Raw genomic sequence first — 144,179 nt, 5'->3', positions numbered from 1 at the left:
CCCTCCTCACCTTGGTCGGATCACGATCCTTTGGTACTTCTCCTTGCCCTCTCTGGGTCAGAACGGCGCCCTTTTCATTGGTGCATCAACGATTCTTTATTGACCACTCAGGCTACCTGCCAACAAATAGAATTTTTCTTACGTACATACTTCACGGAAAACTCGGGATCGGTCTCCTCGGCAGTGCCCCTATGGGAGGCGCATAAGGCCACGGTGCGGGGTCATGTTATACAGCTGGCGGCGGTCCGGAAGCGGGAGCGGGAGCGCCGACTTTTGGAGCTTCATTCTCTCCTGGCTTCTGCGGATGCGCGCTGGAAGTCGTCTCCATCCGCAGCCCATAAACGCGCTCGGGACGCTCTGGCGACCGAATTAGACTTACTTGCCTCTTCGGAGGCGGAACGGGCTCTGCGTTGGACCAAACACAAATTTTATTCCTGTGCTAATAAACCGGGCCCGATGCTGGCTAGGAAGCTCAATTCCGTGGGGAAACCCCATAAACCAATCCGACTGCGACTTCCCACAGGTGGATGTACTTCTAATCCTCGGCAGATTGTTTCCCGATTTTCGGACTTCCTTTCGCGCCTTTACACTACGCCTGATCCCTTCCCTGTGGCTCAGGCAGAGGCATTTTTTCAAGATCTTCGTCTTCCGGGATTATCCGAGGCAGCACAGGTGGCCCTCAATGCCTGTGTTACCGTACCGGAAGTGCTCCAAGCCATCAAATCTTTGAGGTCCACCGCGGCCCCAGGTCCTGATGGCTACTCCGGTCTCTATTATAAGAAATTCTCGGTCCTGTTGGCGCCCTTCTTGGCTGACTATTTCAATGAGTTACGACAGGGCTCCTTGCCCTCCCCGGACGCGCTTAGAGCACATATAGCCATGATTCCTAAGACGAACGAGGATGTACAGGAACCGCAAGCCTTTCGGCCCATTTCTCTTCTTAATGAAGACCTGAAGATATTGGGCAAGATTCTTAGCTCTCGCATCAATAACTATTTGCGTAGCCTGGTCCACAGGGACCAAGTGGGGTTTATCCCTGGGAGGCAGGCGGGTGATAACGTTCGTAAGGTGGTCCATCTTATATATCTTCTGCAACAGCGGAAAATCCCGGGATTCTTACTGTCCTTAGACATATATAAAGCTTTTGACTCTCTATCCTGGGAATATCTGCGGTTTGTGCTGTCTCGTTGGGGTTTCGGGGATTCTATCCTTTCTTGGATTCAAGCCTTGTATTCGTCTCCTTCGGCCTCCGTTAAATATGCTGGGTATTTCTCGAACCCCTTTCCTTTTGGGCGAGGGACGAGACAGGGCTGCCCTTTGTCCCCGGCGCTTTTTATACTGGCGCTTGAGCCGCTGGCTTTAGCGCTCCGGACCGATTGCAATATATCGGGGGTTTCATACGCGGGACAGGAGTTTAAGCTGAATCTTTTTGCGGACGATGCCCTCTTGACTCTTACTAAGCCTCTGACGACGCTTCCTAATCTGCAACAGGTTCTTGAGCGCTTCTCTTTGATTTCGGGTCTCCGTATTAACTTGGATAAGACTGTTGCTCTTAATATTACTTTGAATTCCGATTTGGTTTCACGCCTTCAATCCTACTTCCCTTATAAATGGGCTTCCTCCTCTCTTGAATATTTGGGCATCCGCTTGACCCCCACCTATGACTCCCTCTTTGCTGCGAATTATTACCCATTGCTTAGTTCTTTATCTTCTCTTCTGCATTCCTGGCAATTTCCGCACCTGTCTTGGATAGGGCGGGTTTATTCGGTGAAAATGACCATCCTGCCGAAATTGTTATATTATTTTCGTACTCTCCCGGTGCGGGTTCCCCCTCATTTCCTTCGGTTGCTTCAGGCGAAGCTTATGCATTTCATCTGGGCCAATAAGCACCCCAGAGTATCTAGAAATACGCTCTTTGCTCATAGACTTCAGGGTGGCCTTGGGGTGCCCAATGTAACTAAGTATTACCAGGCGAGCCAGATTGCCCCGCTGTCTATGTTGCACGCTTCCTCTGACGTCCCTTTCTGGGTCTTGCTGGAGCTACCTAACTGTGCCCCTATCCAACCGTGGGCGCTTCTATGGCTTCCCCCTGCCCTGCGCCCTATATCGCTGAGCCCGATGTTGCTCCATGGCTTACGAGTCTGGGACTCGGTACGTTATTCCAGTGGCCTGATGTCACCCTTTCTGCCTTTGCTTCCAATTGTTAACAACCCTCTTTTCCCACCGGGTTTAGATCACCCAAGGGCGTTCTCTTGGTGGGTGGCTCATGGGTTTTCGCAGGTACGACACTTTTTGGTTTCTCGGTCCTTCCCTACCTGGGATCTTCTTCGGGAGTCCCGGGATGTTCCCCCGGCGGAATTTTTTCGATACCTTCAATTGCGGCACTGGCTACACTCGCTGTGGGGCACTTCTTCTTTTCCATACCAGAAATCGGCCTTTGAACAGCTTTGTCAGCAGCGCCCGGGCGCCCCGGGCCTTATCTCCCTTCTTTATGCAGCCTTGAACAGACGCCCGTCGCATACTTCTCTTTCATATGTTGTTCAGTGGGAGCGTGACCTGGGGGTGGATGTGGATCCGGAGGACTGGAATAGGGCCTGGTCACTCATAGCTAAATGCTCATTCAATACCACCACGCTGGAGGCAGCCTATAAGGTATTGTTTCGTTGGTATTGGGTTCCGGCTCGTTTGGCCCAGGCTAATCCCGCTTGTAGTGATCGATGTTTCCGGGGTTGTGGCCATCGTGGCGATGTCTTGCATATCTGGTGGTCATGCCCGAGACTGGTCCGTTTTTGGTCTCGTGTATTTGGCCTCCTTTTCACGTTGTTTCATCTATCCATACGCCGGGATGCTCGGTATGCCTTGCTTCATTGCCCCATACCGGGTCTCTTTGCTCATCAGCAGAAGCTGGCGTCCTATTTGTTTCTGTCGGCCACCAGAACAATTGCTCAGGCCTGGAAGAGTCCGTTTGTCCCTTTTCAGGGGGTGCGGGATCGTATGACCAATATGATGCTTAATGAGCAGATGTCGAGCATATGCAACGACTCCCAATGTAAATTCTCGAAAATATGGGAACCATGGTTGCAATATGCCTTTCCCACGCTTCCTTTGGCTAGTATGGGGATGTACTGGCGTTAGGCACTGGCGTTTGATGGTGGCGCTCCTGGATCTCTGCCCCCTCTTCTCTTTTTTTTATTTTTCTCTCCTCTTATTTCTCTTCTCTTTCTTTCTTTCCATTTCTGTTAGTTTTTTTGGGTGATAGTTGACAGTTGCCTTTAATTGCAGTTAGAATTTCATTACCGTCATTGTAACCTATGTGCCATTGATAGCCCCTGCGTGGGCGTACCTTCTGCCTTGTTGAAGTTAGAGCACTGTTTTTCTTTTATTATTATGTTTTTTATCTTATCGGTGCAATTGATAGCCCCTGCGGGGGCATGTTTTGTCGCCTCTGTTTTATACTGCTTAAAACTAATAAACACTATTGAAATACAAGAAAGGGTACTTTAAACCCCATGGCAACCAATACGTACACTCTTTGGGTTGATGTAATTGCCACCAAGAAAGCAGTTTTCAGTGAGAGGTACCACAGGGGCCACTTTGATTGAAGGCATGTGATGCAAACAAGTCCAGCACCAATGGGAGATCCAATTTCACAAACAATTCCTTAGGTAGGTTTCAGCCAAGTTGCAGCTTGAAGAACCTTATAATTGAGTGTTGGATGCTCACTGTATGCCAATGTGGGAAATGTGGGCCCATCACATACTTATGAAAAAATCTAAATCAAGCCTCACCTGCAGAAACTTCAGAAAGTGACAGACTTGTGAAGGTCCCAGTGTGAAACGTTGATCAAAAGCAATCCTGTGAATTTATGTCATATTCTACTAATAGGCACTGTTAGTGCTGCTCTTCTTTGCTTTCATAAGAGTATCCACAACCTTTACAGCGCACCCAAGATCTATTAGCCTCTGCCTATCAAGACCCAAGCCATGAACTTAAGCCTGTCAGCTGTTGGATGAATGGAACTTTGGAGAAGAACTGATCTTACCAACAGAAGGAGTGGATCTTTGACTCTCAATAGGACCAATCTGGGATCACCACCAGAACTATCATCTTCGCCTGCCACAGCCTCATCAGGAAGCTGAGAATCAAAGGGAGAAGCAGAAAAGTATAAGCTATCCTGAAGATCCACTCTGCGGTCAGCACCTCCAACTAGATTGTGAGCAGATGCTGGACCCTGGAATGTTACTTCAGCAACTTGGTTTTGACTGGGGATGTGAACAGGTTTACCTCTGAAAGAGATTACCAAGCCCATTTGTTCTCATAAGACTTACGGCAGTCTGGACCATTCATTGTCGTTCAGGGTTGACCTGGATAAATTGTTTGCCTAAAGATTCTTCCAACCAGGCACATAGGCCACAAGTAGCTGCAGGATATTGACTTGGGCCAACTCTAGAATTGGAAAAACTTCATTCTGGAGGGAAAAACTGAGTGCCCTCTTCTTTCCGGATGTAGGCCACATTCGTTCTGCTAGCTTCACCAGGACAGGGCCACACTGGATGAGGTGACTGAAGAATCGGAGAGCCTGAAATTCCATTCTTAACTTCAGGATGTTAGACACGATCTTGGACTCTTGAAAAAGGCCATTGGTCCTGAGCCCATTGCTCCTGAATTAAGTCTTACTGCATCACCAGTCACTAGATCATCAGATGGGAATGACATTGCTGAAGACTCTGCTTCTCCAATCACAAGTTTAGGCCCACTTTCATGCAGGATGTAATCCATATCTTCTGACCTAGGCCTTCTAATTGCTACCAGCCCAGAAACCCGACTTGAAAGGGGGTGAGAGTTCAGCTGAGCCTACCTGACCTGCTGGAGCGAGGCAATTTATGCAGCCCAATCTGAGGCATGAAGGATGAAAGATCTCCCAAATATTTCCTGAAATGCATGCCTTGGGTGACCATGTGTCCATCACCAAAGCTGTAGCTATGTCCAAAGAGGAGCCACCAAGTGTCCATAAGACTATGGATAGCACAATTCCCCCCAAAAACCTGCAAGCATCCTGACCTAAAACTGTTCGCTGACTTCTTGGATTATGTGTTGGTTTTTTCTTTGACTCCCAGCCAGAAATGCAGAAGCTACCCTCTCTGGAGTGAGCGTGGAAACTGAGTCTTGAACTTCAGTTTCCTTTAACTCAACAGATGTTCGTTTTACGACAGGAAGCCAAATTGACCACTGTTAATTTAGGCTTCATCTTCTCAGATCAAGAACAATGCAGTGATTGAGTACGTCCTTGAAGGCCACAGCATCTTCTATCGGTAAAGTCATGTATCTGGCTAATCCCAAAAAGGACACACTAACCAAACGGGTGATTCAAACCCCTTGACATCCTGCTGTGACAACATGCTCCAATCTTTTAGAACGAGCACTTGATTCAGTCACAAGGGAATTGTCAAGCCGTCCTCTGGAGGCATTTGAAATACTTCCACAGCTTTGCTTCTATTTAATCATTTCATCAACCTTACAAAAGGAAGAGTCAAAAACCTGGACAAAAGTCACCCTCATCTTCTTGTGCAGAAAGGACTGAAGAGGATTGATTGGCTTGAGAAGGCTCTGAGACCACATTGCCAGAATAAATTGCCCTTGCAGAAGGTGAATTCAGCAATTCCTTTAGAGTGTCTTGACCACATTCTTAACCTCCCTATTCCCGAGTGTAGCTCGGGGTAACATTTCAGTACCAAAAGCGGTAACCCCGAGCTACACTCGGGAATACCATGTGGCGCTGCTCCGGCATGTGTTCTTCACTTACCTTACCCTGCGCTCCCGCGATGTGTCCCCTGCAGCGTCCCCGGCCATCTCCTCCGGCCGATGCCGGCATCCGGCTTCTGTGTCCTGTCCCTGTGACGTCGGGACGTACGGGCGCCGCCGGCGGCGGGAAATTTAAAAATTTAAAAAAATGTCATTTTTTTTTTTTTTTTCATTTTACATTGCTGTTTCAACCTATTTCACATACATATTGTCCCTAGTGCTTTGTCCTGTGCCCTGCCTGCATTTTGTCTGTTCTTTCTGCCTGGAAACTGAGAAATGTCCATGGCGTCCAAAAAGTGTCCCTTTAGGTCAAAAGCGGTTTAGATCAGCTAGAGAACAGCGATAGTAAATCAGAACCACTTACAGAATTGAGTGATAATGATTCGTGGGGGAAATTCGTCATCAGAAACTGAAAACGATTTTGCGACTGAGCTCAGCAATGTGCGAACTTGGCGCTCTATTTCACATTTAAGTGTTTTTGGTTTGATTATATTATTGAATTAAATTTTTTATTATTTTTATGATTATTTATTAAATTATAATTTATGATTTTGTGTTTCAAATTTTATCATACCCGGGATGTTTACTAGACTCTTGTTCGGACAGATTTCAGTGAGTTTTTCCTAAAAATTACAGCCTACAATAAAAAAAATACATATTTCCATGCAAAAAAATGGTACCGCTTTCAGCACCAAAAATCTGAAATAATCATACCGCCAGGGAGGTTAATTAATTGTGACAACTTGGTCACCATAATCCTAATCACCGTCTACTTGAACAAAGCAGGAATTATACAGTCATGTTAATCCACATGTTCTTTTGAATGCATCTGGCAAGGGCTGATATGCCTGACTTGAAGCAACTCCTTTATAATGTATTGACCACATGGTCCGTGAATGTGATAACTTGTTAGGTGTCAATTTCTTTATCCCTGGCTGCTTGAACCAGCAGGGCTCATACAATCATGCTCATTTGACTCTTTTGGAAGAGTCTAAAGAGGATTGTTTGCCAGGAAGGCCAGAAGACTTCTCATTGATACAATAGATAACCCCTTCATAGTGTGAGTGGAAACACTCCTTTAGAGTGTATTAGCATCATGTGCCAACCTGTTTGGTGTCATCATCTTTATCCTCGATTGCTTGAACAAAGCAGTATTCATGCAGTCATGTCCAACTGCATCATCCTCTTTGGAAACTCAAGAGGGCTGCTTCACCTGGGAAGGCTAGACCGCTTCTCATTGCCAAAGCAGATAACCCTTTCAAAGGGTAAGTGGAAACCACTCCTTTAAAATGTATCGACAATGTGTTTATTGAATGTGACATCCTGTTAGGTATCATCATCTCTACTAAGCAATATGATAGTGTGACAAGGACACCCCTATCTGAAAAAGAAGGTTTCTAGATGATCCACGTGGAGTAATATGAATTCAAAAAAGAATTTTAACAATACTTTATTTGATCACATAGATCATAGGGAGGTTAAACATGAGCACGGTGTACAAATGAAAAAATAAAATCATGTTAAAAAACACTTAGCGTCTTCAATTTAGGGTCATCTTAGCCACCAGAGCACCATATAAGGCAGAGTTGTATAATGATGAAATAGTTATCCTGGGTTTCCGTAGGTTTCCCGCTTTATATTTGAGTGAACCATGTATTCAGTGGGTGTGTTCCCAATATATGTCAGGGACCTCCTGGAATGTAAAAGCTGGAACACAAAAATACATAGTATATGTATAGAAATATGGAAACCAAATCACATCCAAAATTCACCAGGCCTCCCTCCACAATAGTCAATGGATACTGCTGTTACCTTCTCAATAGTGAGACTATCATACCCGCTTCTCAAGTGTAGGGACTTCCTGGATAGCCACCCCAAATGAAACAAGGTCCACAGTACCAAATGATTCTGAGGATGTATATAGAAAAAGATAATAAATGTATAGATCATGGGCATCAGGTGACCCCGAAAACAAAACACACACAAAATGTGGATATATTACCATCAATAAGGATCAAGAAGACTCCTGTCGACTTGAAATAAGATCAGGTCCTTGATGCTTCTTCAAAGATGCATATGGGGGTGAGGAACCAGGTATACACGATGCGTGGATTTCAAACACATATAATGTGTATGTAGCATATAGCAGGCCGTAGATACCTGAGTTTAATATACCCAATAAAGGGTTTCCAAAAATTGCTCAATTAGAGAAGGTTATTTGCGGTTTTATAAGGATGTGGCTATGTCACAGCAAAAAATACCTGAGTAGGATAGCGTATATATATGTATATATGTAGATTCTCCTCCAAAGAGGATTTCCAAAAAATTCCCCGAGTATACAGGGTAAATTAGGCCCATGAAACATGCCCTATTAACACCATGTAGGCTCTGTAAATCTCAACAGCCGTAAGCTTTAAATAACTTGCCACCGGTGGAAGGTATGTTTCCCTGAGGGATTGCCGTTTGCGAAACGCTGTGATATTAGCCCACTGGTAGTTCTCAGAGGGTCTAGGGCCTACCTAACAGGGAGCTGTGACACCGCCGTTCCTTCCCGCCTCGTGGGCACCGCACCCAGTGAAGACGCCGAGCGTAGTGACGTCAATACGTTGACGCGTTTCGTCCGCCAATCACCGCAGACTTCGTCAGAACTGGGAGGGGACTTCAATCCTTTGCCTTATATGGTGCACTAATTGCATACCAAAAAGTCTCCACCTCGCCATCTTGTGTTGAAAGAATATCACTACATTAGGAATATCCAAAGTGAATTAAAACACATATCTTGAATTTTAAAATGATTGCTGGATGTAGAAGAGGAGCCTAATTATTATAGATCAGGTCATCTTCCAAGAGGATAATAAAGAGGAGATTATTATTAGCATATTTCATGTTCACATAGGAAAACATCAAAACCAGGTCCAGTTACCGGAATTTCAAAATCAGTCCTATTATTGTATATGCTCACCACCCAATAGGAGTAGAGAAGATTGCATAGTTAGATTCATATTTTGTCCACAGAAGCCCATATTTAATTCATATATATGATATCGCAATGTAGATTATAACTCAGGGTATATAAATAGTTCAAGGGAAATCATTTAGAAAAACACCCCAAAGTTGAGTTCTGTATTTAGTCCAAATGGGACAAGTGCCCCTAGGGTATAGATCCAGAATTTTTCTTTTTGTAGGAGGACTTTGTCAAAGTCACCCCGACGAGCCGAAATATTCAGCAGAAAGATCCCTTTTACTTTTAGACCATCTGTTTTTCCCCCATGTACTTCTTTAAAGTGTTGCGCCAGTGGGTTCTCTTTTTCTCCCTTTCTTACATTCCTATTTTCATTTCTAATGTCTCTCAGATGTTCACCGATCCTAGTCCTAAGGCTTCTTTTTGTTTTACCTATATATATCTTTTTACATGGACATTCTATCATGTATATCATTTTACTACTAGAACTGTCCTGCCTTCTCTGCAGTTATGAAAGGGTTACAGAGGATTACAGGCAGTATAACCTTTGATGTCCACACAGTAAAGAGTCAATGATTGATAACCGATGATCTTTTACTGATAACATGTGATCATAATGAGAATGAATGAATGTGCGGATGAATGTGAATAAATGCGGTAAAACTGAAATACAAACAGAATAAACAAACATAAGTACATATCTAACTTCCTAGCTATGTGCATAACATTCCTCAGTATATAGGAGGGGTACTTACAGACTTTGGGGGTCTAATCAAGCCCATATATGAAGAGGGAACAGCATCCCACTCCTAGATTGTAAGCTCGTAAGAGTAGGGCCCTCTTACCCCTCGTACGCTGTCTGTCTTTGTTGTACTGTGCCATGTATTGTCCCCCCCTATTGTACAGCGCTGAGCAAACCCTTTGGCGCTATATAAACTCGTAGTAATAATAATAATAATATTGCATTGTAGAATTTCTTCAGTCTGAAGAGATGAGGTCACTTCCTCCCAAGTTAGCAAACAGGACGTCCCTAGCCTTAAAGGGACAGACACTGCTGAATGCTAAAGAATGCCTTGTGTAATACAAGGCAGCACACTCCCCACCTGGCATAATAATGATATGCCACTATTAAACTCTTGGAAGGAGTAAAACGACTTCCGTGATGGGTCTAAGGTACACCTTAGGGGTGCCCTGTTTTACTACTCTGACCTCTACTTTCCTGACTCTGCTATCACTACTAGCATCAGTCCCCACAATGAGTCCAATTGGCCACTCGTTCCTGTGGGCCTGAGAGTCTTTTAGTAGAACAACATCTCCAACTTGTAAGTTGGGCTTGTCGTCTTGCCATTTGTTGCGTGGTTGAAGGGTCGTCAGGTACTCCTGCCTCCATCTCTTCCAGAAGATATCGGCAAGGCTTTGAACTTGTTTCCATTGCTTGGTGTACAAGTCTTTAAGATCAAAGTCCCCGTTGGGAGCTGTCACCATCTCCATCTTCTGGGTCAGCAACGTTGCCGGTGTCAAGACGGTTGGCATCTCTGGGTCAGTAGACACTGGGACCAAAGGTCTGGCGTTCATGATAGCCATGACTTCAGCCATCAGCGTGGTTAGGACTTCGTGTGTGAGACGAGTAGATCCAATCTTTAGAAGCATTGCATCTAGAATGCGGCGAGCTACTCCAATCATCCTCTCCCAAGCTCCTCCCATATGTGAGGCATGAGGAGGATTGAAGATCCAAGTGCATCTTTGGTTTTGAAGATAGTTACTTGTCTCTGAGTCTGTTGCAACGATCTTCAATTCCTTGCAGGCTCCAATAAAGTTTGTGCCACAATCAGAACGAATCTGTTTTGCTGGTCCTCGAATGGAGAAAAATCTTCTCAAGGCATTGATGAAGCTTGAGGTAGATAGAGACTCAATTACCTCAATGTGAACTGCTCTGGTACTCATACACGAGAAAAGAACAGCCCAGCGTTTGCTCTCTGCACTGCCTCCTCTGGTCTTGCGAGAAGAAATGTTCCAAGGACCAAAAACGTCTAGGCCTACATTTGTGAATGGAGGACCTGAAGCCAGCCTGTCTGGAGGTAAGTCTGACATCTTCTGGACTTCAAGTTTTCCTCTGATTTTCTTGCAAGTTACACATTTGTTAATCACACTGGAGACTAGTCTTTTACCTCCTAGGATCCACAATCCAGCTGAGCGGACTGCTCCTTCTGTGAGGTGGCGACCTTGATGTGCAACTTGCTCATGGTGGTGTCTTGTCAGAAGAACGGCAACATGATGATTCTTGGGTATGACAATAGGATGTTTTTCTAGAATAGTCATATCAGCTGCGGGTAGACGACCTCCAAGTCTCATCACTCCATCTTCATCAAGGACAGGGTTCAACTTTTTGAGCGGGCTGTGTTTAGAAAGTTCTTCTTTCTTGAGAAGACCTTGAATTTCTTCCTTGAAGGCTTCCTGCTGAACGCATCTGATAATGGTGACATTGGCTTGCTCAAGATTGTCATTGTTACCCTGGTCAACACTGGCTGTTTTGCTGAAGGATCTGGCCAAGCAGATGAGTTTCCCTATGGCACGGATGAGTGACTTCCAGCTGGAAAACCTTTCGAACCTACATGAGCCAAGACCTTCTCTGGTGGTTAGAGTCTTGTAAACTGCAACTAGAGGTCTTACCTCTTTGTCTTGGTCTGGTTCTACAAGCTGAAAAGTTCCTTTCTGATCAGTCTCTTCAGTTTCTGGTCCAGTCAAGAAGGATGGACCTGTGAACCAGTTAGTCTGTTTGAGGACAGCAGCTGGTACCAGTCTAGTCCCATGGTCAGCAGGGTTCTTGTCTGTACTGATGTGATGCCACTGTTCTGGACTTGTACACTTTCTGATACGTGTTACTCTGTTTGACACGTATGTGTAGAATCTTCTTGAAGCGTTGTGGATATAACCTAAAACAATCTTGCTGTCTGTGTAGAAGTTCACTGCATGGATCTCGATGTCCAGTTCTGCAATGAGTAAGTCTGCTATCTCCACAGCTAGGACAGCAGCACAAAGTTCTAAGCGTGGGACCGTGTGAGCAGGTCTTGGAGCCAGTTTGGACTTTCCCAAGATGAATCCTGCATGGCTTTGTCCCTGAGTGTCTATAACTCTAAGGTAGGCTACAGCTGCTATAGCCACAGTGGATGCATCTGAAAACACGTGTATCTCTCTTCGTTTTGTAACAGACAAAGAAACAGAGACGTATGGTCTTTGGATGCTAAATCGCTCAAGCTCCAGCAAAGAGTCTTTCCACAACTTCCACTGCATTTCTTTCTTTTCAGGTAGAGGTGTGTCCCAATCACTTTGTTCTAGCTCAGTTGTAATCTCTCTCAAAAGAGCTTTGCCTTGCATGGTGATGGGTGCTACGAACCCCAAGGGATCGTAAAGACTGTTGACCGTAGACAAGACACCTTGCTTTGTGAAAGGCTTCTCTTCCCTGGATACTCGGAAGGTGAAGCTGTCAGTCTTCAAGTCCCAACTAAGCCCTAAGCTTCTTTGAAGGGGTGGTGAATCTGTACCTAGATCTAGGTCTTTGAGGTCTTTTGCACGGTCTTCTGCTGGGAATGCTTCCATGACTTTGCTGTTGTTGGAAGCCACTTTGTGCAGTCTTATGTTAGATTCTGCTAGCAAGTCTCTAGTGCTTTTCAAAATGTCAATGGCTTCTCCACTACTGGAGAAGGAAGCAAGTCCATCATCTACATAAAAGTTTTTCATAACAAATTGTTTGGCTTCAGGGTTGTGTCTGTCACCTTGCTGCGCTGCTCGTCTCAAGTTGTAGATAGCGACAGCTGGTGAGGGACTGTTCCCAAACACATGTACTTTCATCCTATACTCTATGATACCTTTGTTGAGGTCGTTGTCTTCATACCATAGGAACCTCAGGTAGTCTCTGTGGTCTTCACGGACAAGGAAACAGTAGAACATCTGCTGTACATCTGCTGTTACTGCAACAAGTTCTCTTCGGAATCTGATAAGGACTCCAAGAAGTGTGTTGTTCAGGTCTGGTCCGCTGAGAAGTACATCATTAAGGGAAATACCTTCATGCTTTGCACTGGAATCAAATACTACACGTATCTGACCTGGTTTTTGAGGATGGTACACTCCGAATATTGGCAAGTACCAGCGTTCTTGTTTTTCATGCAGTGCTGGTGCTTTTTCAGCTTGATCTTTGTCAAAGATTTTCCGCATGAATTCTTGGAAGTGTTCTTTCATGTCTGGCTTTCTTTCAAGAGTGCGCTGCAATAGCGCAAGGCGTTTCTCTGCTTGCACTCTGTTGTTGGGAAGACGATGCCGTGGTGTACGGAATGGTAGTGGGGCTACCCAACTGCCTGCTTTGTCTTTGAAGACTTCTCTGTCCATGATCTCAAGGAAGAGGTTATCTTCAACAGATGGTGCTAGTTTGTCATCATCTTGAGTTCTCTCAAACACTTTGTGGCCTAGCTGATCTGAATCTTCAGCTGAGGCTGTATCTTCCAGGAACCTCTGGATGTTCTGGGGATGTGTTGGGTTAGATAGTTTCTCTTTAATCTGAATGCTGTTATTACATGGGCAAAGACATGATGTGCGACCGTTCTGCAGCAGATTTGTTCTGTAGACATTCACCTTTGCGGGTTTGTGAAGTCCGTCCAGACATACATTTCCAACGATAACCCATCCAAGATCAAGACGTTGAGAAAATGGTGCATTGTGCGGCCCATTGTATTGTTCTCTGACCTTGTGCACTCTCAGTATGTCTCTTCCTAGTAGAAGGACGATTGCAGCATCTGGGTTGAGTGCTGGGATTTTGTCTGCTATTCGCATGAGATGAGGGTAGTGACGTGCCACTTCAGGTGTGGGAATCTCTGACCTGTCATCTGGTATCATGTCACATTCTATGAGGGTAGGAAGAGTCAGCTGCGTCTTTCCATCTAATGACTCGATGGTGTAGTTGTTTGCTCTTCTCCCTGATGTCTCTATAACTCCAGAACATGTCTTCAAGGTGTATGGAGTTGGACTTCCTTTGTCACCGAAGAGGTCGAAGAACTCTGTCTTTGCTAGAGACCTGTTGCTTTGTTCGTCTAGGACTGTATACATCTTCACTGCCTTTTCTCTGAGATCGTTGGGATACACTTTGACTAAGCATATCTTGGAGCATGATCTAAAGAGTCCTGGTTCTGTACAGATCTCAGTGCACTTTGAAGTTATCGCTGGTGTTGCACTTTCTTTTTGCTCCCCACCATGATCTTCTTGAGTTGCTGGAACTTCTGATCTCCATGGTGGTGGTCCTGGGTGCAGTGCTGACAGATGTCGGTCATTGTTGCATTCTGTGCACCGTATTTCTCTCTTACAGTCTTTTGCAAGATGTTGCATTGAGGCGCAGCATCTGAAACAAATGTGATTGTCTTTAAGGTAAGCCTTGCGCTCCTCTAATGTCTTACTTCTGAAACTGCGACATTTTCTTAGTGGATGAGGCTTGTTGTGTATTGGGCACTGTTTGTCTGGATCCTCAACTTCCTTGCTTGTGTTGTCTTCCTGATTGGCTGCAGCCTCAGGCGGGACTTCTGTTTTCCGCACAGACACTGTTGCTCTGCGTTCTTTGTAGTGTACTGGCGGCTGCTTCTCTGTCCTTGGGGAGCTTGCAACTCTCTTGTTCAGGAAGGCGAAGCTTGGGTCATTGCGTGTCTTAGCTTGGTCTACAACGAATTCAGCGAGGAAGACAAACGGTGGAAATGCAACTCGATAGTCTTTCTTGTATCTGGATGCTTGAGAGACCCACCTTTCTTGCAGGTTGAAAGGGAGCTTCTCGATTATGGGCTCTACTCCACGTGCTGTGTCTAAGTATAAGAGACCTGGCAGAGTTCCACTAGTCTTTGCTGCTTCTATCTCTAGGAGTAGGTCTCCGAGCTCTCTCAGCTTCTGATTGTCTTTGTTTGTCATTTTCGGGCAAGTTTCAATTTTCTTTAAAAGTGCTTCTTCTATTACTTCGGGTGACCCATAGCAGTCTTCCATTCTCCGCCAGACCATCGCAAGTCCTGCTGTTGCATCATGGACATGCACTGACCTGATTCTTTTGGCCTGCTCTGAGGACTCTGGTCCTAGGTATTTGGCAAGTAGGTCGAGCTTCTCTCTGTCTGTCAGCTCTAAGTTTTGGGTGCTGCTTAGGAAGGATGACCTCCAGGCCCAGTAGTTTTCAGGACGATCGTCAAACTTCAAGAGACCAGTGCTCACCATCTCACGGCGCATCAGGTATTTCGACATGTCTGTAACCTTTGCTGTGTCAGCTGCGTTTGTTCTGGGTACAAACACGGGACTGCTGGCTGATAGTGACTGATGGGTTCGTTGAGGTATTTGACTAAGTCTATTTTGGTCAGATGGTTGCTCTCCTCTATTGTAGTCTAGATCTGGTTTTGCACGAGGAGAGGTTATATCGCCATCTACTTGGTTTCTTAGCGTGTTGGCGGTTTGGTATCTGAGCCCGTGATTGGTTGACTTATCACGTGGCGGTTCAGGTTCAGTCTTATAGTGATGCGTAACATCAAAGCTGTCTGCTCCCAACTGGGTCCTTGATGGTTTCGTTGCATCACTAGGCTGTTTATCAGGGTACAGGGTTGCTTGTGATTGCACGTACTCACGGGTGCGTTGGAATGTACTGAGAGGTGTTATCAGGGTTTCCAGTACATCGCTCTCTACAAACTGAATATCTGCAGCTCTCGCGAGAACTTCGGCTTCAGCTATGGCTGCTGCAGCTATTTTCTGTTGCTGAAGTATGTGTAAAGAGGCTTGTACTTCTGCCTTTCTCCTAAGCGTTTCTGCTTCTCTCCTTTTTATTTCAGCTTCCCCTTCGGCTTGTCTCTTCTTCTGCTCTTCATCTAGGTAGCCTTGCTCTTTCATAAGCTCTGCTTCCTGTATGGCATAGGAGGCCATGGCGCATGCGGCCTCGGCCTTGGCTTGTGCCCTGGCGGCGATAGCGCTGACTGAAGACAAGTTTGTGACACTAGAATGTCTGGAACTTGTATGCTTACTCCTGGCTGCCCCAGCACTGACTGACGATAGGTCTGTGACGTTTGAATGCCTGGAACTTGAACGCTTAGATCTGGCGGTTTCTGCTTTGGATGACGACAGATCCGATTTGTTATAAGTTCTCGGCGTGCTGCATTGTGACCTAGTTTCCAGCGTACTGTGCATATTTTCTTCCTGTTTGCATGAGATTTTAGGAAGGGTTAATTTAGTGATATCTTTCATATCTTTCTCTGTGTCTGTGTGCTGCATTGTGCTTGAGTGGAGTACACAGCGTGTACACGAAGCTGAGTTAGTTTCACTTTGCTATGCCTAGACTGGCTGTGCTGTGGGGATTTCACACACACGTGCTGCTGCACCAACAGTTAAGAGTCTCCTCTGTGTTGTGGGGCCTGCTGTAGATTTTTCACACAATGTGCTCTGAAGTAACCGTGTAAGTCTTTTTACTGTCCTGCCTTCTCTGCAGTTATGAAAGGGTTACAGAGGATTACAGGCAGTATAACCTTTGATGTCCACACAGTAAAGAGTCGATGATTGATAACCGATGATCTTTTACTGATAACATGTGATCATAATGAGAATGAATGAATGTGCGGATGAATGTGAATAAATGCGGTAAAACTGAAATACAAACAGAATAAACAAACATAAGTACATATCTAACTTCCTAGCTATGTGCATAACATTCCTCAGTATATAGGAGGGGTACTTACAGACTTTGGGGGTCTAATCAAGCCCATATATGAAGAGGGAACAGCATCCCACATGTACTTGCATTGTAGAATTTCTTCAGTCTGAAGAGATGAGGTCACTTCCTCCCAAGTTAGCAAACAGGACGTCCCTAGCCTTAAAGGGACAGACACTGCTGAATGCTAAAGAATGCCTTGTGTAATACAAGGCAGCACAAGAACAGTTAATGAAGCTTCGTATTTGGAATATCCTAGAGTTATCATTGTTGAAGAACTGATTGGACTTATGTACAAATGGACAGATCTGACAATGACCGCATGGGAACATACCATATACGCCAGTCCTCCTAGTTAGCCAGTTTCTTTGTGGTGCCCTCTGAAATTCTGATTGTACTAGTATATCATTTAGATTCCGAGTTCGTTTTGCCACCATATGGGGGCTCTCTCCTACCACTCTCGCTATCTGCGGATTTTGAGTTAGTAAATGCCAATGGGAGTCCAGGGCCTTCTTGACTTCACCCCATTGTTGTCCAAATTTAGTTATGAATCTTACCGGTTGGTTTTCAGTATTCACAGCTGCCTTTGGTTTTGATTTATTAATTAGTTCCTCTCTTGTTTTACCGAGGGCTCTTCTTTTTGCTCTTCTTAGGGTTCTATGTGAATAGCCCCTCTCTCTGAACCTCTTATAGAGCTGGATAGATTCATGTCTATATTCTAATTCTTCTGTACAGTTTCTTTTTATTCTCTGGAACTGACCAATAGGAATTCCCTGTTTTAAACTCCTTGGGTGATAGCTATTAGCATGTAGAAGTGTATTGGCCGCTGTTTCCTTTCTAAATGTTTTAGTGAACAGTTCATTTTCGTGGACAGAGATTGACAAATCCAAAAAAGTTATCACCTCTCTATCCGCTGTGTAAGTGAGTTTGATATTTCTATCATTCTTGTTCAAAAATTCCATAAAGCTTTTAAGCTCATCCATACCTCCATCCCAAACCATTAGGACATCATCAATGTATCGCAACCAGGTTATTGCATATTGTTTATAGGGAGTGGAGGGATATACTAGCTCCTCTTCCCACAAACCTAGATGTAAACATGCGAATGCCGGGGCCCAGGGTGCTCCCATGGAGGAGAGTATCATCATCTATATCCCTGGTTTCTTAAGCCTGCAGGATACATACAGTCATGCCTGTCCGCATACAGTCTGAAGAGGCTGTGAGCCAGGCCTGGCGTGGCTATGAGACTTCTAATTGCCAGAACATATAACCCTTTCACAGAGTGAGTGGAAACAACTCCTTTTGAGTGTACTGGACACTTGTTTGATGCATGTGACAACATGTTAGGTGTCATCATCCTCATTTCTGGTTGCTTGAACAAAGCAAGATTCATACCATCATGTATATCTGTCTCTTCCCCTCTGGAGAGTCTGAAGAGGCTGTTTTGCCTGGGAAGGCTATGAGACTGCTCATTGCTAGAACATACAGGTGAAACTCGAAAAATTTGAATATCGTGCAAAAGTTCATTTATTTAAGTAATGCAGCTTAAAAGGTGAAAATAATATATGAGAGAGACTCATTACATGCAAAGCAAGATAGTTCAAGCCGTGATTTGTCATAATTGTGATGATTATGGCTTACAGCTCATGAAAACCCCAAATCCACAATCTTAGAAAATTAGAATATTACATGCAATCAATAAAACAAGGATTGTACATAGAACAATATTGGACCTCTGAAAAGTATAAGCATGCATATGTACTCAGTACTTGGTTTGGGCCCCTTTTACAGCAAATTACTGCCTCAATGCGGCGTGGCATGGAAGCTATCAGCCTGTGGCACTGCTGAGGTGTTATGGAAGACCAGGATGCTTCAATAGCGCCCTTCAGCTCTTCTCCATTGTTCGATCTCATGGTTCTCATCTTTCTCTTGGCAATGCCCCATAGATTCTCTATGGGGTTCAGGTCAGGCGAGTTTGCTGGCCAATCAAGCACAGTAATCCCACGGTCATGGAACCAGGTTTTGGTGCTTTTGGCAGTGTGGGCAGGTGCCAAGTCCTGCTGGAAAATGAAGTCAGCATCCCCATAAAGCTCGTCTGCGGAAGGAAGCATGAAGTGTTCCAAAATTTCCTGGTAGACGGCTGCGTTGACCCTGGACTTAATGAAGCACAGTGGACCAACACCAGCAGATGACATGGCTCCCCAAATCAACACGGACTGTGGAAACTTCACACTGGACTTCAAACATCTTGCAGTGTGTGCCTCTCCATTCTTCCTCCATATTCTGGGTCCTTGGTTTCCAAATGAGATGCAAAAGTTGCTCTCATCAGAAAAGAGGACTTTGGACCACTGAGCAACAGACCAGGTCTGTTTTTCTTTAGCCCAGGTAAGACACTTCTGACGTTTGTTGTTCAGGAGCGGCTTGACAAGAGGAATACGACATTTGAAGCCCATGTTCAGGATCCTTCTGTGTGTGGTGGCTCTTGATGCACTGACTCCAGCCTCAGTCCACTCCTTGTGAAAGTCCCCAACACTTTTGAATGGCCTTTTCCTGACAATCCTCTCCACGCTGCGGTCATCCCTGCTGCTTGTGCACCTTTTTCTTCCACACTTTTCCCTTCCACATAACTTTCTATTAATGTGCTTTGATACAGCACTTTGGGAACATCCAACTTCTTTTGCAATTACCTTTTGAGGCTTTCCCTCCTTATGGAGGGTGTCAATGATGGTTTTCTGCACAACTGTCAGGTCAGCAGTCTTTCCCATGATTGTGATTCCTACTGAACCAAACTGAGAGACCATTTAAAGGCTCAGGAACCCTTTGCATGTGTTATGACTTAATTAGCTGATTAGAGTGGGACACTTTGAGCCTAGATAATTGCACTTTTCACAATATTCTAATTTTCTGAGATTGTGGATTTGAGGTTTTCATGAGCTGTAAGCCATAATCATCACAATTATGACAAATCACGGCTTGAACTATCTTGCTTTGCATGTAATGAGTCTATCTTATATATTAGTTTCACCTTTTAAGTTGCATTACTGAAATAAATTAACTTTTGCATGATATTCTAATATTTTGAGTTTCACCTGTATAACCCCTTCACAGGGTGCGTGAAACACCTGCATTCATGTTCATCATACAGTCATATCAATCTGCGTCTACTTTTTGAAAAGTCTAAAGAGAGTTGTTTTGCTTAGGAAAGCTCTAAAACTGCTCATTGCCAGACTACATAATCCTTTCACAGGGTTTTGCCTGCCACTTAACAAGCATCCCCCCTCTACTAATGTAATGAAGTAGAAAATAGCTTGCTTAGTAACAAACCCTAAAGGGTTAACTGCTAGATGGAGGTCTGATGCTGTAGATTCCAACCACAGCCAGATTTCAACAGGTGATTAATGGACCAAACCTTGCCTTACCAGAGAGCAGGAGTTAATGAAAATGTTTTGTTAAGAAGAGCAACAAAAAGGTAGGAATCTGCAACAGAATTACAATAATATTCTGTAATGTACACAAACATCCAAGGGAATTGTTGACATCACCTGCTGTCTTTTTTTTTTTTTTTTCTTTTGAGAAACTGGGGAGCACAAATATAAAAGTCAATAATCCTTTACCTTCTCTGGGAATGTTGGTCTTTTGAGGTGGTTGGTATAATGGCACAACAGTAAAGCAAACATGAGAAGCCACCAACAGGTTAATGCCATGTGTGAACAGACAAAGTATTATTTTGTACACCTGTTATGCAGAGTACTACCTCTGGAGGAGCTCAGGGTATGCACAGCAGCTGCAGGGAGAAAGGCACAACAAGACCCAGCAATGCCAACCTCGCCATCCGACTGTAAAAACTGGCACTGCGTGGGTGTGTGTGCCTAAGGGAGACTCTGCCAACACCACTGCCCACTTCACATGGACCCAGCGGACCCCAGACAAAGCTATTAGCCATGATAAAAGCTGCCCTGAGGACCAGCAGCAGGGCTCCCTGGATTATGGGTCATTTAGCCGGTACACCAGGTACCGTGCCCAGCTGAAACCCACGCACCATGCGAACAGCCAGCCCTTTAGACTAGCCAGATAGAGGAGCACACTTAGGGTCCTGCACATGGGAGGAAAAAAGAGGAACGCCAAGGCTGCAGGTGGGCTCAAATTGATGAGTAAGGGTCCTTTCACACAGGCGGTCCATTTTTTTTGTTCCGTTCAGTCAAGTTTTTAAAAAAAAAAAAAGGATGAGTTTACATCCGTTTTTACATCCATTTTTCATCCGTTTTTCTTCCATTTACATTGGTTTACATCCATTTTTATCCGTTTACGTCCATTTTTTTATCCATTGTCCGTTTTCATCCGTTTTTCTTCCATTTACATTGGTTCATATCCATTTTCATCTGTTTTGATCCGTTTACATCCGTTTTTTATCCGTTGATGTCTGTTTTCATCCATTTTTGGTTCGTTGACATCCGTTTATCGTCCGTTCCTGTTTTTTTTGTGGAAGAAAAATAGGGTTTTCTTCCATTAAAAAAATGGATGTTAACAGATGCAGATATTAATGGATGTAAAAAGATGTTCATCCGTTTACATCCGCACATCCATAGAAATATATGGGGGTCCGTTTTTCATCTGTAAATAGACAGATGAATAACGGACATACGTAACGCCCGTGTGAAAGAGGACTTGAGGTCCTGGAAGAATGGGGGGTGGGGCCCTTACCCACCTGTGCTGACATGGAGCTGTCAGGAACTAGAGGATGGTGTAGCCTGATGGTGCTAGTTAGACTTACCTCCACACAAAATTTCCTCCATTTTTCTCACTAATCAATAACTTTGGAGTTGGAAGGAACGTTTTGAAAGCAGAAACAGAATGCATTTTCTTAAAACTTGTGAGCAGAGAGGCTATTTACTGCAGAAAAGACATGCAAGGTTTCACCTACCTGCCTGCCTGCAGCATTCTGTGGCATTTAAACTGAGCTGTGTAAGTGCAGCTCAGCTCGTGTGTGTGTGTGTGAATTGCATCATCCCGTGCTGGCTAATGAAGAAAATGATAGCAAGAGACCCTCACAGACTTTGGATGTCACAGACAAGTTAAGTATAAGGACTTCTGCTTTAAGGGCCACTTCACACCATATAAGTGCGTCCGAGCGTACATGTCTTTTGCTCCTTCCTGAATTTTGCATTTAGGGCAGCCTATTAACCATTTCCCTCCCAGCCCATGGCCGAATGGCAGGTGGCAACAACCCTCACCTTTCCGGGTGGACGCCATATGGCGTCCTTTCGGCCATGGGCAGTTTCGCGCCTGCAGAGCCGCGCAGCGGCATGATCTGTCACCGGCCGTGTACCTCGGACACGACCAATGACAGATCTGAGTACCGGCCCCGTTGCCGGTACCATGTGACCAATCACAGCAGGTCACATGACAGTTGTATACAATGGATGGCTTCATTCATGCCATCCATTGTATACTAGTAAGTCTAGCTGTGAATGGTGACAGCGATCACATGCACAAGCTAGGCCAATCACAGCCTAGCTGTGTCATGTGATTATCCATGGCCAAATCACAGCTAAGCACAAAAACCCCCTGAATGAATCGATGTCATTCAGGTAAATGCTTGCATATAGCAAAGTAATTCTTTGCTATAAGCTAATTGTGTAAAAAAAAAAGAAAAAAATGTTGATCACTTCCCCAGAGTGTTACTATGGTAACATTGTACTACTTTGGTCATAGTGAAATATGAAAAAAAATCTTAAAAAAAAGAAAAAATATAATAAAAAATTAAAAATAATAAAAAAAGAAAAAAAAAATATTTTTTTTTCACACTGTCACTAGTCAGTGTCTCTGATCACCGCCATGCCAGTTATATGATGACACTGTGCTGCACTGGTGACAGTATGTAAAAAAAATAGTGACAATAATTATTTTAATTTTTTAATTTTCCGAAAAATTATGACAAAAAAAATAGAACTTCAAAAAACTCGCCATGCCTCCTATGAAGTACGTCGGACTGTCTACTTTGCAAAAAGGGGTAATTTGGGGGATATCTGTACTATTCTGACATTATTGGACCTCAAGAAATTAGATTGGCTGTCAGTACTTCAGGACTGATCAATATTCAGATATATCCGATTTTTGTTTGTGAACTCTATAACTTTCCTACAAACTAAAAAATACATCCTAATTTGGGTTATTTTCACCAAAGACATGTAGCAGAATACATTTTGGCCTAAATTTATGAATTATTTATTTGCAAACTTTTATAACAGAAACAAAGGAAAACTTGTTTTTTTTCAAAATTTTCGGTCTTTTTTTGTTAATTTAGCAAAAAATAAAAAACCCAGTGGTGATTAAATACCACCAAAAGAAAGCTCTAGTTGTGTGAAGAAAATGATAAAATTTTAGTTTGGGTACAATGTTGTATGACCGCACAATTGTCATTCAAAGTGTGAGAGTGCTGAAACCTGAAAAATGGCCTGGGCAGGAAGGGGGTAAAAGTGCCCGGTATTGAAGAGGTTAATTTCAATGGGCTAGCAAACATACAGAAACATGCAAAAATTACTGTAAGCGTGTTTTTTTAAATCAAGCTGCACCATACTATATGGCAATGCTGAGATGGTTGTGTGTTGGCGGATGCAAGTGCATTTGCCATATGTGTTGGGGGGGGGGGGGGGAGGACATTAAGAACTAATTTAACAAATGGCAGCTGCACACGTCTGCAGAAGGAAGCACATTTTTGTGCAGGAAAACAATCGACCTTGTGAGCATTCCTGTACCGCAAATGATGCGACCCAGCTCTAAGAGGTGGCAGTTTGCTTGGGGAAGACCGCTGCCATGATTCCCAAGCTCTCCCGTTTCACGGGGGAGCCTGGGACTGCTGCAAGCATTCAAGTCAACTGCCCACAGAGGTTATGGAGGAACATCTGTTACCCCATCTCTGTGACAAATGAAGTAGAAAGCAGTGAGGATTTTGTCACTTCCAGTTTGAGTTCTGATTGAACAGATCTGTGCTTGATTATCTGCCTTGAAGGGCAGAGGAAGGATCAGAGGTCTTATAGACCCTAATCTCCCCATAAATAGTACTTGCCACTGCCCAAAGCTATTACAAGGAGCTTGTTCACTCCTTGATATAGCAAAAATGTTAAATGGAAAAAAAATTAAATAAATGAAAATAATAAAAACATATAAAAGCCCTCATTACCCGTGCTCACGTGCAAATGCACACGTAGGTCTGGGTCCGGTATGCATATGTAAACATTGATTGCACCACACGTGTGGGGTATCACCATGAACGTCAGATTGAGAGCAATCATTCTAGCACCAGTGCTCACGTTTGTCTCTACACTGGTAACCTTTAAAGGCTTTTAAAATGTTCCCTATAGACAATTGTAGGTATTGTAGCTTGATGCCATGTCACAGGCATGTGCAATTTTATATCCAAACATGTTTGGTATCTACTGAGCGCAACATCACCTTTATATTTTACCAAATAAAAAAATAGGTATTATATTGTGTTTGTGTGCACTGAAATTCATGTAAGTGCATTTTTTTCTTGAAGACTTGCATTTGAGAAAAGGCTGCACAAATAATACGAGCCATTAAAAAATTGCAATAACGACCATTTTATTCTCCAGGGTCTCTGTTTTTAGAATAGGAGTGTCCAACCTGTGGCCCACAGATCACAGGTGGCCCAAAATGGCTATGAATGTGGCCCAACACATAATCGTAAACTTATTTAAAAATTTAGGTTTTTGTTTTGGGGGTGGGGGGTGGGGGGTGGGCTTTGAGTGTCTCTTTTCTTGACTTATGTAACTTTTTTTCTTCCCAAAGAAAAATCTCCCACTCTTCACATTTACGCCTTAATCATGTCATCAGTTTTCAACCTATATTTGTGAGCATCTATTTTCCAGGATGAAGCACATGAAGGGAAAAATTAGAACCAAAATATCTGATGAGCACCTTAAGAACTCATTCAGAATTGCTACTCTATCCATGGAACGAGATATTGATTGTTTACCAAAAACAGTGTCAAATATCCCACTAGTTTTATGTTGCCCTCTATTACTTTTATAATAAAAAATCTTACAAAAAAAAGTTTTATTACTCAGGTACATTATTTATATCAGTGATTGTTAACTTGTGATCTGCCTGACTTTTTTCTGCTCATAAGCTGTCCTTATTGTTAGTGTATTTCATGTGTGGCCCAAGACAATTCATTTTCTTCCAATGTGACCCAGGAAAATCAAAAGGTTGGACACCCGTTTTAGAAACTATATATAATGTTTGGGGTTTTCTAAGTAATTTTCTAGCACAAAAATGCTGTGCATCAGACAATGTGAATTCCTTACTTCCCCTTGATGAAGTCACATGGTCTGTGACAAAACACATTGGCGGAGAGCTTGTGACATTATTGCTCAAACCTGGAAATGGATGGATGGAGCTTTTCTACTGAGATGATGCCAATGCCTATGCTGTATGTTTTAAAGTGAACACACCATCGTGCACTATTTTTATGTGCACTATTCTTATGAGTGTTTTTTTTCTTAACTGATTGCCAACCACGCACTGTAGTTTTACTGCTACAGTATGGGCCGGCTGCACAGAATCACATATACATGTGATTGTTTATTTCCAGGTAGGGAGTTGCACTCTCATTGGATCCCTTAGATGCCGATCAATGGGTCCTGGCCTATGATTAATGGTCGGGACCCACTGATCGGTGGAGTGGATGACAGGAGCGAGATCTGTGTTCGTAAACCACACTGATCTCTCTACTGAGGGCAGGGATGTGCCAGCTTTTGTCTCCCTGTAAAGCAGAGAATAAAAACTATCACATCCCCTAGTAAAAACAGCACATAGTTAACACAGTAACACTTCCTACGCACATAGTTAACCCTTTGTTTGCCCAAGATGTTAATCCTGTCCTACCCAGTGTAATTAGTACAGTGACAGTGCATTTTACTAGCACTGATCACTGTATTAGTGTCACTGGTGATATCAGTGTCAGTTCCCACTCAGTGTCAGTTAGTGTCAGATTGCCCGCTGCACTACTACAGTCCTACTATAAGTTGCTAATTGCCACCATTACTAGTACAAAAAAAAATAACACAGAGAGATTAGTGGATGTCACCAGGGCTTTTTTTCTCAGAAAATAGGTGCAAAAACTCCCCCTTCTGAGTCACTCTTTGTCTCCGCCCCCTACTCACCTCTGAGCACCGATTCTTGGTTCCACCACTACCCACCTCTAAGCCCCATCCCTTGGTTCCACCCTCTACCCACCTCTGAGCACTGTTCCTTGGTTCCACACCCTACCCATCTCTGAGCACCGTCCCTTGGCTCCACCCCGCTAACCACCTCTGAGCACTGTTCCTTGGTTCCACACCCTACCTATCTCTGAGCACCGTCCCTTGGCTCCACCCCATACCCACCTCTGAGCACCATCCTGTGGTTCCACCCTATACCCACCTTTGAGCACCGTCTCTAGGTTCCACCCCCCACTCATCTCAAAGCACTGTTCTTTGGTTCCTCCCTCTACCCACCTCTGAGCACTGTTCATAGGTTCCACCCCCTACCCACCTCTGAGCACCGTTCCTAGGTTCCACCCATTATCCACCTCTGACCACTGTTCCTTGGTTCCACCCCCCACTCACCTCAGAGCACCGTTCTTTGGTTCCACCCCCTACCCACCTCTGAGCACTGTTCCTAGGTTCCACCCCCTACCCACCTCTGAGCACCGTTCCTAGGTTACACCCACTATCCACCTCTGACCACTGTTCCTTGGTTCCACCCCCCACTCACCTCAGAGCACCGTTCTTTGGTTCCACCCCCTACCCACCTCCGAGCACTGTTCCTAGGTTCCACCCGCTACCCACCTCTGAGCACCGTTCCTAGGTTCCACCCACTATCCACCTCTGACCACTGTTCCTTGGTTCCCCCCTCCACCCACCTCTGAGCACTGTCCCTTGGTTCCACCCCCTACCCACCTCTGAGCAACCGACCCTTGGTTCTACCCGCTACCCACCTCCCAGTACCTCCCCTTTTAGACAATACAGAATGAAGTATCAGAACCAAGTGCTACTAAGTCATTTGTATGAAATTTGTTAATGATAACAAGAAAGACAGTAAAACAGATCCCCTGCCATTAGCAACAATAGACCCCAGCAACAGTAGACTCCCCAACCAACAATGGATCCCCCTATACACAATAGACTCCCCCAGCAACAAAATACCACCCCAATAACAACAGATCTCCCAGCAGCCAGCAACAATAGACCTCTCCCTCAACAGTAGATCCCACCCAGCAAACAAATGACCCCCCCAGCAACAATAGAGCTACCCAGCAACAATAGAAACCCATGCAAATATAGATCCCCACCAACGACAATACATTCCCTAGCAGTTAGCATCGATAGACCCTCTAGCACATCCCAGCACCCCTTGCCATTACATACATTCAGTGCTGGAGGTGTTCCTGCTGAAAACAATCCCTGGATGTCACTAATAATACTAGAGTATATGAAGCAATACACTATATAGATGTATATTTATGTAATTGCTGTCTGTGCCCCCGTTAGTGAGATTCACCCCTTTATCACTGCAAATGAAAGTAAAAGAAAATCCACAATTTTGGGTTTACACCAAAACAGTGATAGAAGGGAAATCTTCCAGTGGAGACACTAGTTCTGGTGACAACCAGGGATTCACTCGCTTTTAAGAGATTTCCTCTCACTTCCTGTTTTGGCTCTGGGACAGGAAGTGAAGGGTGGGATGCAGAGGGACAAAAACTGTCAGGGTTTACCTTCGGTTCTAATTATCTTTAAAATTGGCTAATAATTTGTATGTTGTTTTCTGTCTTTCACTCCATCCAAAATGGGAAAAAAATACTACTTTAAAGTAAAACTATAGGCAAAACATTTTTTTTATTTTGGATAGAGTAAGGGAGGGTTATAACCCGTCAGAATTGTTTTTTTTGCCGTCTATGTCCCATTGGGGATATTTCCCTTCACTTCCTGTCCCATAGCCAAACAGGAAGTTAGGGGAAATTCCTGAAAATTAAGGGAATTCCTTGGGGACCCCCCTCCAGGTTCCCAGAACTAGTGTCCCCATTGGAAGTTTTCTATGACTTTTCTGGGGAAAACACAAAATTTGGGGTTTTCTTTTACTTTTGATGACAATGGTAAACAAGGACCAATATAGAGGGTGAATCTGCCTAACGGGGACACAGCTGGGGTGGACTGACAACTCATGGGGCCCCCGGGCAATAAGGGTTCATGGGGCTCCTGTGTCCTTGCCCACACTCAAACCACACCCAAAAAAAACTATGAAAGGTACCAGGGGCATCTCATGGGGCCCCCTACTGACCCTGGGCCCACGGGCAGTGCCCGAGTGCCTGACTGGTCAGTCCGCCCCGGGACACAGACAGCAATAAAAACTGACAGGGGTTCTAATCCCTCTCCACTCTATTCAAAACTAAGAAACGTTTTGCCTTTAGTTATACTATAAGATTTCATAAAAGACAATCCTTTCTTTTATTCTTTTTTTTAAATTGTTATATGTTCGTATAATATTATCCCAAGGCCCGGAGTTTTTCTGGGAGGCTGGCGCGCTTGCGCGGACCGGATCGGCTCTGTGTCTTTCGCGTCACTTGTTGCTATGCAGTGCTGAGCACAGAGAAGACCAATTCGGCTTCCTCCGGGCAGAGGGCAGTACATAGGCCGGGCACCGAGCCGTCCCGTCCCCGGTCACTGAGAGCAACAGGAAGTGAGAGCATCGGAAAGCTGCTGCTGTTTGTGTCGGGAGTTTTCTCAGAGGCTTCATGAAACCCCGACCCGTCTGTGACCACTGACAGCTGAACAATGGGTCCGACCGGCCTGCTGGGCCTCCTCCTCCTGCTGCACTGGCCTCAGGTAATGTCCCAGCAACAGGTAGAAGAACTGAGGAGGGGGAGTGAGGGAGGGGGAACGAGGGAGGGGGCACCCACCGGGGGCAGGGAGGGGGGCATTGTTTACTTTGTTATTATGAGGTGTAATGGTATGTGACAGCTGTGTGATGGCATCTGATATACTGACAGCCATACTGACTGCTCTGAGGACATGGAGCGCACCTGACACGGGGCTGTGAGTACAATACCAGTATCCCCAGTACATACAGACCAGTGTACAATGGTGGCTGTGAATGCAATACCAGTACCCCCAGTGTTCCCAGTACACTCAGACCAGTGTAAGATGACGGCTGTGAATGCAATACCAGTATCCCCAGTGTTCCCAGTACACTCAGACCAGTGTACAATGATGGCTGTGAATAGAATGCCAGTATCCCCAGTGTTCCCAGTACACGCAGACCAGTGTACAATTATGACTGTGAATACAATACCAGTATCCCCAGTGTTCCCAGTACACGCAGACCAGTGTAAGATGACGGCTGTGAATACAATACCAGTATCCCCAGTGTTCCCAGTACACGCAGACCAGTGTAAAATGATGGCTGTGAATAGAATACCAGTATCCCCAGTGCTCCCAGTATACATAGACCAGTGTACAATGATGGCTGTGAATAGAATACCAGTATCCCCCATTGTATACTGGTCTGCATTTACTGGGAACACTGGGGTTACTGGTATTCTATTCACAGCCATCATTGTACACTGGTCTGTGTATACTGGGAACACTGGGGGATACTGGTATTCTATTCACAGCAATTGCCAGCGTTAATAAGGAACTTCACACTCCCCACCCTGGAGTTCGTTTTCCTTTTTAAAGGTGAAGTTTAGTTTTTCATTTTATTATATGGTTTCATTGGTCCAGCTTGGCACAAAATAAGCCTAGGTTCACATATGTGTGGGTGAACGTCATCAGTACAGCAGCCCATTCATTGGATTCAAACATGGAGAAAGATGTCCTCAACTCTATTTTTAAAAACTCACTGGAGGGAACTGCATGGTTCTGCAGCACCATGCGGTTTTCCTCAGAGTGAATTTAAGGTGCTATCAAAGGAGAAGTATGGGAATCCAAAAAAATAAACATAGCTACGCAGCTCTGTGCTGTGGCATTGGTCCCGCATTGGCTCTAAGTCCAAGAACAGAGTGATCACATGACCACTCAGCTCTCAGTCTGCTCAGAGCAGTGAATGTCAGTCACCAATCTCCACTTTGCCCCCCCCCCCCCACTCACTGCCAGGCTGGAGAGGAGGTGGGTGCAGCTGGCTTCAGCTATTAGCTGCGCTTTGAGAGCCAGACCTAGCTGTCTTGGGCATCTTGCTGGCTCCCAACAATATGGTCCGGATCCTTCCAGAGCATGGGGCAACTCTGTGGCAAGTTTTACTCCTGCCAAGGGATGCGTCAGCTGATTGTGGGTCACAGGAGTGCAAAAGTAAGTGCATGCCTGTGACCCACAAGAGAAGTATGGCCAAAAGTGCTTTGGCCATACTTCTGTTTTAGGAATCAATGGCACCCCCCCCCCCCCCCCACGTCAAGGAGTAGTACACTTCTGTGTGGGCTGGGAATGCACCCAATTATGCATGCGTTCCCGACCTGAAATATGTGAACTTAGCCTTAGTAGTTTTATTGCATACCTGAACAACTGCGGGGCCACAGTCACTGTAGTAGTCATTAGTGCTCTTACACTGATTGCTTTCTGCACAGTAACCACAGAAGGGAATCCTTGTGAACGAAGTAAACTAACACTGTACACCCCCCACCCCACCCAGTCCTTGCTGTACTTACCTCTGTGGGTGATGATCTGTCAGTGAACCCACAGCTGGTGCAGTGGTTCGGGGATTTGAAATCCCTGCTCTTCCCTCTCTTCTTACTGCAGGGCTTCTGGGATGGAGCAAAACAATTCTGATCGGTCAGCACTGGCACAGTGTATCAATCCATCCCAGAAGCCCTGTAGAAAGACAAAAGGAGAAGAACTGGGATTTCATATCAACAGACCTATGGAGGTAAGTACAGTGTTCGCTTGTTCATTTTTCTTGAAAAAGGTGAACCAACCCTTTTTTAACCGCTGCATGCGCGCCCTCCCTCCACTCCTCCTCTGCACCGCTATTTTACTAAATATGGCATGCGTGCAGATGTACTTCCAGGTAGTTAGGGCATGTGTGCACACATGATGAATGTCTACACGTGCACAAATGCTGGCATCCTCTGGCCGATGGACACTGGGAGTATTTCCACATGCGCAAAATCTACTATGTGTACGCAGATGTGCCATAATCTTGTGACTTGGTAACAGAAGGCCTCTTGGGATAGCTATGATATAGCAATCACAGGAGGTAGCGGGGCCCGGCTTAGGCAAGAAACCAGGAAGTATTGTCTTGCAGCACAAAAGGTAAACCTTGTAACTGGGCAGCACAGTGGCTAAATGGTTAGCACTTCTGTCTGGCAGTACAAGGGTCGTTGGTTCGAATCCCAACCACGGCACCACCTGCCTGGAGTTTGCATGTTCTCCCTGTGCCTGCGTGCGTTTCCTCCGGGTACTCCGGTTTCCTCCCACACTCCAAAGACATGCTGGTAGGTGAATTGGTTCCTGTCTAAATTGTCCCTAGTATGTGTATGTATGAATGTGAGTTAGGGACCTTAGATTGTACACCCCTTGAGGGTTAGGGACTGATGTGAATGTACAATATATATGTAAAGCACTGTGTAAATTGACAGCGCTATATAAGTACCTGAAATAAATAAATAATACATGTTTTTTTTACCATTTGGGTAAGTGAATGCCCTTTGTGATTACTATGCAGAGGGGAAGCTATGATTTACAGGGTGAGAGGGGGCTGTGCTAGAGGATCAACTCTTCTGGAATTGTCAGATTTTCTAGCATGTTCAAAGGCACCATTCAAGTGAATAAAAAATATTTATTGAAAGTTAAAACACCACGCATTTAAAATATTTCTCTGCTTGTACCTGCATTATTTATGTTGGCGACAGGGTCTCTTTTTAAGTCTTTCCAGTCTGGTGTTAGGGTGACATTCACAGCAAAGTGAGCAGTGGATACCTTTTTTATTGCTGTTTTATATAGGCAGTACCTGATTTTGGTACATTTAATAGTAATAGGAGCCACATTGATTTCTGTAACAACATTTGCTGGATTCCTACCTGAATACCTAAGTCATCTGTCCTTTTTGTTGGAGCTTTTCTTTTTATACATGTAATTTAAGTACAGTGTTTTTGTTTTTTATTTTAAGTAAGGAAGTATGTCTGTCTTTTTTTTAAAGTGACTGCTTGGTTTGCTTAATCTTAAAGCGAACTGATATCCTGTCCATCCTGTCCATCTTGTCTTTCATGCTTTATTGACATAATTACTCATAAATATGGAACAGCGCTACCTGCATTAAAGTCACAATATATATCACTCATATAAAAGTGCGATAACACAACCTCTATTCTACATACAATACTCTCCGTAAATATCCTTAAAGTGTACATAAAATTGATATGCAAATGATATAGAACACCCCAAATACTGATGAAAGTGCAATATGCCCAAAAATCGCTAGTATTCATCTAAAGTGCAGGGGATCGTCAAATATCCTCACTTGTATCCTTAAAGTGCATAAAACCATGTGCAAAATATATGTAACATCCACATATGAAAATAAATGTGCAATATGCTGGAAGAGAGCAATAAGTTTACAATAATTCTCAGATAAAGTGCAAAGAAATCACTGCAAATAACCATATACAAACTTATTTGAATGAAAATATCCTATAACTCCTTTTTATTGATTATAGTGTCCATAAAATATATGAAACTGCAGTGCAAAGTAAACTTCTGGATCTTCTCGTAACACCCCCACACCAGTGCTCTTCCACCACCAAATGAATTGAATAAACTCACTAGAGCGATATGTTGGTCAAATCATAAACCAGCAAAAACGCATGCTGCTCTGGGAGTAACGCTCTGCAGAGGACATCAAGTGATGAAATGCGTAGGGTGGGGCTTTGGAGATGACGCCACCACATAGGGCAGTTAGTTATAGCGGCTGGAGACAACCTATTACATGCTTATGCCTTCACACTTGTGTCAGTGGTGACACTTTATTGTATAAAACCTCATAAAACACTAACATTATAAAGTAGCCTGATGGGTTTTATGGTATGGAAGCTCCCCTCTTCTTTCCCTTTTGAGCGAATGAGAGAAATGAGTGTGCTTCTCTAAGAAGCCTGAGGCAATAAGACCGCGAGACTGTAGAGCGTTACTCCCAGAGCAACATGCGTTTTTGCTGATTTATGATTTGACCAGCATATCGCTCTGGTGAGTTTATTCAGTTTATTTGGTGGTGGAAGAGCACTGGTGTGGGGTGTTACAAAAAGGTTCAGAAGTTTTACTTTGCACTGATGGACTGTTTTTTATATAATTTATGGACACTATAATCAATAAGGAGTTATATATTTTTATGATATTTTAATTCAAATAAGTTTACATATGCTTATTTGCACAGTGATTGGTTTTTGTTTTTTTGGGGTTTTTTTTATTTTTTTTGCACTTTGAGAATTATTGTAAATGTATTGCTCTGTTCAAGCATATTGCACATTTATTTTCCTTTCATTAATTTTTATTGGTTTTTGACATTTTTTACCCCCTTCCTGTCCAGGGCAATTTTCAGCTTTCAGCGCTATCACACTTTGAATGACAATTGAGCGGTCATGCAACACTGTACCCATATGAATTTTTAACCATTTTTTTGAGACAGATAAAGCTTTATTTTGGTGGTATTTATTCACCGCTGGGATTTTTATTTTTTTTGCTATGTAAATAAAAATGTCCCAAAATTTTGAAAAAAAGTGTTTTTCTTATAAAATTTTGCAAATAAATAATCTTTCATAAATCTTGGCCAAATTTATTCCGTTATCTTTTTAGTAAAAAAAAAAATAAACCAAATTAGTTTTATAACCAAAAATTTATAATTTTTAAACATTTTTTTTTTTTACATTTTTATTTTATTTTTTTTATATTATTATTTGTTTTATTTTTTTTACATACTGTCACCCTAGCAGTAAAGTGTGACCATGGTGACACTGTACTACTTGTGGGGGGTGATGAAGATTTTTTTTTTTTTTTTTTTACAGTGATTGCTTTTACACCCATATAGGAAGTAAAAGCAATCATTTCTCTTTCTCTCTGTCTGCATTCTTGCAGCAATTGAGAACTACTGAGTGAGCTGTGATTGGTCACAGCTTGTCACATGGTACAAGGCTGTTGTGAATAGCTTTGTACCATGTGACCTCTGCAATCATTCACAGATTTCACACGTAGTAAGCAATTATGTCACAAGTGACATCTTGCATACTACTTTGCATGTGATCACTGATTGGCCTATCAGTGATCACATGATCTGGACCTCGTACAGAGGTCCCGTCAGACAATCGGTGTTTCACGGAGGACAGAGCGGTCACCGGATCGTGGTGCTGCGCGCTCCCAGGGAGCGCGCACAGCTAGAAATGGCAGGTGCCGTTTATGAACGGCAACCCACCCCTGGAGTGCCACCGCCCTGCCGTTTATAAACAGCAGGCGGACGGCAAGTGGTTACATGCAGGATACAAGCTTGACTGCATTCTAATACAAAAACACGATCATAACTTTGAACAGGTGTTAACAGCAGTCTTATACAAATGAAGCATTATTAAAATTAATAACTTTCAAGATAACTTGTCAAGGGAGTAGAAATAAACATACAGTTTGTGTCCGGTCGATTAAATGGTACACAAAGAGCTAAAAAGGGTATATAATTTTAAGATATACTGATATGTTAACAGAACAAGAGATGTCTAAAACACCTCATGGTACATAGGGCATCTCTGTGGAAGAGCTACAGAACAAAAATCAAGATGGGAAAGGAAAATGAAAAATGGAGACATAATAGGGGGTAGGACATCTTAAATTCATGAGATCCTTTTATGGAGTTGAGAGGCTATAGTGAGGAGAAGTTGTTTGTTGAGATCTGTGGGTGGACATATTGGATCCATGGGGTCCAGGTTTTAAAGACTCTCTCATGGGTGTCTGAAAGGAAGCTGAACCGTTTTTTTTGTTTTTTTTTGTTAGAAAAAAGTTAAGGCATCGGTGAACTGTAAAAGATACAAACTGCTGTTTCCGGGCTAGTACATGAGTGGCTAATTTTAAATTGATGTTTAGACATGGTTTTAAGTGTAAGAGTGTATCCTTATTCAGGTACACCTATTCAGTGAATAACAATTGGAGTAGTTTGAGAACCTTTGACCAAAATCGGGAAAGCATTGGGCATGTCCACCATATACAGTGCATCCAGAAAGTATTCACAGCGCTTAACTTTTTGCCACATTTTGTTATGTTACAGCCTTATTCCAAAATGGATTAAATTCATTTTTTTTCTTCAACATTCTACAAACAATACCCCATAATGACAATGTAAAAGAAGTTCATTTTGAAATCCTTTGCAATTTATTAAAAATAAAAAACCAAAAAAAAACACATGTACATAAGTATTCACAGCCTTTGTCATGACACTCAATATTTAGCTCTGGTGCATCTTGTTCCCACTGATCATTCTTGAGATGTTTCCACAACTTGATTGGAGTCCACCTGTGGGAAATTCAGTTGGTTGGACATGATTAGGAAAGTGGTGCCGCGCCCTTATATTAAACCTGTTAGGATTGATTAAAATACTGACTTGATGATAATGATTAGTTACCTTAATAGAGTTGCATAAATTACTTCAATATAAATCAATTATCCAGTTCATTAAATTGCACATTACTGGACCATAAATGTAAAAAAAAAAAAAAAAAAGAACACATCAAGTAACCCTTTGCTTTTCTAGCAGTTCTGCTTATAGACTATCTGGGATTATGTGAATATTATACTATAGCACTCTCAGTAAGTCCCAATAAGATGGGATTTCACCCTTGATTGGACTTTCATATTTATTGGACATTTATATTTCTTTAATTATTGAGATAGATAGATATATATATATATATATATATATATATATATATATATATATATTATTATTTTTTTTTTTTTTTACATTTATGGTCCAGTAATGTGCAATTTAATGAATTAGATAATTGATTTATATTGAAGTAATTTATGCAACTGTATTTAGGTAACTAATCATTCTCATCAAGTCAGTATTGTAATTAATCCTAACACAGGTTTAATATAAGGGCGCGGCACCATTTTTTATCTTATGTATCTAATATCATTCTAATTCCAAGTGGCTCACAGGTAATTCCATTATGATTAGGAAAGTGTCACGGACCGACTGGCAGTAGCCTCTAGCAACCCACAGGCCAGAATTCCTCAGGGCGCGGAGTCTAAGCCTCAGTCTGCTATTTCACCAGGGCCCCTGATGGTGGGGATGGACTTGAAGCAGCCTGAGACCAGGTTGTGACTCCCGAGTACAACCAGCTGTGGTAGAGGTGGTTTTGCCAGTGGTAGGTAGCAAGTGAGAGCCAGATGTGAAGAGGTAGAGTGTAGCGTAGTCAGACAGGCCAGGTCGGTAACAGCGGAGGCAGATGGTACAGATCGGCAGGCAAAATGATAAACGGGTCACAGGCCAGGTTCAGCAACAGGAGGTCAGGTAAACAGGAGAAGGCAGAAGAATGGTCAGACAAGCCAGGGATCGGTGCAGGAGAGGGTCGCGATAATCCAGGTCAGGCAGGTTCGGCAACAAGGCAATCTCAGAACTAAGAACAGGAACACAGGAATAAGACCATATGGCACTTGAGCATTGCAAGAGCTGGCTTTAAATAGAGCGCCCTGTGCTATCATTGGTGACAAGAATGCGCATGCGCGGTCGCAACTGCCGCCGCGGGCGCCCAGGCCCTAGCACCCGCGTGTTAGTGAGTTTTGGCAATCTGCGCATGCGCAGACCTATGCGCCGCAGCGATTTCTGACAGGCATAAACCTGTCTATATAAGGTCCCACAGTTAACAGTGCATGTCAGAGCACAAACCAAGCCATGAAGTCCAAGGAATTGCCCGTAGATCTCTGAGACAGGATTGTATCAAGGCACAGATCTGGGGAAGGGTACAGAAAAATTTCTGCAGCATTGAATGTCCCAATGAGCACAGTGGCCTCCATCAACCTTAAATGGAAGAAGTTTGGGACCACCAGGAATCTTCCTAGAGCGGGCCACCTGGCCAAAATTAGCGATCGAGGGAGAAGGGCTTTAGCCAGGGACGTTACAAAGCACCCAATAGTCACTCTGAAAGAGCTCCAGTGTTTCTCTGTTTAGAGAGGAGAACCTTCCAGAAGAAAAACCATCTCTGCAGCACTCCGCCAATCAGGCCTGTATGATAGAGTGGCCAGACGGAAGCCACTCCTCAGTAAAAGGCAAATGGCAGCCCACCTGGAGTTTGCCAGAAGGCACCTGAGGGACTCTCAGACCATGAGAAACAAAACTTTCTGGTCTGATGACACAAAGATTGAACTCTTTGGCCTGAATGCCAAGCGTCATGCCTGGAGGAAACCAGGCACCGCTCACCACCTGGCCAATACCATCCCTACAGTGAAGCATGGTGGTGGCAGCATCATGCTGTGGGGATGCTGTTCAGCGGCAGGAACTGGGAGACTAGTCGGGATCAAAGGAAGGATGAATGCAGCAATGTACAGAGACATCATTGATGAAAACCTGTTCCAGAGTGCTCTGGACCTTAGACTGGGGCGAAGGTTCATCTTTCAACAGGACAACGACCCTAAGCACACAGCCCACATAACAAAGGAGTGGCTACAAGCCAACTCTATAAATGAACTGGAGTGGGCCAGACTTGAACCTGATTGAACATCTCTGGAGACATGAAAATGGCTGTGCACTGACGCTCCCTATCTAACCTGATGGCACTTGAGAGGTACTGCAAAGAAGAATGGGAGAAATTGCCCAAAATTAGGTGTGCCAAGCTTGTAGCATCATACTCAAAACGACTTGAGGCTGTAATTGGTGCTAAAGGGGCTTCAACAAAGTATTGAGCAAAGGCTGTTAATACTTATGTACATGTGTTTTTTTTATTTTTAATAAATTGCAAAAATTTTAAAATAAACTTCTTTCACATTGTCATTATGGGTTATTGTTTGTAGAATGCTGAGGAAAAAATTAATTTAATCCATTTTGGAATAAAGCTGTAACATGGCAAAAGTTAAGCGCTGTGAATACTTTCTGGATGCACTGTATGTAGAACATGCCTGGTGTGTTACAGCCTCGGAAGCAAGCATAAGGGGCTGATGGGTAAAGAGACGCTAAGCAGGATGGGACAATATACCATCTTGTCACAGTTTTGAAGCCTGTTTCCATAGTTAGGATATTGATGGAACGTGAGGTCAGAGTTGACCATATCTGTGACCAGCATGCATGGTCTTTAGTATCCTTAAGGTCACTTTCCCACCTGGAAATGTAAGCGTGATTGTTGAGGTTCTGTAGGTTAGTTAATTTTGAATACAGGATAGAAATGAGTTTAGGAGAGAGAGGCGTCTGGTGGCATATGTGTTCAAAGAAGTATAATTGTGGTGTTTGGTCTTGCACATTTTCATATAAGGATGTTACATATACTGTATTTTACACATGGTTGTATGTACTTTATAACAGGGTGGATTTGATTTACAGTGGGGCAAAAAAGTATTTAGTCAGCCACCAATTGTGCAAGTTCTCCCACTTAAAAAGATGAGAGAGGCCTGTAATTGGCATCATAGGTAGACCTCAACTATGAGAGACAAAATGAGAAAAAAAATCCAGATAATCCCATTGGCTGATTTGGAAAGAATTTATTTGCAAATTATGGTGGAAAATAACTATTTTGTATTTTACAAACAAGCAAGATTTCTGGCTCTCACAGACCTGTACCTTCTTCTTTAAGAGGCTCCTCTGTCCTGCACTCATTACCTGTATCAATGGCACCTGTTTGAACTTGTTATCAGTATAAAAGACACCTGTCCACAACCTCAAACAGTCACACTCCAAACTCCACTATGGTGAAGATCAAAGAGCTGTCGAAGGACACCAGAAACAAAATTGTAGACCTGCACCAGGCTGGGAAGACTGAATCTGCAATAGGCAAGCAGCTTGGTGTGAACAAATCAACTGTGGGAGCAATAATTAGAAAATGGAAGACATACAAGACCACTGATAATCTCCCTCGATCTGGGGCTCCACGCAAGATCTCACCCCGTGGGGTCAAAATGATCACAAGAACGGTGAGCAAAAATCCCAGGACCACACGGGGGGACCTAGGGAATGACCTGCAGAGAGCTGGGACCACCGTAACAAAGGCTACCATCAGTAACACACTACGCCGCCAGGGACTCAGATCCTGCAGTGCCAGACGTATCCCCCTGCTTTAGCCAGTACATGTCCGTCCCGTCTAAAGTTTGCTAGAGAGCATTTGGATGATCCAGAAGAGGCTTGGGAGAATGTCATATGGTCAGATGAAACCAAAATAGAACTGTTTGGTAGAAACACAACTCGTCGTGTTTGGAGGAGTGAGAATGCTGAGTTGTGTCCAAAGAACACCATACCTACTGTGAAGCATGGGGGTGGCAACATCATGCTGTGGGGCTGTTTCTCCGCAAAGGGTCCAGGACGACTGATCCATGTACAGGAATGGGGCCATGTATCGTGAGATTTTGAGTGCAAACCTCCTTCCATCAGCAAGGGCATTGAAGATGAAACGTGGCTGGGTCTTCCAACATGACAATGATCCCAAACATACCGCCCGGGCAACGAAGGAGTGGATTCGTAAGTAGCATTTCAAGGTCCTAGACTGGCCTAGCCAGTCTCCAGATCTCAACCCCATATAAAACCTTTGGAGGGAGTTGAAAGTCCGTGTTGCCCAGCGACAGCCCCAAAACATCACTGCTCTAGAGGAGATCCGCATGGAGGAATGGGCCAACATACCAGCAACAGTGTGTGCCAACCTTGTGAAGACTTCCAGGAAACGTTTGACCTCTGTCATTGCCAACAAAGGATATATAACAAAGTATTGAGATGAACTTTTGATATTGACCAAATACTTATTTTCCACCATAATTTGCAAATAAATTCTTTCCAAATCAGCCAATGTGATTGTCTGGATTTTTTTTCTCATTTTGTCTCTCATAGTTGAGGTCTACCTATGATGCCAATTACAGGCCTCTCTCATCTTTTTAAGTGGGAGAACTTGCACAATTGGTGGCTGACTAAATACTTTTTTGCCCCACTGTAAATCTGATTTAAATCACTAGTCAGTAAGGCTTGATTTAAATCCTAGTTTTCTACATAAAGACTAATTCTTGCTGGTATAACTTTAATATGCAAGTAGATGAAGATTTTTAGAATAACAACTTTTCATATTCGTTTTTTTTATCCCCAGTTTACTAGGTTAATCATTCATATTTGGACAACTTTTCTGTTGTACTTAGGAGAAAAATAATCATTACCTTTTATTAATAACAATTTAAATAGATTTATTCAACTGAAACAATAACATTCCAGCATATATTATTTGCTTAAACAAACATCCATGTTTAACTAATTTGGCGAAACAAAATATATATATTTTAAGAAACTTAGACTGTCAGCCCCTTCCTCCTCACACTTAGTTTCACTTTCTTCTTCTGCAGATCTATTCCACAACAAACAATCAGAAAAATATTGTTTCTATTCTATTCACTGAACTTCTTGAAACTTAGCAGTGAAGGGGTTGATTCTGTATTCATAGGTTTGTAGAAGTTAGGATTAAGGTCTTTTTCTTAACTCTGTTCATGTTGTTATAACATTTTTGCTGTGAAGAAGAGGCATGTGATCTCCGCTGAGTCAAATTCAGTTTTGAGAACTGCAAAAGTAAACCAAACATCTGTGATAATATCTTGTAGGCAGAGAAACTGCCCAATAATCTTAGAAAAACCTCTGGAAGAGCATGACATTGTGAATGGATTCATGGAATTTATTTACCAAAAAAATTAAACATATACAGCCTTATTCGACATAATTAAAAAACTAATCTTTATTTCATGATGGAATAACCTTTGGATGGTAATAGATTTTCTTCCAAAAAGCATTTTATTCAAAAACATCCGATTTTTAAATCAAAAAAATCCGATTTTTTTTTTTTTTTTTTTTTTTTTTTTTTTAATTTTTTTTTTATCATTGATTTTTATACACCCTGTTTAAATCTAATCTACAAACACTTCCAAAGTATATATTACAGTAAAAATATACTCTAATCCTTGACCTCTGATGTATATTTCTGTAAATTGTATCGGACATTAGAGCTTGCTATTTAAAGCCTGGGCACTAGCCCAAATCACCAGAATCAAAACCCTACTGGCACCAGTCATGTGTACTTATGCAAAGCACTGTATAATTCCTAATGCAGTATCCAGATGAATGTGCATTCCTAGAATATCCTGACAGCTTTTAGGAGAGTTCAGAAATGGTACGTTTTACTATTTACACAAAACAAAGGTCTGGAATAATCACCTTTCACACTCCTGGCATCATAATGTAGCCCTGGTGTAAAAATATAGCTGCCCAAACCTTTTTGGTTTTGAGCATATTGCGCTTTCATCAGTATTTGGGGTGTTCTATATAATTTGCATATTGATTTTATGTACACTTTAAGGATATTTTCAGAGAGTATTGTATGTAGAATAGAGGTTGTGGTGTTACACATTGCACTTTTATAAGAGTGATATATATTGTGGCTTTAGTGCAGGTAGTGCTGTTCCATGTTTTAGTCTTGATTGGTGATGGTCACATCATTTAGAAAGCAGATGGCGGGAACGATTAAGCAGCAGCAGCCTAGCCACTACTTGTAATGTTCCAGCTGAAGGGGCTTGTGACCAGTAGCTCTGCTTTTCTTCTTCTACAAAGGTCTTATCAACAGTGCCTAGACTTTTTTTTTTTTGGGGGGGGGCTACAACAGCTGTTTCTGTGTGACAAAGAAGGATTACAGGGGCAGGAATGGGCACCTATATCCTACTCTAAATCCAAGTGGTTTTAAGTTCCTGCATTAAAGTCTATTAAAGCGGTTCTAAAGGCAAACATTATTTTACCTTGATGCATTCCCTGTATTAAGGTTAGAAATGTCCAAGTATTTGTATTGCCCCCTCACCCCTCCCTGTATACTTGCCTCAATCCGGTGTCAATCCAGCACAATGGTATCTTCCTCTTCTCACTGGACTTTGTGAGAGCAGCAGGAGCCATTGGCTCCTACTATCAATCAAATCTTGATAGAAGTGTGTGTGTGTGTGTGTGTGTGTGTGTGTGTGTGTGTGTGTGTGTGTGTGTGTGTGTGTGTGTGTGTGTGTGTGCGCTGAGCCACGCTGATGCTGTGTGCGTGTCAATAGATGCTCACAGCCCGCCTCAGGCGCAAGCCCACACATGCTCCCCTATAGAAAGCAGTTGCTATGCCTGTGGTGGCGCACTGATAAGAGGAGCAGCCTTGAGCCCTGCAGGGGAACCCACAAGAGGAGGTTGAGAATACCATTGTGAACATAAAATTGCTGCGCTGCCTCTCCTAAAAACTACTGTAAATAAATAAACGAACTCCCTGCTACACAAATAGTCCCCACACATGTGCATGTGCTATAATACTCCGCGGGCTGGCAATTGTATCCTTCATCTCAGTGACTAAGTCCTAGATGACCCGTTATGTAAACAAGGTGCTTATATATCAATGGTGCTAAAAAAAAGTTTTGTATAAAATATATATATATATTAGTCCCAGTATGGTGAAAACTTATAAAAATTCCAAAAAGTAGAAAGTTCCAAAAAAAACCTCATCCGTGTCCAGTGTGCATATTAAGTGATTTCAATAGTAAATCTTCTTATCCATAGTACTTCTCTGTGCGTTGTGCTCCCCCTCCAGAGTCCCACTCACCACAGATAATTGACCACCTGGCATGGTAGGTCAAAATATTGCATGTTGCAGCGTTCTCCTGCAGAAAAGTTGGCCATCTGTGTGGTCTTGAAACCTCTATATGCTGATGACAGACTCCATAGTGGAAACGCCTCTGAATTATAGTTTGTGACAAAACTCCTCTGAAACATCCACAGTACTCCTCCACCACCGTAAAAACATCAAAGGGGAAACTTCCATAGTGTAACACCGTATTTATTAGGTAAAAAACATTAAAATTGCACTACATAAAAACCATGTGTATGGCACTTTAAATCCCAACAAAAAAGCAATTCCTTCTTAGAGAACAAGTGTAGCGCTATCAAACCCTGCCCTACGCATTTCATCATGACGTCATAAGACAAACCGCTTCTGATGACATACGGCGAAACACGTAGGGTGGGGCTTGATAGCCCCCTCTTGTTCTAGCAGCAAAAACCTGACAGAGGACCAAACCCTTCTCCACTCTGTCAAATATTTTAAAAAGGGTTTTTCCTAGAGGTACACTTTATTACATAATTTAACATTACTTTTTCTTAGTTCAAGCTGTGTAAATACCGTGCTTAGCTTGATATCACCGAGGGAAGGGAGAAGCAGCACAGGTAGTCATTTTGATGTGCTGCAATGCAAGGAGCAACCCGATGGGAGATGAGAACAGTGACAGGTGAGTTCATCAGTGTGTCACTTCTCCATTTAGAATCCTGGTACAGCGTGGGGGAGGGAAAGAGACTGTAAGTGAAAGTGAAATTGCAGCAGAAAAAGTCCAGGTCCCTTATCCTGTTTTGTATATGTCTCAGGAGTGGATAGACTGAAGTGTGTGTGTGTGTGTGTGTGTGTGTTGAAATCGAATCAGTCTGGCAGATTAAAAACCTTATTGTGTGTTTTTCATCTTTGTAGTTGTTTGCCAGAAATTCAGCTGTGAATGATCGCAGAATTGTGTTTTTATTATGTTGTCTTGTTTTCTTAGCAGTGAGTTAAAGAGAAAGTGAAGGCGCATTTTTTTTTTTTTTTTTTTTTTTTTTTTTTCCTTAACCGTATTTTGAAGGTGAATTTCCCCAGTGATCTCTGCTCCTCCATGCTTCTCTCTGTATCCATAGAGGCTGACAGACAGCATATTATATCCCTGTGTAATAAACTATATTGCTGAGTGCCTCATTCACATTGCCAGATTTCCCATGGCGTAGAAATGTCTTGTGGAAACCTGTGACCAGGAGCCCGTGTGTGTTCGGGAAATCTGTACAAAATAGTGACTGGCAATCTGATGTTTGGAAGTAATCGCAAAGAGGACTGATTACCTGCAACTAGGGACAAATGTTCACTGCTGGTGTGATTTTTTTTTTTTTTTTTTTTTTTTTTTTTTTTTCCCTGAACATTATCGGACCGGTGTAGCTACTGTTAGCCTGTCCTTGCTTTGTACAGATTTCCAGGATGTGGCTATCGGCACACACCTGCGATTCAGGATGCAGTTTTCCACAAGATGCTTGTTGCACCTCAACCGATTTTAGCTATGTGAATGAGGCCTTCAACTGCTCTTATTGTCATATGACTGCATGACATGATACCGACTTGAGGCCCTGCTGAAAGCTGTCATCCTAGGCTGCATCTTTTCATACAGGAAGACAGCTATATTATTTGAGCATGGGAAAAGCACAGGATTACTTTAACTGCCTCCCGCCCGCCATATAGTACAATGACGGGCGCAAGGCGGTTCTCTCGTTCTGGGAGGACGTCCTATGACGTCCTCCCATTCTAACCGCGCATACGCGGCTCTGGGAGCGCTGTGTCCCTCGGACACAGCGGATCACCGATCAACGGAAAGAGCTGAAGATGTTGGCTCGGTCATGTGATAAACTGTGTCCAATCACATGTAAACAGGGAAATGCTGGTTATTGGCATTTCTCTCCTCACGAGCTGTCACGCTGACAGCTCGAGAGGAGAGGAGAGCCGGTAATCGGCATTCCTCGGAGGGGACATGTACACAGATCATCAGAGCACTGATGATCAGTGTGCCCTGATGATCAGTGTAGCCACATCAGTGCTAGCTGTCCGTACTCATCCATGCCACCTGCCAGTGCCCATCAGTGCCACATTTCAGTGCCTACCAGTGCACATCAATGCCACATATCAGTGCCCATCTGAGCTGCATATCAGTGCCGCCTATCAGTGCCATATATGAGTGCTGCCTTTCAGTGCCCATCAGTGATGCCTGTCAATGCCTTCAGTGCCACCTACCAGTGCCTCCTCATCAGTGCCACCTATCAGTGTCCATTAGTGCCCATCACTGCAGCCTCATTAGCGCACATCAGTTAAGGAGAAAAATCACTTATTTACAAAATGTTATAACAAAAACTAAAACTTTTTTTTTTTTTCAAAATTTTCAGTAGTTTTTGGTTTGTTTAAGAAATAAAAAAAAAAACCCAAGGTGATTAAATGCCACCAAAATAAAGCTCTATCTGTCACAAAAAAATGATAAAAATTTCATATGGGTACAGTGTTGCATGACCGCGCAATTGTCATTCAAAGTGTGACAGCGCTGAAAGCTGGAAATTGGCCTGGGCAGGAAGGGGGTATAAGTGCCCTGTAGGCAATTGGTTCTAACGGTAAAAGGTTTTGTTTTTTAATCTTAATGCATTCTCTACATTAAGGTACAAAACCTTTAATAGTGGCTTCCTCCCCAGCCCCCCTAAATACTCACTGAGCCCGATGTCATTCCAGCGCTGTACATGTCTGCTGCAGCTCTTCTCTCCAGGCTCTGACCAGCTTGGCTGGGAGCAGTGGGAGCCATTGGCTCCTGCTGCTGTTAGTCAGAACCTGTCAGCAGAGAGCAGGGGGCGGGGTCAAGCTAGGTTGTCTGAATAGACGCAAACAGCCCAGCTCAAGATTGAGAATGCACGAGTGCCCTCATGTGAAACTGCTTCTTATAGGGGCACTCAGCAGGGGTAAGAACCAGAAGCGCCGGTGGGGACCTGAGAAGAGGATCCAGGATGCTCTGTGCAAAACCACTGCACAGAGCAGAAAAGTATGACATGTTTATTTTTTGTTTTAAATTCAAGCTTTACAGTCACTTTAAGATTTGAATACATGACCAATCAGAATTTTGGAATATTTTGTCAGTCCAAGACAGATGATCTAGTTACTTTTTTTACACTTTCGCTTGCAAATAATAGTGCTGCAATTTTTCTAACATAATATACCACTGATCAAAGGTTTGGGCAGCTATATTTTTACACCAGGGCTACATTATGATGCCAGGAGTGTGAAAGGTGATTATTCCAGACCTTTGTTTTGTGTAAATAGTAAAACGCACCATTTCTGAACTCTCCTAAAAGCCGTCAGGATATTCTAGGAATGCACATTCATCTGGATACTGCATTAGGAATTATACAGTGCTTTGCATAAGTACACATGACTGGTGCCAGTAGGGTTTTGATTCTGGTGATTTGGGCTAGTGCCCAGGCTTTAAATAGCAAGCTCTAATGTCCGATACAATTTACAGAAATATACATCCGAGGTCAAGGATTAGAGTATATTTATACTGTAATATATACTTTGGAAGTGTTTGTAGATTAGATTTAAACAGGGTGGATAAAAATCAATGATTTTTTAAAAAAAAACAGATTTTTTTTTATTTAAATCGGATTTTTTTAAATAAAATGCTTTTTGAGGAAAATATATTACCATCCAAAGGTTATTCCATCATGAAATAAAGATTAGTTTTTTAATCATGTAGAATAAGGCTGTATATGTTTAATTTTTTTGGTAAATAAATTCCATGAATCCATTCACAATGTCATGCTCTTCCAGAGGTTTTTGTAAGATTATTGGGCAGTTTCTCTGCCTACAAGATATTATCACAGACGTTTGGTTTACTTTTGCAGTTCTCAAAACTGAATTTGACTCAGCGGAGATCACATGCCTCTTCTTCACAGAAAAAATGTTATAACATGAACAGAGTTAAGAAAAAGACCTTAATCCTAACTTCTACAAACCTATGAATACAGAATCAACCCCTTCAGTGCTAAGTTTCAAGAAGTTCAGTGAATAGAATAGAAACAATATTTTTCTGATTGTTTGGAGTGGAATAGATCTTCACAAGAAGAAAGTGAAACTAAGTGTGAGGAGGAAGGGGCTGACAGTCTAAGTTTCTTAAAATATATATATTTTGTTTAACCAAATTAGTTAACAAACATGGATGTTTGTTTAACTAGTAGCCGACCGCAGATAGCCGAATGACGGCTGCACTGCGGCCGGCCAGTTCTGAGTGGACGTCATATGACGTCCTCCCAGAATGCGCTCTCCTGCGCACCCCAGGGGGCGCGCACCCAGCGATCTCCGTGATCGCTGTGTCCTACGGACACAGCTGATCATGTGATGTGGTAAAAGGCCAATCACAGCGGCCTTTTACCACGTGATCAGCGGTGTCCAATGACACGCTGATCAGAGGGAAATGCAAGTGCCGGTTCTCGGCTGCACTTTCCTCACGCTGTCAGATCGTGAGGAAAGTACTGCCGAGAACCGGCAGTTGTCACAGCGGGGATCGGCACCGATCATCAGGGCACTGATGATCAGTGCCCTGATGATCGGTGCCCAGCAGTGCCACCCGCAAGTTCCGCCCACCTGTGCCCAGCAGTGCGCCCACTAGCTCCGCCCACCTGTGCCCAGCAGATCACCCACCTGTGCCCAGCAGTGCACCCACCTGTGCCACTCTGCAGTGTCACACACCTGTGCCCAGAAGTGCCACCTACCTGTGCCCAGCAGTGCCACCCACCTGTGCCCACCCACCTGTGTCCACCTGTGCCCACCCACCTGTGTCCACCTGTGCCCACCCTCCAGTGCTGCCCAGCAGTGCTGCCAGTCAGTGCCCAGGGGTTGTGCCAGTCAGTGCCGCCAGTCAGTGCCCAGCAGTGATGCCAGTCAGTGCCGTCTATCAGTACCCATCATCAGTGCCACCTATTAGTGCCGCCTATCCGTGACACCTCATTAGTGTTGTCTATCAGTGCCGCCTATCCGTACCACCTCATTAGTGCTGCCTATCAGTGCCCATCAGTGCCGCCTATCAGTGCCCATCAGTGCTGCCTCATCAACGCACATCAGTGAAGGAGAAAAAATACCTGTTTGAAAAATTTTATAATAGAAACAAAGAAACTTTTTTTTTTTTTTTTTTCAAATTTTTTGCAATTTTTTTATTTATAGCACAAAAAGTAAAGCACCCAGTGGCGATTAAATACCACCAAAAGAAAGCTCTATTTGTGAGAAAAAAAATGATCAAAATTTCATATGGGTACAATGTTGCATGATCGCGCAATTGTCAATCAAAGTGCGGCAGCGCTGAAAGCTGAAAATTGGCCTGGTAAATAAGGCGGTATAAGTGCCTGGTAGGCAAGTGGTTAAGCAAATACCATATGCTGGAATGTTATTGTTTCAGATGAATACATCTATTTAAATTGTTATTATTAAGGTAATGATTATTTTTCTCCTTCCTAAGTACAACAGAAAAGATGTCCAAATATGAATGATTAACCTATTAAACTGGGGATAAAAAAACTAATATGAAAAGTTGTTGTTCTAAAAATCTTCATCTACTTGCATATTAAAGTTATACCAGCAAGAATTAGTCTTTATGTAGAAAACTAGGATTTAAATCAAGGCTTACTGACTAGTGATTTAAATCGTGATTTAAATCAAATCCACCCTGGATTTAAAGAATTAACCCCCACCCCTTTCCAAAACACTGCTTATGCATGTAAAGGGTGCCTGTAGATACAAATTGTGCAGTTTTGACCAAAGTTAAGCCCACCTTCTAGCAGAAAAAAAAAGATCCCTTCCAGTGGGGCTGTGGCCCCACTGCAAGGGTTAATAGCTCATTTTTTCTAGGGGAGAAAAGCGAGTTTTCTTGCCTGATCCTCTGCTCCCCCACGATCCAGTGGTGGACTGTCCCTTGGAGTCCTCGCGTCTATCAGGATCCTAGACCACTAAACACTGGGGTGCGGAAGGTGCAGGGACCAGCCCAGGCTCAAGGAGGAGTGGAGGATCTTGTGAGTATATTTCCTTTTTATTGTCCACCCACCCCAATATGTAAATGAGCAAGTAACCCCTGTAGTAGAGATACAGTCCCAGCGCAAAAGATTATTTATTTGCCCAAAGTTTTGGCTTTAAATAATGCCCTTGCTATAAGAGTAAACCATTTACGTAACTTCTGAAGCCTGACTGGAGAACTCCCAGAGATATCCTCACCCTGTCCTGCCTTGTTGCTAAAACACTCCCAGCTGATTCGAACCTTCTAGTATGCTCTCCCTCTTACCTGTCGCACTATCTCTGAGCTCAGCGATGCTGCAACAAAGGAGGTATTGGACCACACGAGCGGGAAGTTTGACAGTCTGCTCCTGTCCTGTGATGGAGGTGAGCAGTAACAGCTGGCAGTGTCTTGGCAACAAAGCAGGATGGGAGGATGTCATCTCTGGGAGTTTTTCAGTCAGATTTTGGGGTGTATGTAAATGGACTACATTTCTAGCAGGGGCATTATCCAACTTTAGCCAAAGCTGCACAGTTTTTTTTATCTACAGGTGAACTAACTCTTTAATTCAGATTGTCCTGTATTCTCTTTTTAGTTTGTTCTCCAGTGATGAATGTTTGAATTGCTTATTCTTTCAATCAACAAAACATCATGTATACACTCTATATATTTGTTTAGTCTGAATGCAAACCAAGTTTTGTTTGTTTTGTAGATATATGCAAGCAAAGGAATTTTGCGCTCAGTTGTCATTGGGGATCCTGCAACCGCAAAGGATTACTGTGTTACATACAATTCAACATGGACAACACTTCCACCAACCTATACAAATGCTGTAAGTTATTCTGTTCATTGCCAAGCAGTCACCGTTCTCTTCAGAATTACACTATTGGTTATTGTCATTTTAAACCTTAAATGGGCAACTCCCCGATTTAAATATGATTGTTATGTTTGGAAACATTTGCATTAAGAATCCAAGTACATTATAGATTCATTTCGTTTCTAAATTTGGTTTGTAACATTGGGAAACACTTCCCTGTTGTAAAGTCAAGTTTCTCCTCTTTCTTTAGATAGATAGATAGATATATATATAATTTTCTTGCATTTAGGTACATTTACATTTCATTTTGAATTCACTGTTTAATGCAATCTGTTTTCAATGCACAAAAATGTAGCATAGTGGGAAAAAGCCCCATTATTGAACTGTCATCTAGAATCACAGCATACACTTCAGCATTGTGGTTAAGCACAGTGCTCAGTGAATAGCACTTCTGCCTGGCAGCGCTAGGTTTGTCATTTTGAATCCCAACCATAACTCTACCTGGAGTTTGCATATTCTCCCTGTGCCTAGGTGGGTTTTCTCCATGTACTCTGGTCTCCTCCCACACTAAAAAAATGAGATTGATTGGCTCTTATCTAAATTGGTATGTGTATGTATGAATGGGAGTTGGGGACCTTAGATTGTAAGCTCCTTGAGGGCAGGGATTAATGTGTATGTGTTATGTGTAAAACTCTGCGTAAATTGCCGGTGCTTTATAAATACTATTAATACAAATATTAGTTATTTTTGATAGTCCACTATAAGCTTACTTACAGAGTTGTCTTTCATGTTTGTGCTCCCTGTCTGCTGGGCATGTCTTTCTATAACTTCCTTTATCATGTCCATGCTTTGCAGCATCTCCTTTGCTCAGTCTCTTAGTTTGTCACAATTTTCTGGGGACTACATATCTCGTGGTAGCTTGCTGCCCGCAAGCAGTGATTTCTGTACTGACTGAAATTCTTCCTCCTGACACATCTGTAGTTCAAAAGGCAGGGTGTGTAAAAAGTGACACGGCAGTACACAAGTGGTTGTCAACGTATGAGCTAAAGGGGGCGTCAGATGTGGCCCCTGACATCATCAAAGGGCCTCACATTAATGTTAAGTATGTGTAAGTAGGGAAATGAGGGTCAGAGAGTGTGGACATGCTACATTTGTGGCTGGGGGAATATGCCACAGAACACCATATGAAACTGGGTGCATGTTACATGAGGCTAGTAGAGATCAATGCTGTAACGGACTGCCTGGCATCCCGACTGGGTGCCTCTGCCAAACAATACCTCCTACCCTCCAAACCCTTCCAGCAGACCGGTGGCTAATACAGGCACATTCCCCCAAGCATCATACACAGACAAGATGTTGAGTTAAAACCAAAGGAATACCTTTTATTGAACAGATATCAAGGTTTTTATAAACTTCAAAAATAGGGGCAGTCACCACATGAACAATAAAAACAAATATTACACATTTGGGTAAACATCCCACAAGGGTTAGGTAACGAGGTAAAATTGATACAAGACTAATCGTACCTTGTAGGAATCTCCAGGAGGATTAGGAAACCTACAGAAACAATGGGTTACTCAATTAACAATGGGAATTCACACCAAAAGACACATAATGGGGAAACTACACAATGGGAGAAAAACACTCCACACCTAGACAGGATAGACAAACACAGGTACGCATTATAACAGTAAACGCATAATGCTTTAATAAACAGATTACACATAGCAGCAGGAGACCCCACCATCAGGTTGTTTTCAAGTGATTATAATCTTCTGCTTTGAGTCTAGGAGGGGGTTGAAGCAGTCAGTGCTGGTTTGGGCTGTTACCCTGACAAAACGGAGGCCAAAAATTTTGTGTTTGGGTCATCCAGTTTTCAGAGTCTGTGTTTTGGAGAGACATGGACTTGAATTAAAACTACTCAAAATGTCCCCCAGGCACATCCCTCCCAAAGAATAGAGCCCTCTCAAATGCCAGGGCCCATAGTCAGTAGGCAAGAGGCTAGCCTGCAGTACCCTCCAAAAGCCCTTGTCCCAGCTGAGTCTGTCACAAATGCTATTACACTAATTGATGGTCCCCCTACTGACTGCTGGGGTCTTAGGGCTGCACATCTTGTATCAAAAGGCCACAGGTTGGGTATCGGGGCAGTACACATTCACAAGGCATAGTGGTGGTACACAAGGCATACGTGGCGCTGCATTAAAGGAAGTAAATATGTAATCTTCAAAAAGTATGACTTCAAAATTAAATTAAACTTCTAATAGGCTAAAATAGACATTCTATATGCAAATGAATATGATTTAAAATTTTGACCACAAATACACTTTAAACTAAAATTACTTCTAGCATGATATTACAGGATATAAAAGAACTCTTATTATGGTGTCAGGTTTGTGTTCTAAGTTCAGCTAGTAGAGAATATGTGAATATCACTTGTTTCCTAGAAATAATTCTTCTACGGTGACAAGGAGACACGGAAGCAACCAGTAGTATAGCAATCACTTTGTATTACACTGCTAATGATGTAGGGTGAACTATCTACTTTTAATTTTTTTTTTATTTTTTATTTCTGTTGCTAATGGGAGATAGAAATCCTACAAAAGCCCCCAATTATGATTGCCTATCTCCACTCTTAGATGGTACTCAACGATGAAGGGTGGTATACTATGTGCACAAGAATTACCAGAGATGTTAAGGCACCATTTCCAAGGACATTTTGCCATGCTGTGAATTCCAGCTGCAGGAATCTATGGATTTCTGCTGCATGTATTGACCGCTGCATGCAGGTAGTACTTTGTGTCCAGCCACAAACAATTGCTGGCTTTACGAACAGGCACAAATAGCTGCAGCCACAGACAGCCTGTCATTGTGGTCTATGGGATCGGGAATGCTATCTGCATGCAGCTGTCAATCCCAGCAACCGTAATCAGATTTGCAGCATGGCAAAGCACCTGCGCAAATGGTACCTAACATAAGACCTGAGATCTGTGGTTTAAATGAAGAAAATACAAAGACGCCCCAATATGTATTAAACAACATAACTAAATCCAAGGACAAAATATAATATATTGCAGCTTGCCATTCTTCAGATGTGGTAGTTGCATTAGTTTTCTGTTTTTCAGACTAAGAACATTTTTAGCAAGCAAGTGATTTTGCCAGAAATGTCTGTTACTTCCATACAGTTGCACTGAAGACAAAATAATTGTTGGTTGCTCTTTCACATCTGTGTGTTGTGCGTTTTTTAGGTGTGTTACCACTAAACTCTATATAATGCATGCTTTCATGAAGGCACATTAAATAAAATGTGACCGGCACATAAAATGCACAGTTGTGAATGGAGCCTTATCTATCTTATGTAAACTACTTCTCCCATCAGCTACCATGTTAAAGAGATGAACAAAGCAAAAATATTAGTTATCCAGCTTAGGTGGCTGGTGTCCATCAGTTGCACCACATAGGTATATACAGAAAGAGAAGGGAGAATGATTACGAGTTTTATACCATGTATAACTTTTTCTTATAAATATCATGCAAAATACAATGTGCTGTGATTGAGTTCTTGACGAAGGAGGAGTGCAGGTTGTCTGACATCCACCGAAGCCTATAGAATGTTTCCAGAGGTAGCAACATTGACTTGAGCAATGTAATTGAAGTTTAAAGAAGGGGAACCAGAACTGAAGACAAACCTTGCAGTGCGAGACCATCTACTGGGACCACTGACACGAATCAGTGAGTGGACTCAATGATGGCACATGGTTTCTGCCTGAAATCCATTATTTACCTGCAATGAAGAAGAGCAGTTACTATAGAGCAAGAGTTAGACTGGCCATAGATGGATCGAAATTCAGCCAGTTCAGCAGGGACCGGCCAAAATTCAATCCATCTATGGGCAGGCTTGTTGTACCGACGCTGATCCACTCACCAACCTCAGTACAAGCAGCCTGTTGGTTTTTTTTTTCCATTCCATCATTTCCAGCACTAATAGCTGTCAGCAGTGTTCATTGCATTTTGATGGCGGGGAAGCCTCCAGCTGTCAGTATACAAAAGCTTCACAGGGATCCTCTATATGGAGGAATTGTCCGCTACCCTACACTGAAGAGGTATTTCAGAAGAAGTGGAGGCCCTAGAAGTATTTTGTATACATGGATGCCTATTTGTAGATGATGGCCGATTCACTAACAGACTTATAGTGGCTATCATTTAGCTATTCCTGACTTTTTCCAGATGGCTGAGAGGGGTGTCCTCTGGGGGTGAGAGAAGTGCATCCTTTCCCAACAGGTCTGTGGTATTTTTTTTTACTGCCTCTCCTGTCTGTATCTTTATGATATTTGTAAGATCAAAAGTTGCAATGTTCAGAATACTTCTTGCTACATGCTGATCGTTGTTCTGCTGACCTTGGACTGTATGAAGATTTTGACTTAACCACTTCAAGTCCGGACACTTTCACCCCCTTCCAGTCCAGGCCTATTTTCATCTTTCACATTTTGAGTAGGCAATTACTCATGCAGCTCTGTACCAATATGACATTTTTATCTTGATTTATTTATTTATTTTGAGACAGAGCGATCACCACTGGGTTTTTTTCTGCTTTATAAATTAAAAATACCTGAAATTTTGTATTGTATTTTTGTAAGTAAATAATTGTCCTTCATTATTTAGGCCAAAATGTATTCTGCTACATTTTGCAGGTAAAAATAACCCAAAACAGTGTATATTAGTTAGTCTATATATGAAAAGTGATCAATTGAGACTCTAAAATGCTGGACCATGGTATAATGTATGGCAGTGATCAGGACGCTGGTATGGTGGTGATCCATACGTTGGCAGGTATGGCGGTGATCAGGACACTGGTTTGGCGGAGATCAGGACGCTGGTATGGTGTACGGCGGTGTTATTGTGGGCACTGGGACAGGTGACAGGGCCTGGCTGCATTATTTATTATGACTACACTGGGGCAGAGATCAGGGACACTGGGGTGGCTGGCACAGCAGTCTGTGAGTGTACATGCAGCCTAACAAGCTGCTGTACGCTCACAGGCTGCAGCATCGGGGTCTCTCTACTCTTACCCTAGGTTCACACCTAAGAGTTTTCTGCAGCGTTTTGCATTTTTGCAGAAACGCAGTACAGTCCATTTAACATGATTTCCTATGGGACACTTTCACACATCTCCGCGTTTTCACCTGGTGCATTTTTTGGAAAGGGACAAGGAATTTTGTGAATGCAAAACATTGCGTTTTCTGGTTCTATAGACTTCCATGGGAATGCTGCAGAAAAGCATTTTTGATGCATTTTTTGAAAATGCAGAAACGCATCAAACGCAACCTGCATAGGTGTGAACCTAGCCTTATAGTGAGAGCAGAGAGAACAAATCTTTACACTTTCATTGTTTACTATGTGCTTGGACACAGCAATCGCATGGTAAAACACCATGTAATCACACGGACACAGCGGTAATGTGATTGCTGTGCTTGGACACAGCAATCACATGGTAAAACACCATGTAATCACACTGACACAGCAGTACTGTGATTTGCTGTATCTGGGTGACATACTGATCGCTGGGCTCCCAAGTACATGCTCTGTGAGCTGTGCTGGAGCCACTGATGTGGGCTAATGTACAGGTAGCCTGCATCGGCACTACACATAGTCTATAGACAGCAGACGGGAAGCTGTTTAAATAAAGAATTATTAAAAAAAGGCTTCATGGAAGGGATTTCCTTATCACTACTAACTATGTTGATGGGGGAGTCAAGCAGTTTTCTTTCCTGCAACCTGTAATTGCAGGAACGAAAATTGTTTAATGTATGGCCTGCTTTACTCTACCACCATGTGAGATGTGAATGACCGATGTAAGCTAATAAAAAAGTTATGCCCACTTTTGCATTACTTTCGGTACAGCTCTTGTATATTTCAACCTTTTTAACTGCTTTATTGGAGTTCATCTTGCAAGTTGAAAGTTTAATAATAAATTAATAGGTTCAAAATTGATTAAGTGAGCAGGCATAGAAAATGGGTACCTGATCTGATCCCATTTTGATGGAAACCTTCAGAAAATTCTTTCAATGTCATACTTTATTTGTTAAAATGGTGTTGGCTAGTGCTTGGAGTTGATCGAATGTGCTAATGACCTTGTATAATCTTCACTCAGTTTGATGGTTTTGGTTGGATTTCCTGCTAATTTGAAGTGCAGCTTGTATGGCCAGCATAAACTTGGTTCTCTAACACTTAACTAAAAGTGGAAACTTTCAGTGTTGGGTAAAGAGAACTTTTCATATTTGAATTTATGCAAGAATCTAAATATTTAGTTAAAGTAGTAAACATTACACTTTCTTTCAACTATACACGCTAAGCAGTGTAGTAAACCCTAAATAATATGCATGGTATATGACACAAACACTTACCATAGTCCCTTTTCACTGCCTCAGGCTCTGGGTCCATCAGTGCAGCTTTCCCCAAATTCCTTTAGGGTACGAGCATGCTTTACCAAGTCACAGGGACTCCGCACATTGCCCAGTCAGCTTGCTTGGGGCAGGGGAATAGCTTGCAAGGGCTGTGGGTTTGCATGGCCATTCAGCACTAGTCCCAACCTAGAGCGTGAATGCAGTGGTGGTTCTGTAGGACCCTTCTGGGGGAAAGGAGCTGCCCTGAAGCCAGAGAGCAGAACAAGTGCTGAGTGGACCAGCTGAAACAAGAGGAAAGAAGAACTTCTGAACAATAGGCTGTGTGTGTGTGTATATGTGTGTGTGTATGTGTGTGTGTATGTGTATATGTATGTGTATGTATATGTATATATGTATATGTATGTATGTATATGTATGTATGTGTATATATATATATATATATATATATATATATATATATATATATAGTAAATCTTCATATTAGTAGGTAGGCTTACATATGAAAGGTTTGTTTTCTTCTCTTACTGAGCTTACAGAATCTGATCTGGCGTAAAACATTTCTATGGTAACACATACCTGTAACTCTGCTATCCTTTTAGATCCTAGACCCAGGCTGTGCATGAGACCAGGTATTTTTCCCAATATTCAAACCTACCCCTGTCATTTGAAGTACTAAATGCCAAAGCCTTTATTGCCCTCTGAAAGTTTTCAGTTGAATGACAGATTGGGGCGGCATAGTACTATGAGTATCAAGTTTTGAGCAAAGGTTAATGCCCACATCCTGGTACGAAGTTTTAAGGGGCTCCCGGGTCACATAGGAATTTAATCCTAAAGCCAAACTCCAGCTTAAACCCAGAAATGTGGACTGTACTAAGTTGACATAACCCCTTGGTCCAGAATTTGAATGCAGCTGGTTTACTGTGTCTTTAAAGTCTTGCTCTTGCTGGAATGTTGCCATGTCATTTGGTTATTGGTTCATTTTGTGTTCTTTATTTTTCAGAGCTTTTACAGGTTGTTAAACTTGAGCTCCGTGTGGCTGTGCAGCCCTTCAGATGTTCCCAGTGCAGGATTTCAGGACATGGCAGTCGTTGTGATGGATGGAAACTGCTCTATGATGGATAAAGCTATTCTGGCTCAGAAAAACAATGCTAAAATGCTGCTTCTTGCTACTAAAGAAGGTCTGGTACGTGTCTGGATTACAGAAGTCCCCATTGCTTTTTGAAAAGCAATTCTATTTTTCAGATTTCAGTTGTAGTGTTTTGTTTTTTTTAATAATGTTGCTATGCACACAATACATTTACAAGTGAGGGATAAAAAAATGTATTACGGATGTCGTTTATACAAAAAAGCATGAACATGTTTTAACTGTGTTCGCTTGTAGTTGTTCTAACATATCTGCATTCTCCATTGCAGCCTGCTCCACAGGACAGCAAAAGCAGCCTCTTGACAATACAGATTGCATATGTAAAATATGGAGATGTCCTAAACATGGCACAGGTATGTCTTTGTGGGAAGTGTGTTGTAGGAAAGTGTTACTTTTTGTTTTTGTGGTGTGTGTGTTTGTTTTTTTTTTTTTTTTTTTTTTTTTTTTTTTAAACACTTACTGGCACCCCTGAAAAAGGTGGTGCATTTTCAGTACGGCCAGCTTTTTAAAAAAGGTGCAGGGACCTTTTCCTTTCAGAGAATGCAGGCACAGCAGTCTCTTCCAATGAATAGGATGCTGTGCCCACACACCTGCTGCACACATGCCCTCATACATGTGAACCAGGGCTAAATATAGCTTTGATATTCTGCAGTGCTTTTACAGAATGCATAGAACCATTCACGCCAATCCCTGCTGTATAAAAATGTAATTTTTTTTTGTCTTTCATAATCACAGTTCCTCCATGCAAATATGACAATAAAATAACAAAGTCAGCTCTCAGTGATAATTAGCTGCTAGCAAAAAGTGTATACACAAAAACACCAAAATGATACAATAATAATAGCTTGCGGTGCTTGAAAATATATATGAAAATAAACCACAACACCCGCGACAATTTAAGTGAATCACAAGGAGTGAACAGTCCAAATAATATTACAACAATTCAAGGACAATCTTCTCTGTGATTTATCTTCATATGTTGGCATTAGTGATGTTTGACCTCCACCTTAGTTTAAATGTACTCGCCACTCCAATTGCTGTCTAAATAAATAGAATGGAAAATGCACTTTTGTAGACAATGAAGCTCTTTTCCAAGAAAAAATACTCCAGCAGAACCAATAGCTCTTCAAACACTCCCTTAGCCACAGAAGACCACACAATAAAAACAAAAGGCTTATAGTGTAGTAGTTTTATTTTAACCACTTCCAGACCAGACACTTTTACCCCCTTCCTGACCAGGGCAATTTTCAGCTTTCAGCGCTATCACACTTTGAATGACAATTGCGCGGTCATGCAACACTGTACCCAAATGAATTTTTTACCATATTTTTGAGACAGATAAAGCTGTATTTTGGTGGTATTTATTCACCGCTGGGATTTTAATTTTTTTTGCTATGTAAATGAAAGTCCAAACATTTTAAAAAAAAAAGTGTTTTTTTTTCATAAAATTTTGCAAATAAATAATATTTCATCATAAATCTTTGCCGACATTTATTCCGTTATCTTTTTAGTAAAAAACAAAATCCAAATTGGTTTATAACCAAAAATTATAATTTTTAAACATTTTTGTTTTTACATTTTTATTTTATTTTTTTTATTTTTTTTTTTTTTACATACTGTCACCCTAGCAGTACAGTGTCACCATGGTGACACTGTACTACTTGTGGGGGGTGATGAAGATTTTTTTTTTTTTTTTTACACATTGCTTTTACACCCATATAGGATCTAAAAGCAATCATTTCTCTTTCTCTCTGTGTGCATTCTTGCACTCATTGAGAAGTTCTGAGTGAGCTGTGATTGGTCACAGCTTGTCACATGGTACAAGCCTGTTGTGAATAGGCTTGTACCATGTGACCTCTGTGATCATTCACAGATTTCACACGTAGTAAGCAATGATGTCACAAGTGACATCTTGCTTACTACTTTGCATGTGATCACTGATTGGCCAATTAGTGATCACATGATCGGGACCTCGTACAGAGGTCCCGTCCGATCGGTGTTTCACTGTGTCCGGAGGACACAGCGGGCACCGGATCACGGTGCTGCGCACTCCCAGGGAGCACGCACAAGCAGGGTGCGGGGAGGCTGTTTATAAACGGCCACCCGACCCTGCACTGCCACCGTCCGGCCGTTTATATGCAACGGCCGGTTGGGAAGTGGTTAAAATTCACCGCCACAAAGCATAATGGACCTGTGTATAACTATCCAGCGCAAAAAATTTCACTTACCTGTTCAGCCGCCAGACTCGGCAAGAGAATGGCGGCAGGACCTCTGACATATCATAAAGCAATCTTTCTCTACAGCTGTTTCATGCAAACACGCATCATCAGGAGCAAAGGATGAAAATCTACTTGAGTTAATTTGGTCAGAATCCTGTTGTCCAGGTCAATCAAAAACATGGTAGACCCGATGGGGGAACTAGTCTCTGTTTCCTGTTTTTGCTCTGCCCATCCCACTACAAAACTGCACAGTCATGTACTGTCTGTGTGACTGATGCAGTGGGCAGAAAAGCTCAATGTTGAGCTGCACCAAGGATGGAGAGTCGTCCTAAAACAGTTTTATACACCTATTCCTGATTCCTTGTGAGATTCGTGATCTAACCATTTGGGTGCAGAAGGGAATTTTAACTCTTTATGAATTTTCCTCTAGTTGACGACCAGATGACTAGTCTGAAGCTGTCCTTTTTTACATATGAGAAGAACCAGCCCAAAAAAATATGCTTGCAAAAATTGAATGGAAGAGGGAGACCTTTTTTATAAACATTTTGTTGAAAAGAGCTAAGAACTAAAGAAAACAGATCTTTCCAGAAAAACACATGTGAATACCAGGAGTCTACATTGACTGACTTGGTGGCATATAATAATTATGGAGAAATTATGTATTGAAAATAAGTATAACAACCCCAATCAATGTGTCTTTCTAACTGCATTTTACCATTATAATAAAATAATAAAAAAAAGCGAAGGGTTTTCAGTCTTTACTAAACTTTCTCTCGTAGGATCTGAAAATGAGGAAATTGCTTAACTGTCATGGAAACCTGAAAAACCCTCTATATGGCTTTTTTTTCTGAATCATCCTAAAGAATTGTTTGTATATATATTTTGTTTTTCTTTACAAGTAATGAAACCAGAACAACATATCAGCCCTAATAGAAGTCTAGTTATTTGATTTTGTCTGCTTAAAAGTACCATATCTCTAAATAGATCTATCTGCCTGTCTTTTTCATTATGAAGTTACTTTTATGTTTTGTGTATATTTAGTTGTAATTTTTTTTTTTTCATGTTTTTTTATTTAAAGGTAAATATTTATTTATCCCCCCCTTCCCCCAAGTACAAAACGACATAGAGACAGATCTTTGATGAAACTTGAAATAGAGGAAAAAAAAGTATAAAACAGAATTATTATTATTATACAGTATTTATATAGCGCCAAAAAGTTTGCTCAGCGCTGTACATTATAGTGGGGGACAGAACATGAGACAATACAGTAACAATACAATACACGAGGGGTTTGAGGGCCCTGCTCCTTTAAGCTTACAATCTAGAATGACAAGAAGTTGAAAAATACTGAAAAGGAATAAGAGAGAGGGTAAAAAATAAAAGTAGTAAGGAAAATGGGAAAAAACGTATAAAATTAATATATATTATATAAATTAAAACCAATATACAGCACAAAGCCCACAAATTGTTATTGTTAAGTAGATATATCACCCATACACCTTTTTGTAGTACTTAACAAACTAATAACCCACAAGTAACAATAATTACAACATCCTCAACATTCTATCCAGCTGGACAATATTTCAACAAACGTGTGTGTATTGTGAAAGGTTTTCTCATAGAAAACAATGTATTTTGTTAATTTCAGATTTCCACTCATTTACCATCAACGGAATAGAAGATACCCATTGTGATTTTCTTGCTGTAAAAAGATCGTAAAACTACTGCGATTTTACCTTTTTTAGAATCCAACGTATTGGAATCAACATATCCTAGGATACATACAGTTGGGTCAAGGGCTAGGGAAATGCCATTTTAAAAAAAAAAATAAAAATAAAAAAAGCTATGTTACTCTGTGGGATGGAGAGAGCAAAATAATCTAACTATTCTACAGCACATCCCAAAGCTCATCTCAGAGGGGATCCAAATCCTCCTCCCATCTGCGCTTACACAGGTGTTGAAACATAAGAAATTTTTGACAACTGTGTATCTCCTCTTCACCCCCGGAAGGTTTTTTTTTTTCTCTTCTTGACCAGGCCATTTTTGCTATTTGGCGCTATGCTGTTTCAACTGGTAATTGCATGGTCATGGAACACTGTACCCAAACAAAATTTTTGTGTCCCCCTTTTTTTTTTTTCTTTTTTTTTTTTTCATACAAATAGAGCTTTCTTTTGGTGGTATTTGATCACCACTGGGTTTTTTTGTGCTTTCTGATATAAGCAATAAAAGACTGGAAATTTTAAAAAAGAAACAATATTTTCTACATTTTGTTATGAAAAAAAAATGCAGTAAACTCCAATTTAGTCATAAATTTAGGCCAACAATGTGTTCTGCTACATGTCTTTTGTTTAAAAAAAAAAAAAATCTCAATAAATGTATATTAATTGGTTTGTGTGAAAGTTATAGCATCTACAAACTATGATAAATAGGAATTTATGCAGTTTTTACTTTCTGATTGCCTTTCGCATTTCTTGAGGTGCTAAAATGCCAGGACAGTACAAACCCCTCACCCCAAATGACCTCTTTTTGGAAAGTAGACACCCCAAGGAATTTGATAAGGCATGGTATTTTTTGCAGATAACATTTTTTGCCACAAGGGGTGTTTTTTTCTTTTTTCTTAATTTTTCATGTGTTATCACTGAAATGCATGAAGCGAGTTATCTCATATCTATACCTGGCCATGGCAGCACAGACCATGGGCATATGATGAATTGGGTCTGTGGATCATTATGACCGCAGTTCATTTTTTTTTTTTTTTTTCTTGTTATGCCCATATTGAGGGTTAGGCCCAAAAAAGTTTTAAATTCAGAAACCATGATAGGAATTCTTCTCTCTTCCGTCTCCCTTCCTTCTCCTCCCTCCTTTCTCCTTTTCTTCCAGGTCACGGCTCATGCACCGATTTTTTTTTTTTATCGGTAAAAAGATTGGCCGATTTGCCCATCATTGCTGCGAAAATCGGCTGATTTTTTTTTTTTCTTTTTTTTTTCTTCCCAACTTTACCGATTTAAAAAAAAAAGTGCCAAAATCCAGAAAAACGGCCGACCAATTAACCTATTAACGGTGTGAAAATCGGCTTGCTTTTTTTTTTTTTCGGTCGAAAAAATCAGCCGATTTTCGACCCATCTATGGCCTGCATTAGCTGTGAATAGATGTCATTGACATACAGTCAGGTCCATAAATATTGGGACATCGACACAATTCTAAAATTTTTGGCTCTATACACCAGCAAAATGGATTTGAAATGAAACGAACAAGATGTGCTTTAACTGCAGACTGTCAGCTTTAATTTGAGGGTATTTACATCCAAATCAGGTGAACGGTGTAGGAATTACAACAGTTTGCATATGTGCCTCCCACTTGTTAAGGGACCAAAAGTAATGGGACAATTGGCTTCTCAGCTGTTCCATTGCCAGGTGTGTGTTATTCCCTCATTATCCCAATTACAATGAGCAGATGAAAGGTCCAGAGTTCATTTCAAGTGTGCTATCTGCATTTGGAATCTGTTGCTGTCAACTTTCAAGATGAGATCCAAAGAGCTGTCACTATCAGTGAAGCAAGCCATCATTAGGCTGAAAAAACAAAACAAATCCATCAGAGAGATAGCAAAAACATTAGGCGTGGCCAAAACAACTGTTTGGAACATCCTTAAAAAGAAGGAACGCACCGGTGAGCTCAGCAACACCAAAAGACCCGGAAGACCACGGAAAACAACTGTGGTGGATAACCAAAGAATTCTTTCCCTGGTGAAGAAAACACCCTTCACAACAGTTGGCCAGATCAAGAACACTCTACAGAAGGTAGGTGTATGTGTGTCAAAGTCAACAATCAAGAGAAGACTTCACCAGAGTGAATACAGAGGGTTCACCACAAGATGTAAACCATTGGTGAGTCTCAAAAACAGGAAGGCCAGATCAGAATTTGCCAAACAACATCTAAAAAAGCCTTCACAGTTCTGGAACAACATCCTATGGACAAATGAGACCAAGATCAACTTGTAGCAGAGTGATGGGAAGAGAAGAGTATGGAGAAGGAAAGGAACTGCTCATGATCCTAAGCATACCACCTCATCAGTGAAGCATGGTGGTGGTAGTGTCATGGCGTGGGCATGTATGGCTGCCAATGGAACTGGTTCTCTTGTATTTATTGATGATGTGACTGCTGACAAGTGCAGCAGGATGAATTCTGAAGTGTTTCGGGCAATATTATCTGCTCATATTCAGCCAAATGCTTCAGAACTCATTGGACGCCGCTTCACAGTGCAGATGGACAATGACCCAAAGCATACTGCAAAAGCAACCAAAGAGTTTTTTAAGGGAAAGAAGTGGAATGTTATGCAATGGCCAAGTCAATCACCTGACCTGAATCTGATTGAGCATGCATTTCACTTGCTGAAGACAAAACTGAAGGGAAAATGCCCCAAGAACAAGCAGGAACTGAAGACGGTTGCAGTAGAGGCCTGGCAGAGCATCACCAGGGATGAAACCCAGCGTCTGGTGATGTCTATGCTTTCCAGACTTCAGGCTGTAATTGACTGCAAAGGATTTGCAACCAAGTATTAAAAAGTGAAAGTTTGATTTATGATTATTATTCTGTCCCATTACTTTTGGTCCCTTAACAAGTGGGAGGCACATATGCAAACTGTTGTAATTCCTACACTGTTCACCTGATTTGGATGTAAATACCCTCAAATTAAAGCTGACGGTCTGCAGTTAAAGCACATCTTGTTTGTTTCATTTCAAATCCATTGTGGTGGTGTATAGAGCCAAAAATGTTAGAATTGTGTTGATGTCCCAATATTTATGGACCTGACTGTATCACGAGGTAGAAAAAATATGGTTAGCTTGGTGACTATTTAGCTGGCTTAAAATTTTGGCTGAATTTGTACAGAGTAATGTCAATTCATTTTTTTTTTTTTTTTTTTCTTTTCTAGGTGGTTGGAAAGGATATTGCTGTGGGTATGTACTCCCCTTCACTCACACAGTTTGATTTCAGCCTGATGGTTATTTTCCTTATCTCTGTGTTCACTGTGGCATTGGGTGGTTACTGGAGTGGACTGTCTGAGATGTAAGTATAAATGAAAATGTGTATCTCCACTGATGGCTTTGTAAATCCATGCACAGTCAATTACCCCGCCTAATACAATATCAGCCTAATTAGAAGTCAGTTGCAAATACTTTTATTGTCTTATTTTATAGCGTATAATATGATACACATCAAAACCTATTTTGGTATTTGCATTACTTAACTCAGTCATCTACTCAGTTACTTAAATAATTATTTTTCAATTCAGAAATACTATGGTACATTTTTAATTAAGCTGTACAATGTTTGTAATGCAGGGAAGACTTAAGACCCTCTCCAAGTGAAGATGAATGTGAAGGAAGGAAAAAGAAAGATGAAAATGTGACATTTACACCTTTCACTGTTATTCTGTTTGTTGTCATTTGTTGCGTCATGCTGCTTCTCCTGTACTTCTTCTACAAATGGCTAGGTAAGGGGCTTCAATTTCTTCTGAGTTTGAATGTATATTTTTCCAGCACACTGAGAAATTCGGAGATGATTAAAAAGGGGTTGGAGGCACCATTTGTAAAAAAAAAAAGGAAAAAAAAATTAAATGACTAATATTCATTTTTTGTATGTTTATTTATGCTTACATTTGCACACCAAAGCCTCATATCTACTTTTGCAGCCTGATGTCTACGTTTCCTATGTCCACATTGAACTCCTTTTTTAAATTGTAATGGAAATCTGGGGGAGGGGGGGGGGGGGTTTCTGTTGGAAGAATATGCAATATCTAATGATTGAAAACCTGGTTTTTAATATAAATGTGAAAATAAGTTTTTGTTTTATACTTACAACTATTTACAGGTGATTCTTTTTGCCTACAGTGTATGTTATCATTTGTGTGTTTTGCCTGGCATCTGCAATGAGTTTGTTCAACTGCCTTTCTGCGTTGATCCGGAATATCCCATATGGAAGATGCAGGTGTGTCTTTATTGCAAATATTACATGTATTTTTCAGATCAGACGTCATCAGTTAATTTTCTCTTTTATGTTTTGTACAGAGTTTCATGCTTCAATAAAAGTGCTGAAGTGAGGCTCCTTTTCTTGGCTGCCTTCTGCATAGCTGTGTCGGTGACCTGGGCAGTGTTCCGAAATGAAGATAGGTACTGTATGTGACAATGGGGATAGAACAACACTTCACTTTCATGTGACACGCTTTCCACTGTACTATAAATAAGTTGTTTGTATTCACTGTGCAGCTGTTGGTGTCTCACACTGTATGAAAATCTGTACGGCTGATGTACAGTACACATGTCCACAGGTTATTCAGATTTTTCACTTGTGTAGAAAGAAATGAAATTTTGTGTATCATGTATATAAATGGCCAGATAGGAGCAGTGCAGGGTGGGTGGCCATTTATAAACGGCCTCCCTGCTTGTACGCTCTCCCTGGGAGCTCGCACCACCGCGATCCAGTGCCCGCTGTGTCTTCCGGAAAATTTATAATTTTTGGTTATAAACTCATTTTGGGTTATTATTTTTTTTAACAAGATAACTGAGTAAATTTTGTTCAAGATTTATGAAGAAAGATTTATTTGCAAACTTTTTTATAAGAAAAACACTTTTTTTTTTTTTTTTCAACATTTTTGGACATTTTCATTTTATATAGCAAAAAAAAATAAAAATCCCAGTGGTGAATAAATACCACCAAAATAAAGTTTTATCTGTTCCGAAAACATGCTAAAAAATTCATATGGGTACAGTGTTTCATGACCGCGCAATTGTCATTCAAAGTGTGATGGCGCTGAAAGCTGAAAAGTGGGCTGGACAGGAAGGGGGTGAAAGTGTCTGGACTTGAAGTGGTTAAAAAGCCAGGTAAAAAATGTAAATATTTTGGGTTCATCAGAGTGTGTAAATATTACCAGTTACTGGTGGCCAGTGACTTACAGGCATTCAGACATTACATCTATAATGGATCTATGACTCCCCACTATGCCCTCCAATATACTGTATTTTATAATCCTAAAATAGGTAGAGGTCATATTGTAAGTTGTAATCCACCAGTTTACGCAGTGTATACACATGACCATGACACTTAGTCACCTAGCAACCACATTTTTAGAAAAGGAAAATGTTTACCGGCAGATGGGGTGGAGGCTGGAAGATGTCAATTAAAGGGAGTTGAATGTGATCAGTGTCACATGCAGATGATTGTTTTAACTCTTTTTTATTCATTTTAAATAAAGTCTCCCATCCACTACCTATTCCATATGTTGTGACGTGACAAAATCATTCCAGTTGTGATGCTTGACACACGCACATGCAGGTTTTTGTCACTGCAAACAACTGTCTTTGAATCCAAAAGAAAGGGAAGTTGGTAGTGATGTGGGGGAGGGGGGGATGCAACCTTGTGTCTCTTAGTGTTAACCATTCATCTAGAACTTAAATATTCCTTTGTTTTTCCAGGAAAGTTGCTCAGCAATGTTAGAATCACCTACTTATATGTACAGTATTTACTATACATATGATACTTTGTGACAGGGGCGGACTGACAACTCATGGGGCCCTCGGCCAATAGGGGATCATGGGGCCCCTGTGTCCTTGCCCAAACTTAAAAAAGCCTATGAAAAAGGTACCAGGGGCATCTCATGGGGCCCTCTACTGACCCCGGGCCCTCAGGCAGTGCCCGAGCTTCCAAATGGTCAGTCCCCCCCTGCTTTGTGACAACAATGGCAGGGACAATATGCTGCTAGGCACTGGATTTCATCTGTAACAGAATTTTAGACAGCAGTGACAGAAATAATGTGCTGCTGAGCAATGGATGATACATTTGAATAGTAAATGGTGACTGACGCATGGTGCTGCCGAACAGCAGATGGTCCATATGTACTGGAAACCGTAACAGGGACAATGTGCTCCTGAGCGGTGTTTGTTACTATATAGGCGGTAGATATTTAATGCTTTATGTAAAGGAGTTGGTGGCAGACACCAGAGACATGTACATTTGTACTGTTGAACAGTGAATAGTACATATGAAGAGGGAGTGTTGTGACGAGGACAACGTGCTCCTGAGTGGTGTAGGGTACATCGTTATAGAGAATGTTGACAGGAGTGACAACAGTACGCACTGCACAATCTGAACCCTGAGATCTTTATAAATACAGAACCTGGTACATTCAACACACTTGCTTTGTAGGAGCAAGCATACTACTGGCTGTTGAAGAGGCAGAGGGGAGCACTAAAGGAGTTGTGTGGTGTGCGTTTTTTTGGGGTTTTTTTTTGTTTTTTTCTTAACCACCCTGGCAGTATTCCCGAGTGTAGCTCGGGGTAAAGTTTCAGTACCACAGGCGGTAACCCCGAGCTACAATCGGGCTTACCATGCGGCACTGCTCCGCAATCCCTCGATCACTTACCTTGTCCTGCGCTCCTGCGATGTCCCTCCTGCAGTGTCCCCGGCAATGTAATCCGGTGGATGCCGGCATCTGTCATCTGGGTTCCGTCCTATGCGAGCGTCGGGACGTATGGGGGATGGAACGGCTGGAAATTTGAAAATGACAAAAAGTGATATTCACAAAAATTACTAAAATCACATTGATACAGTAATGTTTTACTAACCATTTCACATACATTTTGTCCCGAGTGATTTGTCCTGAGCCCTGCCTTCATTTTTACTGTTCTTTCTACCAGGAAACTGAGAAATGTCCATGGCGTCCAAAAAGCGTCCCTTTAGGTCAAAAGCGGTTTTAGACCTGCTAGAGAACAGCGATAGTAAATTAGAACCACTTGCAGAATTGAGTGATAATGATTCGTGGGGAAATTCGTCATCAGATACTGAAAAAGATTTTGCAACTTTGCTCAGCGATGTGCGAACTTGGCGCTATATTTCAAATTTCAGTGTTTTTGGTTTGATTATATTATTGAATTAAATTTATTATTATATTTTATGATTATTAAATTATAATTTATGATTTCGTGTTTCGAGTTTTATCCTACCCGGGATGTTTACTAGACTCTTGTTCGGTCAGATTTCAGTGAGTTATTCCTAAGAATTACAGGCCTACAATATAAAACGCCAAATTTCCATGCAAAATAATGGTACCGCTTTCAGCACCAAAAATCTGAAATAATCATACCGCCAGGGAGGTTAAGTAAGCCCTTATTCACACAGGCACTGTGGCTCATACACCATGGATTGGCTATTTGTCCTAATCTGACGGGTGTGGGTGAGCGGCCTCAAATGCACAAGCCTGTTAAATTAGGACAAATGGCTGTGTCCTCATGGACTTGCTTATAAGCCAGTTCATGGTGTACAGGCCTTAGCATGTGAATGAAGCATAATTTATTAGCAATCAACCAAAATGAATATTCCACTTCATCCTTTGGAATTAAGATTCCTTAAACCCAATGGTTAATGTTTAGATTAGACAAGCATTCTCCTGTGTTGCCATATATACATAGGATTAGCAAGTGTTGACAAACCAATGGTAAGGACTAATCTGCATGAGCAACTTTAAAATGTAACTCCAGGAAAAAAGTACTTGTCTGTTTGTGTTTTTTTTTTTTTGTTTGTTTTGGTTTTTTTTTTTTTTTTTTGTTAATAGACTAGACATGTTTGGCAAAGAATTGCACATTACTTCTCTGGAAGGTTTTTGGGGATGGTAAATGTTTTATTATACCGGAAACTGACTGTGAGCTGCAAGCCTCCACAATTCAGACTGACACTTCCAGCTGGTATACACTGAAGGATATTACATCACTCTCTCCCCTTCCCCTTTCTTGTATTCTTTTCACTGAATACAAGGCTTTCTGACATCTGATTGGGGCAGTAGGGGAGTATGAGGCAGTAAGTATAGACAACTTATATCACCTGCTGTGGTTTTTGGAAATAAATGCACTTTTTTTTTTTTTTTTTTTTTTGCAGATAAAAAAAGGGCTTTTTTTAAATTTTTGTCTAAGGAGCCCATGGAGCGTTGCACCCACAATAAGGACATTGCTGGTGCAATGTCTGGCTCCTGCAGACTCTCAGGAAAGCTCTCTGCACGTACCTCTGATAGGGGCAGGCAGTTACTTGCGAGCACGAAGATCAATGAACTACGAGAGCGCTCACCAGCTCCCTCATGATGGCTGATGATACTTTTAATCTATTAATGCACAGGAAACTGTAAATGACTCTGACTCTGGCGCATGGGCAGAGCACTGCATGGCTGCGCTGGTTTTAAATTGTGACAGCAGGTGCAGGGAGAAGTTCCTCCACCCGCTGTCACAGGGAGGAGGGAGGTCTGGGGGAGAGGGGGTGGATGCTGAACATATTGCGTGTTACCCCCTAAATACAGGTCTAACTTGTTCAGAAAGGTGAACTTGGCCTTTAAAGCTGTTAACTTTTTTTTTTTTTTTTTCCCCGTTTTTGTTTCAGATGGATATGGATATTGCAAGATATTTTGGGAATTGCATTCTGCCTCAACTTTATAAAGACTCTGCGAATGCCAAATTTCAAGGTGAGAGGGTCTTTTTTGATAGTAGGCACCCAAGTATGTTTGTATAAGTACCTGTAATTTGGGCCAGTCTGGATCACTAAGCTTCCTATACAGGTCAACTGGTTTGTCGTTATTGAAAAATATTAGAGAGTGAAGTTGTTTGACTTTCTGTAGTAACACACAAAGAGTGAATCCTAGTGTTCCTTGATTTGCCTTTTGTACAAATTTCAAGTGGAGAGCGATGAATTTAAAGGAGGTAATAAATAAAAAAATAAACTTTATATAAAAAAATTTGTTTTTTTTTGTTTTTTTGCTGTTTTCTTTCTTAAAGGAGATGCAGGGCGGAAGCTCTTTTGGCCTTCTGTAGGTCACAGGAGTGCACGCAGTTATACACTCCTATGACCCATATTCAGTCAGCAGCTGGCTAAAGTCTGCTGTCAGCTGACGGCACTGAGTTTCTTTGTTTCTTGTTTCTATTATAAAATTTTGCAAACAGGTAATTTTTCTCCTTCACTGATGTGAGTTGATGAGGCAGCACTGATAGGCAGCACTAATGAGGTGGCACGAATAGGCAGCACTGACAGGCGGCACTGATGGGTACTGATAGACAGCACTGATAGGTGGCATTGACTGGCATCACTGCTAGGCATTGACTGGTGGCACTGCTAGGCATTGACTGGCGCAACCGCTGGGCACTGACTGGCAGCACTGCTGGGCTGCACTGGTGGGTGGCACTGCTGGGCACAGGTAGGTGGCACTTCTGGATGGCACTGCTGGGCACAGGTAGGTGGCACTTCTGGATGGCACTGCTGGGCACAGGTGTGGCACTAGTGGGCACTACTGGGCACAGGTGTGTGGCACAGGTGGGTGCACTGCTGGGCACAGGTGGGTGCACTGATGGGCGGAACTGGTGGGTTTCACTGCTGGGCACCGATCATCAGGGCACTGATCATCGTTGCCCTGATGATCGGTGCCGCTTCCTGCTCTAACAACTGCCGGTTCTCGGCAGTACTTTCCGCACGATCTGACAGCGTGAGGAAAGTGCAGCTGAGAACCGGCAATTGCATTTCCCTGTGATCAGCGTGTCATTGGACACGGCTGATCACGTGGTAAAAGGCCGCTGTGATTGGCCTTTTACCACATTACGTGATCAGCTGTGTCCGTAGGACACAACGATCATGGAGATCGCTGGGTGTGCGCCCCTGGGGGCGTGCAGGAGAGCGTGTTCTGGGAGGACGTCATATGACGCCCTCCCAGAACTGGCCGGCCGCAGTGTAGCCATCATTTGGCTATCTGCGGTCGGCAACTGGTTAACAAATTATGTTTTATTATGGGCAGTGGTAAAATACAGCATTATGACCACTAGATGGAGGTGATGAGCATAGGAATTACATAGATTCTCTTTTTTTTTTTTTTTAACAAAAGCCACAACTGCGTTGATTTACTAAATCAGGAGAGTGCAAACTCTGGTGCAGGTCTGCATAGAAACCAATCGGCTTCCAGTTTTTTTTTTGTCAAAACTTAATTGAGCAAGCTGAAGTTAAATGCTGATTGGCTACCATGCACAGCTGCACTAGATTTTGCACTCTCCAGTTTTTTAGTAAATAAACCCCAATGTAACAATTCTAGAAAACACTAACTGGAATCAATAGCCATTGGTTAAATTTAATGTGAATTCCCTCTAGCATTCTCTAAAAGAGATTGCTTGATGATTGTAGGCAAAGTGGATTGCAGTGGCCTAAAGTGCAGCCTGTGCGTTTTCAGAAAATGTATCTGTTTAAATATATTTTGATTAAAATTTGTGTTTTTTGGCTTATAAAGATTTCCAGACAGTTTCTAGGATAAGTGAACACTCTATAATATTTCTTAGCTTCTGTTTCAATCGTTTTAGTTTTGCAAAATAGGATAATATAACATTTTTTGCATCTTTTTTTACATTGTTGAGACTATTAAGAATAGTAAAGGCATATAGTAATAAAGAATACCAATATAATCCCATATCACTATCAAATATCACTCACAACCGTTGAGATTTCCGGGAAAAGTCCACAGTTGCAATATCAACCAATCTTGACTCAGAAAGAGAAGACCTGTATACAAAAGGGAAAACAAACAAATGAATTTACAATGAGGACCATATGGGGCTCTATGCAGAAGAGACAGGCTGGCCTGCACCTGTCCTTCCATCCACGATCCAGTGGGTATGTCCCTTTTCCAGGAGTCGTATAGGAGTAAGGGACGAACCCAGATCATTCCCATCAGTAATATTAACATTGCAATTTCCAAAATATAACAGATACTGTACTGTGATGTAACACATATGGTAAACAACTGATGAGACCCAGGATAGAGGACCCGGCATTATTATTGAAGGCAAGTTGGGAAGAAAGTCTCTAAAGAGCAAAAGCAAGAAAATAAGAGGAATAATGGAGACAGGAAGTGTCCTTCCAGGGATTCAGGAGGACAGCATCATCTCGTCAAGGAGATCATCTCTAGGTATCCCGTACCTGCAGATAAGAGAGCCAGGGGTTCCATATTTTTTCAAATAGTAATTGTTTATCCCGTAAGACACTTCCCATCTTTTCATGAAGCATATTCCAGGTCCGCTTTCACTTCAGAAAAGCAAGATTCTCTACTGGAATTTTCCACGTAGTGGCTATTGCAATTTTGGCTGCCAAAAAGAAAATAGATCAGAATTTGTGTGCCTAGGGATATTTTCAACCGGTTCATTTAACAATGCTATCCAGGAATCTTTGACTATGTTGACCATGGTTACAGAATAAACTAATGAATGGACACGCATCCAGAAGCACCTGACTTTAGGACCGGTCCTCCAGATGTGAAGGGTTATCTCCACATGACCACAACCTGGGAAACAGGAGGAAGAGGTGCCCGGGTACATTTTTGCTAGTCATTCTGTTACTAGGCATCATCTAGCATATACTTTGTACCCTGCTTCCACCAAGGTTATATTCATAACGACCTTGTATATATGAGTATTCCAGGCCTGCCAATTCTCCAGTTCCAGGGTTATGTTTAGGTCCCTTTCCCATGCAATCTGGTAAGGAATTTTCAGAGAGGGGGATGACAAATGCTCTGTACAACATCGAAATGCATCCACGTTGGAGAGTCTCTCTTGTATAGCTCTACATCCACTGGCCACTTTATTAGGTACACCTATTTAATTGCTTAGTAACACAAATTGCTAATCACCAATCACATGGCAGCAACTCAATGCATTTAGGTATCTAGACGTGGTGAAGAAGACTTGCTGAAGTTCAAACCGTGTATCAGAATGGGAAAGAAAGGGAATTTAAGTGACTTTGAATGTGGGCATGGTTGTTGGTTCCAGACGAGCTGGTCTGAGTATTTAAATAACTGCTTATCTACTGGGATTTTCACACTCAATCATCTCTCTAGGGTTTACAGGGAATGGTCCAAAAAAAGAGAAATTGCCCAGTGAGCGGCAGTTGTGTGGACAGAAGTGCCTTGAGGAGAATGGGCAGACTGGTTTGAGATGATAGAAAGGCAACAGTAACTCAAATAACCACATGTTACAACCAAGGTATGCAGAATACCATCTGTGAACTAACGACATCTTGAAGCGAATGGGCTACAGCAGCAGAAGACCTCACCAGGTGCCACTCCTGTCAGCTAAGAACAGCAACTGGAGGCTACAATTCGCACAGGCTCACCAGAATTGGAAAATAGAAGATTGGAAAAATGTTGTGAGGTCTGAGGAGTCTGTAGTTCAGTTGCCACCTTCAGATGGTAGGGTCAGAATTTGGCATAAACGACATGAAAGCATGGATCCATCCTGCCTTGTATCATCGGTTCAGGCTGATGGTGGTGGTGTAATGGTGTGAGGGATATTTTCTTATATCTAGCAAGGTGTACCTAATAAAGTGGCCAGTGAGTGTATTTTAGTTAGATCGGAGCTCATTTTCTGTAGTGAGTGGAGATAGTGCTGGATTTGCTGCAAGCAGAAACTCCCAGAAGGATGCATCTCTAGATCCTGCACAAATACGTGGGGGGACGTATACCCTTTCCGGTTGAGGAAACGTCTTATACGATAAAGGCCTTCTGCCACCAGCCAAATTGAAGGGACATTAGACGTGGTGGGAATAAAGGGTTGTTAAAGAGAGGGGCTACAGGTGTATGGGGGGAATGAAGAGTCTGCTTTTTACAGGAGGATTCACTGAGAGAGTGTAGGGTATAGGATGGCCTTATGGTATATGGAAGGGACCCAGGGCATAAAATTTCTTAACTTCTAACTGTCCTTTTAGAACTTTCTATCCATTGTGTTCATACTTTATCTGAGCAACTTATATCTGTGTTTTGTTTTAGTGGCACTTTGACTGCTACCTAATTTTTAGGTTTTTAAGGGTTGCTGAATTACAGTGTATTCATTACTTCTGTTTTTCAGGCCTGTGTGATCCTACTTGGACTCCTTCTTCTATATGATGTGTTTTTTGTGTTTATAACTCCATTCATCACAAAGGTATGAGAACAATTTGTGAGAATGTATACTATGCAAACAATGTTAAATAAACTTTTTTAACACACTGACAATCTTATTCGGTTGATTAACATTCTTGGGTGGTGTTTCCTGTGCTGAGAGAATGTTAATCTGTTTCTGTTCTACATTTAGGACCATACACTTGTGTCACTGACAGCCACTACTGATCGAGAAACAATCAGCAATGTTTTTCGATCGGGTGCTCACCATTAGCCAGACATTGGGTTTGTTTACAAATCTGCTAGCTTCAGCTTTCACTGGACCTTCCCTAAAAATAGACATGGTGACAACTGTAGATGTAATTTACACTGAGTAAAAAACAAGGTACATAAAGTAAATCACATTTAATGAAACAATGTTGTGAAAAAATAATAATTTAACATTTTATTGTCATCTTATAATAAAAATATGAGCAGGATTTTAGTGTAACAGTGTACCAGGTAAACACCATTTTTATGCCTTTTTAAAATCCTATGTACAAATGATTTAGGTAAACAAACTAACGTTAATGCCAAGTTGCATACTGACCATGCTAATTTTAGTCTTGGAATCTAGACTTCAATGTCATTCTAAGCTGTGGTTTGCTTCTTTGGAAAATGAAAAGTGTATTTCCATTTTTGCAGTCAGATTTTTTTTTTTCTTTTTTGGTTTGTTTTATTTTTGTTTCCCATTCCCACAGCATACCTTAAAAAAATGTTATTATTTCTTGCCTTTTTAGCTGTTTCTGAGCAGAAGGCCTTATGGTAGATTATAAGCATTTTATGAAAAGTCTCCCTGTGTTTCTGTCCCCACACAGACTGGACGATCACTGAGCTATTTCTCATTATCATGCAATGCAGGAGGCAATTTCTCATTAACATGCAACTTTACACTCTCTCTGGCACTCAAGTTGCATCAGTCGCATCAAAATAGTGCAGGAACTTCAAAGTCACTGCGACTTTAAGTCGCATATATCCATACAGGTACCATTGAAAACAATGTACTGTGACTTGTCGTGCAATTTTTTTTTTTTTTTTTGTCCAAAGTCGCATGACAAGTCACACAAGTGGGAAGGGAGCCTTAATCCTTTGATAGGACAGATGGTGTTCAGATCTAGTAACTGACAATGAAGAGCTGCGAGCACAGTACAGACACAGGGTTAAGAATGCTAGACATTACGTCACAGCTCCCCCATAAACATTTTGAAGGAACTATATATATATATATATATATATATATATATATATATATATATACACACACACATATATTTTAATTTTTATGTTTTTAGGTTATTCTATGTTATACAGAACATGTCACAAATATAAATGATCTGTTATCCCAATTTGGCTGCAAAAATACAGTGGGGGGAATTAACAAAGAGTGGTTTAGGCTGTATGCATGCATCATTCTTCTCATGTGAGAAAATGGAGCAAAGGCTACTCCTAATTAACAAAATGATGATCCGCTCCCTGTTCTGTGCTGTCTGTGACACACGGCACAGACCAGTTCAGCTACAAATGCTCTTATCCATCTGCCTGCCTCCCTACTCATCTGAGTGTGGCAACAAGGAGGAGGGTTGTTAAATCTGTAGGGTCATCTCATGCAGTGTAATCACAACATTAGTAGAGAGAAAGATGTGAGTGGTCTGCTGACAGTTCAGATCCTGTACACCAGGTCCAACTTGGCGGGGATCTGTTGCACTTTTCTATATTAAAAAGTGATGCAATTCAGCATATTAGAACTGACTCTTGAGAGAGTGCAGGAGAATGCAAAATGCTTCTAACTTTTTATAGTTCGGTATAGAGGATTAAGCAAGAAGATATGAGATTAGATGATGTGAACTAGAGCAGTTTTCATACACCCTTGTTTGCAAAAGAGATCAAATAATAAATATGCTGAGGTTCGGATGCACAGCCTACCTGCTCATTATTTTTTCATCTTGGCATTGCTGCAGTGCAACAAACCACTCCACTCCATTGTCAGAAATGTGCTGATCTGGGAATCCCTTTGTGGCACTGGTGAGGAACTCCCAGGCATACCCACTGTATAGTACTGTGTACTCGCGTATAGAAAGCTTAATGGTAAATGTATAAGTACATAGGCTCTGTCAGCTACAGTTCAATTCCAAACCTAATTTGGAAATTTTTAAAAGTTTAGGAACTGGAAAAAAACAAAAAAATAATACTCTGCTAGATGGCTGCAGCACCGATCCCAGCTGTGTCTGTCCCCCGCTGGCTCTTACACTAACTCTGTGATCAAAGAACGCTGATCTCTCAGTTCTCGGTCTTCAGTCTGCAGGGAGCTTGTGACTCTGTCACTGACTCTCTATTCTACCCCTCCAGCGCTCACTGGAATACTGGGCTATGGAGGGGGTAGATGCAGCTGGCTCAGGCTCTCAGCGGCACGCTGAGAGGCTGAGCCAGCTGCCAGTCAGCCTTGTGGGCAGCTTCCGGAATTTTAAGTCAGGTCTTTTCAAGCCTAGAACTGCTCTGTGACGTCAGCCGACAACGGGTATTAGCCTGCTGTGAGCTGAAAACAGGTCACAGGATTGCAGAACAAAGTATAGTCCTGTGACCCACAGGAGAAGCAGTGCCAAAAGATCTTTGGCCCTCCTCTCCTTTTAAATATGATTTGGGGATGCAGGAAGCAGAAAAGAAGCTGGTGTATAGGACACAGCCTCCAAAGATTTACATTCCGACTGACGCTCTGAGAAGCTCTTTCAAACCTGGTGTAGTGGATAACGGAGAACTCAGATTAGAATAAATTGAGTGATTTGCAGTGTTGGATATCATTAGAAATTCTCTTGATTTGCTTTGATTTGTTAATTTAAATAATGGTATTAATGTAAAATTGTTTTAATTTTTTTATGATGCTATGAAATTCAGAATGGTGAGAGCATCATGGTTGAAGTTGCAGCTGGGCCCTCGGAAAAAGCAGAAAAGGTACATTGTTAAATAGCCGTATTAATAGAAGTACTCCCTTTTTTTTTTTTTTTTTACTGTTGTTTTCTATGTGTCAATGTTTTATATTGCGTATATTTTGCCCAGTGGATTGCCCAGTAGGTACCTGCACATACTTACAGCAGCCTGTAATACCCTGCCTTTATGGCTAAATGCTGTTCCCTTCTTATAGGCCAAGTTCTGACTATTCTAGATAATTTTGGAGCTTGCCTCCACCTTCCAATTAGCACATCACTGTGATATGGTGGCAGCCTCACTGAAGGAGGTATGAAGAGGTGGGCATTTCACAGAAAAAGCAGGTCTTTTACAGGCTGCTACAGATAGGTGCATGTCGCTCTAGGTATCTGTACTTATTACTTCAGCAGTTTTTATTTAATTTGTATTGACAGATTATCTTTTAAGCAACTTTTACAAACTGGGCAATTCATATTGAGCATGTAAAGAAAACTTGCTCACGCAAGGCTTGTATATTCTAAAATAATTTTCAGTCATTGCAAACTTTTAAGCTATTACATTTATGTGCAAGTCTCTACTCTTCTTCTTCTTTTTTTTTTTTTTTTTTTTTGTTTAGTATTGTTTTTGGCATTGGTCATTGAAGCCACCCACCACATTAAAGGCCTGTGCCGATTGGGCTTTGGGCTTCTGAATGTTCACAAAAGCATCTCAAACTGATGCTTTTGACAGAATTCCTTGACAGGTGCATGTGATCTGCAGTTGACCTACTTCAAGCAGATATTGCATTCCCATAGACTTGGTTAGGAATGTAAAGCCTGTTTTGAAGTGAACCAAAGCATGTCGGCACAGGCCCTAAAGGACCAAAGGGGAAACTCAGAAGTTGGTATGTGGTGAGCTATGCTCTGCATTTCTCAGAGAAGTTTAAAATTGCATATACATTCACCTGCTTTTACCTGACGATCTACTGCAGTTATCCTTGCATTGCAGTGACCAGGTTTATAAGCAGCTTTGCTCAAATGTGTATGCTGGCTGCATATACATTGACAGGGACATTGTCCTTCATGCTTTACTTGCTTTAACAGGTGTACAGTAAGTGTTTTTTTTTTTTTTTTTGAGTGTTAATTTTGTTACTGCATCCAACTGGGAGATCTGACTATCCCTGTCACACAACAAAGTAGCATTGCATAAGATTACATGGTGTTCTGCAGACATATCCATTGCATTGTGAACATAACATACATGTTAAAAATATGGACATCAAATAACGAAAGTAATGTTATAGGGTAATGAATCCTCCTTCCCTGCAGAGTGTCTGTCATGGTTCATATGCACACACATAGTGAAATAGACCCTGCACAGATGTAAACCACCCTTTTGAATAAACTTCCTGTATAACACATACCGCTAATGTGCAGGCATTTGCTGTGCTGGTCGGTAGATCTGACCATAGCCAATTTTGGGAGAAGATCACATTACAGTGAGATCTGACCTGCAGGAAGTAATATTTGGGTTCAGCAATATTCCCTTTTGGGTTACTTTTCATAGTTCTAACATATTATTTCCATCAAATGTTTATTTTATTTCTGTATTTTATGTGAAAGGCATTCCTGGCCAATGTGAATACTAACATGTTGTATTACTGATTACACTGAATATATGAGATAGCTGAACACTATTTATTCCTCACTGTGGCCTATGTTTGGCTGCTCCTTTTTGGATATTAAATGTCTGTGACTTGGATTTGATCCTAGAGTGGTGAGAGCTATGTGGAGGTGCCTGCTGAATCTCAAGCCACCTACGAGAAAGTAAGGACTGTATTTCAGTTATTTTTAATAGACTGTTCCTTCAGTCACCTTTTCAGGTTTACATTTTATTTTATTCACGTCTGATCCTTTTTATTGGCACATTTTTTTGTGTTTTCAGTGAAAGTTATGTGTTCACTTCACTTCAAATTTGGGGTGGCCATTTTGTCATGATTGCTGCTTTTCTACCTGTTATGGCTGTTGTGCTTGAACAATAAATGGGTGATGGACCTTTTTTTTTTTTTTATTTTTTTTTTTTTTATATTGTAATTTTTCATTTTTTTTTTCAGTTTGTGAAATATGACCACTTCATCCATTTCACACATTTTAATGAATTTTAAATCAAATGTCAAAATGTATTCACTCTTAACATTATTGCTGTTATTATTCCCATTGTGGATTATCTGTATTACATGACTTTTGTTGGCATTTTTACAAATACATAGAATGTGTTTTTTTTGTTTGTTTTTTTTTGGGGGGGGGGGGGGTTTATACTGTAACAGGGAATGTTTAGTAGGATAATGTAAATAGACACATCATGCAGGGTACAATATAAAGTTTTTGTAAAAACATTCCAGAAAGGCCTAAAGTGGAAGAATACCTAAGCTTAACTATTCCTAAAAATCATGCCATCTCCCCTCCTGCTACCTATCCTGTCTAAACTGTATGAAAAAAAAAAAGATGTGTGCACGTATTTTTTTAGTCTGATTGCTTGATGCTGCAGCTTTGGCTCGGGAAGTGCTCCACAACATCAGGGAATTCTGAGAGCCGTGATGTCACCCATAGGCACCCTTAGCCCAGCCATTGCTACCACTAAATCCTCTCCCCTGCAGCAGCCACTCACTGACACAGGTGAGCCAGGGTTGCAGGATCTCGTGACCAAAGCAGATGAAAAAAAAGTTAATTATACAGATCTTCTCTTTTTTTATAAAGGGTTAGGAGGGATAGGTAGGAGCAGGGAGGAGTACGATTTTTAAATATAGTGTTAGGCATTTCTTTTACTTAAAAGTATACCTAAAAAAACAAAAACTATTTTGGCTTTGTTTTTTTATTTTTTTATTCTTTTAGGGTACAGTAGTGTGAAAATCCATGTCATTGCATTCTTTTAATCTTTTTCTCCCCTTATTTCCTGCACTGTATTCTCAACAGGAAGTGAGAGGACATCATTCCAATGTAAGGGATATCACCTCTTAAATAATTGTCATGGGAACAAGTGTTCCCATTGGAAGATTTCCTCGCTATTCCTGTTCTGGTATCCACTCAAAATGTTGTGTTTTCCCTCACTTTCATTCCTGTTGACTTTGGTGATCAGGTCAGTTCTAGAGATTGAATCTCCCTAATGGGAAACCAAAATATAAATTTTGCCTTTTAGTTACACTTTTGAACAAATATGGAGAATGGCAACTTAAAAGTGGTAGACTTCCTCTACTTTCATTTGTGTTTTTAGTATATTGTACTCTCATATGTTCCTTTGAACTTTCAATTAAATACAATTCAATTAAAAATTAAAAGATTTGAAGTATATCTAAAGCCAAAACTTTCTTTGGCTAGAGAAGGAAATGATTAGAAGCACACATTTATTTATGTATTTGTATACCAATTACTTTCACTTACTGTCCTGTAGACATAACGGGAAGCTAGAGGATGTCTCTTCAAAAAATAAAATACCCCACTTAAGAAGTTATCGAAAGAACCAATGTGTTTTTTGGAAGACCCCTCTATTCCTGTCCTGTTAACAAACAAAACCTTTCGGATTTTCTCTCATTTTCAGTCCTGTGACAGCGCTCACCAAGGCACATAGAGGCCGAATCTCCTCACCAGGCAATCTTACAGCAATAAAGATGTAACCTGGAGTTGTAGCCTTTTACTCCTCTATCCAAAACAAACAAAAACTGGCTTTGGATACTTTTGAAGATAATTGTAATTTCCAGAGTTTAATTTGGTATGCGCAACATAAATGAACACACTTATGCAGAGCCTGGGTACAAACCAGCTACTGAAAGCAGAAGAGGTTAAATGAGTTGTAGTAGGCAGCAGCAAAGACAAACCAGGGTAAATCTGCGTGACCTTTTGTATATAGAGGAATAGTGGGAAAACTACCTCACGCTGAAAGGGCGGGAAGAGATGGTGTAGAGCGCCCATGCAGCACTGCAGTTAGTGAGGCAGCATTTTTCTCCAGTTTACTGATCCTCTGGGAATAGATGGCAATGGTTTTGCACAGAGCAACACCGATCTTTCTTTTCTCTGATCCTCTGCTGGCGCTCCTGGCTATTCCTATTCATCCAGTGCCCCATAGGATTCTGCTTCTCATGGGGGCACTCGTACTGGCTTGCTCCCAAGCCCTGCTGCCTACGTCCATAGACACAGACCCCCGCTTCCTTAAGGCTTTAGAACCATTTGAGGACTGTTTTTTGCTGTCCATGATGCCTTCTCAAGAGGGAAGAAGCTACTGGTCAGTGGGTGTATTGAGATTTTAGTTGTGCCCTTTTCCAGCTGCATATAGCTGTATGTTGATGAACATTGCTCCTGGGCAGGTACACTCTCACTGCTGCCACAGGGTTTCACGCTGCAGGACACATGGTCAAGGGTGGACACTTGACATTTCCAAAGCTGTTTCACTGTTGCTGGTTCTGGCAGAAGTGAGGTGTGGGTGGAAGTGATGAGGACACCATATTGGTGTCTGGCACTGTCAGTGTTCCATGTGAGCAAGCTGCAACACGAGGGGGAGGGAACATGGCTGCAGTTAAGGCGGGTGCCCGATCAACAGTGCCACACCTGGAACCCCCACTGAAGAGCAAGGATCAGGGTGGAGCCTCTGGAGTGTTTCTGCCATAGGATAAGACACTAGACTCCAGACGTTGGCTGGTATGTTGGAGGTGGCCACTTCAAAGGCAGCAAATATGGCAGAGCATGCTGATACCCACCCCAAGGTAGAAGGAGGAGTTTGTGAACCTCTCCTTTTCTGCTTCTTACTTGATGGAAGGGTCATAGGGTAAGACCAGGGGGAATTTTTGAGTCCTTTTTTTTATTATTATTTATTTATTTTTATCTTGATGGCATAAAGGGTCAGTTCCCTGTGTCAGGGTTGACACCGATATTATTATTTTTTTTTTTTTTATTAATCCCCCCCCCCCTTTTTTACCTTGGGGAGGGGGTCCTTTTTTGGTTTGTTTTTTGAACTAGTGTCATCCTCTTCATCTAGGGTAAAGCCTGTGAAGTGAGGGATATTCATGCAGGCTTAGAACCTCCCAAGAAAAGATGCACTTCATACTAGTGGGAAACTGCAGGCCTCTTCAAGAGATTTATGGATAGTATGAAAGAGGAGATGTCACCTACTTTCCAGTCGTTAAGATCCCTCCTGCTCCCTTCAGGGATCCTTACCTAGTACCCTTTTTAGCTCAAATATGTTGGCAGCTGCTCCAGTTACAGAAGCGGTCTCTGAGGAACAGGGCACAGTAGAAGAATTGGAAGGGGAATTCAACTTAATTCTTGGACTCTGAGGAGAGGGAGCTTAAGGAGGAAAGAGAATGCAAATTGCAAAGATTTATTTTTCCTACAGATGAGACTGAAGAATTGCTAAAAGCCATTCACTACACCCTAGGGTTTGAGGAAGAAGAAAAAGTGATGTCAATTTATAACCAACTTTATCCAGGTTTGCAGTCAAAACAGGCGCAAACGTTTCCAGTACATCCCACTTGTAAAGAGACCCTCCTTCAAAAATGGAAAGAACCAGAGAGAAGATTGTTCTTTCCCAGCAATTTAAAATGAAGATTCCTCTTCTAGGATGAGGATGTTGGCATGTGGGACAAATGCCCCAAATTAGATGGTTCTTTGTCCAAAGTATTCAAGAAGATGGTTTTGTTGTTTTGAGGATGCTGGAAGTTCACCTTTTATACAAAAATAATAAATCCACATTTTTTGCAGGTAAAATAATGTGCAGTTATTATTTTTGTCTACAGGAGCCTGGAAAGCATTGTGGATCAGTAGATCGCTGTTGCAGTGCAGGTCTCCTGCAAGCCTGTCAGAATATCTGCTTGCCGTATAGGATGTCCGAGCAAGCCTATATTCTGACAGGGAGCTTCAATGAACTACCGTGGCGCTCCACAGATTGAGGACTTTTCTCTCCACAGTGGCAACTAGTTACAAGCATTTTGTTTACCTTGAATCTCATTTCGCAAGGATACAGGATAGAATTCAATTGCAGGCCTCCAGAGAGGTTTTTTTTCTTCATCGCTTTCAAAAGTTCTCAAGCTATGGCTGTAATATCCCCCCCCGTATTTTCACCAAAGGCAAGGAGGAGATCTGAGATCAAACGGAATAGAAAGACACCATTATTTGAATGTCAGAAGATGCTTACTGGAATACACTGAATGCACTTAAGAATGGAGATCATCCACCAACATGTTTATTCTCTCTTCTGGACCAAAAAATGGTATACTGGCCACAAAAAATACTATTACCATGTGGATGGGATATGCTATCGAAGAAGTCTATCGGGTCCATTCTCTGACACCGCTAACAGACATTGAGGCACATTCAACTAGGGCTCTAGCCACATCATGGGTGGAAAGGGCAGGGGCATCATCAAGCACGTCTGCAAAGCTGCTACCTGGACCAGTTTTCAGACATTTGTTTTCCGTTTTCGGTTGGCTCTCCTTTCATGCTGCAACAAGGCTATTGAGAGGAAGGTACTCCAAGCAGTGGTTTCCTCCTCCTTCCCTCCTTTTTAGCTTGCCATCTTGTAAACTGTCCTGGAAGATGACTGGGGGGAGGGGTTGAGGTATTTACTGCCTGTCAACTCAATCTCCAGGAGTCTTCCAAGACAGCGTTAATTCCCACCCTTAAATTTGTCATATGGTTTCTGTTAGGATTATTCTTAGCCTTTGGTTATTGAGTACAACTGAAGGTCTGGGGATTGGACCAGGCTTTTTATCTTAATGTGGATCTTATGTTTACTGTTTAGGTGAGAGGAGCCTCTCTCTCTCATAAGCTGGTCTAAAAGATTCCTGGAAATTGAGTTAACCAGTAAATAAGTCTAAAATACATGTACAAACCTCAGCACGCTAATTTGTTAAAATGAAACTCTTAACATGTTTTCTGCACAGAGCCTACCTTGAGAGTTGGTTCACAAATGTGCAAATTGGATGCATTTTGAACCGCATCCAATTTGCATGACACCTGAAAGAACATTGCTTTCTATTGTGCCTGTTCACATGTGTCCAGTGCAGATTCAGTGCGAATTGAAAGAGTCCTGTCAGTTTTCTGAGCAGTGTGGTCTGGCTCAGATGTGAATTCAGGCCTATTGACTTCTATGGGAACTCTTTTGAATCACACAGGTCATTCAGTTGTGAACAGGATAAAATCCTGACTTGATCCTGATCCCGACCTGAAATTCTGAACTACTTTTTCAATTAGCTGTGAAAACTGAGCTTCAGTTCGCACTGCACATGTGTGAATCCACACTCAAGAAAAACTTCAATAACAGTCGGTGACTTTTTAGCAACCATTAGCTATTGTACAATATAAAGAATTCAAAAGTCAGGAGTATGAAATACACAGCATAGTGTATACAGTACAGGGGTCAGGAGTGCATCCCCCTTCATGAAACCTGCTCACCAAAACAGACAATTCAAAATGAGGCAAGTCTTCCCTTAGCTTGGTCTTGTGACCATACCTAAGGAGAACCTTCCTCTCTCTGAACTGCTGCTGCTTGTCTCTAAGGTATGACCAGCAACAGGCCAGGAGCGATGGCTGCAGCTCTTTGCAAACATGTCAATTATCAACAATAGCTGCTGCACAGCAGATGTCCGCTTATCTATGCCCCTTGTACCTCAGTGCTAGTCCGCATGTGCTTCCAAGGCATTCCCATATTTGGTTACCTAGACTAACTCCTGTTTGTAGAGTCTGCACATGTCTGATAACGTCTGTGTTGACTGTTCTCTAAAGGTTTTGTTTGATCCTATACCTTCAGAAGTCCACACTAAAACTGACTCATTGTTTGGAGTATCTAGGTCTCATTTTGAATATGCTTGGCTCAGAGATTTTCTTCCACATGACAGACTTCAGACTTTCCGCTCCCCAGATTCAGACTCTTAAGGTCCAGAAACTGTTCAGCCATCCCCTTCTGCTTGAGAGTTCTGGGCATAATAGTAGCCTCATTCAAGGCAGTCATATTTGCTCAGTTCCACTCCAGACAGTTGAACTCAACATTCTGGCTGTGTGGGACAAGAATGTGCAGTCGCTGGATCAACCAAATGTACCTGACACCCCAAATCAGGTTATTCCTGACCTGGTGGCTCCAGAATATCGTTCTGGAGTCATGAAAATCTTCCTCCCATGCTCTTAGATTCTTAGGATAGAGACTGGGGAGGAGTGCTAGACAACCTGACAGAAGCTTGTCTTTTCATGAACATTCTGGAGCTCTGAGTGATCTGATTGTCCCTTTTAATTCTGGGCCACTTTTCTACTGGCCGATCTGATCAGAATACAGTCCAATAACACCAACAGCAGTGGCATATACCTGTTATCAGGGAGGAACCAAAATGCTTGCTGTAAAGAGAATCAGAAGAGATTCTGTCTCGGGCAGAACATTATCCAGCCTTTATCACATTTCACGAGTAGACCATTGACAAGCAGATTTCCTGAACCAACAGCACCTGGATTTAGGAGAATGTGCTTGATGCATTCTGTGTTTCAGGGTCTCCATTGTAGTTGGGAGATACCAGATGTAGACCTTCTGACTCCTAGATTCAACAATAAACTGAGCAAGTTTTGTATCTAGAAGCAGGGATCCTCTGGCATGATCAGTGGATGATCTGGCGGCTATGTGGGTTTAGTACAGCCTGATATCCACTTTTTTTTTTTTTTTTTTCTACTGAGGCTCCTTTTTTCCTCTTCTCCAGAGGATCAAGATGGAGGGCAATCCTGGTGATTCTTATCACACCTAACTGCCCCAGGAGAATGTGGTACTCTGACCTCATCAGAGTCCTAATACATCTCATGTGTTCTTCCAGATCATCTGAATTTTCTGTCCTATTAATCGGTTTACCACCCTGCTGGACATTGGTTTTGATGGCATGGGTGTTGAAGCTCAGGTTGTGAGTGATAGGGATCTTTCTGAATCGGTAATTCCTTAAAAATTGGTAAACAAATTGGTTCATGTTCTATGGTAGAACTTGTGTGGATGGATTTCCTAAGTGAAGGCAACACATTGTTTATACAAGGTATGGGAAACGCTCTGATCTTTCTTCATTCAGTTGGATCAACATTTGGCCCTGAGTACCATAAAGGGATACATTCCAGCTCCTGCAGTCTTAATCCAAAGACCGCTTGTGCCTCATTTTATTTTTGTGACGGTCTTTGTACAAGGTGTCGCTCATATTGTCCCACCTGTGCAACCTCCAATGACATTAAAGAAATGACAGAACTAGGTTGAGATTTCACAAAGACTGAGAGATATTCCTATAGAACTATTCTTCCTTTCACTTTAACAAGGGAATTGGGCTTTCATCCCTTTGTCCAATATCAGTACATGCCAAGGAGATCTTTCTTCATTGTTTGGGTGTGGTTATAGTTGTTTGTCTGAAGGAAGATGTACCTGCAACATAAAAGGCAGACTAATGTTGGCCATAGGTAATCCATTTTTTTTTCTTTCTTAAAGAAAAAGAAAAATTCCCTTTTCCATACATTCAAGGCGGATGAAGGAATCTTCCCCACTGCTGTACTGTATGCAGATAGCAGGACTTGTCCACTGCCAGAATACACTGATCAGTGCTGCAGCCAATTGGCTGCGTGTGTTGATGGAACACAAGTTTTTCGGCATTCCTGTTCGAGAGTTGATCACTAGGAGTTGACCACTAGGATTCTAAATATATTGAATTGGGCAGCCATATTTTACAGTCCAACAACCAACATATTACTTAGAATGAAAAATTACCATTTGAAAAAGACCAAATCTGACTTACATCGAATATATACGTGTTTTAGGACTTGGTGATCAGTTTACCTAGTATAAAATAAAGCATGACTTCTACATTTGGGTAGACGTTTGTTATGACTGTAATTTTATAATGGCAGGATTTATAAAACATGAATGGATTTTGGGAACTAGGTTGTATGAAGAAGGGCAGTAGAGCCAGGTTCAAAATGTGTAATTCTTTAACTGTTCTGCTAAATTTACATCAGGCATTAAGGTCTGTTAAGGGCTCTGCTAGAAGCATAGCCATTTATGATGGTGCTTAGCTATCCATGGAAATCGACTTTTTCTCAAACATCTTTCAGGATGCACATGAGAGAACGCAGCTCCTCCTCCTCTCGCAGGAAACACACACCCACTTTACTTCAAATAAAAGACCTCTCCCCACAGTCCTCAGTTATCGTGTTTCCTCTGGCGAGGTATAGGAACACAGGAACCATGGGGATTGCGTTTTCCCAGGCGCTGCCTGAAAGGGGTCTCTCTTTTTTTTTTTTCTTTTTTTTTTTACCTTTCTTCCTTGCAGCAGGGGTCCTCCAGGCAGAGTCCCAGGTGGGGAGGAGGCTTGTTCCTGGCTCCACTCTCCCCTTTCACTGCTTGGGGAGAGCCAGTACCGCCGGGTAGCCTGCAGCCCTGGTGTCCATGTGTGGGCAATGGTGGCGGCCATGTTTTTGGTGTCCAGTGGGGTGTGGACATGCCCGTGAGGTCACTTCCAGGCAGAGGCAGAGCTTCCAGTCAGGCATGCAGCGTCTGTTCCAGCTGCAGGGGGAGGGGGCAGGACCCAGCCAGTGCCTATTTACAGGCCCAGACCAGTGCAGCGACATTCCAGGAAGTCAGGACCAGGAGACACAGCCACTTGAACTGCTGCAGGCTCTGCTATGGAGTAGACAGGAGTGACTGCAGCTTCGGGGACAGGTGGAGGCACCGGCAAAGCCCAGGTAGGAGAGTGCTTCCTATGGGCAAACTGTATTATGCTGCTTTTTTCTTTGGGGCACTGTGGTGTCTTTTTTCCCCCTAGTGGCTGAGGTCCTATCTTGTGCTCTGGATCCTGGGTGTGTGGGGTCAGTGCACTGGTGGTGTGGAGGTTTGGGCTCTGGTTGCACTGGGTGCATTTTTGTGTTTTAAGGTCAGTTCGTGGCTAAGTGGTTATGTTCCTTGTGCTTTGTCTTAGGCTAAGTGCAGTGAAAAGGAATCTAGCAAGAGGAGATGTCCTTCATGTAAGTGTAAATTGTCAGATGCTTGGAAAAAGCCTTTATGCAAGGAGTGCGTTTCTGCTTTAGTGAGAGAGGAGGCAGTGTCAACTTCTAGTGATTTTTCTGGCTTCCATGAAGGCTGAGTGGCGTGCAACCTTTGCAGTCTTTCAGAAATACACCATTTTGCAAAAAGTATTGGGACACCCCTCCAAATCATTGGATTCCGGTGTTCTGATCACCTCCATGGCCAGAGGTTTATAAAATAAAGCACCTAGGCATGCAGACTGCTTCTACAAACATTTGTGAAAGAATGGGTTGCTTTCAGGAACTCAGTGAATTTAAGTGTGGTACCATGATAGGTTGCCATCTGTGCAATAAGTCTATCCGTAAAATGTCCTTGCTACTAAATATTCCACGGTCAACTGTTTGTGGCTGAGTTGCTGTTCCCAGTTGCTTCGACTTTGTTATAATACCACTAAGTGGTAGGCCACATAAAATGACAGAGCGGGGTCAGCGTATGCTGAAGCGCACAGTGCACAGAAGTCACCAACTGTCTGCAGAGTCAATAACTAAAGACCTCCAAACTTTGTGTGACCTGCAGATTAACACAACAGTGCGTAGAGAGCTTCATGGAATGGGTTTCCATGACCAAGCAGCTGCATCCAAGTGTTACATCGCCAAGTGTAATGCAAAGCGTCGAATGTAGTGGTGTGGAGCAGTGCAGACGTGTTCTCTGGTGTGACGAATCACGCTTCTCTGTCTGGCAATCCCATGAACATATCTGGGTTTGGCGGTTGCCAGGAGAACAGTATACTTGGCTCCATGCAGTCAGGCAAGTAAAGTTTGGTGGAGGGGGATTACAGGCTAAAATCCACCTTTCTCTCTAGATCGATTCTCATACGTCCAGACATTTTTCAGCCTTTCTTCTTGGAGGTAGATGCTTCATCTTTGGGAGTGGGGGCCGTCCTGCTCCAAACGCATGATGGTAAGCTCCGTCCTTGTGCCTTCTTCTCTAAGAAATTTTCGGATGCCGAAAAGAATTACACTATCGGTGATCGGGAATTGCTGGCGATAAAGCTGGCACTGCAGAAATGGCAACATCTGCTGGAGGGATCCCAAGAACCTCCAGTATCTCCAGTCCGGTCGACGTTTGAAACCCAGACAAGCACGACGGGCCCTCTTCTTTGCCAGATTTAATTTCGACTTTACCTTCCGGCCTGGTTCCAAAAATGCCCGTGCAGATGCCTTGTCCAGATCATTTGACAGTGCTGACTCTGCGTGTCATATTAGACCGGAGCCTATCATTTCTGCCAATCGTATCCTGGCCACCACTCCTCTTCAGCCTAAATGCATCCCACCCGGAAAGATCTTTGTGGTCTCCGCCCTTCGTCCCAAGCTACTCAAATGGGCACACGACTCTAAACTTTCTGGACATCCTGGGGTGAAACGCACCTGTGCCTTCCTGCAGCGTCATTACTGGTGGCCCTCACTGCGGAAGGATGTTGAAGAATATGTCCAGGCTTGCTCCATTTGTGTGCAGTCTAAGTCCTCCACGTCGGCTCCAGCAGGTCTCCTTTTACCTCTACCTGTTCCAGATGAACCTTGGCGTTGCATTTTTATGGACTTTATTTCAGAACTACCCCCTTCAGCTGGTTCCACTGTTATCTGGGTGGTTGTGGACAGGTTTTCAAAAATGTGACACCTAACTCTACTTCCGGGACTTCCTCTGGCCGTCACGTTGGCCTCCAACTTCATTAAGGAAATCTTCCATCTTCACAGTATGCCTTCACACATTATTTCTGATAGGTGTTCAATTTACAGCTCGCTCCTGGAGGGTTCTAGCCACGTCCTTCGGAGTCGAGTTGGACTTCTCCTCAGCCTTTCATCCGCAGTCTAATGGCCAAACCAAAAGGGTCAACCAGAACGTGGAATGCTATATTCGTGCCTTCATTTCAGCCCATCAGGATGATTGGGTAGACCTTCTACCATGGGCAGAGTTTGCCCTTAATAACCATGCCAGTGCCAGTACTGGTGAGTCCCCCTTTTTCACGGTGTATGGTCATCATCCTTCGGTGCCATTTTCTGTTTCTATCTCCTCTACGGTACCCGCGGCTGCAGATAAACAACGATCATTCAATTCCATCTGGGCAGAGGTTTCCAAGAATTTACATCTGACAGCTTCCAAGTACAAAACAGCTGCAGATCGCCATCGCCGCGTGAGTCCCAAATTTCTCCCTGGTGACAAGGTTTGGTTCTCTACCAAGAATATCCGTCTACGGGTACCCTCTATGAAATTTGCTCCTCGGTTCATTGGTCCTTTTTATCATCCTTCACCAGGTCAATCCTGTTGTTTTTAAACTTCGCCTCCTTTCACATTTGAGAATACCTAATGTTTTCCATGTTTCTCTTCTGAGACTGTATATCATCAAAAGATTTTCCCGTCGTCATCCTTCCTCAATAGCGAGTACTTTGGATCAGTATGAAGTCAAGCAAATCTTGGATTCTAAATTCATTAGAGGGAAGCTCTTGTATCTAATTGACTGGAAGGGATATGGTCCTGAGGAGAGGTCTTGGATTCCTTCCTCTGATGTTTCTGCACCCCGTCTGGTGCAATTTTTTCATCAGAAGTTTCCTCTTTCTTTAGTCTGGCCCTAAAAGAGTGGGGAGACCTCGTAATGGGGGGGGGGGGGTACTGTCACAAGTTAGCCTGCAGTTTCCTTTGTGTTCTCTACCTTCTTGCTACAGCCCTGTTCCTGATTCCTTCTCATGTTTGTCTGTGCTCATCTATGGGCGTTGTCTGCTGTCCTCTGGGTTTTATTTCCTTCCCTTCTATCACTTCCTGTCCCACCACCTTGTCTGCCTGTCTATACAAGATGTGCTCAGACTAGGCCACTTTGCCTGAACAACTTTTTAGTTGTTGGAGCTCCCATGTATTTCTGCTGTGAATCCTATATTGTCTATCTGTGTACCGACCTCGGCTTCGTTCCCGACCCTGCTTGTTTTCCGCCTGTCCTGACCTCGGCTTGCCTATTGGATTCCCTTTGTCTTCTGCCGTTATACTCTGCTCCCGCGAGCGGTCTCCTCCACCTCAGCTGGGTGTACCTGGGGCTGCAACCTGGTCCCAGCCTGCTGCAAGTCCATCCCCACCATCAGGGGCCCTAGTGAACAAGCAGGCTGGGGCTTAGACTCCGTGCCCCGGGGAACCCCAGGTTGAGGATCAATCGAGCTCACTACCACAGGTGCTGACAATCTCCTCTTTGGGCCAGACTTAAAACAGATTTTGGATAGCATAGCAGACAGGCAAAAGTTTCCCTGTGAAGAAGAGAAAACAAGTGCAAAAATGTTTTTTTTTTTTTTTGTCCCCAGAGAAGCTTGCAGGGGGACAAATCGCAAGGAAAAAAAAAGGTCTGGACATCATCGAAATGAAGAGAAAAAGGAGTCGTCCTTTTCTGTACTCCTGAGCAGCCTGGAAAATCCCAGTGACCCACTGCTCCCGGTGGGAGGAAGACTGCAGGCATTCCTTCCACAATGGGAGAAGATCACTTCGAGTCTGTATATCCAAAATCTGGTCAGCTGGGGTTATGAGAGTTTGCAGAGGTCCCCCCAAGAATGTTTGTTTTTTGTTATGGATATTCCGAAGAATCCAGTAAAAGCTCTTGCTATGAAGAACCTGGTTTAGGATCTGATATTCCAAAGAGTGGTGGCTCCGGTCCTGTTAGGGGAAGAAAAGATGGGGTTTTACTCCCAAATATTTCTGGTGGGAAAACCGTCAGGAAACTTTCGGTTGATCCTCAACTTAAAACCCTTGAACAAAGCAGTGCAATACAAGCGTTGTTGAATGGATTCAATCTTTTCGGTCAGAAACCTGCTGTTTACAGATTGCTTCATGGCATCAATCGATCTAAGGGACGCCTATCTGCCTATCCCACTCAGAGAGTGCTCCAAAAGATTTTTGCGGCTAGCTTTGAGGTCTGGACGCGAGGTTCAGCACCCGCAATTCAGGGCTGTCATCTCCCCGCATTTTTATCAAGGTGACAGCAGAAGCCCTAGCTCCCTTGAGGTGTGATGGTAATTCCCTATCTAGACTATCTTCTGTTCCTGGCAAGCTCAAAGAAGCAGTTGAGGAAGGTCCTTCAGGTAGCCTGCAGCCATCTGGAAAGTCTGGGCTGGATCATCAACATGCAGAAATCCAATCTGACCCCGTCCAAAAAGGTTTTGTTTCTGAGGTTCTGCATATGTTCGGCCGAACAGAGGTGTTTTTTTTTTTTTGTTTTTTTTTGCCAGAAGAAAAGACGCAGAAAATACAGGTGGCTTTGACTCTTCAAGGCAACCACCAGGTGTCAATCAGTTTTCTGATGTCAGCTCTGGGCCTTTTTGACAGCCTCCATCCTAGGGGTCCATTGGATAAGACTACACTTCAGGTCCCTTCAACTATTCATCCTGAGAGTTTGGAATGGGGATTTGGCCTCTCTGGACAAGGAGGTGAGGGTCCCCTCCAGGGTGAAGAGATCCATCCGGTGGTAGAGGAGGCAGGAGGTTCTCTCCAAAGGTCTAGCCTGGTCCTTTCCGGTGGAAAAGATGCTTGCCACGAATGCCAGCTCCTGGGGCTGGGAGGGGGGGGGGCACACCTGGGAGGACAGCTCGCATAGGGGCAGTGGCCGAGGCAGCAAAGGTCAAACTCCTCAAACTGGAGAGAATTAAAAGCGATTGAATTGGCTCTTTTGGCTTTCTCTCAGGAGCTCCTGGGTCGACATGTACAACGCTACAGTGGCAGCCTTTGTAAACAAGGTGGCATAAGAAGCAGGAGTCTTCAAAGTCTGGAAGAAGAAGTTGTGACTTGGGCAGAAGTCAATTTGGCATCCTTGTCAGCAGTCCATCTCAAAGGCTCGCTGAACCTGGTGGCCGACTTCCTGAGCAGACACCAGCTGAAGTTTTTCTCAGCTTCGTTCAGGAATTAGGTCAGCCTCAAATCTGTTTGCTAATCAGAATACAAAACCATTCAGTTCTTTTGCCTGAACGAGGAAGAAGAAGCAGTAGGGATCGATGCTCTCCCTCAAAGGTGGAGCTTCCAGCTGTGCTATGCCTTTCCCCCCTTCCAACTAATTCCTCTCCTCCTGACTCTGAAGAAGCTTCAAACAGGTAATTTTCGTGGCTTCCTTCTGGCAGAAAAGGTCATGGTTGGCAACTTTCCTCCTAGCAAGTCGTAAGGCGGTCATGAGAGCTATCTATGGGAAAGTCTGGAAGAAGTATAATTCTTGGTGCCTAACCAATTCAAGGTCCTTGGAAGATTTCCCCTCAGCCCTGGAGTTTCTTCAACAAGACAAGCTGACAAGAAGTTAGCAGTCAGTATGCTAAAAGTCCAGGTGGCAGATTTGGGGGTCTTTCTGGAACGTTCGATCTCCTAAGATCCCCTAGTTATCTGATTCTTCAAGGCCTTGTCTCGATCAAGACCGGTTAAAGCAAAAGCTTTCCCTAAATGGGATCTTTCACTAGTCTTACAAGCTCTGCCCAAGTCTCCCTTTTAGCCCTTGGATTCGACGACACTGAAGACATTACTATTAATTGTCCCCTGCGCATGTAAAATTAGGGATCTACAGACGTTATCAGTCAGAGAACCCTTTCTAATTATCTATCCAGATAGGATTGTAATGAGAACCGATACAGCCTTCCTCCCAAAGGTAGCGTTGGTTTAGCATCACTCTCAAGACATTATTTTGCCAACCTTTTGTCCTAACCCCTCAGGGGAGAAGGAAGGAAATTTTCATTTGTTAGACGTGAGAAGAATCGTTTTACAATCTTCAGAAGTAACATAGGATTTCAGGAGTTCTGAATCCTTTTTTTTTTTTTTTTTTTTTTTTTTTTGCATTTTGTTTGCGGGAGCTAAAGGGCAAAAAGCAACTAAAGCATCCGTTGCCTGATGACTGAGAATTGCAATCAAATCAGCCTATGAACTTTCTGATATCGTTCCACTGCTAGGCATTTGGGCATTCATGCTCATTTCACAATAGCTCTAGCAGCCATACGGGCAGGAAAAGCCAGTGCCACCCCGTAACAAATTTTGTAGGACAGTGGCGTGGGCAAGCATGTCCACCTTTTTGTATGCCATTACAGGCTGGATTTGTTGTCAGCAGAGGAGCAGGCCTTCAGTAGGAAGGTCTTGCAAGCTGTGGTCCTGCCCTAAGGGGGTAAGTTCTCATTTATCCTCTCGTGTGCTGTCCTGAAAGACGTTTTGAGAAAATCCAAGTTAGACTTATCAGCAACTTGTTTTCTAGTAGTCTTTCAGGACAGCAATAATTGACCGCCTTGATATTGTTTATGCTGTTGTGCTTTATGTTTTTCAGATGGGCGGGAGGTACTCTTCGATAACTGATGACTGTGGGAAGAAGCCTCCAATTTGAAGTCTAAGTCGGTGTGTGTTTCCTGCGAGAGGAGCTGCGTTCTCTCATGTGCTGTCCTGAAGACTAGTTCAACAATAGTGCCTATAGATAAAGGTGAGATCTTGGGGGGGGGGGGGGGGGGGGGGGGTACACAAGAAAATGTTTCCATTTCATTAAAAACTTTTTCATAAAAATATTAATATTTGTAATAGTGTACTTTGGAAAAAGTACTCTCTTGGTCTCCGACGTTGCCATGCCCTCTTTTAAGTAAAAAAAAAAAAAAACTTGTCTTATTGTAGATGTTTGGCATGTCTGCCCACCAATCTCTGACATTGACTACATAACATTTTTCATCACTCATTACAAAATTCCTTCAGTTGCAAGATATTTGTAGGTTTCCTTGCAAGAATGCCAGATTTCAAATCCCTAGCCCTCTCCTCCAACATTTCAATGGGATTTAAATCTGGCCTTAGACTTGGCCAGTCCATAATCCTCTATTGTTTTTAAACAGACCTCCCTGAATTATAGTGTGTAATGGTGGGTTTACTAGTGTGATCCAGATCATTATACTGGAAAATCCATTTTCAGTTCAGCTTTCTGACAGATGGCCTCATTCTCATCAAGCACACTTTGACATAATTCAGATCTAGAGATGACTTAATGGCTGCAAGCTCCCATGGTCCTAACTCCAAACCATAACAATTTCACCATCATGCTTCACAGTTTGAGGTTCTTCAATTACTGATTCGATACAAACATGTCTACTGTTTCTGTGACCAAACAGCTTTATCCTCATCAGCTCACAGTGCATTGTTTAAGAAGGCCTGGTCTTTGCCTATATGTCAGATTTTTATTATACAGGATTTATATAGCGCCAACAGTTTGTGCAGCGCTTTATAATATAAAGGGAGACAGTACAATTACAATGCATTTCAGTACAGAAGGAATATGAGGGCGCTGCTCGTGGAGCTTACAATCTAAAGGCTTTTTTTAATGACAAATTCTTTTTTCTGGCACACCTCCCATGCAGGGACGTTTGTGCTTTTTATAGAAATTGTACAATAATCTGATTGATAGTACACAGCTTTCATCTGAAATTATTTGAAGGGACCAGCATTTTCCTCATACAATACCAGATCGTATAGTTTTTGTCTGAAAGTACAATACAGTACATTACATCATTTTAGCATTCTTATTCTGTTGTACAAGAATTTTCGTAACTTTACTAACCTCTTCACTTTCGATGAATGTTGACACCAACTGTTAATAAAGTTACTTGCAGATCCCGTGATGACATTTTGTGGTTATTTGAGACTTCTTTTAGTATCAGTTGGTTAGCTCTTGGGCTAAATTTGCTGGTCTGGATAGTCCTGGACAAATTAGCAGTCACTTGAAATCTGTGCACTTATAGAATAGAATTTTTTTCTTACAGTCGAATGGTTGACTTCAGGTAATTTGTTGATCTTTTTAAACTTTGTCAGACTCCTAGGCATCTACAACCTTCTTGCTGAGGGACTTAGAAAGTTTATTTGATCTTGGCACAATAGCCAACACCCTAGACCAGCCATTCTCAACCAGGGTTCCATAGAACCCTAGGGTTCCTCCAGAGGTTGCTAGGGGTTCCTTGAGCTGTGGTTCACTGACCTCTCATTTGATGGTGCCTGTATGGATCCAGGATCTGCACCACTTGGCAAAGCCACCAGTTACCATATAAGCTGCCTGCAAGGGTGGTATTCTGGCCACCACTGTAAGGATTGCATTCTTCCTACTAACCACTAACGCAAAGGGAATTTTTGCTGTTTAACCACCAAAAGTTGGCTTAAGTAAAGGTTCCCCGAGACCTGAAATATTATTTTGGGGATTCCTCTGGGTTAAAAAGAATGAGAAACACTGCTCTAGACATTTAAAGGTTAAATAAGACAGGTTTCACCTGCATACTCCTCTAAGAGGTTCTAAATATTGCCACCTAATTCCAATTTCATGGAATTGAAGCTGTAGTAAATGTACAGTGTACTTTTTCGTTCTTAAAAATCCTGTAACTTTTCTTTGTTCATTTTAGATTGATAATGAATACAGCATATCCATTTCATGTCATTTGCTCAAGTATGTCACCTTTATCTGTACACACTGTTGTTAAATGAAGATCTAATGCTTGTCTGTTTAAAAAGTCAACAATTTCTATGGGGTGTTTTTTCTTTTTCACATGACTGTAGACATATTTTAAATAAACTTTTATACCAGTTAGTAGTAGGTAGTCAGCTGGCTGTTTTCTAAATTATAAGTATACAGAAAATTAAATGAATGCATAAAAAGTACAACTATCAGATCTATATTACATAAAACAGTATGGTTTAGCTAGTAGTAGATATTCACAGTCGACTGGCTTGATTCTCTAATGATGATGCTCCACAGGTTATCCAGTTTAATGCATGTCAGGAACCTAGCCCGGTATTTATAGCCACACAGGGTATTCAACCACCAACAAATGTGTCAAGGCAAATGTTGATTGTCCAAGGACAGGATGGGTGGTGTCAGTGTTTGTGAAAACACCATGTTCTAATTAGGTAATCCAGTCCTATGATGCCAGGATGTCTGGAGCAGGTGTTAATTTTTCATTTTACATGGATGAAGGTGTGAATTGTCCAATTGCCTAGGTAGAGATGTTAAAACCGCTAGTGGTCCACAGATGGCATCAAAGTCCCCCACCCCTGTTTAGGAATGGTTGTTCCTCTTGGGATCTTTTGGATGTACAAAAGACACAGAGATGTAATGTTTGTTAAAATTGTTTTGCTTTTTTACAGCACATACCCATACAGTATAACCATATTACATCATGTATTCTGCTTTTCCCTTCTGAGCAATGGTGCCATGTTTTTGCTAGACCTTGTAGATGTTTCAGCTCAGTCTGGGTAGCCATAAACTTGCAAAGCATTCTTGAGGTGTGTTTATCTTTTAAACTTTGTGTTACCATCTCAGCCCGGTGTTGCAGTGTTCTAATCGCCCCTAGTTTGTGTTTCACTTGGTGGTGCAAGTCAAAAAGCTAGTACTATTTAGTGTTGATAGGTTTCCTGTAGACATCAGTATTCTTAAATGGGGTTGGGGGTCCTCTACACCATTTGTCACCTACATAGAATGCTGTTTTAACATCTCTGCACTGGCAGTAGCATTTAACACCTTCAACAATGTAAATCAAGGCTTTAACACCTGTTGCAGACTTCTGGCACAATGGGATTGAATTATGTAGAGCAGGGTATTTCCCCAAATTTTCTTTCTTCTTGTACTTGGACAATAAAGTCTACCTTGCATTTTCTGCAGTGATTGGATTAATGTACCTGAGAATATTTATAGTGCTGTGGCAATAAATTACTGGACTATATTTCTGACACTCATTCTAGCCAAAGATGCTGTTTAGATGCATTGCAGAACATCTTCCAACATTACAAATCAAGTTCAATTGAATGTGACTTACATCCTGTGTTGACAGTTTTTGTTGGCATCAGAAGAGTTTTGATTCCTACGCAAGACTATGGAAATGCAAAGCCGGCTTGAAGTGGGTCAAATGCTGGTCAGAAGAACGTCAGATGCACCTGTGAGTGTATTCTGGATGATCTTACAAATATCTCAGTGATGTGAAATGGATGCTGTCCACACAATGGCTGACTAACAATTAGCTACATAGTTACCTAGATAAATGAGAACCTTCAGACCGTGTGTATTATTTTTTTTTCCTTCCTTTTAACAGTTTGCAGAAAAAGATTATTATGATCATCCAAATACTAGGGTATTTTTGCTCATTGCAAGTTTGATTGCTTTAAACAAATCTTTTTGGTTAATCTCAAGTGTACCTTTTCATGTTTGTTTTTCTTGTCTTCCAGTTACCTGTAGTCATTAGGGTACCTAGGCTTCAGTACTGTGCTCTGACTTTGTGTGAGATACCTATGTCCTTGTTGGGCTTTGGAGATATAATTGTGCCTGGTGAGTGAGAAATACGTTTTGTATATGTTCTTTGGTATTTGATGCAGCCTCCTCATATAACCATTTGCTTTGAATATTGGTGTTCTGTCTCTTGTGTAGACTTTCATTACACTGCTTCTCTAGGCAACAATAATGTGAAGAAAACTGTTAAAACTAAACTCTAGACAGACAGCTAAATACTCTGCAGAAAAACATATTCTGAAAACTGCTTTACCTGCTAAATGCAGATTTTTTTACTGCCAGCTTTGGGATCCAGACACCCCTGCTATGTTGCACAGCCAAGCCTTCAAACTGCTGTGCAACACAGCTTGGCAAACGCTCTGCCTACTGACTAGACCGTGCAGAACCAGTGATGAGTCTATTTTTTTCCCCGTTCTCTCCTATTAGCATTTGCTCTGCAGCATTTTAGCTTTTAGTGGTGGCTTTCCTCCTGCTGCTGTACAGGAGATTACAGGAGACTTATTGGACATAATGAAGTACTTTTGCAGCAATGACAGGGGAGCGGGGGCCCACCATTAACTGAACTTGTTGCTTAACCTTGCATAGGCAAAGCACTGCTTTACTTGGAGATGAACTGTTTATTTTAAAGGAATAAAAGCAGAGCACAGCCTATTGCATTACCATAGGACCTTTATTTTAACCAATTTCATTGTACTCACAAAAATACAGGGTACAGTGCATGTAACACAATCCAGTCCAATCCTTGATGCTGTAACATGTCCATCCAAAACAGCGTGTCTTGCATGTTTCAAGGGCTGTGCCCTCTTCATCAGAGCTATTCAGGCCCAAACAGGCGTATGTGTACCTAGAGGTACACATATACGTACATGCGCCACTGCATGTCGGAGCAACAGTGTATGGTGCTCGGTGGGACACTCGAGTAATTCATTTTGACGGTGGCAGCACATTCCGGACTGCTGTCCATTAACAAATAGAAGTTGAACAGTGATGGGGATTGTTTTCACTTTTTAAGCCATACTATCTAAATGACAGTCTTCCCTCATTGCATATGCCATAGAGCATAACTGATAGCTTACAGACGTGCAAGATCGTTTTTGCAGTCTGTGGTTTTGTATTCTAGAATTTTCTTTAGTTATATGTATTGTTTAAGAGTTGATGTCCGTGTCATTGTTGGCGTTAATGTTTGTTGTGTGGGTTGTACCCACATAACTCTTCCCTGCTATTGATCAGTGTGTTGGGTCTGGTTAGCTCTGATAAAGAGAGCACAGCCCTTGAAACGCGTAAGACAAGCTCTTTAGAATGGACATGTTACAGCGTTGAGGATTGGACTTGATTGTGATACATGCGTTGTACCCTGTACGTTTGTGAATCCATTGGAATTTGTTTTATTAGTAAAAGGTTTTATGGTAATGCTCTTGACCTGTGCACCTTCTTTTTTGCTTTTGTTCTATAATGGGGTTTTTTCTGATCTGAAGTGGGATGCATGGCTGAAGTGTGTGTGTTTTTTTTGGCTCCAATGTGGTGATTGTTCGTTATTGTTCCACATGAGAAAACGAGCTTATTTTGGGCCATTATTTGGACCCCTAACATGGAGGCTTCTTCCATCTGTAGCGTCGACAAGAACTTTTTAATTTATTTACTCAAAGCAAATCTTACCCTTCTCTTTTACTAGACAGCTAACTGCATAAGGTTAAAGCAGTGTTTCTAAACTCCAGTCATAAAATCACTCCAGTAGGTGATGATTTCAGGACCTCTTACGGAATACATGCTTAATTTAGTTAAGCTACATAGGTGCTTGTAACTCCTAAGCAAAATGTAATGCAGGACAGCTACGCTTATTTCAGTGTGTGATTGCTGTCTTGTTTTGTTTTTTTTTTTCTTTTTTAGGTCTTTTGGTTGCTTATTGCAAAAGATTTGATGTTAGATCAGCCACTTCAAGTATTTATTATATATCCTGCACCATCGGTATGTGATTTATTTAAAAATGTCTAAATATGATAACCAGAAATGGTAACAGACTGATGCCGAGTTCACATAGACTTCAGTTTAGTTTTTAAACCTTTTGTCTGAAGAGTGATGTGTACAATAAATATATAAATAGCTCTTAGCAGTCTTCGAGTAGCTGTGTGGAATCCCTCAAATCTGGGAATTCCTAACGGGATTGTTGACTTTTTTCACTTTAACTGCTTCCCGTCCACCCTATAGCAGAAATACTGCTACAGGGCAGCATGGGTGCGCAAAATCACGTGTGCGTGCGTGCGTGCGTGTGATTTTGCATTTCTGGGTAGGGGGCGTGCACGAGCCCTATTCACGGCCTCGGCTGTCAATCACCGGGTCCTGGCCAGTAATTATTTGCCGGCACCTGGTGATCAAGGAGCATTACCGACGGAGGGAGAGAACTCTAAGTAAACCATACATTTCTCTCCCGTCAGCTCCTGCACACTGCTATGCATGGCTTTGCATAGCAGAGCCATGCAAAGCAGTATGCTTACAGTGAAGCACACACATAGTAAAACGGCACTCCGTTAATCCTTTGTTCGCCCCACATGTTAACCCCTTTCTGCCCAGTGCCATTAGTACAGTGTCAGTGCTTATTATTAGCATTGATCACTGTATTGGTGTCACTGGGAATGTCGGTGTCACCAAGTCTGTTTCCCCCAGTGTCAGGATGCCTGCTGCAGTATATATTCCAGTATATATACCGCCATTTGTAAACGCTATAACTTTCACGTAAACCAATTAATATACACGTATTGGGATTTTTTTTTTTTTTTAGCCAAGACATGTAGCAGAAAACATTTTGGCCTAGATTTTATGATGAAATTTTGATTTAAAAAAAACAAAAATAAAAAATTTACTGGACATTGTTTAACCACTTGCCTACCGGGTACCCCCTTTCTGCCCAGGCCAGTTTTCAGCTTTCAGCATTGTCGCACTTTGAATGACAATTGCACGGTCATGCAACACTGTACCAATATGAAATTGTTATTTCTTTCACACAAATAGAGCTTTCTTTTGGTGGTATTTAATCGCTGCTGGGTGGTTTATTTTTTGCACTATAAACAAAAAAAGTGCAAAAATTTTGAAAAAATAAAGTTTTTCTTTGTTTCTATTATACAATTTTGCAAACAGGTAATTTTTCTCCTTCACTGATGTGCGTTGATGCGGCATCACTGATGAGTCGGCACTGATAGGTTCGTACTGATGGGGCAGCATTGATGATGCTGCACTGATATTCAACAATGATGGACACTGACTGGCAGCATTGCTGGGCGGCACTGATGGGCACAGGTGGGTGTCAATACTAGGCACTGCTGTGCACTGATTATTATCAGTGCCGATCTGTTCTCTGACAATTGCCGGTTATCGGCAGTACTTTCCTCATGCTTTGACAGCGTGAGGAAAGTGCAGCCGATAACCGGCAGCTGCATTTACCGGTGATCAGTGTGTCATTGGTCACGTGGTAAACGGCCGCTGTGATTGGTCTTTCACCACATCACATGATCATCTGTATCCGCAGGACACTATGATCACTGAGATCGCCAGGTGCGAGCCCCCGGGGACGCGCAGGAGGGTGTTTTCTGAAAGGACATTATGTGACACCCTCCCAGAACTGGACAACCGCGCTGTAGCTGTCATTTGGCTATAGTGCAGTTGGCAAGCTGTTAATAGCAAAAAGTAAAAAATATTGTTTTTCTTTTCCTCAAGATTGTCGGTCTTTTTTATAGTGCAAAAAATAAATGCACAGGCGATCAAATACCACCGAAAGAAAGCTTTTTTTTTTGGGGGGGAAAAAAGGACGTAAATTTAATTTGGGTGCAGCGTTGCATGACCGTGTAATTGTCAGCTAAAGTAACACAGCGCCATAATGCAAAAACTGGCCTGGTCAGGAAGGGGGTAAATCCTCTGGAGGACAAGCGATTAAACAAGCTGTTGAGCTGTGATAGACAAACTGGGAGCCCAACCTAGTTGCTCCGTAGTTCAGCTTTTATTCCAGGCAATACTGTGTTGTTTAGTAACGTGGAAGTTGTTGGTAGGAACTCCTGAGCTCAACTGGGGTCACAAGAGACCCACGATACCTGAAGTGTTAGTTTCTCAGCAGACTTCAGGGGAAGATTTCTCTTTCACTGTGGGCAGCAGGAAAGGGAAGTATCCCCTTACAGGTAGACCTTTTTTAATGTGGTGTTTTTTTGTTTTTGTTTTTTTTAAATGTTCTGTAAGTCGTGCCACAATGTTTTATTATGCGATTCATACTGGCACATTATGGCTAACAGCTCATGGGGGCCTATTTAATTAAAAATTAATTATTCCACTTTAGGTTCATAATAAGTATATTCATTTACCTACTGATTATTTTTAATTTACAGCTTATGCTGTGGGGATGGTCTTGACATTCATCATTTTAATGGTGATGAAGATGGGCCAGCCAGCTCTCCTGTATCTGGTGCCATGTACCCTTCTGACTAGTTCTGTTATTGCCTGGAGAAGAAAGGAAATGAAGAAGTTCTGGAATGGAGGAAGTTATGAGGTATGGTGGCATTTGCGCTAATATCAAACTTGTATTAAAAACCTCTAGTCACAGCTGTGTAAAGTCTATGCCACAAGCCACTTCCTACCCTCTGCCTCTTCACTTTCTGGAATAATTTATCTGATTCATAGCTGATATGAGTATTGTAGAATTTGTTCACAAATCTGTGATTCATATTTACAGACCAGTAATGAACTAGGTCTTTTTCTATGCCTGCTCTCTTTTCGCTTAGGTGGGCCTGAAAGGTATAAGCTGGCATTCAGATGTTCTTGAAATTTTCTTTTTCCAAGCAGTCCTCCCATACACATACCAGCTGAAAATATACCTTTAATAGTTTGTATATTTATTTAAATCAGATTTTATCAATTGGTATTAAAAGAGAATTGGTAGAGGCAAAAACACAACATGTCAAACAAGACACAAGAAAAAAAGATACAATCCAGTACAGGTCAAAGTCAGATCAGCAATGTTACTTGGCTATACAGCCCATGAAGTAATTCAATCAATCAGAACAGATGAGAAAAGATCCTGTGAGGTTGGGACCATGGAACTACTTCTTCCTTTTTTTTTTTTTTTTTTTTTTTTTACAAATCAAGACATAATAGAGAGTGAGGTATCCAGCCAGTGGCACCAAATTAGGTCTAATTTTTGCATGGCGTTTCACATATAACAAGTGTGTTTTTATACACCTTTTTAGTTCTTTTTGCCACTCTTCTGCAGTGGGGGGAGATGAAGAGACCCATTTAATTTGTACCATTCTGCATACAGCGCTTTAGACACTGCTAGAGAATTTATATTCTTCCAGGGAGAAGGATTCAAAATTCACCAGGATGCAGTTGACCCCCAGTAGGGTACCCCTTTACATGATTTAGGGTTGTAATAACTTCTGTCCAGTATCTTTTACGCTTGGGGTGCTGCCATAAGTATCAAATTCCTTTGGAGTTAACCATGTTTGCTGCTGCAGGAGTCAGAGCGTAGCCCAGTTCTACAAAGGAAAGGAAGATGGAGATATGGAGTGGATGGCTTGTAGGATATCCTCCCAGATTTCATCAGATATTGGCATGAGGTTGCTTTCCCATTTTACAGTTTACAAGGGAGAAGAAATTTGAGTGGTAATTTAATCCCCCTAGCTGTTCTCTACCTTTTGTGACTGGTCACATGCAGTCAGATTTTCTTTTAAGATTGTCCTATCAGATCAACAAAACCTACAAACAACCGTAAAGTGTCTACCTTTTTAAGATATTATTTTTAATGGATTGTTCAGTTATGTCCTAACACTACATAGCTGTTGGTAAATGTTGATCTGCAGCATTCTGCATGTTTCTACCAAATTTAGGTCAATGAGGATGTAATAGCAGCTTAGAAGCAACGCTGCATTTTCTCGTTATTAGACGGTCATATCTCCTTTAGGTTCAGGAACAGTTATGGACAGTGGGCTTCTGTTGTCTATGGACATATTCACAATTGTCCCCAAAATTCTTAAATGATCCAGATATCTGATTAGTATTAAGGCTGGTACACATGGGCTGAATATCAACCGGTTCAAAAGAAAGTGGCTGACATATGGCCCATGTGTACAGCAGCCTTTCCAACAGAAGCCGGTCTAACGACCAGGTTTTATCAAACGGGTATGTTGGACAACCAGCATTCGATCAGTGCTTGCAGCCAGTGGCCCTGTCAGACCAAAATAGCTCAGTGGGGGAGATCGCTGCACTAACATGGCTTAGTACTGTGACCTCTCAGGTTTTTTTTTTTTTTTGTTTTTTCAGCCCACTGGTTTGAATGAAGAAAAAAAAATGAAAAACTCACTGTGTACCCCTCATTAGGGTCCATCCCCACTGTTAAAATTTCACAGCAGGGCTTGCTGAAGTGCCGTACAGAAAAAAAAAAAAAATGAAGAATCTCAGGCACTTTTATGTTCAGCATTAGCAATAGTAGCACACAAAAGCACATTGAAGAACATATGGTTTTACACATTTACAGCTCACTGTATTGTGGCAGTCAGTGTTTTGAGGTCACCTGAAGATTGATAGGTGCTGGCCTATTTACTACCTGACCCCACTGTCTCTCAGCTTCTGATTGTGCAGTTTGTGCAGGCAGTTGACAGGCAGCAGCTGTCGGATTTCTCATGACCTCTGACCCTCAACACTTTAAAGTACATATCTTTCCTAAGTACATGTAAGGTTATGCGAGATTGGTGATTCTGGCAAGCTTTCATCTGGAGAATTTCTGAGGTTCAGCTGACACCTTCCATAATGGGTATTGCTCCCTGTCTGGCTGAAACTCCTGAATTTCACTTCCTAGTAAGAGAGCAGTAGCAGAGCAATGCCTTTTTACAGTGAAGGAGTAATTTGATAAGAGAAGGTAAGGGGTCACAAAGCAATCATGTCACTGGTGAGTTGTGACCATAAACCGGTCACTTGTGTGGCACATCCCTACGTAAGCCTAATTAAAATATTTAAAGGATTGTTATTCAAATTGCTGCTTAACCCCTTGGCACCGGTGCCTTCCATCGCTTTAAGGGTTTCAGAAGCTGGGAGGCAGGGTGGGGTTACGGCGGTCACATGATCGGGAAAGGTCCCGATCGAAAGAGGAGATCGGGACCTTTCCGTGAGTACCGGACATATGTGCTGGGAGTGTGCAGGGCACGGGCTCTCAGCACATATGTCTTTTTTTTTAAATAGAACGCAAATGTGCGGCCGCTCGGCATCTAGGCCCAGATGCCAAGAGGCAGCACATTTGCATTCGGACGGTGCCAAGAGGATAAAATTAATTTGGACATTCACTTTGAGTACTAATTCAGCCACTAAATAATGTGGTTTCAGTGAGCGTCTTTGTAAATTAAAGGCCTATTCAAACTCTAATATTCTGTTTTACGTTTTCATCATTGTTTAATGTGAACTACAATTATGGCTTTTTATTAATAATCATTGATCTGGTTACATATTCTTGCAATAACCTCTTATTTTTCTTTTTATTGTTTTAGATAATGGAGCAAACAGACAATGCTGTTAATGAAGAAAATATTACAGGAGAAGCACAAGAAGAGCAGTGATATCACCTTTATGCTTCAATAAACTTATTTTTTTTAATCTGCTATTTCAGATAGGTTTAGAAATCCTCTGCTGTATTCCCCCTGTTGAATTTGTAATCTGAATATATTTTCTAGACTTTTTTTTTTTTTTTTTTGTAAATCCGGAATGGGGGAAGGTTTATGAAAGAATTTGTAATATATTTGTGACTGGCTAACATGGTACAATGCTCTTTACACTTCTGATGTTGGAAGAGCTATTTCTATTACATTGTGCCTTACTTCAGATTAAAAAAGGTCTTTTTGATCTTTGCACTATAACAAAAGTAGGCAACAGCGTTGTCATCCAGCCCTTCCACTGTAGGTTGCCCTAAAGGGGAACTCCTTACAAGTGTTATCAGATAAGCCTCACCGTCATCTTTTTAATGGCTGACATGCTTGCTCCAATTTAAAAGGTTTACTGTTTGTTTTTTGTATTTTTTTTGGGGGGGGGGGTTGGGTCAGTGAACAAAAAAGTTTATTTCAGTTTTAGAAGGGAAAAGTCACCAATGGGAAGCCTCTCCTGGCTCTGTCATGGAATCTCATTCTCTGAACTTGAGTCCAAAACACCTCGTGCTACTGGTTACTTGATGGGATTGCTCTTATGTGCAGCCCTGTAAAATCAAGGTCACAATTCTTGCTACCAGTACACCAGAAATGCGTAAAGAGATGGCAGGTGACTCAGCCCACTGGCATCTGTTACAACTGAAATGTAGGATTTGAGTATACCTTTACAACCGGCGTTATTGCATGTTGTCCTTCAGCAGATACAATGTGCCAAATCCACAGATTTATGTGGGGAATGTCTGACAAGGCAGACATGCTGAAGGAATATGACAACAAATAAGTACAGCTCCTGATGAGTTTGTAGAGGTGAGCTTTATCTTACCCCTATTCACACCTTCCACTATAAAACACTGAAGTGGAGTTCTCATTTAGGTCAGCGATGCACTATAAATGCCTGTACAGATATGCTTGTGCCATGTTGTATTCTTTACTAACACAGACACAGTGGTTTTGTTGTTATTATTTGATTTGCTGTTAAATATTCTGAATCCTGTTAATTTAAAACAGTGTATTCTTAAGATATCTGAGACATGGAGTGCATGGTACTTTTACATTTTGGCACCAGAAACACATGTGAATTACTGTACAGGCACCAATGTCTTCCCAAATGTCATATATCAAGAACGACCATCATTGCCCCATAACATACATATATATATATATATATATATATATATATATACACACCAAACCTCCATAACACTAACCGTTAACCCCTAATTTGGCACACTCTAAACCCTTAACACAACAATCCCAATAATAACATAAATATGAACCCTTAAAAATGAACCTAGCCACAAAAATGTGTATTTTTCCACTCCCTTAACCATTAATCCTAACCACCTTATCCCTGTAACTAGGCCTGAATATAAACCCTTAGGGGTTACTGTATATTAACACTAGGTAGTAGGCTAACAATTTATTGTCAAATGTACTATATTATACTAGTCTTGCTCTGTTGGTATTGGCACCCGGTCTTAACAGTCCCACTCCAAGAAATGCTGGTGTTGACAACACGACATTGACACCCTTGCGCTATATAAGCCTTGGATGCATTGAGGTGAATTTATCGAAACTGGAGTAGGCAGTCTGGAGCACACATGGCAACCAATCATTTTCTATCTTCAGTTTGGCTTCGAAAATGAAATATTAAATCTGATTGGTTGCCACTCACAGCTACTCTTTATGGCTTCTGCAATGTTGGTAAATTCCCCTCATTGCCCTTTACAGTAACTGGATGCTTTCGTTTACATGTAGTAGACAAATTAGCGCTTGTTATGATGGGTAACAGTCACCAACTTTTCCTGGAGGTTTTATACACGCACAAAAGTAGGAACATTTCAAACAGGCAGAACCTGTAACTTGACAAGCACCTCAGAACAGCCATTTATCTTTCTTCTTTTTTTTTTTTCCCCTCACATTAAAGGATTTGTATGACCCCAAATTTTACATAGCTTTCTATACCTGCATTATGCTGGAGTTGTACGTTTACAGAAAAATTAAGGCCTGTCTAGATATGTAAATGCTCGTATCTAGCACTGTATATAAACCACTGTCAAGCCTTTTACATTCTATATCTAAACTTGAAAATCTATATTTTATACTGTTGAAATACAGGTGCGTGTTTGAGTTCTAATGGTTAATCCAAGCAGTTCCCAACAACCCTATTAAGATGATGCTGGAAACATTGCAGACCTTGATGCAGTCTGTCTGTGGTATTGATGAGGTCTGCTGGAGACCATAGAAGTTTGGTGTGTATTGACTTCTCCAGCTTGTTCACTGCACTCAGGTTTTCATGCCAACAGCCAGATTTCAGCACATGGAAGGTGTAAATGATGATCATATCCACCGGCAATGTGTTGTGGTGTTGGAAAGTGGTTGTATGCACATTGGTCCCGGCCTTTGACTTAATTTCCCCAATTTAATAACATAATACAAGGAGTAGTGGCATGCAGTGACCAACAGTAATAAATCAGAAATTAGCTCATTGAATAGCTTTCAAGCTTCATTCACACCAATGGGTGCATTAAACCTCAGCTGTGGGCATATGCTGTGAATAAAGTAGTGCCAATGCATTGTAATGTTGCATTACACTGTTCCCTTTTTTTTTTTTTAAACTTTATTGAACTGTCACAAAATGACATTTCATTAATATTTATGCATTGTGCCGCAACCCACTGTGCTGAAAAAAGCAGAGCATAGTCTATATTTTTTAGTGCACACCACTGTGGTGCAGTGGTATGAATTGAACTTATACAACTTTAAGCAAATTGCCTTTTCTATGCATTGGGCAAGGCTGCCCAATACATAGTGTCAATAGGCCCTCAGGCCTATGCTTTCTATAACTGTAGCACAACCCAAATGGAAGACATAGCAGCCTTTGCAGGGTTGATTTTCCCATAGTGTGTACAGTATATCCCTGTGCAGAGCTGAATATAAATCCTCTGAATAGGACATGTTCCTATTATGATTCATCTGCACTGGGCAAAATATTCAATCTGCAGTGAACACTGTGTGAGAAGTGCTACTATGGTTCAGACAGCAATAAAGACCCATTCACATCTATCTGCTCTGGTGTGTTGCATTTTTATGTCACTTACCATTTGTTTGATTGGGCTTCCCATGCACCAGAATGGACAAAAAGAAATACCTGCACATTTCTTTGCAATACGTGGTAGTGCATTAGTGTAATGCTGTGCGCTGCAATGCAGTTCTCTTGTGGAGATGCATTTTGACTGCCATTCACAACGAATAAACAGCATTGGCTACTTGGGTTCTAGTTTGGATTTTGTGGGCTTCAGCTACAGGTAGGCAAAGTATAGATGCCATTTTTAAAGCTCATGTACACCACATACAATGTGTGATCTGATTTTTTTTTTTTTTTCTTTTAAATAAAGTTTGTGTTTTTATTTTGTATTAAAGAACAACTCAAATTTGCACCTTTTTTCATGTAAAATGAAAACATGACATTGGCCGAATGTTATTTCAGAAAAACTGATCTGTGTGTATCCCTGTTCCTCATGTCATACCAAACAGGTGCTATCGGGGGAAATGTTGGTTCTATTAAGCAGTTTTTGTGAGCTTTGCTGTCACTCAGGATATTGGATATTGCACATAGTGGTTGACGCAGGCATAACATTTTTCAAGGTCTTGGATACATATTAGCTGCTCTTTATTATGTCAAGGAAAAGATTGGCCTACAGTAGCCGTGTAATGAATTGTATTTAATAATTTCAGATGCTGCTCATTTTGAAAAGTTATCCTTTTCACTTAAACTAGAGTAGTTCTTTAATTCCATTTGGATTTTAACAACAGCTGCTCTTAAAGCAGCTTGCTGTTCTTTTTTTGGATTCAGTTTATATATTAGCATATATTAGCACAATTTCGCCCACCAAGTTCTATAGTGCAGGAGTACATGAAATTCTCTGAAATGTAGTTATAACACACTGTATGACATTAATAAAATCTGATTAGCAATTGTAACTATTCTGCTACTGTGCACAGATTTGTATGGTGTTACAAGCACAAAATTTATTCTACAACAAAATCATATTGTGGAACCCTTGTTTTTATATCTTTTGATACAAATACAGGATTTATTATTGCATTATACTTTTGATAACAAAGTTTGAAATGTTTCAGGCTAAACATAGTGACTTTCTAACATTTACTTACTAATAAGCCAAACTGATTAAAGGGCCATGTTTGTAATATTTTTATTATTAAACTAAACATTTGTGATTCAATAAATATGTAATTTAATTACAATGTATGGTGTTATTGATTTTTTTTTCCCAGACAAATACATAAAGGAGGAGAAATGGTGAGCATCCCTTTCTATTTCACTTCTTCATCAACTCATAATAAAGATGATATCTCAGGAGTGTTGGGATGACTAATGCTGCTTTACAGAAGCATGCTGGTTCGTGATCTACACACCCACAATTTTGCATTAATTTTGACATGTAATTTATTGTTAGCAGAAAATTTTATCTCTGTAATGAACAAAAGGCAGAGCACATCATGTGGCATTAGAGGCCTACATTCTAACAGAAATACAAAGAAAACATGTCCACCAATATGTGGGCCTGTCAGGGTTTTTGCTGGGATTGTGGGAGGCTAGATCACAGATCTCCAAGCAGTTGTAAAAGCAAACCTATTGAGAGTTAGATATGGGTATGTGCATATTTTGTGTTTATTATTCACTTCATCAACTAGTGTAACTTGTCATAGGTCAGATAAATGAAAGTTTTGTATTATTATATCCATATTTTCAGTATGTGGAGCCCCTCTAATAGAGATGTATCAAGTTTTGCATGACTCTTTTTACAGTGCCTTGTAAAAGTATTCATACCCCTTTTTTATTCTACATTTTGTCATGTTGCAACTAAAAATGTAAATGTATTTTACTGGGATTTTGTGATCGAACAACACAAAGTGACATATAATTGTGAAGTGGAAGGAAAATGATAAATGGCTTTCAAAACTTTTTACAAATAAATATCTAAAAAGTATGGTGTCCGTTTTGTATTTATCCCCTTTTACTCTGATACCCCCAACTAAATTCTAGTGGAACTAATTGCCTTCAGAAGTCACCTGATTAGTAAATGGAGTCCACCTGCATGTAATTTAATCTCAGTATAAATACAGCTGTTCTGTGAAGCCCTCAGAGGTTTGTTAGAGAACATTAGTGAACAAACAGAATCATGAAGCCCAGGGAACACACCAGACAAGTCAGGGATGAAGTTGTGGAGAAGTTTAAAGCAGGGTTAGGTTGTAAAAAAAAAAAAAAACATCCCAAGCTTTGAACAGCTCACGGAGCACTTCACATCTACCAAGACATGGTCGTCCACCTAAACTGACAGGCTGGGCAAGGAGAGCAGTAATCATAGAAGCAGCCAAGAGGCGCATGGTAACTCTGGAGGAGCTGCAGAGATCCGTAGCTCAGGTGGGAGAATCTGTCCACAGGAGAACTATTAGTCATGCACTCCACAAATCTGGCCTTTATGGAAGAAACAGTGGCAAGAAGAAAGCCATAAGAAGTCCCATTTGCAGCGTCCCCCACATGGCTTCGCAGAAACTGCAAACGTGGAAGAAGGTGCTCTGGTGAGATGAGACCAAAATTTAACTTTTTGGCCTAAAAGCAAAACGCCATGTGTGGTGGAAAACTAACACTGCACATCATACTGAACACACCATCCCCACTGTGAAACATGGTGGCAGCATCATGTTGTGGGGATGCTTTTCTTCAGCAGGGATAAAGTAGCTGGTCAGAGTTGATGGGAAGATGGATGGAGCCAAATACAGGGCAATCCTAGAAGAAAACCAGTTAGAATCTGCAAAAGATTTGAGACTGCAGGGAGGTTCAACTTCCAGCAGGACTACAACCCTAAACATCCAGCCAGAGCTACAATGGAATGGTTTAGATCAAAGCATATTCATGTGTTGGATTTAGATCTGGACTTTGACTGAGCCATTCTAATTGAGAATCTGTGGCAAGACTTGAAAATTGCTGTTCACAGACATTCTCCATCCAGTCTGACAGAGCTTGAGCTATTTTGCAAAGTAGAATGGGCACAAATGTCCCTCTCTAGATGTGCAAAGCTGGTAGAGACATCCCCAAAAAGACTTGCAGCAAAAGGTGGTTATACTTGCCCGCCACACTTTTCAGATATTTATTTGTAAAAAAGTTTGAAAAAAAAAACTTTGTCTTCATTTTCCAAAAAGTTGTGAATAAAATTGCAACTTCAAAAAATTCCCCATGTCTCTTACTAAATACCTTTTGACTGTCTACATTCCAAAAAAGGTAATTTGGGGGATATTTGTACTGTCCTAGCATTACCATAGCTTGTAAACTTTCTTAGAAATGCAATTCATGCATTTGACCCAGTGGAAGAGATTTACTAAAATTGGCGCACTCAGAATCTGGTGTAGTTGTCCATGGTAGCCAATCAGCTTCTAACATCACCTTGTTCAATTAAACTTTGACAATAAAACATGGAAGCTGGTTGGTTTCTATGCAGACTGATTTATCATTTTCCTTCCACTTCACAATTATGTGCTACTTTGTGTTGATTTATCACATAAAATCCCAATAAAATACATTTTACGTTTTTGGTTGTAACATGACAAAATGTGGAACTTTCTAGGGGTATGAATACTTTTTCAAGGCACTGTATATACAGTATGTCAGTTTACTCCTCCTACTGTGCTCTTTTTTTTTGTGGCCTTTGTGAAGTGACTGTACATTTATAACAGCAGAAAGTGTTTCCTACATGAGATGAGCCAGCTATGATCCTCCCATTTTTAGCCAAGCCACTTTTATCATTACATCTCAAGTGTTATGCAAAACTCAAGATACAGAGAGTAAGTACACTGCTCCAAAACAATTAAAGGAACACTTTGAAACACATCAGCTCTCAATGGGGTAAAAAATCTCATGCTGGATATCTATACTGATATGGACTGGGTAATGTGTTAGGAACGTAAAGATGCCCCATTGTTTGATGGAAAAGAAAATGATCAACCTACAGAGGACTGAATTCAAAGACACCCTGAAAATCAAAGTGAAAAAATAATGCAGCAGGCTAGTCTATTTTGCTGAAATTTCATTGCAGCAACTCAAAATGGTACTCAGAAGTTTGTATGGCCCCCACGTGCTTGTATGCATGACGTCAGGGCATGCTTCATATGAGACAACGGATGGTGTCCTGGGGTATTTCCTCCCAGATCTTGACCAGGGCATCACTGAGCTCCTGGACAGTCTGAGGTGCAACCTGGCGTTGTCAGATGGACCGAAACATGATATCCCAGAGGTGTTTTATTGGATTTAGGTCAGGCGAGCGTGGGGGCCATTCAATGGTATCAATTCCTCATCCTCCAGGAACGGCCTGCATACTCTCTCTACATGAGGCGGGGCATTGTCATGCACCAGGAGGAACCCAGGACCCACTGTACCAGCATAGGGTCTGACAATGGATACCTAATGGTAGTCAGGGTGCCATTGTCTAGCCTGTAGAGGTCTCTGCGTCCTTCCATGGATACGCCTCCCCAGACCATTACTGACCCACCACCAAAACGGTCATGCTGAACGATGTTACAGGCAGCATAACATATTCCACGGCTTCTCCAGACCCTTTCACGTCTGTCAGGGCTTCATTTTCATTTCTTAATTTTTCAAAAAGCTGTGAAAAAATTGCAGCTTCAAAAAAAGTCACCATGCCTCTTACTAAATACCTTAGACTGTCTACATTCCAAAAAGGTTCATTTGGGGGTTATTTGTACTGTCCTAGCATTACCATAGCTTGTAGACTCTAAACTTTCACACAGACTAAATAATATACACTGATTTGGATTATTTTACCAAATAAATGTAGCAGTATAAATTGTGGCCTACATTTTTATAACAGAAACGAAGAAAACCCCTTTTTTCAAAATTTCTGGTCTTTTTTTGTTTATTTCACAAAAAATTAACAAGCCCAGTGGTGATTTACATGCCACCAAAAAAAGCTGTCGCAAATAAAATGATACAGATTTAAATTGGGTACATTGTTTTATCACTGAGTAGTTGTCATTCAAAGTGTGACAGTGCGGGAAAACTTAAAAATGGCCTGGGCGGGAAGGAGGGAAAGTGTCTGCTATTGAGGCAGTTAGGAATGCTCAATTTTATATTCTTTCTTAGAAAATTGAAATTCATGCATTTGACCCAGTGGGAGAGATTTACTAAAATTGGAGCACTCAGAATCTGGTGCAGATGTGCATGGTAGCCAATCAGCCTCTAACTTCAGCTTGTTCAATTAAACTTTGACAAAACCTGGAAGCTGGATGGTTTCTGCGCCAGACTTTGCACTCTCCAGTTTTGGTAAGTCAACCCCTGTGTCTCCAAACCCATATTCTACAAAAACATCTTTCATTACGTTTTCTACCCCACAATTTTGCATACTGAAATCTGAATGGTTACTATCACGTGCTGCTCATAATTGCTCTTGTAAATTTAAAAAAGCAAATCAAAGTAAAATCAGTCACTAAACTGCTAATAATGTCCAGGAAACAGTCATCTCTGGCAAATGCAGATTGCAAAAAAATGCTCATCAATGCTAATCTTGGTTAGGGTTGGAAATAACCATTTTAAGGCCTAGTTCACGTGAGCTTCCTCCTTTTGGATGAAACCGTCTGTTCAGACAACATTCAGTAAGCTTTTTGGATTTTTCTCAAAGCTTTTAACCACTTGCCCCCCTGAGGATTTACCCCCCTTCCTGACCAGGCCATTTTTTGCGTTACAGCGCTGCGGTACTTTAACTGACAATTGCACGGTCATGCAATACTGCACCCAAGTGAAATTTACGTCCTTTTTTCCCACAAATTGAGCTTTCTTTCAGTGGTATTCAGACTGCATTTTTTAATTTTTGCGCTAAAAAACAAAATTCCTACGATTTTGAGAAAGAAACAATATTTTTGACTTTTTGCTATTAAACCCGTCCAGTAAAACAAATTTTAAAAAATCAAATTTCATCATAAATTTGGGCCAAAATTTATTCCACTATATGTCTTTGCTTAAAAAAAAATCCCACTACATGTAAATTAATTGGTTTATGTGAAACTTATAGCATTTAAAAATGGCGGCATAGATACTGGAATTTTTTTTTTTATATATCTTACTAGTAATGACGGCGATCAGCAAATTATAGTGGGACTGCAGCGGGCACTCTGACACTGACTTGGTATCACTGACATCCCCAGTGACACCAATACAGTGATCAGTGCTACAAAAAAAAAAAAAAAAAGCACTGACACTGTACTAAGGGCACTGGGCAGGAAGGGGTTAACATGAGGGGTGATCAAAGGGTTAACTGTGTTCTGTTTCACTGTAAGCTCTGTGTGTGTGCTTCACTGTAATTACACTGCTTTGGATGGCTGTGCTGTGCACAGCCATCCAAAGCAGTGTGCACAAGCTGACAGGGAGGAGAACTGTATTGTTTACATACAGTTCTCCTTCCCATCGGAGATGCTTGGTAATCACCGGGAGCCAGGACCCGGTGATTGATAGCAGTGGCTGTGAATGGAAGATTAGGTAGGGCGCGTGCGCACCCCCTACCCGGAAATGCAAAAATCGCATATATACGTGATTTTGTGCACCCGTTCTGCCCTGTAGCAGTATATCTGCTATAGGACGGTTGGGAAGCGGTTAAAGCACCCTTTCAAGTGCTGCATCTGGAAGTTTGCTTGAAAGCCTGCGAACTGCGCTCAAATTTAAAGATATTTGTTGAATAATCCCCAACAAGAGATGAATGATGATGCATTAAAAACTCTGAGAATAAGCTTGAGGTTTTGGTAAAAGCTTTGTAAATGATTGCTGTACACATTGTTCTTCAGACTGTTTCTACAAGCTGAAGCCTTTGTGAACAAGCCAGTGTTCAAGAGTGTGGGAGAAGTTCATGATATGTACGGTCAACAGAAGATCCTCCTGTTCAAAAAACCCTTTTTGCTGAAGTATGTCTAAAGTCAAGCATGTTTTTTTGTTTAGATACAGTGGTGAATGGTTAGAATCCATCAGATTTGTATTGCTGTCTGTCTCAGTTGGTGAGATCCATTCTCTGTCTTGGTCCCGTTGACCAGGTTCACTGGTACCAAATAGTAATCATAAATTTTGGCCTGTAGAAAGGCAATAAAGGGATCAATTTTCAATGGGGACACATATTTCAATAGCAAATGTCTAAGAGCATTTTCTTCACTTTCAAATTCTTCCAACTTCCTGTTGTGTTTACAGGACAGCAAGGGAAATCTCTCTAAGCACAGATTAAAAAATAAAACCAGTAAAAAAAAAAAGACTTTAAACCCTCCCTTCCTCTATTCAAAGCAAAAAAAGGTTTAGGCTTTAGCCATACTTTAATCAAAATCATTAAATTAAAGTTGAACTTCACTCTCTCAATCAACATTGACTGTTTTTAATCCGTATGCTGCCAGCATTGGTAAATGGATAGGAAAGTATATCATATTAACTTTTTTTTTTAACATATATTCAATTACTTTCTGGGTTCCGTGCCTAGGCAAATGATTGCACACATCCAAGCGGTTTTCAGGAGGGGAGGGAGGTTCTCAACTCAGCCAGTGTCTGAGCTAAGGGCAGATAGATTCCAGCAAGCAAATGCTACATGACTCATGTGCCCTTACTCAAGATGGCCACTGCCAGAAATGCTAGGGGGAGTTTTTAAAATTATTTTTTACCAAAATAAAGCATGGAGACATGGATGGATGGGTGAGTGTGCTTTGAATATTAACCGCTTTCCCGCTGCCCTATAGCAGATATACTGCTACAGGGTGGCAGGGGTGTGCAAAATCTTATGTACATTATTTTGCATTTCCGGGTAGGTGGCGCATGCGAGCCCTACCTGTGCCACTATTTGTGGCTGTCAATCACTGGGTCCTGGCCTGTGATTACCCGCTGGTGCCTGGTAATTACCGTGCACAGCACAGCCATCCAGAGCAGTGTGATTACAGTGAAGCACACAGACATGGCCCCCTGATCATTGTATTGGTGTCACTGGGTATGTTAGTGACACCAAATCAGTTCCCCCCAGTGTCAGAATGTCCACCGCAGTCCCGCTATAAGTCGCTGATTGTTGCCATTACTTCTAAAAAAAAATAAAAAAATTCCAGTATCTATATCGCTATTTGTACATGCTATAACTTTTATGTAAACCAATTAATTTACACATCTTGGTGTTTTTTTTTGTTTTTTTTTTTAGGAAAGACATGTCACAGAATACATTTTGACCTAAATTTGAAGTACCGTATGTTCCGGCATATAAGACGACTTTTTTTACTTAAAAACATACCCCAACAATTGTGGGTCGTCTTATACGCTGGGTATAGAATGCTGGATGTGCGGTAATACTGTATGGTAGCTTCAGCTACATACAGTGTACCGCGCTGAGCCAATCACGGCAAGCGATGTATTCTATTAATGAATACAGAGCCTGCTCGGATTGGCTGAAGTTGTAACATCATCAGCCCGCCTTTCTGACACAGCCAATCCAAGCAGGCTCTGTATTCATTAATAGAATATATCACTTGCCGTGATTGGCCCATATGACGTCCTCCCATTCTCCGCACATGCGTGGTGATGCGCTGTGTCCCTCGGACACAGCTATCACCGATCACGGAAAGAGCCGAAGATGTCGGCTCGGTCATGTGATCAGCTGTGTCCAATCACAGCTGATCACATGTAAAAAGGAAAATGCAGGTTATCGGCATTTCTCTCCTCTCGAGCTGTCATGCTGATAGCTTGAGAGGAGAGCCGGTAATCGGCTTTCCGCGGAGGGGACATGTACACTGGTGATCAGGGCACTGATGATCAGTGTGCCCTGATGATCAGTGTAGCCCCAGCAGTGCCAGCTGTCAGTGTCCATCAGTGCCACATCAATGCCACATATCAGTGCACATCTGAGCTGCCTTTCAGTGTCACCCATCAGTGCAAGTCAGTGCTGCCAATCAGTGCCCATCAGTGATGCCTGTCAATGCCCATCAGTGCCGCCTATAAGTGCGCATCATTGCCGCCCATCAGTGCCATCTACCAGTGCCCATCAGTGCCACCTATTTCATATGGGTACAGCGTTGCATGACCGTGCAATTGTCATTCAAAGTGTGACAGCGCTGAAAATTGGCCTGGGGAGGAAGTGGGTATAAGTGCCCTGTAGGCTAGGGGTTAAATGGTGTTGCCTCAGAAGGGGGGTAGTCTTATACGACGAGTATAGCCCAAAACCTATGTTTTAACTGGAAAATTAGGGGGTCGTCTTATACACCCAGTCGCCTTATACGCCGGAAAATACGGTAATTTGATTTTTTTTAAAATATTTTTAAAAGTAAAAAATATTGTTTTGTTCTCAAATTTGTCGGTCTTTTTTTTTTTTTATAGCGCAAAAAAAAAACATGCAGGTGATCAAATACCACCAAAAGAAAGCTTAATTCGTCGGAAAAAAATGGATGTAAATTTCATTTGGGTGCAGCGTTGCATGACTACTCAATCGTCAGCTAACGTAACGCAGCGCCGTAATTCAAAAAAGGGGCCTGGTCAGGAAAGGGGGTAAATCCTCAGGAGGGCAAGTGGTTAACAATGAATTACATAGAATGTTTGATTTGTGGTGCTCAGATGCAGTGCAGTTCCACTTTAAGTAGTTTTTTTTATCTTTTAACAGTAACATCTTTAGTATACATTTTTGCATTCTTTCACTGAATCTCTGCAGTAAAACTGACCTGGATTAAAGGACATTAACATTATATTAATGTTAGACTTACCCAGGTTGGGAGGGCCCAATAGTGAATATACATTTTCATTCAAAATAGGTCATAGATGTGTTTGGGATAAGTTGCCACCATCCGCTTTTATATAGCTGACAAGCATCTGCAATGTGCACTGCATGAGGAAATTATTAGTAAAGAAAGTCATGCATTTAACAAAACCTTAAACTATGAAAACAAACCCAGGGATTTAATCAGTTGTGAAGCAGAAAGAACAAAAAAAAGTTTCAACCTTACTGGGAAAAAAAAATTTAATCATGGAAGGGTATCCCTTGAGCCAGAGTCAGCTTGTAGAACTGTATAATCTGTAGGTGGGTAGTCATCCTCATACCACCAAACATTTCCTGCTGTGTTTTTCTATTTCAATGTTTTTTATAAATTTTTAAACAGTATAAAAGAGAGGCAATAAAACACGCCCACGCAGGGGCTATCAATTGCACGGATAAAAAAAATGCAAAATAAAAAAAAAAGGAAAAACAGTGCTCTAATGCCAACAGGGCAAAAGGTACGCCCACACAGAGGCTATCAATGGCACATAAGTTACAAAACATTACTGTAACTTTTAACAATGGAAACCAGCGCAAACCCACATGGTCAATTACATTACTCAGCTTAAAAAAACATTAATGTGCTGATAAAGATATATATAATGAATTATATATAAATAAATTGATATAAAAAAATATATATAAACATTAGAATCATAAGTCCAGTGACAAAAAAACAAAGTGACAAAAAAAATCCAAAAAAAACTCAGAAAATATATATATATAATTACAGTCCCGTGACAAAATTAAATCAAATTAAATTATAATTTGGTTCTTCCGTGTTACTGATCCCTTCACCATCCACCAGTGCAGAAATCAACATTAGCCGCACTCACCAGATATTGGTGAGTCACACGCCTTTCAGGATTGTTAAGGGCTCCTGGACCCCCTTTACTTTGTGTGAGACCTCCAAGTGCTGTTTCCTCTTATGTCTAGGTACCTCTTCTGCTTACTCCTCTCACCGAATCCCCCAAGGAAAATCAGGAAGAAGAAAAGACCATAGCGTGATACCGTAGTAATTTCTCCTCAAATTAATCTCTCCAGACCACTCACATTCTTTTGCGGGATATAGCCCGCCTTTTATTCAAAACAACAATGATTTTCTTCTAAAATGATCCACTTTTCATGTACATCGATTTTTGTAAGAGACCCCACAGTTTAGTGTACAGCAGGATGGCAGACCTCAGCTACAGACTCATCTACTAGGCTAAGATGGCCCCTTGGAACGCACCGCCGGCGTGCGCTCCACTCACCGGAAATGACGTCAGACGACGGACCAGGCAACCGGAAGTGCGTCAACGCGTTTCGCCCCACCCACAGGGCGCTATCAAGACGCTCATTACCACTTCCAAGCCGCTTATAAAGCTTTGGGAGATCCCTCCCACTGATTACTCTGGCACAAAAACCTGGATACAAGCATGTCAATCACCGCCATCCATCTGCATACCCATGTGGGGTCCCTTTACATCAGGAACCATTACAAGAAATACATTACTTAAAAGATACATTACTTAAAAAACATACTTTACTTAAAAAACATACTTTTAATCCTAAGTCTTCAACCCCACACACAAGGGAAAAGACCAATACAAGTAAATGTAAATGAAAAAAAAAATATATAAAAAATAAAATTAAAATAGAAATAAAAATAAAAATGAATATAAATAATAAAAATAAAAATAAAAATAAATGAAAATAAATATAAATAATAAAAATAAAATAAATATAAAAATAAAAAATAAAAATAAATATAAAAATATAAATAAAAATAAAAATAAATATAAATAAAAATAAAAATAAAAAATAAAAATAAAAATAAAAATAAATAAACATAAATAAAAATAAATAAAAATAATAAATATAAATAATAATAAAAATAAAAAATAAATAAATAAAAATAAAAATTAAAATTAAAAATAAAAATAATTAAAATTAAAACTAAAATAAAATAAAAACCTATTCATGAACACGCACTACGGACCTATAACTGGATATTACCAATTCGACAAGAAACAATTTATATCAATATCTACATTCAACCCATTAGGATACAATGTACCCATTTGATAAATCCACTTTGTTTCATTTTGGGACACATTTATTACCATATTACCTCCCCTCCAGGGGGCTTCTACTCTATCTATCCCACAAAATTTCAACGATGCCGGATCTCTATTATGATATCTTCTAAAATGATATGATAAACTGTGATGTTTGAATCCCTTCTTTATGTTCCTAATATGTTCTCCCAATCTGGTGGCAAGTTTCCTAGTTGTTCTCCCTATATACTGGAGCTTGCAGGAGCACTCCAGCAGATAGGTCACATGCGTACTATCACATGATATAAATTTATTAATCTTATGGGATCCTCCATTATAACAGGATTGAAAATCCTTTATTTGCTTCTTTTTATCCCCTTTCAGGGTTCTACAAGCCAAACACCTCCCACATTTGAAAAAACCAGCCCTATCCAAAAAAGTAACCAATTTTTTAGGTACATCTGGAACATTTTTAACAAGTCTAGACCTTAAAGTAGTCGGTTTCCTATATATAAACAAGGGTTTACTAGGTAACACTTTCCCAAGCGTTTCATCCCTCATCAAAATAGACCAATATTTTTTAATTATGTTTTCAACTAATTTGTATTGCTTAGAATATCCTGTGATAAAAGCCACATCCCCCAACTTATTTTTACTTTCTTTTTTCTTAAGAAGTTCATTTCTACTAATCTTTTTAACCTGTTCTAATGCAACAGCCAAATTTTCTTCTCCATATCCTTTCTCCCTAAACCTTTGCAATAACACCTCAGCCTGTTCCAAAAAAACACCTTCATCATCACAATTACGTTTGATCCTAATAAGCTGACTCTTAGGGATGGATTTTAGCCAATTTTTATGGTGGCAACTAAAACTTGGGATATATCCATTCCTATCTACTTGCTTGAAATATGTCTTGGTGTAGAACCTGTCATCTTTCTTGTAAATTGTCAGATCCAAAAAATCCACTACCTCCTCACTAATATTTTTAGTAAATGATATGTTATAAGAATTAATCCCCATTTCTTGGATAAACTCCTCCAGTGTCTCTCTTGTACCTTTCCAAATTATAATGATGTCATCGATAAATCTTCTATACACCAGCAACTCTGTAGTTTTTTTCTTGAAAATAGCTTCACTTTCCCACCTACTCATGAACAAGTTTGCCACCGATGGTGCATACTTGGCCCCCATGGCCACGCCCCTTGCTTGCCTATAATATTTCCCAGAGTACCAAAAGTAGTTATGTGACATAGCTAAATTTAAACTATTAAGTAAAAATTCAGTTTGCTGTGATTTTAAACCTGCCTTAGCCTCCAAGGCCCATCTAACAGCTCCTAATGCATCCGTATGCCTTATGTTAGTGTACAGGGAATTAACATCCACACTAGCCATCACACATCTCCCCTCTTCCCTAATTCCCTTAATCAGATTAATCAGATCACCACTATCCCTCAGATACGCTGGAAACATAGGAACTAAAGGTTGCAGAAATTTATCCACATATTCACCCAGTCTACAAAACAATGAATCTATCCCACTAACAATGGGTCTCCCGGGGGGTTTATTAAGATCTTTGTGAATTTTTGGTACTGTAACTGACTATAACAACTAAATGCAGCAGGCCAGTCACACCAAAACAGAGAAAGAATGAAAAAAGAAGAAAGGGGAAGAAAAAGAAAGAGAGAGAAAGAAAAAAAAAAAAGAGAGGGGCAAGGGGCAGGGGTCCAAGAGCGCCAATACCGAACGCCATTACATCCCCAGATTAGCCGGTGAGAGTGTGGGAAAGGCATATTGCAATTACGGCTCCCATATTTTCAAAAATTTATGTTGGGAGTCGTTGCGGATACTCGACATCTGTTCGTTGAGCATCATAGTGGTGATACGATCCCGCACCCCCTGAAGAGGGACAACCGGACTCTTCCAGGCCTGAGTAATTGTTCTAGTGGCCGATAAAAACAGATAGGAAGCCAACTTCTGCTGATGAGCCAAGAGGCCCGGTATGGGGCAATGAAGCAAAGCATACCGAGCATCCCGGCGGATGGAGAGATGGAACAAGGTGAAAAGGAGACCAAACACACGAGACAAAAAACGAAACAGTCTCGGGCATGACCACCAGATATGCAATACATCTCCACGATGGCCACATCCCCGAAAACACTGATCACTACAGGCAGGGTTAGCTCGGGCCAACCGAGCCGGAACCCAGTACCAGCGAAACAATACCTTATAGGCTGCCTCCAGCGTGGTCGTATTAAATGAGCATTTAGCTATGAGTGACCAGGCCTTATTCCAGTCCTCCGGATCCACGGCCACTCCCAGGTCGTGCTCCCACTGACCGACATATGAAAGAGAAGTATGCTGCGAGCGTCTATTCAAAGCTGCATAAAGAAGGGAAGTAAGGCCTGGGGCGCCCGGCCGTTGTTGGCAAAGCAGTTCAAAGGCAGATTTCTGGTACGGGAAGACAGACGTGCCCCGCAATGAGATCAGCCAATGCCGCAATTGAAGGTAACGAAAAAACTCAGACGAAGGGACATCACGTGACTCCTGAAGAGAATTCCAGGTAGGGAAGGACAGAGAGGTCAAAAAGTGTCGTACCTGGGAAAAAACATTGGTCACCCACCAAGAAAACGCCCTTGGTTGATCTAAACCTGGTGGGAAGAGGGGGTTGTTAGTGATTGGGAGCAAAGGCAAAAAAGGTGACATTAGGCCACTGGAGTAATGTACCGAGTCCCACACTTGCAAGCCATGGAGCAAAATCGGACTCAGTGCCGTGGGACGCAGGGCAGAGGGAAGCCATAGAAGTGTTGATATCGCAATAGGGGCACAATTAGGTAGTTCCAGGAGGACCCAGAGAGGTATGTCTGAGGAAGCATGCAACATAGATAGCGGGGCGATCTGGCTCGCCTGATAATATTTAGTAACATTGGGAACCCCAAGGCCACCCTGAAGTCTATGGACAAAAAGCGTAGTTCTGGAAACTCTGGGGCGTTTATTGGCCCAGATGAAACGCATAATCTTTGCCTGAAGTAACCGAAGGAAATGAGGAGGAACCCGCACTGGGAGGGTGCGAAAATAGTATAGCAGTTTCGGCAAGATGGTCATTTTTACTGAATTAATCCGTCCAATCCATGACAGGTGTGGAAATTGCCAAGAATGCATAAGAGAGGACACAGAGCGAAGCAGTGGATAGTAGTTTGCAGCAAACAGTGAGTCATAGGTGGGGGTCAAGCGGATGCCTAGATATTCAAGAAAAGAAGAAGCCCATTTATAAGGGAAGTGGGACTGTAGGCGCAAAACCAAATCTGAGGCCAAAGTAATATTAAGCGCGACAGTCTTATCCAAATTGATACAGAGACCCGAAATCAAGGAGAAGCGCTCAAGAACCTGTTGCAAATTTGGAAGCGTCGTCAAGGGGTTAGTGAGAGTCAAGAGGGCATCGTCTGCAAAAAGGTTCAACTTGAACTCCTGTCCAGCGTATGGAACCCCCGATATATTGCAATCAGTCCGGAGCGCCATAGCCAACGGCTCAAGCGCCAGGACAAAGTGCTGGGGACAGGGGGCATCCCTGTCTCGTACCTCGCCAAATAGGAAAGGAATCTGAGAAATACCCAGCGTTTTTAAAGGAAGCCGACGGGGAAGAGTACAAGGCCTGAATCCAAGAAAGAATAGAATCCCCAAAACCCCAGCGAGACAGCACAAACCGCAGACAGTCCCAGGATAGAGAATCAAAGGCTTTATATATGTCTAAGGACAGTAAGAATCCCGGTATTTTCCGTTGTTGTAGAAAATGTATAAGATGAACCACCTTACGAACGTTATCACCCGCCTGTCTCCCAGGGATGAAACCCACTTGATCCCTGTGAATCAGGCTACGCAAATATTTATTGATACGACAGCTGAGAATCTTGCCTAATATCTTCAGGTCTTCTTCCTGCTGTGTTTTTAACACATAGCTGCAATAATTACTGTTTGTGTTTATTATACAGCCATTTTTAGGTTTTTGATAACGCCCTGGAGGAGGGGCGAAACACGTCAGACATACGTCCGGTTTCCTTATGTTGAGCGTGTGACGTCATATTCGGGTGGGTGGAGCGCATGCTGGTCGGTGCATTTCAGGGTCATGTTGTACATGCTTAGAGCTGATCTCTTACTTTCTGGAATCTGTTTTACACTGGGAAGTCTGTTTTGGAGGATTTTGTCAATTGGCAACTTATTTTAAGTTATAATGTGAGTAGATTGAGCACTATTTTATTCAATTAAAAGTCTTTGCACAATTGGTTCTCCTTTGTCTTCCTATATAACACATCGTTATGAGGGGAAATCTCTTTTGAAGATGGATGTAAGGAAGCTCTTGTATATGGAGGAGACTATGGAGAGGAAATTTTCCCTGGGAATTGGAGGATAATATTGTATCCATGAAGTATAATTTATTCTTATCTCTGGTGAGTGCGGAATACATCAGTATTCACAGGAAGGGGTGGATCCGTGGAGTTTTTTCTCTGTATTACGCTTATCCTAAATTTTTTTGGAGCACTAATGGCATGTTTAACTAGTAGCCGACCGCAGATAGCCGAATGACGGCTGCACTGCGGCCGGCCAGTTCTGAGTGGACGTCATATGACGTCCCCCCAGAACGCGCTCTCCTGCGCTCCCCAGGGGGCGCGCACCCGGCGATCTCCGTGATCGCTGTGTCCTACGGACACAGCTGATCACGTGATGTGGTAAAAGGCCAATCACAGCGGCCTTTTACCACGTGATCAGCGGTGTCCAATGACACGCTGATCAGAGGGAAATGCAAGTGCCGGTTCTCGGCTGGACTTTCCTCACGCTGTCAGATCGTGAGGAAAGTACTGCCGAGAACCGGCAGTTGTCAGAGAGGGGATCGGCACCGATCATCAGGGCAATCTCCATGATCGGTGTCCTACGGACCCAGCTGATCACGTGACGTGGTAAAAGGCCAATCACAGCGGCCTTTTACCACGTGATCAGCCGTGTCCAACGACACGCTGATCACCAGGAAATGCAAATGCCGGTTCTCGGCTGCACTTTCCTCACGCTGTCAGATTGTGAGGAAAGTACTGCCGAAAACCGGCAGTTGTCAGAGCGGGAATCGGCACCGATCATCAGTGCCCTGATGATCGGTGCCCAGCAGTGCCACCCGCAAGTTCTGCCCACCTGTGCCCAGCAGTGCACCCACTAACTCCGCCCACCTGTGCCCAGCAGATCACCCACCTGTGCCCAGCAGTGCATCCACCTGTGCCACTCTGCAGTGTCACACACCTGTGCCCAGAAGTGCCACCTACCTGTGCCCAGCAGTGCCACCCACCTGTGCCCACCCACCTGTGCCCACCAGTGCCACCCACCAGTGCCACCCACCTGTGCCAGCCCACCAGTGCCCGCCCACCAGTGCCGCCCAGCAGTGCAGCCCAGCAGTGCTGCCAGTCAGTGCCACCAGTCAGTGCCCAGCGGTTGTGCCAGTCAGTGCCGCCAGTCAGTGCCCAGCAGTGATGCCAGTCAGTGCCGTCTATCAGTACCCATCATCAGTGTCACCTATCAGTGCCGCCTATCAGTGCTGCATATTAGTGCCGCCTATCCGTGACACCTCATTAGTGCTGTCTATCAGTGCCGCCTATCCGTGCCACCTCATTAGTACTGCCTATCAGTGCCCTTTAGTGCTGCCTATCAGTGCCCATCAGTGCTGCCTATCAGTGCCCATCAGTGCTGCCTCATCAACGCACATCAGTGAAGGAGAAAAATTACCTGTTTGAAAAATGTTATAATAGAAACAAAGAAACTTTTTTTTTTTTTTTCAAATTTTTTGCAACTTTTTTATTTATAGTGCAAAAAGTAAAGCGCCCAGTGGCGATTAAATACCACCAAAAGAAAGCTCTATTTGTGAGAAAAAAATGATCAAAATTTCATATGGGTACAATGTTGCATGACCGCGCAATTGTCAATCAAAGTGCGGCAGCGCTGAAAGCTGAAAATTGGCTTGGTAAATAAGGGGGTATAAGTGCCTGGTAGGCAAGTGGTTAAAGGAGACTTTTTGTTTTTGGTTTCATTACTTTTTGTATTTGGACACAAATTTTATAATTTTCTTTTCATTGTGGTGGTTTTGGACATTTATTTGATAACCACAGAATTTATTATGATTTGTGTATAATTATTTTTGATTAATCAATAAAAAACGCAGCGCTAAATGATGAAAGTGACAAATGCATCAATGAGGCACAAAATGCTTGCGCTAAAACGTGCTCACAGTAAATATAAAGTGTGTCATCAAATATTGACGAAATAATAGGTGAATGGATAATGCAATAGTGGTAGTAGTGAGAAGTTCCACATAAAAGTAGTAAATCAACTAATGATTGATGAATACATCCTGAAATACATATATATAAAAAAGTCCAAAAGTGATCCGTAAATTTCCGTGCACGTGACTTCCGTGATAGGGATTTGAAGTATGCTTGCACTCACCGGAAGCGCAATGATAATGCGCATGTATTTATATCCAATGAATCCTTGGTGAACATCTGTGGCGGGGACAGCGGGCTCCACTGGTACACACTCAGCACACAGGAAAAGCACTCCAGACCTCACAAACCGGACCCTCACAGCACATTGGGACAACTCCTCTCATGAATCTCCACCACAGGAATATGTTGCCAAAAGGATATAACTCCACCTTAAATGGCTCATCATTCAATGGTCAGTATTTTCTCTCCCACAAATCACAGAGCGATCATTTTCATCATTTAGTGCTGCATTTTTTATGGATTAGTTTATTTGAGGATACAGGGTTCATCCTTAATGCCAGCAGCTTATTTCTAATCGAGCGCTCACTTGTTACACATTTTAATTATTTATTAATTTCATGTTTTGTCACTGTTTTATTGTTTCACAGCCATTTTTATATGTCTTTGTATGCCCTTGCTGAGATTTTAGTAATAATCTCTTCTTTGGTCCTGGAATTAAAAAAAAACAAAATCGGATATAGGCTCCAACTCTTCCTTTCTCTATTCATAAATAAAGGTTCAATTTAACTTCCATTTTAAGCGTTTCCTTCAAGCAAATGAACATTTGGAACACTAGCAAGGCTTTGTTTGCAGACAGTTGTTCATTCATTAAGTAAACACAAAATGCCATGTAATAATATTAAAACACTGGCATTTCATTTCCATCACGTAAAAGCACTGTGACCATTCAAGGCACAAATGCCTACCAAATAGAATTTTCTTCACCCCACAGTTTGCATTTCATCTCCCCATTGTACTTGTTTTGTTGCATAAAATAAAATCATCCAGTATTTGTAATCACAGGAGCCGCATTCAAATGTTGGCTGTCAGCTAATAGGCTGGTTAGTGTGTTATCTTTCTTTAACCACTTGCCTACCGGGCACTTATACCCCCTTATTTACCAGGCCAATTTTCAGCTTTCTGTGCTGTCGCACTTTAAATGACAATTGCGCGGTCATGCAAGATTGTACCCATATGAAATTTTTATCATTTTTTTCTCACAAATAGAGCTTTCTTTTGGTGGTATTTAATCGCTGCTGGGCACTTTACTTTTTGTGCTATAAGGAAAAAAAGTGCAAAAAAATTGGAAAAAAAAAAACGTTTCTTTGTTTCTGTTATAAAATTTTTCAAACAGGTAATTTTTCTCCTTCACTGATGTGCGTTGATGAGGCAGCACTGATGGGCACTGATAGGCAGCACTGAAGGGCATTGATAGGCGGCACTGATAGGCAGCACTAATGAGGTGGCACGGATAGGCAGCACTGATAGGCAGCACTAATGAGGTGTCACGGATAGGTGGCACTGATATGTGGCACTGATAGGTGACACTGATAATGGGTACTGATAGACAGCACTGATAGGTGGCACTGACTGACATCACTGCTGGGCACTGACTGGCACAACCGCTGGGCACTGACTCGCACAAGCCTGGGCACTGACTGGCAGCACTGGTGGGCACAGGTGGGTGGCACTGGTGGGCACAGGTGGGTGGGCACAGGTAGGTGGCACTTCTGGGCACAGGTGGTGACACTGCTGGGTGGCACAGGTGGGCGCACTGCTGGGCACAGTGGGTGCACTGCTTGGTACAGGTGGGTGCATTGCTGGGCACAGGTGGGCGCACTGCTGGGCACAGGTGGGCGGAACTTGTGTGTGGCACTGCTGGGCACCGATCATCAGGGCACTGATGATCGGTGCCGATTCCCGCTCTGACAACTGCCGGTTTTCGGCAGTACTTTCCTCACAATCTGACAGCGTGAGGAAAGTGCAGCCGAGAACCGGCATTTGCATTTCCTGGTGATCAGCGTGTCGTTGGACACGGCTGATCACGTGGTAAAAGGCCGCTGTGATTGGCCTTTTACCACGTCAAGTGATCAGCTGGGTCCGTAGGACACCGATCATGGAGATTGCCAAGTGCACGCCCCCGGGGGCGCGCAGGAGAGCGCGTTCTGGGAGGACGTCATACGACATCCACCCAAAACTGGCCGGCCGCAGTGCAGCCGTCATTCGGCTATCTGCGGTCGGCAAGTAGTTAAAGTCAAACTAAACAGAGAAGTGTTAATTGCCATAAACCATTCACATAAATATCATGCCACTTTATTTTGTTTTTAAAAGAAAATCTTCGAAGTACCTTATTCCTGCAGCTCTGTTGTGTGGTCACATGACCTTTCCCCGTTCTTTGGCATCTGCACAAAATGATCCTTGGGAGGAGCTTTTATTACTGGAGTATGAGCCTGTGTCTGCACAGCCTAATTGGTGCTGTTCCAGTCACATTACTAAAAAAAAAATATCAGAAGAGCAATTCAGCTTAAGTTATAAATGTCAAACTGTTTTACAAACTCCCTATAAAAATTTATTGAACATCAAGTGTGTATTTTTTGGTGCATTACCATGGTGTAGGTAGAGTAAAAGACAATTGACACTAGCTTTCATTTTTTTTAGATGGCATCTGCATCCAATGCTCTTTCCTTTACTTTACAGGTATTAACAACAACCATTGTGCTTAGCAATAGGAGGGCATGGAGAAGGAGGGAGGTAGGGAAGTGTCATTTATAACTGTGTATATGTCCTCATGTGTGACTCTATAGTCATGTGGGCCGCACAGATAAGAAAAAGGAGAAAATTAGGAATTTAGAAGGGAACTGAACCTGGAGCATACTCAGTAGATGACAGAGAAGAAGGGAGGGACAGCTGAAGACAGAATCAACCAGATAGATTTCACTCTACACAAAACAAATACTTCAGTGGCTTTCTAAGTATGCACACTCTGTTGCATAACACATAGTGAGAGGTTTTCCTGACACTTTGACTTCTCCGCTACCACCTTTATCAGGGGAGGACAGGAATATAGAGCAAGTGTATTCTGTGTAATTGAATTACTAATTGAAAGGGGCATGTTCAAAATAATAGCAGTGTGGAGTTCTATTAGTGAGGTCATTCATTCTTTGAAAAACAGGTGGCAATTATTGCCCTGATTTAAGGAAGCAAGGCAGCAAATGTTGTACATGCTCGTTACAGTGCACATTTCTCTCTGAAATTCTGAGGAAAATGGGTCGTTCCAGACATTGTTCAGAAGAACAGCGTACCTTGATTAAAAAGTTGATTGGAGAGGGGAAAACATATAAAGAAGTGCAGAAAATGATAGGCTGCTCAGCTAAAATGACCGCAAATGCTTTAAAATGGCAATCAAAACCTGTAAGACGTGGAAGAAAGCAAAAAACTACCATTCCAATGGATAGAAGAAAGCCAAAATGGCAAGGACTCAGCCAACAATCAGCTCCAGGAAGATCAACAAAGGTCTAAAGTTACCTGTGAGTACTGTTACAATTAGAAGACGCCTATGTGAAGCCAAGCTATCTGCAAGAAGCCCCCGCAAAGTCCCACTGTTGAAAAAAAGACATGTGCTGAAGAGGTTACAATTTGCCAAAGAGCACATTGACTGGCCTAAAGAGAAATGGCGCAACATTTTGTGGACTGATGAAAGTAAGATTGTTTTTTTTGGATCTAGTGACCGGACACAGTTTGTCAGACGACCCCCAAACACTGAATTCAAGCCACAGTACACTGTGAAGACAGTGAAGCATGGTTGCGCAAGCATCATGATATGGGGATGTTTCTCATACTACGGTGTTGGGTCTATTTATCGCATACCAGGGATCATGGATCAGTTTGAATACATCAGAATACTTGAAGAGGTCATGCTGCCTTATGCTGAAGAGGAAATGCCCTTGAAATGGGTGTTCCAACAAGACAACGACCCCAAACACACCAGTAAACGTGCAGCATCTTGGTTCCAGACCAACAAGATTGACGTTATGGAGTGGCCAGCCCAATCCCCGGATCTTAATCCAATAGAAAACTTGTGGGGTGACATCAAAAATGCAGTTTCTGAGCCAAAACCAAGAAATAAAGAAGAACTGTGGAATGTAGTCCAATCATCCTGGGCTGGAATACCTGTTCACAGGTGCCAGAAGTTGGTTGACTCCATGCAAGACAGATGTACAGCAGTTCTCAGAAACAGTGCTTATACAACGAAATATTCATTAACCTCTTGCCGAGCGCGCATAGCCGAATGACGGCTTCACCGCGGCCGGCCAGTTCTGGGTGGACGTCATATGACGTCCTCCCAGAACGCGCTCTCCTGCGCGCCCCAGGGGGCGCGCACCCGGCGATCTCCGTGATCGCTGTGTCCTACGGACACAGCTGATCACGTGATGTGGTAAAAGGCCAATCACAGCGGCCTTTTACCACCTGATCAGCGGTGTCCAATGACACGCTGATCAGAGGGAAATGCAAGTGCCGGTTCTCGGCTGCACTTTCCTCACACTGTCAGATCGTGAGGAAAGTACTGCCGAGAACCGGCAGTTGTCAGAGCGGGGATCGGCACCGATCATCAGGGCACTGATCAGTGCCCTGATGATCGGTGCCCAGCAGTGCCACCCGCAAGTTTCGCCCAGCAGTGCGCCCACTAGCTCCACCCACCCGTGCCCAGCAGTGCACCCACCTGTGCCACTCTGCAGTGCCACCTACATGTGCCCAGCAGTGCCACCCACCTGTGCCCACCCACCTGTGCCCACCAGTGCCACCCACCTGTGCCCACCCACCAGTGCCACCCACCAGTGCAGCCCAGCAGTGCTGCCAGTCAGTGCCCAGGGGTTGTGCCAGTCAGTGCCGCCAGTCAGTGCCCAGCAGTGATGCCAGTCAGTGCCGTCTATCAGTACCCATCATCAGTGTCACCTATCAGTGCCGCCTATCAGTGCTGCATATTAGTGCCGCCTATCCGTGACACCTCATTAGTGCTGTCTATCAGTGCCGCCTATCCGTGCCACCTCATTAGTACTGCCTATCAGTGCCCTTTAGTGCTGCCTATCAGTGCCCATCAGTGCCGCCTATCAGTGCCCATCAGTGCTGCCTCATCAACGCACATCAGTGAAGGAGAAAAAATGCCTGTTTGAAAAATTTTATAATAGAAACAAAGAAACTTTTTTTTTTTTCAAATTTTTTGCACTTTTTTATTTATAGCGCAAAAAGTAAAGCGCCCAGTGGCGGGGAGTAAATACCTCCAAAAGAAAGCTCTATTTGTGAGGAAAAAATTCTCAAAATTTCATATGGGTACAATGTTGCATGACCGCGCAATTGTCAATCAAAGTGCGGCAGCGCTGAAAGCTGAAAATTGGCCTGGTAAGGAAGGGGGTATAAGTGCCCGGTAGGCAAGTGGTTAAGTGATTCAAAGGAAAGCAAAATCTTCAAACATTTTTCAGTTTATATAGTGAATGTTTGAGTTTGTAAAGAATACAAACACTGCTATTTTTTTGAACAGTCTAATATTCACTTTTCTTCAATTTTGTTAGAGGAACAACACAAATTTGATATATTTTTCTTCATGTTTTGATTTGGAATAGAATATGTAGTGTTCCCAATGCATTTGTGTGTATGGAAATAAAAGCTATTCGAAGGATTTTGAGCTTTATTCACTTTTTTCAACACACTGCTATTATTTTGAACACAACTGTAGCTTTTCCACTTGCTGATCCTGGCTGTAATGACCTACAGGTATTTGCACCAAGGCATCCCCTCCCTCATTTCTTCTGCTGTGAAGGTCAGGGGTACCCCTAGGGGGCAAATTATGCACAAGTATGACAGACTAGGAGAACAAAGTTAAAGTGTAAGGCAAATCAAAACTTAAATTAAGCTTAAAAAGATACTAAAGGTTTTTTTTTTTTCCCGGGTCCCAGCGCCGACTTCAGGGTAGACAGCTGACAATAAATGCTCCATATGTCATTTCCCAAGCTTTGCAGTCGTTTTCACTGCCTGTCTTCTACTACACTGAAGCTGGTGCTGGGACCCGACCAGAGCAGCTTCAGAATAGGTAAGTACAGACATCTTTCCTTTTACGGGGTAGATAGAATAGGCCTAGAATGAGGATGGGAGTAGATTTTAGCTTTGTTAGGTTTTGACCAGCCTTACATTTTAGGAGAGTGGTGGTCAACCTGGTAAATACAAAGGGCTTCAAGTGTAGCCCCTGACATGTCCAAAAGGGCCAAACAGTTGGAATTTATACTTTACAGCAGAGTGATCCCTGTGGAAGCTTCAGCAATACTACAGTGAAAAAAACTCATTGTGATAAGCTTTGTTTCCATGGGTCATTGTATACTGTACGTCTGTGCGGGGCCATGTTTACCTGCACAGGCGTTCTGTCCATCCCTGTGCAGGCAAATCCCATTGATGTCATTTGGGACACAGCCACTGCTCCCAATTTGACATCTGTGTGGCTATGTCCCTGAACGCAGACAGTGTGAGTTTGAGAACATAACACCTGTATGCAGTCACATGAATGTCATACTGGGACACATTGGTGGTGTCATACCAATTGACGTCAATGGGATTGCCAGCATGGGGATGCACAGAACACCTGTACTGGTAAACATGGCCCTGCATGGGCATACATGATATTATACCTCGTGTGGACAAGGCCATATTCTGTGTCCTGTGCTGAATGGGTTCCCTTCTACAAGGTATCCACAGTCCTGCCTCCATTCACAGAGTGACTTGTATTTTTTTTAATAAATACCTTGAATTCTGTGATTGGATAAGGTGGAGATTGTAACCTCACTGACCTGCAACTCCACCCCACCCCACCCAATCAGAGAACACCTTGTATTTATTTAAAATAAAAAATACAAGATGCTCAGTGAATGGTGGCAGTGATGAGCGAGCAACCCACTGTGGTTACTGTGAGCAATGGAAGCCACTCAGTATGGGACCTGGAAGATTGTTACTATCAACGTAGTAACGCAGATTACTACAACAATTGACAGCTTATAAAGCTGGTCAGAAATTTGGCCAGTTTTAAGGAAATTGCCTGTATTTCAGTCCATGTATGGATATTCCAGTGCATGAGAAGTCGATCCATAGATTAACATCTCAGGAACCATTCTGCAGGAAAAAGTTTGCTTGATTAGCACATGCGGTCAATGGACTTCAGTGCTGATCAGTGTATTCTGATGGTGGGGAGTCCCACTGTCAGAATACAATGACAGCAGGGAGGATTTCCATATCCTCATCAAATATGTGGATGGGGAAACTGGTACAATTTTTTTGTTCAGCCCACTGGCTGAATGGAAAAATAAAACTACCATTTATGGCCAGTTTAACAGTGATCCTGAGATATACATATTAACATTTGTTCAAGCTGGACCAATGTTTTTTTGGTTTTGTTTCATTTTACAGCACTTCTCCAGCTTCCCATTTCCAGTTGTAGGTCAGGATGAAAGCCTCTGCAGGGTCCTATGCCATTTTTAATCCAAAGTCCAATGGACGGTGGTTGAACGTTTTTCCAGGTAAGAGGTATACATGATTTGGCGGCATTAAGGAGATGGTGGAGTATTAATTTCATAGAAATCTTTGCTAGTATTTTAGAAGCATGAAAGAGGAAGAAGGCAGGATCTTCTGGTACCTTATAATCAGTGAATTTTTGTGTGATCCACATCATCTAAATCCAATGCCTCGGGTCCAAACATCATTCCTATACTTTTGCTTTACTGAACAAAACATAATGCCAAGTTTTGTGTTACTTTAAATAGTTTGTTTGGGCCAAACTGGCGGCTGCAGTCAGCATCAGATATATAGCAGTAGCAGTATAGGGGCTTTTTTTCTGCTGCCAGAACAAAATCAGGTCAAGAAGAACACTGCTTAGTCATTCACAGGAAGCCTTGCATTTTTATAAATGAATACAAGGCTTCCTCTATGGGCTGAGGTGGAGGCGTAGGCAGTTGACTTAACGATCTCTACCTCAGCCCATCAGAGGAAGCCTGGTATTATTAGCAATGGATATAGGTTTTTTTGGCCAGCTTGGTCCAAACAAACTATTTCAAGTAATTCTAAACCTGGTGTTGAGCTTTAAACTTGTGTACTTTTGTTAGCATTGGAGCAGCCAAAATTACCTATGCCAGCTAAGACCTTACCAGTCCCGACGCTGGCTGAGCCTGGTCCTGTGTAAAGACTAGCCTAACTCAGAAAAGCCCCTCCCAAATGTTTCACCCAGTATTATACATAGTGGAAAGCTACTTAGGAAATAGTCAATTCATGTGGAACATCTAGCCATGGTCATCTTAACAAGACCTTTTCTACTCCTCTAGAGGAAAATCTTGTGTTCAAAGTTATATGCAGCTATCTTCAGTTGATTGGACAGTGGCAGAGAAAGGCTGCAGGGACATCTCCCTATGTAACCCCTCCCAATCCCAGCTAGCCTAAAATCATGAGAACAGAGGGGAAGGTTCTGTGTATTGTACTGTACTCCAGGAAATTGATTTTACTGGTAAGTAAAAATCCTTTTTTCCTGGTCATACAGTACAGGACTAAGACTTCTTTAAATCATTGCAAATGGATAGCCCAAAAGCAGGTCAAGAAGAGTTTGATGGATCCAGAGAGCAGTCTGTAGCACCTTTTGTCTGAACTTGTCATTAGAGAAGGCTTGAACATTCACCTTGTAGAACTTAAAGTGGTTGTAATGGCAGAAGGTTTCTATGCATGAAGGTAAAAGACCTTCTGTGTGCAGCACCCCCCCCTCAATACTCACCTAAGCACCCTCTTGATCCAGCAATGTGCACTGGATTCCTGGCTATCCTGGGACTTCCTCTTCTCATTGGTTGAGACAGAAGAGGGAGCCTCTGATGAAGAAGAGATGCCCTTTGAAACGTGTCAGCTGTACTCTGAGTGTCTACCCCTATGATGGGACTCGCGCAGGCTTCCTAATTTTCAAGTTCCTTTGAGGACTTACATGATTGATTTACTTCGCTGTTTGTGAGTATCATTTTGTATTCAATAAAATTTTGGTTTACTGAGGTAATGCGCAAGGTTGGTGTGCTTTCTGTTTTGTTTCGCTTCGCAGTACTGGTCGGGCTTCCCTAGCTTTGTTTGGAGCTGCACAACCCTATATGCATTGGTGGTCGAATTTTTCCAGGTCTGGTTCCATCTATCCACCACCTATCTGGGTCTCAGAGTGCAGGAGAGTTTCTGGTTCAAATTCACAGATAGTGAGCCAATGAGAAGAAAGAGGGGGCAGGGACGAGCAGTGGCTCTGTGTGTGAGTGGACACACGGAGCAGCGGGTGCCCCCATAGCAAGCTGCTTGCTGTTGGGGCACCAGACAGGAGGGAGGATCCAGGAGAGCCTTCAGAGGACATGAGAAGAGGAGGATCCCGGCTGCTTTGTCCAAAACCACTGCACAGAGCAGGTAAGTATAACATGTCTGTTATTTAAACAAAAAAAACAAACCTTTAGTATTGCTTTAAGCTTAATTAGGTTTTGATTTGTCTTACACTTTAACTTTATTCTCCAGCAATTGAGTATAGATATGTTTGTTATTTTTGTATAAAAAAAAATTAGCCTTTAAAAACACTTTAATAAATGTGCAAACAGGAGCCCAGATGGCAGCTTTGGAAATCAGAGAAAACAAATGCCCTATGCATATAAGCCCCTGAAGCACTAAAAGATCTGGTGGAATATGCTTGAACAATAACTGGTCTGATCCACCTAGCAAGAAACAGGGAGACCCTTGCTAAAAATCCCAAGATGCAAAAAAATGAAACCAAATTTCTTAAAACCAACAAAACACCACATTCCGACAGTGAGGAGAATGTGTTTAGGATGCTTTGTAGCAGACAAGAACTAGGCCTAAAGACAACCTTGTCTTTGTGTCACACTAAGAAGCACTCCTTGCAAGATAAGGCTGACAACTCAGAGATTGTCCACACAGAGATGATAGCCACAAGAAAAGCCACCTTATGCAGGCCATAGACGGGTCGTTTATCGGCCGAATTTTCTTCCGCATGAAAAATCGGCTGATAATCACGCCATTAGTGGGGCCAGCCCGTCGGCCGTTTTTTGCGGAACTCATTTATTTTTATCGGTCATGCTGGAAAATCCGTGAAAAACGGCTGTTTTTCGTGAATATGGGTGGCAGCATTGGCAACAGGGCCAACCAATTTTTTGCTTATTCAGCTAAAAATTAGTCCGATAAACATCTCGTCTATGGCCTGCCTTACAGTTAAGATCAGACAAGGGAATATCCTGAAATGATAAGTTCCAAGGTCAGCTTCTTAAGAGCTGAGGGAACAAGTTTGAGATCCTAAGTGAAAACAGGAAATGGAAAGGTTGAGGGATGGGTACCACTTGCTGAAGAACAGCCTTAAAGAGTGAGAGACCAAGGCCAGGATTTATCCCTTAATGCTGCTCAAGGCCAATATTTGGTCCAGACCAGACTGGAGGATGGACAGGATACATTCTACAGAATACTTGGATGAAAATTCCTCGACTTGCACCAAGCAAAGCAGGTTCTCCAGGTTTGATGGTAAACTTTAGAAAAAAAAAAATCACCTTTCTAGCCTTTAAGAACATAGGGATGACAGAATCCAAAAGCCTCTTGACCCTCAGGACTGTGACTTCAACAGCCATTTCATAGAAGCCAGCTATCAAGAAGCAGAATGAAACACTGCCCATTGGGACAGGAAGTCTACATGAGTCTATAAAATGTCTGCAAGGAACTTGAGTAAGTTGGCATATTATGTTCCCCTGCTCCAATTCAGTGCAATGAGGATCACATGAATGCTTATCTTGATCCTGAAAAGTAGGCAAGGGAAATTAGGTGCAGCAAAAGGCATAAATCAGATGGAGCTGATCCCAGGGCATCAACAGGGCATTCATTGTGAAAGTCTCAGAGCCCCTGGACCTGGAAACAAACCTGTCCAGTTTGTTGTTGAATCTGGACATCAGAGGATCCACATCTGATGTTCCTGTTCTCTTGCAAAGGTTTGCAAGGATGAAGAGCCTATTCAACTGGATCCAGTTGCTGGTGAACGAAAAAGTCTGCCTGCCAGTTTTCCATGCTTTAGATGTAGACGGTCAGAAGATGCAGTTCTGCCTAAAAGAGGACAAACTCCACTTCCTTTTAAGTGGCTCAACTTCTCCTGACACTTTTAGGCTCCATGCACACGGGGCGTTTTGACAACGCAGGCAACGTTAGCTGTGTAAAGTCACGTCAAAAATGTGAGTTTTTCAGCTTTTTTTACCTTTTTTGCATTCGTGTTTAGTGGCGTTTTGCTGCTATTAGCGGCATTTTCCCGTGTTTTTCTGCGTTTGAGTTTTGGTCAATAAAACGTCCATGCAATCTGATTCTAGTGCGGACCATAAGGGTCCTGCACCTTTTTGGTGTGGATGCGGTGCGATTTGATCCATATAAAATGTATGGCTCCAGTTGCACTGCACACAATTCACATCTGATTTGCACAGGAATGCGGTGCAGTTCCTGTGTGAATCACATGCGATATGCCGCACTGCATCAGTGTGAACCCGGGCTAAATGTTTCTAAATTAAAGTGTTTCTATTTCTTTTTTTTTCACCGCACACATACACCTCCACCCAAAGATGAATAAAACTTGCCAACTCCCTTGCTCACTCATTCAAGTCAAAACAGATGATTTTTCAAATCTAGGCATGTCCTAGTTTGTAATAATAATTTTTGGTGGTGCTTGGATCTAGAGGCATTTTACCAAAGAGATACTGTCTGTTGTAATCTGATTGATCAAACTAGGACACACCTAATTACAGGCATACTTCGGTTTACGAATTTAATGTGTTCTCTGGGAAGTTTCGTATTGCGAAAAAAGTCATAAACTGAAACGCCGTTTCCCATAGGAATGCATTGAAAATTAATTAATCTGTTCCGGAGGTCAGAAATAAGTAAAAAAAAGTCTTATCTGTTCAAAACTCTTGATAAAGTGCACTTTAAAGGCACGGGGCCTGCAGTACAAACCTCCCAGGTGCAATGCATCCTGGGGAATCTTACTTTGTATTGCAAAAAAAATTTGTTCAATGGATTTTCATTAGTAATCCGAAAATTACGGTAACTGAGGTGTTCGTAAACCGAGGTACGCCTGTATATGAAAGAGTATGATTGCCTGTCTTTAAAGCGGAGCTCCACCCAAAAGGAGAAGTTCCGCTTTAAGGACTGCTCCCCCGCTCCCCATTAAGGATTGGCACCTTTGGGGGACAGGGGGGGTACCCAAATTTGACAGGTACCCGCTCCCACTTCCGGTCCGATCGCCTAGGCCAGGGGTCTGCAACCTTTAAGACATAAAGAGCCACTTGGACCCGTTTCCGAGAGGGAAAAAAAGACTGGGAGCCGCAAAACCATTGCAACATTTAAAACAAATCCGACACTGCATATATTGTGAAAAGCGCTCTGGTCATGAAGGGGGTTTAAGGGCCCAGTAAGCAAAGGGTTAACCAGGGCCACAGTGTATCGTCATAATCACAATCATAGCCTTAGGTCAGTGGTGGGCAACCTTTTTTTTCAACTGAGCCAAATCTCGCCAAAACCACGATTGAAATTTATTTTGAGAGAAACATTTTTAAAACTGAAAATACATCCCCCATATAGTAATTCATCCCCCATAGTAATTCATCCCCCATATAGTAATTCATCCCCCCATAGTAATTCATCCCTCATATAGCAATTCATCCCCCCTATAGTAATTCATCCCCCATATAGTAATTCATCCCCCATATAGTAATTCATCCCCCCTATAGTAATTCATCCCCCCTACAGTAATTCATCCCCCATAGTAATTCATCCCCCATAGTAATTCATCCCCCATATAGTAATTCATCCCCCATATAGTAATTCATCCCCCATAGTAATTCATCCCCCATATAGTAATTCATCCCCCATATAGTAATTCATCCCCCATAGTAATTCATCCCCCATATAGTAATTAATTCATCCCCCATAGTAATTCATCCCCCATATAGTAATTCATCCCCCATATAGTAATTCATCCCCCATATAGTAATACATCCCCCATAGTAATTCATCCCCCATATAGTAATTCATCCCCCATATAGTAATTCATCCCCCATATAGTAATTCATCCCCCCTATAGTATTTCATCCCCCCTATAGTATTTCATTCCCCCTATAGTAATTCATCCCCCATATAGTAATTCATCCCCCATATAGTAATACATCCCCCATATAGTAATTCATCCCCCATAGTAATTCATCCCCCATATAGTAATTCATCCCCCCTATAGTAATTCATCCCCCCTGTGTCAATTCACTTACCTTTGCTCCGCGCGTTCCTCTAGCTGTGTTCCCGCGCCGTTCTGGTCTTCAGGGCGGACTGTGAGAGGAGAGGAGTTCGTCACGCTGCCCCGCCTACATCCTGACAGCCAATGTTTGGAGGAGGGAGGGGAGCGGGCGCCCGGCACATAGAAGAGCTGCATTAAAAGAGCCGCGGCTTGCCGACCCTATTGCCTGTCACCTGGTGGGCAGTGTGCTCCGGAGCCGCAGGAAAGGTGAAAAAGAGCCGCATGCGGCTCCGGAGCCGCGGGTTGCCGACACCCGGCCTAGGCGATCGGAATCGGAAGGTGTCCTCCCTCCCTCCCTCTAGTTTTTTGTGACACGTGACAGGTCCCAGAAGACTACAGGACCATTCACGAAGTGCGGCGCTACTCGTACATGCGCAGTGGGTACCTGGCTGTGAAGCCTCAAGCTATCACAGCCGGGTGCCCACACTGAAGATGCCGGCCTCCTGGAGTCCAATGTTGAGGAATGGCCTCAGTCACCGTACTGGCCATGCCCTCTGATACAGTTCACCCTGCCCACCAGAGCATGGTCACAGAGGTCCTCTGTAAACTGCATCAGATGGCATGGCCAGTACCGAGGCTGAGGCTATTTCTCAACACTGGACTCCTTGGGTCGGTTGAACAGTGTCCATCCCTTCACTTGTATTGGCAAACACTGGAATTGGTCGGACTCATGCTCCCCTCTTCTCACTGGCAATGGGATGATTTCCTTCCATCCATAGCCTGGAGCAGTGCCATAAGGTATACTTTTCACCAGACACACAGCCAGCTCACAAGGGACACAGGGCCACTGTCAATTAACATTGCTAGTTGTTGGGTACTAGGAATAGAAACCATTGTATCACATTCCTATTGCATTGCAGTCCTATACAAGTCTATGGGCACACAAAACTCTCTTGAAGCAGGTCAAATGTAAGTCAGACGAGTCACCTACAGGTCAGATGAACCTGTCAGTAAATTCTGAATGCTCTCAAAAGCAGCATGTGGCACCGGAGCCGTAGACAAGTCCAAAGCTCGCTGACACAGGTCCATCCCCCCCCAAAAAAGGAGCTTAGTAATGTCACAGCACTTCTTGTTAATAAGGAGGCTCAGGGAGCCTCTGTCATGGTTGTGTCCAGCCTCTCCTTACAGCAGTTGATCATTGCTCTTGAATCTGGTGTATCAATGCAGCTGAAATGCAAATGTATTGAGGGGTGCTGGCAACGTGCAATTCAATGCTCTTCACAATGCACTGGGGTCCAACTCACGGAAATGTAGACCATGCGTTACCACAACACAGGTGTGAGGACAGCCTCCAAGATTTTAGCTCAAGTCTCTTATTTACAGTTTTGCATACACTGCATACTTCTGTTCATCCAAATCACTGTTTGTTAATGCCATCCTACTGCCAATGTATAAATGTCACATTGTTCTCAATGCCAGAAGCTCCACGTTGTTTACTTACTGTTTTGCAAGAGCATAATGAACTTACACTTTCATACTACATCTGCCTTCCATGACATACATCTGCTGTCTCATGCTGAAACTGGTTCTAATCTGGTTTTGTGGTGCTTTTCTTAACAGAGGATATGATCATGTGTAATCAGTGGCGTCCCTCGTGGGGTGCGGGCTGCATCGCGTAACACAATCACAGGGGGTTCAGGAGCAGAATGCCAGCAGAGCTTCTGGGCTCTGTGAAGGTCCTGGCCAATTATTGGGGTGATCCCGAATTCCCGACACAGTGACAGCTGCCCCCATTGTAGAAGTTAAATGAGTATCCTGGACCCGTGAAGATATGTATCCCCTGAAGCAACTGCGCATGTGCCGGTTTCAGGCCGAAGAAGCCGATCTCCGACTTTAGCACAGAGCTGCCACAGTTAATCCCTTACAGGCTGCAAACTGCTGAAGCTGATCCTGTGGATCACTATGGGATGCAAGATCAGTTAACCCTGTACAGGTTGAAACTATATGGGATTAACTGATCTTGCAACCCATAGTGATCCACGGGATCAGCTTCAGCGGTTTGAAGCCTGTAAGGGGTTAACTGTGGCGGCTCTGTGCTAAAGTCAGAGTTTGGCTCCTTTGGCCCAAAACCAGCACATGCGCAGTTGCTTCAGGGGATACATATCTTCACAGGATACTCATTTTACCGCTACACCGGCACTGCTCCTTCCTCTCTGGAGGGGTGACACCACGTGTTATCGCACTGGGTGACACCAACCCTAGGGACCACTCTGTGTGTAATCCATATATTTTACATTTTAACATATATCCAGGGGCGGACTGACCTTTTGGGCACTCGGGCACTGCCTGAGGGCCCAGGGTCAGTAGGGGGCCCCATGAGATGTCCCTAGTACCTTTCAGAGGCTTTTTTGGGTGTGGTTTGAGAGTGGGTGAGGACACAGGGGCCCCATGATCCCCTATTGCCCAGGGGCCCCATGAGTTGTCAGTCCGCCCCTGCATATATCTTATATCCAGGTTTCTGAAGGAATTGCAGCAAGGATTCCCTCACATGGATCATTACCTTGTCAGTCCTCATTATTATTATTATTATACAGGATTTATTTAGCGCCAACAGTTTGCATTGCGCTTTACAAAATGAAGGCAGACATTACAGTTACAATACAATTTGGTACAAGAGGAAACAGAGGACCCTGATCCTGAGAGCTTACAATCTAGGAATGCACACTGGACATTTTTATGTTTTTTGACATTTTTTTCTACAGCCAGTAAACCCCCCAGCATGTTATCCTATGTGTCCATGCACACATGGACTGTAATCAATGTTTTTTGGCTGGAAAAAAAAACCCAGGACTAGAGGGTTTCTAGAGGACTTTTTTTGACCAAAAAAATGCTAAAAACCACAAACATGGAAAAACGCAGCAAAATGCTGTAAAACACAGCAAACTGGCGTTTTTGAACTTTTTTTGACCAATAAACCCACTAAAAAACACAAACGTGGAAAAACGTGGCAAAACGCCACTAAACACTAATGCAAAACACTTAAAAAAGCTGAAAAACCTTGCATTTTTAACATGACTTTACACAGCTAACGCTACCAGCGTTATCAAAACGCCCCGTGTGCATGGAGCCTCATAGTTGGGATTTGTGTGTTTCTTTGGCCTACAACTTGCAGTTGCTTTGCTGGAGCGCCACACTTGTAAGATTAAATCCAGACCACTGATGGCTATACATGTAACAGAGAACAAATGGTTAACGTGGACCTTCCCTCTCCTTTGAGGAATGTATATTCCTCAGCCTTTGGAACAGTCTCCTCCAATCTGTTCATCCCCCCCATGCACCATGGACAGTCGGCTGCTACCGATCAAGAAGTGACAGTTGACTCCTGAATCCAAGATGGGGGTATTGGACTGAAGACATATACAAAGTTATAGAAAGATAGTACTTAACTCTATGGGCTGGCATGTACTCATTTTGTAAAAATCATCACCTATACTACTTGTAGCTACTGACATTGCTTTTTGTAGACGTGACTGGAGTTCCTTTTTACAGTGTATGCCTAGCCAAAATTATTTTCCTGATTTTAGATTTAAAGTAGAGAAGCATTATAATCTCTGTCAGCTTTTTACTGTTTTGTGGGGCTCCAATACAGAAATTTGCCTTCACTTCTTGTTCTGAGCAGACAGGAAGTGAGAGTAACTCCGCTAAACAGTCAGAAATAGAAATTATTTTCTTTAGTAGATTAAGAGTAGGATAAAACCCCTGTAAACTGTTATTTCTGTCTGTGTCCTTTTTGCAGATTTTGCCAAACTTCCTGCCTGGTGAAATCATTGTCAGCAGGACAGAAAGTATGAAGAAATCTCTTTAATAGACCTCTGGATAGTAGTGAAAACCTAGTGTGTTCAATTTCCAAAAGATTTGTCTCACTTCATTAGTTTTCATTTGTAGTTTTGAGCATATGGCCATCATAAATG

The 144,179-nt window shown here is 42.1% G+C and overlaps 2 protein-coding genes across 4 annotated transcripts; one reads left to right on the top strand and one right to left on the bottom strand.

The window, feature by feature from the left end:
• Nucleotides 1-7,236: 7,236 nt before the first annotated feature.
• On the bottom strand, nucleotides 7,237-16,684 carry LOC149468326 (uncharacterized). Of its 2 annotated transcripts, none has more exons than XR_016311737.1 (2): nucleotides 9,520-16,684; nucleotides 7,237-7,509 (listed from the first exon to the last, which is right to left on the bottom strand). XR_016311737.1 is itself a non-coding variant. In XM_089670282.1 (2 exons), exon 2 carries the CDS (start codon nucleotides 16,034-16,036, stop codon nucleotides 9,893-9,895), a length of 6,144 nt encoding a protein of 2,047 aa, XP_089526408.1. In that variant the 5' UTR covers nucleotides 16,037-16,405; nucleotides 16,498-16,684; the 3' UTR covers nucleotides 9,341-9,892. The 2 variants fall into 2 exon arrangements, 1 of the variants encoding a protein (XP_089526408.1); XM_089670282.1 differs by lacking the exon at nucleotides 7,237-7,509 and having other exon boundaries at nucleotides 9,341-16,405; nucleotides 16,498-16,684.
• An 11,413-nt stretch (nucleotides 16,685-28,097) lies between these two features.
• SPPL2A (signal peptide peptidase like 2A) lies at nucleotides 28,098-109,994 on the top strand. Of its 2 annotated transcripts, XM_089670280.1 has the most exons (16): nucleotides 28,098-28,354; nucleotides 49,020-49,139; nucleotides 56,526-56,708; nucleotides 56,939-57,022; nucleotides 63,819-63,952; nucleotides 64,228-64,379; nucleotides 64,777-64,873; nucleotides 64,954-65,055; nucleotides 69,305-69,386; nucleotides 73,792-73,866; nucleotides 76,752-76,808; nucleotides 78,533-78,586; nucleotides 98,001-98,100; nucleotides 99,949-100,026; nucleotides 102,429-102,589; nucleotides 105,576-109,994. In XM_089670280.1, exons 1-16 carry the CDS (start codon nucleotides 28,304-28,306, stop codon nucleotides 105,642-105,644), a joined length of 1,599 nt encoding a protein of 532 aa, XP_089526406.1. In that variant the 5' UTR covers nucleotides 28,098-28,303; the 3' UTR covers nucleotides 105,645-109,994. The 2 variants fall into 2 exon arrangements, with proteins under 2 accessions (XP_089526406.1, XP_089526407.1); XM_089670281.1 differs by lacking the exon at nucleotides 78,533-78,586.
• The last annotated feature ends 34,185 nt before the right edge of the window (nucleotides 109,995-144,179 follow it).

The sequence above is a fragment of the Staurois parvus genome, unplaced genomic scaffold (assembly GCF_062004578.1).
Source record: "Staurois parvus isolate SC_StPar_1 unplaced genomic scaffold, SC_StPar_1.0 ptg000089l, whole genome shotgun sequence".
Lineage (NCBI taxonomy): Eukaryota > Metazoa > Chordata > Amphibia > Anura > Ranidae > Staurois > Staurois parvus.
This window is presented reverse-complemented; position numbering and strand designations above follow the sequence as displayed.

Excerpts from the sequence above, each read along its gene's own strand:
- LOC149468326 (XM_089670282.1), bottom strand. The coding sequence starts at position 16,036 with ATGCAGCACACAGACACAGAGAAAGATATGAAAGATATCACTAAATTA.
- SPPL2A (XM_089670280.1), top strand. The coding sequence starts at position 28,304 with ATGGGTCCGACCGGCCTGCTGGGCCTCCTCCTCCTGCTGCACTGGCCT. Across the intron at positions 64,874-64,953 it reads ATCCCATATGGAAGATGCAG|AGTTTCATGCTTCAATAAAA; the intron begins GTGTGTCTTTAT and ends TGTTTTGTACAG. Across the intron at positions 73,867-76,751 it reads TAACTCCATTCATCACAAAG|AATGGTGAGAGCATCATGGT; the intron begins GTATGAGAACAA and ends TATGAAATTCAG.